This window comes from Aulonocara sp. 'chitande type north' Nkhata Bay, linkage group LG7 (genome assembly GCF_057382095.1).
Source record: "Aulonocara sp. 'chitande type north' Nkhata Bay isolate Kocher_YH1m ecotype deep benthic linkage group LG7, A_spYH_male_GT1.1, whole genome shotgun sequence".
NCBI lineage: Eukaryota > Metazoa > Chordata > Actinopteri > Cichliformes > Cichlidae > Aulonocara > Aulonocara sp. 'chitande type north' Nkhata Bay.
Genome location: NC_141350.1, coordinates 53,391,973 through 53,536,151, shown reverse-complemented (window position 1 = coordinate 53,536,151; position 144,179 = coordinate 53,391,973). Strand labels below are relative to the sequence as shown.

Below are 144,179 nucleotides of genomic sequence, written 5' to 3'. Positions count from 1 at the left end.
TTATGAGGACCCTGCCTCTTTTGGCAGCTGGGCTGGCAGGTTGTTTTTGAATGTTTTGTGTTGCAGGTACTCAGTAGCTGTGGTATTATAGTGATCAGTGATTAGGCCCAGTGTTCCCCAGCAGAAAAGCTCACTCCACTTGCTCCCTCGGAGAGGAGAACAGCTCTGCTACTGATTGCCATGTGCTGTAGAACTATTTTGTTTTTCTTTTTACCCAAACAACACCTCACTCACCACACTAGAACACATGCAAACATACCAGCACTACTGACTGACCTAACTTTGTTTAGTTCTGCTAATTTCAAATAAAAGCTTTTGTTCTTCGGCTTGATTTATGGTTTCACCTCACGTTAAGCCAGATGTGACAAGGTTTAAGCCATTTCTGTGTTGGTTTTACATTTCAGGCTCGGACGCTACGTCTGTGTGTGATACTATCTGTGAACAACTTTCCAGCATTTTGGCTAAACAGCCCTGGTGAAAAATAGCTGGCAGGTGGCAGAACAAACTAGAAAAATATACACACATCCAGATCACAATGGGGTCGGGTGTTTGGCCGAAAACAAGGCAACTATAAATGGAAAAAGTCAAGAGGTTGCAGGTGTCCATGAAAACATAGAAATTGATTGTTTTTTGTCGTGACCATCTGACTTACAGCTACGCCTAGTGATCAATCACCCCCCCCCCCCCCCCCAAAATAAAACCCCAAAACAAACTAGTTTATAGAAAACAAGCAACCAGCTAGCATTTTAAAGTGAACCCAAGTTAAGAAGCATTAAGAAGCCACTTTTAGACAAATAATTAGCTCTTCTCTATGACAGTGTTTCGGTGTCTGGGTTTCAATGACCCAATTTATCAGAAAGGTGGGGGCTCAACAAATAAATAAGTAAAAAAATACCAGAGTTTATCAGCGTTCCTCAACACATGGTCGATGTCTTTGAGAAGGAGTGTGGTGTTACCAAAGTCCCTCCATCGCTCTAATTGTCGGAGTAAATGAAACACCACGATAAAGGAGTAATTTGGCAGCAAGTTGGAATGTGTGGTTTCTTACATATCCTATTTTCTCCCTTTTTTCTCCTCTTAAGCATTTATTTTCCACCATTCGTACCACTTTCACCCCTTTAGAATAACATTATTATCACAAGCATGAAGAGAGCCACAATTATTCACAGCCCGCTCTTTCTCAAGTTAGGAAATCGCCTTGAAAATTGGGCAGGCCTGCAGAGTGTTTGCCACTTAAGTCCCCAGTCCTGTGCTTTTGAGATGTGTGTGTGTGTGTGTGTGTGTGTGTGTGTGTGTGTGTGTGTGTGTGTGTGTGTGTGTGTGTGTTTATACGTGGAAACTCCACTCCATGCACCCTGTCAGATCTCAGACCGTAACATAAACCAATTTTTCAACCTTTCATCGTGTTAAGTAACAATAACAACAATCTAAGGAAAATAAGGGTATTAATAATATCAGAACCAAATGTGGTAAAAATCCAACTTGTGTTTTTTTTTTTAGGGATTCCTAAACTTATGAACATTACTTTATACCAACGTGCACCTTTTTAGAGGTAAATGAGATATAGAGTTACTAAAATCCTATTTTGATATTATTGAACTGGTAATTACCCAAATTGCTAGCTGTAGCATTAGAAGAGCACACTCTTAAAGTTCAGTTAGAGCTGGAGTCCAGCTCCAGCTCTGTTTTTTGGGTTGTGCCCCCCCCCCCCCCCCCCCCTTTTTTTTTTTTTTTTGCACTGCTAGGGTAAGGCCTGAGTCCTACTGGCTGCCCTGGCATCCAGATCAATTAATGGTCCGTATAGATGATTTGATCTTTATTTTTAGGGACCTTAGGTTTTAAAACTCTGCTAAGGAGTCAAAGGCCAGAAGGTCTAACAATCTTAGTTTATAAACTGTAGCATTTTATAGTTTTTTGATTGCATTCAGAACCACATTTCTTGATATTTTGAGTATTATCTTAAACTCTTGCTCTCTTCCACAGCATTTCTTTTGTTTTGTCTCTCTCCCTCCTTTTCCATTAGGGCAGATGGCTCCCCCTCCCTGATCCTGGTTCTGCTGCAGGTTTCTTCCTGTTTAAAGGGAGTTTTTCTTTCCCCCTGTTGCCAAGTGCTTGCTCATATAGACATTTCGTTGTTGAGGTTTTGTGTACTGTCTTTACCATACAAATAAAGCTATGATGTGACTGTTGTCATTTTGATTTTGCACTAAATAAATAAATACAACTAATTTAAAATATTATGAGGCAGCACATACAGACAAAAAGCAGAGGTATTAATGGAGACATCACTTAGACCAGGGACAGTGTTCAGATGTTTAATCACACATCAAATCTCTCAGTTATCCTTATATAAAAACGTCAACATTAATTCACAGTGGTTAGTTTTTTGGCTTTAGTTTTTTACTCTTGACCATTAAAAAAATACACTTAAGACATTTCTATTGTAGATGCTGTAAAACAGGAATTATTCTGTAATTTAATTGATTATCTATTACTTTGTTACTTTGGGCAATATGATGCCATTGAAGAGGTCTCTGTCATCACCTTTTCACCAGTTTAGAGTTAAAAGTTCAAAATCTAGGCTCCTTGTCACATCTTTCAAAGCTGTCCTGTTAGCCAGATTGAATCTTTGGTCCCTGGGCCTTATGTTTGACACCCCTGACTTAGTCTTTGACATTTTAGAATTTTAAGTAATGTTTTTTGTTGGTTTTTTTTTATTATTCTTTCCATTTTTGTCTTTGAAAAGGTTCTTCCACTTCACCGCAGTTTACTAATATTTTTCTGCTCTACTTCCCTTCAGTCATTGGAGTATTGAATGGTGACATATTGACTCTTTGAATTGTATGGTTTTTGAAGCTTGTGATCTCCTTTTATTGTGTACTGTTTGTTTTAAGGTTTGTGTGCTATCTTCAATTAAAAACTGTAATACACAACTTTCAGACCCATTTTTACAAAGCCACTTGCATCGATGAAGCCAGCAGATATTTAACTTGCTGATCAAGTAAAAACAGAGAAGCGGGTGCCTGTGAGAGACTTGGGTCTTCTTGTTTTATTTTCAGTTTTTAGGCTTTCTCTTCACTTGTTTCTAAACTGACATCACATGAAATAAAAGAACAAAGGTGTAAAGACAACTTCCTCAAAAATGCAACACATTTGACATGGTGTGACCTTAATCTGTTGCACCAGCTCTCCCGACCCACAGTCCTGTTTGTTTAAGGTAGTTCTGACACTACAGGACTTCAGATGCACTTTAAGTGCTGTGGTTTAAAAGCAATTCAGTACATGACTTGTGTTAGCCTGAGTAATGCATTACTACAACCTACGTAACTCACACATGCAGTAAACACATTCAGGACTTTTTCATTGAGAACAATTTGACAATTTTAGTATCCTCAACAAATCTCCATTTGTTGAGCAACTTTCTCTATTTTACAAGTCCAAAGACTCTGCTTATACAAAGCTGGCCTCTCGTTGTTTAGAAAAGCGAATTATATTGTATCCCTTAACTTCTGGCACAGTGTCACTTTACCTTGCCTAACAATAAGGAAATGATGTCATAATATACAGAGTGGGGTCAGCTCAGAAACAGTGGACACTGAACAGACTGTTTGTTGACAAATCATAAAACTGAAGTAAGAAAGCAGGACTGGGCTATCACACACACACACACACACACACACACACACACACACACACACACACACACACACACACACACACACACATACACACACACACGCAGCTAATGGACTGCAGCACTGTGTGGGCATACAGAACCCAGATGACTCTGTTTCTCTTCCACGTCTGTACTTTATTGCTCTGTATTTACTTATCAATAGCATCTGGTGCTGCAAAGTTTAATCAAAAGTGTTTATTCAGCGTACCAGCACGCAAGTCATTATTATTCGTTAGAGATCATTTTTCATTTTTTACTATAACTTTAACCCTATAATTAAAGAACATTTACAGATTTGCTATTTCATTGTATCCATTTTTACTCTCTTTCAAACACCAAAGCAACAAATAATCCCACATGCTAAAAGAATGCATGCATCATTCAAAACACTCATTTTTGTGCTGTGTGACACTGCCAACATGCTTAGCTCATAGCAGCAGAGGTGTTGCCAGATCATTAAACAAAATTTAATGTTAGACAAATATAATACAAGTAAAAACTATTTGCAGTTACTTATTAAGTTTGTTATTAAGGGGGAAAATATCGAAATCTACATGGTCCTCTGTAAAAAGGTGATTGACTGGCAATGAGTCTTTTACAGCACTTTGGAGGAATTTTGGCCCAATCATCTTTGCGCGATTGTTTTAATGCAGCCACAATAGAGGGTTCTCAAGCATGAACCACCTTTTTACTTCACCCATTGCATACTGGTGGTGGTCAGAGGGCCCGGTGGCGTCAGTGTTCGGCAGCCTCGCCTCTGTCGGTGGCTGTGGCTACAACGTAGCTTGCCATCACCAGTGTATGAATGGGTGGATGACTGAATGTGTAAAGCGCTTTGGGGTCCTTAGGGACTAGTAAAGCGCTATACAAATACAGGCCATTTACCATCTCAATCGGATTCGGGTCAGGACTTCAGGATGTTTTGGTAGACAGCAGAAGGCATGGTTCCATTTACCACAGCAAGTCCTCCAGGTCCTGAGACAGCAAAACAGCCCAAGACCATCACACTACCACCACCATATTTTACTGTTGGTATGATGTTCATTTTCTTAAATGGTGTGGTGCCTTTATGCCAAATGTAATAGGACACACATTCCAAAAAGTTCAATTTTTGTTTTATCAGTCCACAGAGTATTTTCTCAAAAGTCTTGGGGCTCATCAAGGTGTTTTCTAGTAAAACTGAGGTGAGTCTTTATGTTCCTTTTGCTCTGCAGTGGTTTTTGTCTCGGAACTCTGCCATGCAAGTCATTTTTGCCCCATCTTTTTCTTATGGTGGAGTGATGAAGAGGCAAGTGAGGCCTGCAGTTCTTTGACTTTTGTTTTGGGGTCTTTTGTGACCTTTGAATTGTTGCTGTTTTCTTGAGGTAATTTTGGTCTGCCAGCCACTCCAGGGAAGGTTCACCAATCTTCCGTGTTTTTGCCATGTGTGGATAGTGGCTCTCGCTTAAAACATTTAACTGTGACAAACATACAGAAAACAGAAAACCAGGAAGGGAGAAACGAGAAACAACACAACCTAAGTAATACCTTAATCACACTCACACTCACACACACACACACACACACACTTGAACACACATTGTTCCTTTGGGATCAGAGCTCATTCATGAGTCTTATTATGCCAAGGTTTTCAGGTTTTCCCTTTTGATGTGTCATTGTGTTTCTCAAGCCTTTTAGGTGGTTTTCTTCTTTTCTGAGTAATGTTTCATGATCACCCCACCACCAACATCCCCAGCATACACACAATCACACACATACACACTGACAAGCACGTGCACTCACACACACAGCAGCTCCTCAGTCCCCACACTCCTGCACCGGCCCCAAACACCCACTTCACCTCTAGTATCCCTTATGGCACTAATGATGCCATGTTGTGCATTTGTCTTATTTTCTGAGGCATTCCTCTACCTCTGGACTCACTTGGGCAGGTTCTTTAAGCTATTCAGAGCTGACTGATTCCAGATTTGTGGAGATGAATCACGGTTAGTTGTGCGTGAGAAGAGCCAGCCATTTGTTAATTACTTTCAAGGTTTGTTTGTCTTACTCATCTGTGCTCATGTATGAGGGAGCAGCAGAAACTGAACAGCATGGATACTGGATAAATAGATGTTTCATTTCATTGTTTTCAGCTGGTGAATTTCAGCTTTTAGATTGATTTTACATCAATTTGGTTCTACTATTTGATGTGTTCGTTCACTATATAATCCTTTAAACTGTTAATTAATTTATGACCTGTCTAACTCAGTTACCTTCCGCTTGTTCTTGCCTTAAACATGAATCTATAGCCCACAACAGTAAACTAGTTTAATTAAACCCAAACTTCACCTGATCCCCACATGTCACAGCTAAACATCTCAGCCGAATCCCACATCGGCTTCCTCCTGATTCCCCATGCAAGATGCATATGCACATTGCAACATGAGCTCTTGTGAAAATAAAGGCACTTGTGGTGAGGGGTCTGAAAAGTCTCCTGAAGTGGTATACTCTGCGGCCTAATTAACATGCCATAGGTGTTAATTGGCAGCTGGCAGCAGTCAAGGCAGTAGCAGGTGAGCAGCAGTGCTTGTTGAACTTAGATGCACTGAATAGCATAGGGAGCGACTGAAGGTCTACATGGCAGTGATTTGCAAATCAATGCCCATGGCTGGAGGTTAATTTGGATGTGGAGAAGTCTGACATCATGTTCCCAACCCCATTCAAGAGGTTAAAGCAGCATTTTCCCTTCTCCTTCTCCTTCTTTTCCTTCTTCTTCTTTGTTTCACAACTGCAGAATTTCATTAACATTATAATCTGATCATTTTCTGAACACAGTAATAAGAGTTTTCATAATCACCTTTCATTATGTAGTTCACATTTTAATGTTGAGCAGTGCCACATGTTCACTTTTAATTAAAAAAAGCAGTGATTTAGAAACAAATGTATCACATAAACTTAATTTTCTTCTGTGATGTAATCTACCTGCTAAAAATGTAAAGGAATAGCTGCAAAAGGTCAATAAAGGCCTTCATGCTACACCATTCTGGCACTGCAGTGAAGCAGGGTGTGATTAGACTTCCATTATTAATGGGAGGCAATAATAAATACATGCGGATTATCGGAAATTTACTTTAGGTAAATACGGAGCCATCTGTTAGGTGTTAAACCCATTAATTGCAGGTTCCCACATTACTGCAATTAGCCAGCACAAACAAAAGTGTAGCCTGTTTTTGCTCTCAAAATGGCCTTTCATTCATTTTCTTGCATCAGCAGTCTTATGGCCCGATTTAATGAGATTTAGCTAATTTTGGGGAACTGTGCAAATCAATATGAAAAATCTCTCAAAAAATAATGTCAGTCAAAAATATACAGAGTTGATAGAAGATAGAAGAGATTTTAATCATAATGCACCCGCTGGTTTAAGGGTGTCGATCTAAGAAGCTTCAGAGACTCAGCTTTTCCCCACGAGGAGCAGGAAAAGTGGCTCTGCCTCTCGGTATCCTCCTCTCGGCCCTCGGGGCAGCTGTGGCCCACATTCATGGTCTCCACATCATAGTTCACACCGAGCTACAAGAACACGACCAGTCAGTGAGGAGGCAGAGCAAAAAACGACCTGCAACCATACACAAATATTGCGTGCAGCGACAGCTCTGAGCCAATAGGCATGCGTGAGATAAAGCCTGCAACCAGACTGAGCCCACCTATGTCGTGACTGTCTTATTAGTCCGTGACTATTAACTTTATTGTCACATTTTAATTTTAAATTATTATTATTATTATTATTATTTAAATGATATATCTAAATATCTACATATTTTTGATTTTATTGCACGCGCAACCCCAAAATGAAAATAACATATTTGGAAGAATATCATTACGTAATAATGTTTAAAAAGGTTTAGCAGAAAAGTAAAAAAAAAGAAAAGAAAAAGTTTCTCCGCTGGACACAAGACCTGCAGTTTATTTTTAGTACAAATACAAGTCCAAGTAGCAAGTGTACACTTGATTATTGGATTAAATCCCAAATAAATCCAAAATCTCACCTCGTGCACAATAATAAAAAACATCAATCAGTCAATAATTTTTCTAACGTTACCAAAAGCAACAACAATAAAACTCCACTGGAAAAAAAAAGTTCCTCTGTCGAAAATCTCATTTCTGCTCCTTCAGTCTGGCAGACTTGGAGCCGTACTTTTCTGTTTGTTTTCGAACCTTTTGCAAGTCTTTGATCTGATGAGAGAGAGAAAATGTGAGTCGCATGTAGTGTGTTTGGCAGTGAAGGAAAGGAGAACTGCTTCCTTCGCTTTGGGGCAAAACACACTCGTCCCTTTCATCAATTAGCCTACCTCCCACCACGACTCAGCCCCACATGAAGCCCTCCACCCAACACACACCTCCACCCAACCACCACCCCCAAAACATATTCACTTCAGACTACGGCAAAACAAAACATCCATTTTTAAACAGATTTTTCATCAGCTTGACTGTTCGGCATTAATATTTTACTGGTGACGGTATAAAGCCAAGCAACACAGTTTAGACCCATGAGTCACATATGGCTGCTTCTGGGCGCGTGAGCCTGAATGGAGGGGGAAGAAAAAAATGAATTTCGTCGATTTATTAAATTACAAAGGTGTGTTTGTTTTTTTGTTTTTTTTGTTTTTTGCCAATCCCTTTGCCCTAAAAGCATTGCTTCTTTTTTTTTCTTTTTCGTTTTTTCTTTTTTGTTTTTTCCTCCCTCACGGGCCATTATGAATAATTAGGGCACAAACACACAATCCTGATTAAGGGACACAGGAAAGGTCTTCTGTATGCTAAGGAGCTGGTGCCCATGCCAAACTGTAACCCGTAAGCAGCTGTAAGCGATTAATAATTAATATACAGGTCGCGCATGGGCGATGCTGGCTGCATTTCCGGGATGAGTGTTTGCCCGGGAAAGCCAATGACTTAAAAAAAAAAAAAAGGAAAAACAAAAAACAAACAAAAAACCCAGTGTCAATCAAATAATAGCGATAGCCTGTTGTATTATTTTGTTGTTTCACGTAAAAAGGCAAAAGAAAGAAGTGCTTAAAATAGCTGTGTACTGTTATTCTACAGTTTCTCATTATCAATATATCAAAATATTCTATTCAGCTACATTCATTGTGCCCCAGAATCAAATGAGTGAAGTTACAAGTAGGGCCTAAACTCAAAGCTACTTTCTCCGCTTTGAAAAGTAGCAGAGACATGTATGATGTCGTGTGGTCAAATCAAGGAAAATATGTTCACTTGTTTTAAAATAATGTAAAATAAAGTATTACTGCTAAATTTTTGGACGATTTAAAACTTTATTTAAACAGTTTTTGTTTGAAGAACACAACAAATCAAACATTTCCCGAGCAGGGTACAGCTGCTCTTTTCACCTTTCCATATACTGTCCACAGGGAGGATATGAATTTTCACAATAAAATCTTTTTTTTTTTTAAATAGCAATTGTGATGCTAAAAGTACACACAGCCTTTCTTAAAGCGACCCTTTGGATATAAAACATTGCAGCCCTGCAAGGACAGGCAACACCCTACGTTTACGATTAATTCCACGAAAATAATCCATGAAAAGGCATCACAGCTTGGCTCCAGTCCGGCAAGAGCTGCTAAACTCCTTCTAATCAGGCCAGTTTGCAGAGTTTGAACTGGAAGAGCTCCAGTCAGCAGGTTTACCCCAGTTGAACTAAAAGAGCACTGTGACCGCTTCACCTCTGTAAATTCAGCAAATTAAGAAAAACATCACTGAATTACGTAGAAAACTTACACACTTTTAATAGTAGGATTTGGATTTATAGAAATTAAATTATGTAAATACTGAATTTTTTTTGAAATAACTCTAATCAAGGCATTGAATCGTTACATTAAAACTAAGAGTGTGTCATTTGAAAAAAAAATCATCCTTAGAATTAAATGCTTTCATTTCAGAGTACAGTCTTAAAATTGTTCCGTAATTATACGGTTTGTAATGCGGAGAAGGAAAAAAACGAAAAAAGAAAAACTTTTATCACCAGTGTCACCAGGTGTCTCTTGACAGAAGGCAGTGATGTGCCGTGATTTTCAGTGATTTGTCAAACACTTGTTTCCAATTTCTGAAACACATAAAGTGACAGCGACAGCCTTCGCTCGGTGTATTTGCCCTCTTCGTCTTAAATAAAGTTTTAGAGGTGGGTGAGAGGTTAAAATAACTCGTAAAGTGAACGTTTTCGATGCGCGCACACCCACAGAAGTCCAGAGAGGAGGATTTTTTTCCCCTTTTTGCTCTTTCCCTCGGTGGATGCATGCTGATTTTAAGTTTTAAAGCCTGTGACAAAGCATGAAGGAAATTCCATTTTCCCTGTGGGAGTCCACGGGTGCCCGCTCACAGAGAAGCGATCTGCTGGAGGGTTTTTTTTGCGAGTAGAAATGTTCCCAAGATTGTTATCGGTGAAATGATCCCATCGATGCGGTCCTGGTTAACAGATGACTTCAGCAGTGATCTGATAGGCCGAGCCGGGCCACTCCGCTGAAAAAGATAAGGTGCGTTTGGGACGTGTTTGTTTCTGTGTTTAGTCAGATTTAATGGCAACATAAACGTATCTTGAAACCCCATAATGAATGGCCATTAGGACTACAAAGGTTTTCCAAATGGTGCGCTTTCAAGGGCATATTTTAGTGTCATATCAAAATTACAACTCGAGTAAACCAATTTTCTCCACACGGGAATAAACACAGACTCAAGTGAACCGCAAAGATCAAGCTGGAGAAATATCACAAAGTGTTTCCCAAACTGCAGCAGACTTCTCGAGCAATTAAGGGCGTTTGGCTTTGAATGGTAAAGGAAATAGCTTTCCTTGCTGTTAAATGTCACCAGAAACGCGCCTGAGGCATAAAGTGACCACTTTGTTTTTGTTTTGTGTGCTCAAATCCCTCCTCGAAGCTTCCTGCGCTGGCTGATGGGACTCAGAGCGCGCTCAAAGTAGCTCATTTCATTAATAAATAACTGGCTGACTTAAGGTGGGAATTGCTATTAGAAGTTTGGCACAGTTTTGGCAGTTTTTTTTTCATGTTATTTTTAGGTTATAGCGTCAAGATGCATTTCAGTTCTTTGAACTTTGACCCAAAAGGGCCAAACGGGTCACCCTTTTCCTTTCCTCTCAGCCCTGATTAAAACCACACAAATTCAGCTTAAAATCACTTCACTGCCTCATCAGAGACATACTGTAATAATGCAACAAGCTGACAGCTCAGATAGGTGGAAAGCAATGAGATAGACCCATATGCATAAACACAACAGTGTTATTATCATTATTATTTCTTGTTAGGCATTCAGAAACCTCTTTAGGCCGTTTTAGATCAGCTTTATTGACCAAAACATGTGCACACATACAGGGAACTGGGCTCAGGCTATTTCTTTGCTCTAATGTTTTGGTATAAAATATGGAATAACTACGGGATGGGTAGCTAGTTGTTATATACAAGGTGAGGATTGAGGAATGAGGATTAAATATATTGGAACAAACTTGGATTTAAAGATTGGTGTCTGCAGGAATCCCCTCAGGTTAGAGAGATAGCTGTGTTTGGAGGACCTTCTTAGCAGTCTTTGCCTCACTGCCCTTTGACCCCCAAACAACCCTCTTTAGTGAAGGAGCGTAATCCACCTAAGATGGATTTGAGCAAACAGTGTAATCCACAACACTTAGCCGTTTGTATGCCGTCTCACTGGCGTTATGCTCCCCCCTGCCCTTGCTGTTATGACTGCGTTGCTGTAAGTGAGAGGGCTTTCTCTCTTCACAGAGGAGCCAGTGAACTGTATCTGTGCTGCTCTGGTAATCCCGTGCATTGTAATTTTACTGCGCAAACTGCGACCGTGCTGTCTTCTGGCTCTGTTTTGCTTCAGTACAGCTGTGTTTGTGGCCCTCGCACCTCTGCCCTCGCCCACCTCCCCACCGTCCTCCTCCTCCTTTTCCTTAAAAAAGTTCATCAATATTTTGCTAGACCTTTGACTTGACCCGCACAATTAAACAATGGGATTTTGGGTACACTAAATGGCCTGGCTTTGCTACAGAGGGCAGACTAATGAGAGGATGTCGTCTTTAGTTTATGGTTCAGTCCAGAAAGCAGCGGAGCGGAAAAACAACCCGACGTTCCATTGAGCTGCCTCACGCAAACTTCTCAGAGCGGGGGCACTTTGACTCAGGCTGGGTTTTCCAGTGTCGTTTACCTTCATTCATTCATGCAGCCCGGCACCCTCCACCTTCATCTTTTCTCCACCAGCTTAAGCATACTCTGCTCTCTGATGTTTCCTTTTTTTTTAAACCTAAGAGATGTAGGAGAGTACAGGCACTATTGCTGTGCATGTGCTATCTTATAAGTGTGTGTGAGAGAGAGAGAGAGAGAGAGAGAGAGAAAAGGAAGGTGAGTTAGAGCAGGGCTGTTTCTTGTATGTTTAGCTGTGTTATTGATGTACTTTTCCCTCGGTCTTGCCAGTGTTGCTTTTTTCAGTCTCTCAGCTGGAGTAACAACTAACTGCAGAGCCACTTTTTATTAAAAGCTCTGACTGTGGCTCTTTTCTCGACCAGCAGTCGCACAGGTATTAAAAAACACTGCATGTGAGTACGTTTACTGTAAAATTGCCCTGTGTTTAAACCCAGTTCACCCAGTTTCAAAACTATTGCACCACCGATCACATTCCTCCATGTTTCAGACGTGAACATGGCAGCTTTTCACTACTCCATATTATTTAACATCTATAGTTTCTAATGCGTTTTAAAGATTAGGGTTGTATATATATTAAACACAATATGAGCTCATAAAATATGATGTAACGTTGTGAATTATAGCCCTTGCTTTTTCTCTGGTGAGATCGCTATTTTTGAAGGATTTTTAGAGTGCTAAAGCGCAATAGTATTTTTTTTTTCTTGACTACTCAGTAATCTGTAGAAGATTCCCATTGGGGTTTTTTTTACAACTCATTTAAGAGTTCTGACCCCCAGGTTGGAAACCATTACCTTTTTATGAAGTAGTTAAAATTAACACCAAATGGTCATCAAAGTTAACACTTATATGTATGATCATTTTAGATTATACAACACTGACTTGAACAACCTAGGAAACAAGGACTCTGAAGTGAAAGCTTAAGTTACTCTCTGTCGCAACATGTGGGGAAAGGGAAGGTTTTATATACTACAAATGTTGAAAAATCTACGAATATATTTGTTAAAAAACATTCAAAATATAAATACCAGATAAAAGTTGCACTTGCTCAGTGAAAGGTACTTAAATGGCTTTCAGGCTAGTTGACGTCACAAAGTGCTCTTGTAGAGATTAAATCTGAGCTCTCACGTACAGCATCCATTTGTAAACAACACTAAGTTATATTTTTGTCTGTATTTGTATAAAACTGTTTCAAAGTGCATAGGCCGTCTTGTTTCCCGGTAATGTGCTTATTGTTTAGTATAATGTTAAAGTTTGGAATCGAGCGACGCAGCTGCAATACTGTGCTCTGATGGTTTTCAAGGATGAAGCTGAGCAGGCACCGCTCTGCACCCAAATGATTTATTAGTGCATCATCTGTATATTTATGTAGCCTAATGTCACTGAATCTATCACTGCCACACTAATGTCACAATAGAGCGGTGTGTGTTACTGTTATACATCTAAATGTCAGTCATATTTTTTCTAAAGCCCCCTCCCCCAAAACACTTCCACCCTATGGTTTGCATGCATGCTCTCCATCTCCATCCTCTGGTTCAATCTTTCAAGGAACCTCCTCCCAGAGAAACAGACTCGATATCTTTCGCTCTAATAATCTCTCACAAATGCTCTGTGTGGCTTCAGTGTCCCTGTGTGCTCAATGCACGAGATGTCTCATATGGGACTCACTATATAACCACACAGTCAAATAAACATAACACGCACGCACACACACACACACACACACACACACACACACACACACACACACACACACACACACACACACACACACACGTCTACACAGCACCTTAGCTGCGCTCCTTCGCCAGAAACGTTATCTTTACATTATCATCTTGACATCTCAGTATTAGCTCTGCCACGTCTTTCATGATATCCAGATACATTTGCACATCTTCGTAATGGGCCTGAAGGTACCGTGCTTTATTCATGTCATGATAAAAGCCCTGGAATTACTCACCTGGTGTGTTAGCTGAGGGCACACACACTGCATGAGAAACAGTGGCGACAAAAGACTGAGATGAATGGGTTTTGGAGAGGAGGAGCCGCTATCTCAAAAAGAGTAGGGTGGTGTCACAGAGATGGGGTGTGTGCGTGTATGGGTGTTTGAGATGAAAATAGACAAAACACATTATGGGTATTATGTGATTTTGTGCTAATGGGAGCTTGGAAGACCTGTCTGTCTTGGAGTGAGAAGGGGTGGGGGCACGGTGCTGACTCGTGAGCTCTCTCAAAGCGAGCGTCCTAGAGGAGTTGCACACTTCTCGGCAACAAAGCTCAGAGGACAGCATGTACACCAACATAACTGATGGAGTCCCGATGAGAGGAATAACAAGAGCATTAAGCATGTATTAGGGGGAAAAAAGCTGTCAAAAATAAGGAAACACATCATTTGGCAAACCTCAAGAGTTCAGAGTGGATCATTTGCCGGTGGCTCAGTGTGCTCACTGGCATTTTTCCCAAGCCGCGGGTTCATTACCGCTGAATCAGTTACAGCAGACTGACACCCAGACCTCAATTCATACACCTCCCCTTTTTGTGTGCCAAGATGGCTGGAAATCTCGCTTAAATGAATCAGGCAGCTTACAGTCCTGTGACTCCAGATGCAGGAAAAACACACCTAAATGCTTAACCCGCTTTTGCTCTTGTCAGTCACTTTTATTAAACAGTCATTTGAGAAGTTCACATTCACCCACCTTAAAAAAAGGGACATCAACATATCACTGTTATGTCAGATGCTGAAAAAAATATATCAAAGTGTATGTTTTGGGTTATAGGTTACTGCACTTTTTGTACAGGACCTAAATCTGTGGACACTCCAAGAAATAACACAGCACACACTGGGTTTTTCTCTTTCCCTCTTTTTCTCCAGTCTTGTGGTGAGATAATGATGTACTAACCAAAGCTGCAGGTGTTCGCTTCTACTACTGTCTACTGTTGATGAAACATGATGTTTTATTCAGTTCTCAGCAAGAAACCAAATATTCATGTTTCCCAGTTAGTACATTTTAATACATTAAAGTGAATGCTTGCTGGAAGCACCAATGCAATGTACAAAATTAACCGGACTGCGAAGCAACAGCAAAATCTGCGTCATAATAATGTCTCATAGATGAAAACATATGCCGCTGTGGCCCTTTGGAGGCAAAATGATTGAGAGCTACAATTGAAAGAGGAAGTGAAGAAGGTCAAAATGTGATCTTTATTTTATTTTTTTTAAGCGTCCTCACCTCTGCTATTAGCCAGTGGTAGTTTCTTAACCGTTTTGGTCTCAAATCAAAAGCCTGTTCAGTTGAGTTCCCCTAGTCCAAATTGAATTAGACTAAAATTACAGCATGAGGTCATGGCTCCTTGGCAATGGACTCAACAACTGAGGAAAAAAGGGGGGTTAGCAAAAAAAAAAAAAAGATTTAAAAAACCTTTGAAGAGCATGGTTTGGTATAGAACTAATCATAAAAAATAAAGAAAATTATATTTACTGAAGTATGTCAAAGCATGTTAAAGCCAGAAACCTCAAAGTGGGAGGACTATAGCAGGAATTTTATGGAAGCAGCCAGTTTAGGCATTCTTGTGATATTCCCAAGGAACTAAAGATAGCAGGGCCATAAAGTACACATAAAAGCTTGCGCGCAACAAAGGCATACGTGCAGAGGGCCTTATGAGTTAAAGTTTGTACAGATAGGTGCCTAAAATATCAGATGTGTTACATTGTTTTTACAGTGATGGCCACGGGCCCTTAAATTATGTGATCTTCAAAATGATTGTGGTTTTGCATAAACAGTATATTGTGAGGATGGCAGCAGGCAGGAAAGAGGAGAAGAAAATTCATCACTGTTCTCACATTGGTGTAAAAGCAGCGTACGATGGTGGAAGGCTTGTGTTTTTTCATTGTGCTGTGCCTGAGTTTTAAAAGCATTTAAGTGCAGGTTCCTTTACTTTGCTTGTGGTTTGCCTTTGTCCAACAGCCTCACTTATGGGGATTTTAAAATAAACATCCCGGGGCATCACTCACCACAACACCTTCATATGCAGGAGGCTCTCTGGAGGATGATGTAGTCCTTCACTGGCTTTTAAGAGCCAGTGTTGGATGTTGAAGTGTGGCACTGCTCCTGCTTTCTTTCAGGCAGTCCAGGGCTACATTCAACTCAAATTTAAAACAGCAACAACAGGTAGGCCTTTTGTTACCTGAACATTGCAATGTTAACAGATTTATTAATTACATCGAACAAGTATACATAAAAGCCTATAGTCCATTGTTGCAAATTAATTCATGAACAGGTTCTTTGGCATTTAAAAAAAATGTTTTTAAATGTTTTTAAAACATTTTTATTGATCACTTTAATAACAGTATGGGGTGGGGAAAAGAACAAGAAAAACAACAACAATAAAACCAACAAAAAAAGCCCTTACTTTTTTTAACTTTCTTTTTTTTTTTGCAGCATGACAGTGAAAGTGTCAATCACAAAAAACAAACAAGAAATGGCGTGCCCACCATACCGATCTACTCCACCCACTCTAGCCCAGCCCAGAGGTACCCTATTCCTGTCCATTTGGGTTGAAAGAAAAAAAGAACATCAATGAAATACAAAATAATTAAACAAATAGAAAAAAAATAAGTAAATAAATAAACAAACAAACTCCAGGCCTCGACGGCCGGTGTCTTGCAGGTTTTAGATGTGCCCATGATCCAAAACAGCTGATTTAAATGGCCAAATTACCTCCTTAACATGTCTTAAGGTTCTCCACAGGCCTGGTAATGAACTAATCATTTGATTCAGGTGTGTTGACCCAGGGTGATATGTAAAACCTGGCGGACCTCGAGAGCTGGAGTTTGACGGGTCTGGTATATAGTCTACTGGTTGGCCTTTGCAGCAAGGGCATGAAGAGCCCATCTAAAGAAAGATTTTTGCCAGACCTGCATTGGTTAAATGTGGTCTCATTACAATTTTAAGTTGTATCAACCTGGCGCACAGGGATGATGAGCGTACTAACTTTATTACTGTCTCCCAAATATCATCTGTTATTTCCCTTCCAACGTTGATCTCCCACAATCTCCTAACATCCTGTAAGGAATCATGAGTGATAGTGCATATACTGTTATAAAGAATGGAAATCAAACCCTTGTGATATGAGGGTGTGAGGGTGTGGTCGATAATATTAATAATATCAGAGTTGGGATGCTTTGAAATAAATAAATGAATTTTGGTAACACTATCATTTCGATTAGATCAATTCGGCCTTGGATTGAGGAAGCTTGGCCCATCTACTCATATCTTTTTTACATTTTTCAAATAAGATGCCAAATTGTTTTGTGAAGAGGGAAGCGAAGCCAGGTGTGATCTCAACTCCAAGATATCTGAAGCCCTTCCTAACAGTTCTAAAGCGGAAATAGTAATTTGAGACATGCTTTGATTGAGGGGGAACATTTCACTTTGCTCAAAATTTATTTTGTCTCCAGAGAGTTTCCTTAATTGGGCTAATGTGTTGAGAATTGCTGGGTATGACTTCAATGGGTCTGCAACATCTAAGATGATTTTATCTGCCTAAGGAGATAATTTATGCAAGAGGCCCCCACATTCTATACCCAGGTAGTCCTTTGATTGTCGAAAGGCAGTGGCAAAAGGTTCGATGGCATTTTCAAAAAGTAAAGGAGATAGGCTAAACCCCTGACATGCACCTCTTGTAAAGAGAAATATTTAGATTGTTGCCCATTGATAATTACTGTGGCGACAGGCTGGGTATAGAGCAGCTTTATCCAGGAGTTAAAAGAATCTTTAAAGCCCAACACTTTCAGGGTAAAAATTAAATATTACCACTTGACATGATGAAACACATTTTCAGCATCTAGTAATATAACTATTTCTGGGGAATAGGATGGAGATGAGTAAACAATATTAAAAAGATTTCTAAGATTTGAACTAGATTTGAAAATAAAACCTGTTTCAAAATCTTGAATAAGATTTTATAATCTATGTTCAGTAGTGAAACTGGCTGATAGGAAGCACACTGGACTGGTTTTATACCTGCTTGGCGTGTAATAGCAGCCTGTTGTAAGGTAGGTGAGAAGATGTCCTTATGACAGAAATTCATTGAACATGGCTTGTAACAGTGGGCATAATTCTCATCCAAATTTCTTGAAGAAATCTGATGTATAACTGTCTGGACCAGGAGTTTTGCTTCATTTTAGGGATTTAATAGTCTCTGAGTTAGAAATCTCACCTCCCAATGGATTATTATATTCAGATGGAAGACGAGGAAGGCTAAAGTTATCAAAGGAATGGTGCAGCTGAGAGAGAGTCATCAGATTCAGAGCTGCATAACGTGTTGTAATATTGTTTGAAAGTTTTGTTAATTTCCACTGGGTTTATGAGAGGAACGCCTGTTTGGCTATAAATTTTAGGAATAAATGAGAAGACTGGACTTTTTGTACAATTATGTGCAATGAAAATATTTATAATTCTAGCATATTGGATAAGGGCTTCAAGTTTACACCATGATCCTTCTAGCATGATGTTAAGCACACAGTTAAAGTCACCACCTATTATCAAGTTTTAACTATTATCGATGGGAGTCAAACAGCTTGTTGAAAAAGTTACAGTCATCAGTTTTGGTGTACACATTGACAAATCTCCTGTTTGTATCAGCAACCACCACTTTTACTTGGATTGAGATGTATTTAAATGAGGATAGCTGTTCCACTGGCTTTAGCATTGAACTGTGAATGAAATATCTATTTCTGTTTCTCACAGGAAAGCTATGTTTGAATTTACTTGTTGTAAATATGTGATTCTGTCTTTTTACCCAACTTCAGCATTTTCAAGTTGAACATGCACTTTGATTACACGTGCTAAGATGATAACAGCAAATTCAACTTACCTGGTTATTCCAGTCTATAAAACCTGCCCATTGTGTTTAGCTGGTCTCTTTCTTCAGTCCCCTTAATTTCTAATCTGTCTAACTTCATGTATTGAGCAGAATTCTAATTGTGAAATTGTGACAACTGGGGGCTCATCCAGGATGCTCAAATTCATTAGACAGCTTGTAGGAGCTGAGCTGAACTTTTGCTACCTAAGGACTGCAATCTTAACAGATAAACAGAATTTTGTTCTGACACACCTAGTCAGTAGGAAAAAAAACATATATCAAAGCATGGTGTCCACTGTTCCAAATTAATTGACTGAAAAGTTCTTCAGAATTTTTAGATTGAACATACACCTTGACAATATTTGCTGAGAGGGTAGCAGAGGGTAGCTTGCCTGGGTCTCCCAGTGTATACGAGCTGGCCAGTGTGTTTACTTTGTGTCTTACTTCAGCCACCTCACTTCTCTTTTACCTAAGTTAATATATTCATCGAAATTCTATTTGTGACAAATGGGGGCACATCCGGAATAATTAAGTTCCTGAGACAACTCTGAGTTAAACTAAGCCCAACATTCATGGCAACAACTTGATGCAACCTACTCTTTGCTACAAAGCAATGGACAATGGGTTAATTGCTTTATTTATTGTAGGAACTTCTGCTATGTGATTAGCAGAGCTTTGTTGTTGGGTGGTCAGATTGTTTTATTGCTCTGACAACCTGGCAATAAGCCTACAACACAGCAACATGCACAAATGCACCTAGTGTGTAAAATGTTAGCATATATGCATACAGCAGGTGAAATAAATACAGTACTGTGCAATAAAGTACGTGGGAAAAGGCCACGAATAAGCAGATGGAAAGTTTAAAGAGGCAACTGCAAAATCTGTCTTCTTTAACTTCAAGTTTAGTTGGAGAAACAGCCAGTAGACCACAGACAAAATGTCCTTGGGGGCTTTGCTGGGTAATTGTAAGTAAGATAATTTAAAAATTGACTTTAAACCAAAGTGGAAGCCAATGAGGCTGACTAATGTGAGCGTGCTCTTTTGGTAGTTTTTAGAAGACTTCTCTTCAGTGGCAGCTACACTCTTCAGTACACACCGGACAAGCAACCTCCCCCAGAGATCACCCCCAAAATCCATTACAGCATGTCCTTTACACTTACACTGTACTGGACCTATGACCAATACCTGATATGAGCTTGACACTAAATGGAAAAACACAGTTTTTCAGTTTTACTTTTTTTTTTTTTCAGCCATTACAGCTGAAGTAGATATGTTTTAATTAGTGTGTGTTTACTCTGTGTGGGCAGAAGTGTTCTTGTCAAAGTGAAGTTAAATCAGTCAGTGCAGCACAGTGAGGTGCAGCACTGGAGAAAAAAAAGTAAGATGTTACCATTCACGACAGGCTTTTCTGTTTCTACCCACAGCTTTTGCACTTTGTCCATCTGTGCTGCTCTTGCAAATGATATTATAGTCATCAGTGAACTACCGACATAACTAGACATCCTACTTTATAAGTAGTAGCCCTTAAATTTTCATGACGTCAAATCCTATTTTTTTTTATACCATTAGTGATCATAATCTTTTTTTTTACTCTGTTTATTTACATTAGTAATATAATTACCTCTCCATAGATTAGCGTTTCTTGGTAGGAGAAGTCTGGGTCTTGTGCTCTAGATTTAGAAGGAGCAGATACACTGAGCTGTAAAATGAAGAACTACAGGCAACACATTACCCACCAGCAACTCCTCAGTAATACCCACTTCCTTTTACTATGTCTGCTACTGTGAGAAAAAACTACACAAGCTTTGTGATCACTTTTGACTAGCTTTTTTCTTAAAGGAGCGTGAGCATGTTGACCTGTAAACAGGTACACCCTCCATTCCCCCAGTGATGCTGGGTATTTGTGCTAGTATTAAACTGCACTCTGGGTCACCAAAGTCCCGCTGAATCAAGACTAAAACACTAAAGTTTTCAAAAGCATTTGGTCTTCAGGACCTCAGTTTATACAATAAAGTCTGTTTTACAATAAAGCTGTAAAATTATGAGATCCCTACACTTTTTGTCTCATTGTGTTCCATGGGTGGGACTCATTACTCTTTGGAAATATATTGAAATGTCAAATGGAGCATTGTAACATGTGCTTAATGTTGTGAAAGGATCTATTTTAACTCAAACCATGTTCTTCCCCTCAATCTAACAATCTTGCTGCCTAAAAGCATCCACGTTAAAAAGGAACTGAAACAACTTACAGTAAATGTTTGTACCTCTCATACCATTTATATGCTGCTATTATTTACTCATGGACATGCCCCTTCTCACATCTTTCTTACACAAAGTATTTCTATTAATTATGCAAAACTCTAGTCAACATTATATTGAAGAACCAAGAAACAAACACAGTGCAAATTGTGGACAGAAGCTCACAGGCTAAAAAAAGAGGTGGGTCAGAAGAGGGGGATGATCCGATTGTTTATTGCAATATTTCCACATTTTCAGCCTAAAGACCATCATGAATTTGAAGATTCTTTCCCTTAAGACATCACCCACCTTGTTCCTCTCTTTGTCTAATCCTGCACGTACAACTTTAATGATCTCAGCTGTAAAAACAGAACACGTACGCATCTCCTCCTCCTTGCCCTGTCCTACAGCGGGTCCCTGGAGGCCAGTTTTGGTGAGGGGGAGTTTGCAGGGATTTTAGGGTGGGGGGGGATCCAGATGCGTGGTTCCAAGGAAGCTAAATAACTTCAAGGTTCACTTGGTTAAGCGCCGTAAGACATACTTCAGCACTTCCTCGCTTTCTCCCTCTTGCTCTCTGTGGGTGCGCCTCAACTGTATGTTTCTCTAAGGCAGTGTGAGAGAGTGAAAGTTTGTGTTATTCTTCAGTGCATATCAATCCTTCTGCATTTATGCGGCCAAAAGGTTTCTCCTTGAAGGAAAGAAAACCCAGAATCAGGTGCATGGTAACACCATTTTAGGGAAAGAAGAAGAAAAACAAACACATAGAGAAGAGTTGAATAGAAATGCTATTGTGTATGAGTGTGAGCGGAGCAGTTAAACGCTTCCATTGCTCTCGCTTTCTCGCTCCTCCTGCCCCTCAGGCTCCATAAAATGGCAGTGGATAGCAGTCTGTCCCTGCGGAGCATCACTAGGATAAACACACACTCATGAATGGCCTGCATTGAGCCAGGGCTGGAAGGAGATGCAGGGGAATATAGAGGTCACAAGAGGACCCCTCCTACTGGGGAGAGGTCACCACACTGACCGCCCTCATAGCACCACCACGCAGAAAGCCAAAAACCAGGAGGATAAATTCTTTGGTGAACACCTCCAATGCCATCAAGCCTGGTTCCCTCCAGCCCTCCCTCCTGCATCCCTAAAGAGAGAATTGATAGCCATACGAATCCCCCAGCTCTGCTACTGAGAGACTGATTATTTGTTTAGACTGGGAAAGTCATTAAGTATTAACGACAGAGTATCAATCTGTCAGGCTGTTTAACAGCCAGCTTGTGCTACACTGAAAGAGAACTGAGCTAAAAACAATGAAGATTCTCCTATGTGTCGCTAAATAAAGTGGATTGTGATTAAATGATGAATTGCTTTCTTCAGCGAGATCAAGAACAAACGTGCAGTTTATAGTCAGCTGCTAACATGGAGGTAATGTGGCAGGAGAAGATGAATGTGTTTGACAACTGAAACTTCAGGCTTATTTTGTTTGCGTTCCCATACTTCCTGTTTTAGCCTGGGCAGAACTGCCGCTCAAGTTTTTGTGCTGCTTGACTGATACCGTGCACTCTCAAATCTGTATGGACACGGGAGTGTAAAGAATTATATTAGCTCCAGAGGTGCTGACAGGATTTCTCTTTTTAGGCTAGCTGTTTCCCCCGCTTCTCATAGAGTTTCTGTCTCATGTGAATTAAGTTAAATTCAGTTAAAGCTTCAAACAGCCAGACACTATATAATAATTTGAGATGTTCTAAAAGTCTATATAACACTGTTTTATAGGCCACTGAATGCAACATCACAACTTGGGTAATGACTAAAAAGCCCAAATGTTTTATTAGAATTTTTAGTATGGTGCCATGAAAAACTGTTTGCCCTCTTCCTGATGCTGATTTTGCATATTCAAATCATTATAACATTATTCAAAGATAACCTGTTTGGATGGAAAATGTGTTTAGAAAGGCATTTCTCTAGGCTTTGAGAGCCCGGTGGACAGCAAAATGTCTTTTTTGCAGACATTATCTGCAAATAGAGGGAACAGTGGTGAAACTTCACAGGAGTGGCTGACCTACCAAAACTCCTCCCAGAGCACATTAGTGATTCATTCAGGAGGTCACAAAAGAACCCAAAACAACATCTAAAGAGCTTCAGGCTTCTCTTGTCTCAGTTATGGTCAGTGTTCATGATTCAACGATAGGAAAGAGACTGGGCAAAAATGGCATCCATCAGGAGAGTTCAAGGAAATAAAACTCTGCTGACCAAAAAGAACACAAAGGCTCGTCTCACATTTGCCAAAAAACATCTTGATGATCCCCAAGACTTTAAGGAAAGTATTCTATGGACTGATGAGACAAAAGTTGAACTTTTGGGAAGGTTTGTGTCCTGTTATATCTGACATAAAACTATAAAAAGAACATCATACCAACAGTTAAACACAGTGGTGATAGTGGTGTTTCAGGACCTGGACGATTTGCAGTAATTGATGGAACCATGAATTGTGCTCTCTAAAAAAAATCCTGAAAGAGAATGTCTGGTATAGATTTGTGCCTTCAAGCTCAAAGCCGCTTGGCTTATGCAGCAGGATAATGATCCAGACACACCAACAAATCCACCTCTGAATGGATTCAAAAAACAAAATTAAGGTTTTGGAGTGACCTGCTCAAGTCCAAACTTCAATTAGGTTAAGATGCTTTGTCATAACCTTAAACAGGCCATTCAAAACCATTTGAAACCCTCCAATGCAACTGAATTGAGTTCTGCAAAGAACAGTGGAACAAAATTCCTCGCCAGTGATGTGAAAGCCTCATTACCAGTTATCGCAAATGTTCAATTGCAGTTCTTGCTGCCAAGGGTGACACAACCAGTTATTAAGTTTAGCAAGCAATTACTTTTTCACATTTGCCCAGATCGGTTGGGAAAACTTCTTTCCATTAATAAATAAAATTGCCTTTTAAATACAGCATTTTGTATTTACTCTGGTAATCTTTGCCTAATGTTGAAATTTGCTTGATGGTCTTAAACATTTAAGTGTGACAAATATAAAAAAGACTAAAAAAATCAAGAAGAGGGCAAATACTTTTTTCGTGGCACTGTAGGTCATAGATGCACAAAGTTTGCTGCAGCTGCTTAACACGTGACGATGAGCATGATGTCACATTTTGACAACAAGTAGACTGCCCAAAATTTCACTAACTTAACAGAGAAATGGCCTTTTCTATATTTTAAAGAACCAGTTCCAGCTCTATCTTTACCTCATGGCTGATTGTTAATACAACTTTCTGATTTCTGCATAAGAAAGCCATTTATGCATTTTAATAGCCTGAAATGTAAACTCCAGTCTAAAACTACCCAGTTTAAGGGTGGCCAAAGACGGTGTGAGAGAACTGATGAAGTATGTTGAGGAGAAGGAGCCCCACGGCTGAATAATGACCAGCGTTTAGATGCAAAGATTTATATATGCTTGTTATGTGACGTCCTACTGCCATCCAACCAGCGCTGTATTTCACCCCCTCTCATCAGTACACAGTAACTCTATCCCTTCTGGTGACGGGCAGAGAAATGGAAGCATGCTGATCTGTGTAACATATGTGCTCGTGCTGGGTGGAGACCCCGTCCTGGACCCCCTACTGCCTTGTTCCACCTGAGTGCAGAGTGACGAGAGAGGATGGAGAGATCAAAAAGAGGAGACCGGAGCAGCCAATGAATCAATTAGGCTACTGTGAAAACGGCAAGAGAGGCCACAGCTGTTAGAGCTGCTGCTACTGCTGAATCTCGCCTCCATGCCGTATGCTTCAGTGTCATTCTGGGCTCTTTGATACCTTTAAAACTAGAATAAAGCTGCACTTTTTATTACTTAATGCATCATGGGTTCCTTCAGATGACCTTCAGGACATGAAATAAGATGCTTTTATTCTTTTTAAAGCCATTTTTCTGTCTCACTTCTAATCACATTTCCAAACTATTTTTATCTGTCACCTGGTTTCTTTGCTTTTACAGCAAGAGCTCACCATGTAATCCAGTTTTGTTTAAAGTTTCCACATATATTATTGTTAGATGTTTGAGTTGGCTACACGAGCTGCAGAGCTGTACATGAATCAGTAAAAAATAAACAGTCACTGAAGACCATCCAGGGCATCGTTTGAGGAACTGCCTCAGGCCAAAGAAACAAATACAGACGTCAGATGTTGTTTTCTTAGGCTTCACATACAATAGACCATAATTAGTGAAACGTTGCATATGTTCAGCAAAGCCCACCCGAAATATTATTAGAGGAAGATGAGGACATGTCACAGTGTTTATATTATGCATAGATATAGATCATAGGTGTCAAACTCTGGCCCGCGGGCCAAATTTGGCCCGCAGCCTACTTAGATTTGGCCCGCGAAGCCATACCAAATTACTATCAGAGCTGGCCTACTGGTATTATACAGCTAATATATATATTGTTTAGTATTAAGCTTTGCTTGTTCCATATTCAGTTTCTCAGCAAAACGTGTTTGAGTCCATAAGAAAAGATTCATTCTCATATCTGGAGGAATAAATATATTTCAATAAATATTAACGTTAGCCCGCGACTTTGTTCCAGTTTTGAATTTTGGCCCACTGTGTATTTGAGTTTGACACCCCTGATATAGATTGTAGTAATTCTTTTTTTTAATAGAAAAGAAATGAGGCATATGCAGAGAGCTGCATATAATACGAGTATGTAAGAATACCTGACCAAATACACAAAAATCTTTCACTGAACTTATACATTCCATGTGTTAATTAAAAGTGTATTTTTTCATATGTAGTTTTCATATATTTGACAAGCAATAATATCACAAGTGAAGTCCACAGTTCAGATGAGAAATATTCTAGAAATATTCATATATGCACCTGCATGTGTCTCTTTGTGAGACAGATGGCTTGTCCGGTGTTCACCCCGCCTCCTACTCCATAATATCAGCGTCGGGCTCCGAGTGTATGTGGTCCAGGTTGGACAAGCTGTTAAAACAATGCATGGATGGATATCCATTCTTCCATTTCCCTCAAAATACATTTTGAGTTCAAATATTAATTTGTAAACTCTTTCAGGGTGTTAAATCAACCAAATTCCAAAACACGATAAGAGCATGACCTCTGTGTCTTCAGTGCTCTGAATGCCACTAGAATACACTACTCAGCCACATTTAAAACACTGACACCTTCTTGAAGTGCTTATGATTAATTCTAATGGAAGGTCTTTTGGTAATACTGTGCACATGGATGTTACTATATAACAAACTGAATGTTGTTGGAAATCACCACATAACTCCCAGACCAGGCAAAATGTTAGCAATGATTTCTCCAGCAGGACAATGTGTCCAACTACACTCACAAACAGTTCAAGGAGCACAAGGACGCACACACGCCCTTTAAAAGCCCTCCAAACTCCTTGGATTCAAATCCAATTATCTATCCATGGGATGTACCCGAACAAGCTAGTTACAGGGAGGGACCTACAGAACCCAGAGGATCGGCTCCAAACATCACGATGCCAAACAATACCTCAGTGACCCAATTTCCATGTCCCAAAAGGTCAGAACCAGTGACCAACACAACATGAGGTGGTTTTAATATTGTGTATGATTACTGTATATCCTCTGTGTCATTGTTTATAACCTGTTGTGTGTACAGCTTAGAAATACAAATTCATACAAATGAAAGTAATTAGTAGCTGGTAATTAGTGCCTTTGACCAGTGGCCATGCCATCAGCATGTTACTGACAGAGTAACTTAAGTGATTCCTGGTAAAAGAGATATTTTGCTGTTTGGAGAAGACCGCTTGTATAATGATCGCACTGAATTACCATTATTTGATGGTGGTAATTAGTCTTGGTTTTCGCATTTAGGAGTGCGTGTGCACAGAGGGTATGTGGGAGTGTAAAAGCCACTTTTCCAGCTTAGCCATGTACGAGAGGGCAAAATGGAATCATAAGTGAGGCACTCTAAGCATTGGAGATAAAACATGTGGACCCCTCCCTCCCCCAGAGTAACTGTAGATTCAAATGGGATACAGAAAGCAAGTTGAGATTATGATAATTCAGTAAACACACAAGATGGACCTCTCTCACTGCTTTGTGAACTGTTGCACTTTGTGTGAATTGAGTAGCAGTGCAGATTTTTTATTTAATTTTTTTGCCCTGATCGAGTGTATTTAGCTTACATTAGCGGCAAAACTACATTAGGATTCAGATGGTAAATTTAGCCTGCACTAACACAAGAAGTAGATGTCGGTAGTCTAGATGTCAGTAAGTCTGCTGAGCTCTGAATATGTATTCAGTTACCAGCCAGTGGAGCCACCAGAAATGGTTGAATTGACCACCCTGAAGCACAGGGGTTGCTGGACACCCCCGACGGTGAAGCTATACTTTGATAGAGGCTCCTGAAAATGTTGTGACGGAGCACAGGAAGTTCCTGCTGCCTTGGGAGGAAATATCAAATAAAACAGAAATTTTTTTTCTACTTTGGTGTGATCTTGCCGTTCAAAAAAATTCATGGGAGTTTTAACACTGGCGCAAAGATCAGAACCGAATACGGCATTTATGCACTTTCATTCCCCTGTTTTAGAGAATCAAACCTGTGGAAGAAAAAGAAGGCAAAGGAAAAAGATTTGGTTAAAACTTTTCTTGAATTTCATAAAGATTTCGGAAAAGTTCTCTAAGATGATTATATTTCATTGATAGGAGACACCTGAAAGCTGTTTGCGCACCCATGCATAAGCTGTGTTGATGCTCAATCTTTTGCTCTTACCGAGTTGTGATTTTGAAGACCTTTAACAAATAAAGAATATGCCTTTTTTAAGGGAACTTCCGACCATAAAACCATGAAGTGTGTGATCAGGGAATCAGAGCTCAGACTCTTAATATGTTGCAGGGAATGATAGTTTAATGTGGCATACATTTCAGCAAGGACCGTATCCATGAGTTGCAGGGCTTGTGTGTTTGTACCCTAACATCTCTGGATCTAATTGTGGGGTTGATCCATTGCTGTGTGAGAATAGCACGTCTGTCAAATGCTTAGGCAGATTTGGGCAGACCTCCAAAAGCTTGAGAAGATACGGCGACACAGAGAGGGGTGCGGTGACTTGAATCAACCACTTAAATATTCAGCTCCAGCGTCTCCCTGTTCCTCTTAGAGATCTAAGGCATCTGCCTTATAGACACTTTGTGGTTGAGTCAATGAAGCTAGAGCTAGAAAGGAGGATGGAAGGAAAAGATATGTAGAAACTGAGGAAAATGATCTGGGGAGGAGATTTAGACAAGAAGCTAAGGAGCAAATGGTCCTACATGTGTGGCTTCCAGTTTTAATGTGTCTTTTCTTTTCTTTCTTTCTTTTGAGTGACAAGGCCATCATAGCTGCAAAATCAATGACATGATGCAGAAAACGAGGACTGAAAGTTCAAACTCAAAGTTTGAATTACACCCCACCTGCTAAATTTACCCCTTCCACCAATTTACACACATGCATATACAAAAGTGCAGGATGTACATGAACAAAAAATGTTGGGATATTTTGCTGTGTGCAGCGGCAGACTGTGTTTAGAGGCAGGTTCTGCTCAGAGGAAATGTTTGGGGTCTGCCTTGTGTCAGCTGCAGCCATTGGTGTGGATTACCTGTGGGCGTCATGATGATGAACGGGCTTCTGGAGCTCGGTGAAGTGTTTATGACCAAAAGGCGTTGTTGCATGTAACTAATCAGGCCTGACGCTGGTAGGCGAGCAATGCTTCTTTGGAAGTACCCTTTGAAAGGCAATGCAACGATGCTTAATGATGTGTAGGATGCAAACCGTCAGCGGATGTTGCAGTGACATCACACAGCTGCTGGACTCAGAGGTATTTGGAATGACCAAGATTGGAGACTTGGCGGAGATGCTGGGGGTAGCCAATTTTTGTTCTATTTATTGTTGTAACCTAAGTAGGAGAAGTCTAGGTAACCTCTGTACTTTATTTCAAGTGGACAGAATAATAAATCCTGCTGCAACAAATGGTTTGTTTCAAGCCGCCTGTTGTTTTATCATCACATTCTGCACAAGCGTGATGGATAAGCTACGGATCCTAGTTGTTTGCACGAGTGGATAACATGCCAAAGCAAACACGTGCAGTACTTAAAAAAGAAAAAAGAAAAGAAAGTGAAAAATGCGGTGAGAGGCAGGCAACATAATTCTGCAGCAGATCCCGGATCGGTGGGTTCACACTGAGGTGAGACAGGCAAGATGTAGAACAAATAAAAACACCCCTGAAAAGTCTTCAGCTAAATAAATTATGTGCAAGGACTTGTAAGCTTGCACTTCATGAAGTGGTGAAAGCTCAGAGTTCCTCCCTGGCCTGTCTGGAGCGACGTGGCCTGGAGCCAGAGTCTTTAATTCCTCTGTCAAACAGCACCTCATGCATCTCTATAGCTGTTACTGTAACTGAAAGTCTCATCGTGTGTGCTCATCACTGGATTTTCACCACCAATTTGGATCTGTAGGATGGCATCAAAAGAGCTTAAAAAATTATAAAAAGCTTTGTTCTGCTGAAAGAAAGAAAGAAAGAAAGAAAGAAAGAAAGAAAGAAAGAAAGAAAGAAAGAAAGAAAGAAAGAAAGAAAGAAAGAAAGAAAGAAAGAAAGAAAGAAAGAAAGAAAGAAAGAAAGAAACGATGTCATTACAAAAGGGGAAAAGCAGAATTTCTCCCAAAGCCACTCTTGTGTAGCAGGTCCTTGCAATTCTGAGCAGCCTCTAATTAGGGTAGTATTCAGGGGTGGCATTAGTTCCCAAACTTTTTAATGGGGTGGAAAGCGGAGCTCCTTTTAGAGAGAGTGGATAAGTGTAGCCACTGTGCCATACACTGAATAGCAGATGGAGAGATTCTGCACCTCCTGGGAGGTATTCACTTTTTTTTACATTGCTCCTTAAACTCCCCACTTTTCCAAGCAATCTTATTTTTAAATTTTTTTTTTGTATTTTACTTAGTTTTTTTTTTTATACACATCTGTCTTCACATCTGCAGATACCACAAGCTTCAGGCAAGTTGTTCTTAGAATTTCGAAAACATAATTTAACGATCAAGAGTCGAAATTGAGTTTCACACTTTCACATTTACTGTGATTTTGATCACAAAGTGTGTCCTTTTTCCACATTTTCTAATAAATGGTTTGTTCATTTTCCTTCATTTATATCAGATGCTAAATAAAAATCTAATGAAATCTTGTAAATACTTAATTTAATATCTGAAAAACTTAAAAAAAATGTTTTATGTGCTTTTAATTCAGAATCTTTAATGATTCTTTTAATCAGCATATTTTCCTTATTTCTTTCTTTATTTTTTGGCATTTAACATAAATAGAAACTGGTAGAAGACAGTCTTTCTAATATATTGTCTTATAGAGGTTAACAACGTCTTTTTTAAACTTTTTTTTTTAAAAACATAATTACAAAATAGTGATAGAGGTGATTTTTACTATATGGAAACACACACATACACGCGTTAACAACGTTCTTTCCCTCATTGACAACAAAAGACTTCTGGCAAGGCTTCACGCAGATGGGATATAAATAATTTCACATTTTACAAATTAAAACATGAAAAACATGACTCATATATATATATATATATATATATATATATATATATATATATATATATATATATATATATATATATATATATGTATGTATGTATGTATACAGTTTGAACTTATTTTTTTATTTTTTGATATAAACTTTGTTATTATTTTTAATCAAAGGACAAAATGCTTCTTACATTCCGTTTAGATAATCAATAATAATTAATAAAGGCCTCTTGAATATTATCAAACGCTTATATTTTTCTCTTTCCAACTGTTCTGTCGTGTCTGTTTTATTTTGTACGGTTGCAAAACACATTTTATCCCAATACAACTGACTATGAATCCTATTTTACATCAGGTTTGACCTTTCAGAGTAGCTGTGCTGCACTCCCTTGTGTGTGTGTGTGTGTGTGTGTGTGTGTGTGTGTGTGTGTGTGTGTGTGTGTGTGTGTGTGTGTGTGTGTGTGTGTGTGCTTAGTCTGCTGTCTGAAATGTCGAGGTTGAGAGTGAGCGAAACAACTTATTGGTCATCTTAAACAGAAGTCGTTAAGTGTCCTTACTTCCTTTGAATTATAGATTATTATCACTGCGCTGAATGGCTTTTACGCATGTTCCCAAAGTTTTAGTGTCTTTTATGGGCTGAGTGTTTTTGCTTTATCCCCTCTCCTCATGACCTGTGACCCCCAAGTATCGGCTGCTAAACTGAGCTTCAGTCATGCTCACGGACAGAGCTCACGGAGGCTGATGACCACATGATCCGTGACATTTCGTGAAAAGACCCTTCTTTAACACAACTGCAGGACTGTGTGCTGCTGTTGCAGATCATCGCAAAACATTCATTGAGATCATTTCTGAGTTCGGCTACTTGATCCACAAAATAAGCTTTAGAAAACGTTTCTCTCTCTCTCTCTCTTAAGCGATTCAACTATTCTTTTTCTCCCGAAGAGTATCACTGTCAATTACTTTTCTTTTTTCTTTTTCTTTTATTTTACATAGACAGCAAACTTTCTGATCAGTCTCTTACGCTTTCTTTTATATATTATTTGGCATTTTTATTATTATGGCGGCACTGGAGCCAAAGTAGTGAGTTAGCAACAGAAGTTTCTAGTGTTTTAAAAAAAAAAAATCATTATTCTGCTTAACATCGTAAAATTTAATTTTCAATTTAACGCGTAGATATTAATTTTTCATGAACTACCTTAACCAGGAAAATCAGTGCACACTTTACTATTAGATAAATAGATAAATTACCATCTGGCGTATTTATGTAGCAGCTTCTCTTGAGAATCACTGTATTTTTGACATAACTGGCAAAATTATACTCATGTATATATTACCATATATATGTGTGTATATCTGTAATATTATCGTAATTAAAACAGTGTCATTTTTCAAGTATAGTGCCCTGAATACAAGGATAAATTCTTCCTATGAATGCAATTTCTAAATTATAACGGAGCCCTGTTGCATAGTTTGGATTCACTCTTAGTCTCTAAAAGAAGAACTCTTAACGTTAATCGGCAGAGCAAATGTGCAGAGAAACTATGTTAAAAAAAGAACAGCAGCTTAACTGTAGTGAGTTTAGTATTATTCAAATAAAATCCTGTAGAATAGAGATGTCTAATGTCAAACACGGCGTGCAGACCCATGAGAAGGAAACTCAAACACACATTTGGTGTAAAAATCTGCTTTGAATACCCGGATATTATATATATATTACAGGCCGTATAGACAGATGCTATTTAAACCCTGTAGGCTAGGCCTTAATTACAAGCCACTGCTCAGCAGACACAATCTCGAGTACATGCGTTATTATAATGTTTTACATCATGCTCATCTCTTCATTTTCGCTGTTTAACCTCCTGTATTTGTAAACAAGCCCACACAGTACAATTGACCTCCTTCCCTGCTATAGTCACTCTCACTCTCCAGAGTGTAAGCGCGTGCGTGTACCTTTTTCTCTCATTGCGTGTTACATCATCACGCAATAGCTGTTCTCTCGTGGCCTAGTGAACTGGCTCTAAGCGCTGCACCAATTTAGCCATTCTACTACACACACGCACACACACGTTGCTTTGAATAAAGGGAGGCAAACGCACTTACAGTCACGGAAGCAGCAGGGCTGTACAGTACAGGCAACATTATGAAAGCTTATAAAAATTTTAAAAAGCACAGCTCCGACAGACACAGCATCACGACAGCGCAGGTGCTTGGGAAGGCTTTTTCTTCTTTTCTTTCAAGTGTCAAATTAAATTACCTGTGTATTTAAAAACAACACAGTCTGCTTGGATCCATGTGTTAGTGGGTTCTTGCGTGTGGGGCAAATAAAGTTGCATTAAGACTGTCAAACACTGAAAACGGTGAGTGGATTAAAGGTGATTCTAACCTCCGAAACATCGTGAGCGCTGTTGACTTCAGGAGCAACATTTCATTTTTCTCTCGGGTCTAATACGAGCAGATAATGAAATTCTGGATGAGTAGTGTTTGCTCAAGAGCCCAGGCCGCCTGTCGACACCAGCACCGGGATAATCGCTGAGCTGAAGCAGGCAGAAATACAGCCCCTGTCTCACCCCTACGACACACTCCTGTCCGCTCACTGTAATTACGAGGATGAGTGTGAAAGAGGTCAGATGGACACGCAGGCCCTGTGTGCGCATGTTCCAAAGGGCACAGCAATGACTTTAGAGTGCAGTCAGATTTAATGCATTTGTAAATATTATCTGACTGGCACGCACATGTGTGTGTGTGTTATAAAGAGTTGTGTGTGTTTCTTAAAGCCATTCAGTGGTTACTATATTTGGATCATACAGTTATAGTTAACACATCCGCAGTGTAAAGACACAACAACATCAGCAACACGTCTGTTTCAACAGTAACCGCCAAGAAAGCTCAACATCAATTCATAAATTTATTTCCAAACAAATTGCTTTTTTTCTTCTTTTTTTGCAAAACGAAATTTATTCTTGTTGGAAAAAAACAAAACAATAAACTGTGTAAAAATATCACACTTGAATTACACAATACTTGCCAAAAATGTACAAGGTTTAATTACTGAAATAAACACTGCATATTATTATAAATGTATGACTTTGCTCTGCGTTTCTCTTTAATACAAACATCAAATCAAAACCTTCAAAAAAGGTCGCTTTGATTGGCTGATAGAAAACATTGATGTGTTTGACACAAATACATTATAAGCCTGTTTCAGACACGTGATCGTTTGTAACCTGTCCGTTATCCTGAGACGCCTTTATACAGTGACTGAAAACGAATCACTTCATGGTAGGGAAAAAAAAGGCTGCAAAGTTAAATTCGTGGTCGAAAGTCTGATTCACACCGAAATAAACAAACAAAAATAATGAACATAAATATATCTTCATGAACAGCATGAATATATAGGCACAAATAGTGTTCTGCATGTCCATCATTCAGCTGCGTGCTAGCAAAACAAACATACAAAAATAATCCTACCTTCAAAGAGGGGCGTTTTTGTTTAGGTTGCTGTCTCTTTTTTTAAGTGTCTTGAAAAGTTTGGAGTTAAGACATTTAACAGGCGCTAGTGCCGCTGACAACTCTGCTCGGAAAGTTTTCAACCGGATGTAAAACAGCTCCAGGATGTATGGTCTGCGACTGGCTGGTCACTGCAGGCCCCAGAGAGGACGGTAAGACTGGGACAACGACAGGAGAAGTCCTGGAGGGGCTAAGAGACCCTCCGATGATGCTCTCTATGGAGAAGGGGGACCGCTGCACCGGGGAGCTCGATTTCTGGACCGGTGATGTTGCCTGCACGCCGGCTGAGCCCAGACTGGAGCTGAGCTGGGGATAAAATCTACTTCTGGTTAAGTCCGTGGTAGTGCTGGTGGGCATCAGGGACGGTGCAGGGATAATGGTCCCCGAGTGTGAGTGTGAATGCCTCGGGTGCTGCTGCTGCTGCTGCTGCTGGAAAGCAAAAAGCGCAGAGTGTGCGTGGTAGGACTGGAGCTGGATGCCGTATCCCCCGCAGCCGTACGGTCCGTAGCCATAGGCAGCGGCCGCGGGCAGAAAAGTGTTGTGCTCGCGCAGCAGGTCTTGAGTCTGCTGCCGCTTGAAGCGTTTCCTCCGCCTCAGAAAGCTTCCGTTGTCAAACATATCAGCCGACTCCGGGTCCAAAGTCCAGTAGTTGCCTTTCCCTGGGTTCCCGGGCTCCCTCGGTATCTTAACGAAGCAGTCATTGAGGGATAGGTTGTGCCTGATGGAGTTCTGCCAGGCCGGGAACTTCTCCCTGTAGTACGGGAAGCGGTTGCTGATGAAGTCGCAGATCTCGCTGAGAGTGAGCCTCTTTTTGGGACTCTGAAGAATGGCCATGGTGATTAAGGCGATGTAGGAGTAAGGTGGCTTCACCAGGGTGTTCTTGCCCGCCGGCTTGTAGGTATCCCTTGAAGAGGTGGAGCTGTCCAGGCACGGAGGTGGAGAGCCGGCCAGGAGGATACCGTCGTGCATCTGCGCTACTTCATCCACGTAGGAGCGCGTCTGGCTGTCTCCATCCTCGCCTTCTCCGACCACGTCTATGTCGGTCTCTTCCGAAAGGATGGAGGCATCCGACATCTCTGAGCTCAGAGTCATGGCTCACGCACGGCCGTGCCCCTCCGACGCCAGATGAGGAAGACCTTGAGATGCACAAGCTGTCCCTTTCCTCCCTCTTCAGCAACTCGTATGAGGAGGGGGAGATGAGAGGAGCACGCTTCGCCACCGGTGAGAATTGTCCCTCCGTTTTGTCGCTATTTCCATATGTTTACAGGCTGTTTCCTTTTTCCAAAAAAAAAAATCAACAACTATGAGGAGCGACCCCCGTCGATGGCAGGCTGAGAAACTGTGCTGTGAAACCTGCAAAAGGGCCAAACCTGAATCAAACAAGGGGCGGACCTTCTCGCGGTATTTATACTACTGCTCTGATCACATGGCGAGGAAACGTCAGCACGGCGAATGAAAAGAGAGGAACAAATTCAATCACAAAAAAGGGACTGAAAATGAGCTATGAGTGTTTTTATGGAAAAAAAAAGTTTGGTGTGGCCTGCATCCTTTTTAGTGGCCATTCACGGTGGCCTACACTCCACACATAACTAATCTAAAGCTTTTATTCCACGCAATGTTTTCAACATTTTTTTAAAAAATCTTTAGAAAAGTCTAATCGGTGGTGTGGTCGTTGAAGGATCCGAGAGGATATTTTGACAAGCATTTTTTTTTCTTTGTTGAACTTTGTTAAGTTACCGAATGACATAAATTATTGGAGGCAACATTTGGATTTTTAATTTCCAAACAAACTACGCAGCGATGTATATATAAAATCATAAAGGCGTGAAATACACGCCCCCCACCCACGATATTTACATTTCTTATCAGACAGCCTTTGTCAGAGTCTGCTGCACCATACTCAGGCAGCTCGGTTTGCGTGATCCGGTAGTTATCTAGATTATCCGCGAGCCATTTGCAATGGAAAAGAGTCAGCTGTTAACTCGAATCAGTCACGGGTCACGCATGCAAGGCACAGAAAGAAGGCCGTGCCGTGCGTCTGGAGCACGTTGCACTGTGTGTGTGTACGTGTATCTGTGCCTGTGTTTGGACATTATTTGGAATTTTCAACATTTTCACTGAATTGCGGCAATTAGGTGTTTTTTTTAATCAAAATTTATTTTAATGTATTTATTTTTTATACTCTTTATTAGATCAAAATTATCAATCGGCCTGCGTTTTAGGAAGCAGTATAAACACGTGATAAAAATGGTGTCAATAAAGTTAAAATTTTCAGAAGCTGCAGAATTTGTGTAAGCCAATTAAAACCCACAGTAATATATATTATACTTCCAACCTAATTGTTCTCCTTGCAGATACAGTTTGACTCTACCAGCATATAGTTTAGTTTATATTATTTGTTTCTTACTTCGGGGGAGCTGCAGTAAACCAAGTCAAGATGAATATGTCTGGCTTATTAAAATATGAATATCGAAGGACTGTGTTTTACCCGACTTTACCGCCATATGTGACAGTTTACAAGTTGTCACCCTGCCACACTTACCCATTTTTATAGGAAACAACAGCAGACGTGACAAATAACTAAAAACAAAGCACGCACATTTAACAAAACAGCCTTTTAAATTATTTAGTTAATTTAATTTGATTTTTAAATATTTTTCTAAATTAAAAAAAGGAAGTCATCACTCAGGTTTTAATAAAGGCAGCTGACTTTTAAATGCAATTTCCACTTGGGGTATAAACGTGTGCTTCATTAAGTCTGACAGATGCTTAGGTCCTGTGTAGGACCTCTCGAACCTTTTAGACGTTCCCATTTGTCTAACGCCATCTAGTGGTGAACTTGTTTCACAATTAACAAAACACTACCCGTCTACCTCCTCCAAGGATTCAAGCTCCTTTAACTGTGCAGACAGACAGAAATATGGCGTGTGGCATTTTTTAAATATGGGAAACAACATTTTTGAACAGTTTAGCATCCTCGCATAAAGCTTTAGGTTCCAACCAGCCCGTTTAGATTATTCATTATTTATAATGATTTACTGTCATGGATGGATCAAACTGTATTTCTGATATCTCTGCTTACGCCAGTGATCGTGGTCCTGCTTACCACTTTTGCCACTTTCCTCTTTGAAATGATGTGTACTGTTATTGTACCAACAGATAAAGTTCGCTATGATTAAATGAACTTTTTAAAATTAGAGATTTCAAATAAATTCATCTGTGCTATTTATCGGTGCAAAATAGGCCTATGAGAGGAATTACTGCAACAGCTAAGACTGATGCTTCTAAAACGATTATAGGTTTTAAATGTATGCCCAGTTTACCTACATTAATAACCAATTATCGGTCTGTAACGATCATATTTCTGTTCTCATCAAGAATGATAAGGTAACACTCGAAACATCCAATCTTTCGTATAAGAGAATTCAAAACAAACAAGCAAACACAATCAGTTTCAATGAACTGAAGAGGAATTTGTGTTCATTAAATAATTACATTTTACTCTTTGCATTTTAGTCTTTCATAGCTTATCCCCCAGTTTTGAAACCATATGCGCAGAAGATGATGACTCACGAGTCACCGACATTTGGAAATCCTGAAACTTGACATCAGATGTGACGTTTTATTAGCAAAGTTCCTGGACTCCTTTGACGCTACGAGTTGTTAATTTGTGTGATGAGTTTATGAGTCCTCTCTTTTCTGTAATGTACTCGGAATGTAAGTGACCCAACAGAGTCAAGACGGAAGAGTGGATTCATTAATGGTCGTATCCAACCATCCACTATCATTAAAAAAAATAAATAATAATAATAATAATAAATAAATAATTTATTATTATTATTATTATTATTATTAGTAGTAGTAGTAGTAGTAGTAGTAGTAGTAGTAGTATTATTATAAAATGCATGGGTGGTAAAGCACCTCTAAAGTGTCTTTAAGTTCAACCAAGAAAGCACTTTCAGTAGCTGTTTCAAGGCAACCCTGCCTGCCTCGATCTTGCTCTGATTAAAACTCCTAATGTCACCAAAACGCTCCGTCTGAGTGGAGCATGTGATTAATGTGTATCACATGCAGAAAAGGGCAATGATGTGTTGCCCGGAATGTATGTCTAAGAGCCGTCATAGACAAATAATTAATAAGCTAAAAAAAAATAAAAATAAAAACACTCAATAAATTGAATTCAAGAGAGAGTTTTTGCCCTGAGAGGACACCTGATAGAATACTTAGTCGAGTCCATTTGCCATATTTTAAGATTAACTGCGGACATTTTATGCTGATGTTTTTGGTTTTGCGCACACTTTCCGTGCAGTCCTGACACAAAATCGTTCGACTTTCCCTCCTGATCAGTCATCAAACCAAATGTGTCGACTTAGTGAAAATTAGTCGACTAAGTGCCTTCATTTGTAAGACTTAGTGGGAAAATATCGATCTCAACGTCTGAGGCTTTGGAAGCGTTACAGTGCGTATGTCTTGATGCATGCCCAATCATCCGGGTAAGGAAATCTCAAAAAGTTGATTCTGTTCATCTGGACGTAGTTCTCAGTGGGAGAAACCTTCAATCACTCATCCAAGTGATTTCTTCAGTCTCGGGAAGTTCGCATAATTTCCCAAGTTTGTGGGGTTTTTCTCTCGCTCTTTCTGTCCCTCTCGGGTCCTGGGACCACTTCAGCGCGACTCTTGTTACAAAATCACGCTTTTTACTTTATATGGTTACACGAGGACAAATGACCAGATGTAGACTCATCTGAAGTATACATGATAAACGTCAGTGGTATATGATCACTACACAGTGATCGTTGTAGTAGATATACAAATATACAAAACAAAACAAGGTGCGAAGTATTATAATAATAATAACGATCATTGGCTTAAAACAGGTGTATAATGTAATTTGTTCATTCTTTGTTTTCGCAGAATATGTTTAGATGAATATGGACACATTCCCCAGTGGCACACTATATGTAACTTTAACTGATTGGTTTGAGTGTTTGCTATTTGTAATAACAGAAAGCATAAATATATTCAAAGAGAAACCCCCAAATTAAGACCAAACAAAAAAGACATAAAACTGAGCTGAAACTAGAACAAAATACAAAGAACAATAACAAATATTGATGAATACCATAAGCATGAAACAATAACAGAAACAAATAAATATTTCCTTGCAATTGACTTGACTTGCTTTGACTTATTGTTCTCTTTTGAAAGCAAGAGTAACTAGCTTTGGCACACAATCTAAGCACCATTAATAGAATGCGATGCAGACATTTGTGAATATGAATGAATACCATGCATATGAAGCAATAACAGAAATGACAAGCAAGACAAGTAAAGGATGACAGACATCGAGAAGACTGAAAGAGACAACATCACATGAAAAACATATAAGAAAGTCGTTAGGAATGTGTTTTTGGAAGGGATTTTAATAAAGTCACCGATTCTGTGAGCCTTGTCTTATTGGGCAGAGCTAAGGCTTCATGTTGGCAAAAACAGGACTTAGATTTACGCTTCACAGTTGGACTGTGAAAGGGTTCATATGGGGGGTCAACATTTTGGCTATGAAGCTTGGAGACTCATTCAAATGTGCTTTAAGTGTTTTTGTTAAAATAAATTGAGTTAAGAAACATTTGTGCCATCCAACAGCTTACATCAGCGAGCCCTTTTCACTCACCTGCTGTCATCTGTACAGCAATGAAAAGAGATGTTGTGACTTTGTCTAATTTGCCCAGTGGAAACATATACATACAGTGGGGCAAAAAAGTATTTAGTCAGCCACCGATTGTGCAAGTTCCCCCACCTAAAATGATGACAGACGTCAGTAATTTGCACCAGAGGTACACTTCAACTGTGAGAGACAGAATGTGAAAACAAAATCCATGAATTCACATGGTAGGATTTGTAAAGAATTTATTCGTAAATCAGGGTGGAAAATAAGTATTTGGTCAATAACAAAAATACAACTCAGTACTTTGTAACATAACCTTTGTTGGCAATAACAGAGGTCAAACGTTTACTATAGGTCTTTACCAGGTTTGCACACACAGTAGCTGGTATTTTGGCCCATTCCTCCATGCAGATCTTCTCGAGAGCAGTGATGTTTTGGGGCTGTCGCCGAGCAACACGGACTTTCAACTCCCGCCACAGATTTTCTATGGGGTTGAGGTCTGGAGACTGGCTAGGCCACTCCAGGACTTTCAAATGCTTCTTACGGAGCCACTCCTTTGTTGCCCGGGCGGTGTGTTTTGGATCATTGTCATGTTGGAAGACCCAGCCTCGTTTCATCTTCAAAGTTCTCACTGATGGAAGGAGGTTTTGGCTCAAAATCTCACGATACATGGCCCCATTCATTCTGTCCTTAACACGGATCAGTCGTCCTGTCCCCTTGGCAGAAAAACAGCCCCATAGCATGATGTTTCCACCCCCATGCTTCACAGTAGGTATGGTGTTCTTGGGATGCAACTCAGTATTCTTCTTCCTCCAAACACGACGAGTTGAGTTTATACCAAAAAGTTCTACTTTGGTTTCATCTGACCACATGACATTCTCCCAATCCTCTGCTGTATCATCCATGTGCTCTCTGGCAAACTTCAGACGGGCCTGGACATGCACTGGCTTCAGCAGCGGAACACGTCTGGCACTGCGGGATTTGATTCCCTGCCGTTGTAGTGTGTTACTGATGGTGACCTTTGTTACTTTGGTCCCAGCTCTCTGCAGGTCATTCACCAGGTCCCCCCGTGTGGTTCTGGGATCTTTGCTCACCGTTCTCATGATCATTTTGACCCCACGGGATGAGATCTTGCGTGGAGCCCCAGATCGAGGGAGATTATCAGTGGTCTTGTATGTCTTCCATTTTCTGATGATTGCTCCCACAGTTGATTTTTTCACACCAAGCTGCTTGCCTCTTGTAGATTCACTCTTCCCAGTCTGGTGCAGGTCTACAATACTTTTCCTGGTGTCCTTCGAAAGCTCTTTGGTCTTGGCCATGGCGGCGTTTGGCGTCTGACTGTTTGAGGCTGTGGACAGGTGTCTTTTATACAGATGATGAGTTCAAACAGGTGCCATTCATACAGGTAACGAGTGGGGGACAGAAAAGCTTCTTACAGAAGACGTTACAGGTCTGTGAGAGCCAGAGATTTTCCATGTTTGAGGTGACCAAATACTTATTTTCCACCCTAATTTACGAATAAATTCTTTACAAATCCTACCATGTGAATTCATGGATTTTTTTTTCACATTCTGTCTCTCACAGTCGAAGTGTACCTCTGGTGCAAATTACTGACGTCTGTCATCATTTTAAGTGGGGGAACTTGCACAATCGGTGGCTGACTAAATACTTTTTTGCCCCACTGTAGAGGGGGACCTAGAAATTAACTTTGTGGGACACCACAGGTAAGCTGCTGCTGGTGAATAGTTGTCCTAAGGTGAGCCAGCAGTTTGTTTCTATAAACCAACTAACTCCAGTATCCTCAATGCCAACCTGGTATTCAGAATGACTTATCTACCATGTCAAAGGCTGCATTTATGCCTTAAAGAATCAAAATTACACCCTTTTCCCTATCATCTGCTAAAAGGACATCAGTGGTTAACAGAGGTGTGGACTCGAGTCACATGACTTGGACTCGAGTCAGACTCGAGTCATTAATTTTACGACTTTAGACTTGACTTGAAAAAATGTTCTAAGACTTGTGACTTGACTTGGACTTTTACACCAATGACTTGGGACTTGAATTGGACTTGAACCGGTTTACTTGAAAAGACTTGATATTTCACCCCAAATATAAAATTTAACATGCATATTATATAGAGATTGAAAATGTGACGTCATTCACGGGTAGAACCGCAAAGGATTCTGGGAACTCGTGGCAAGCGGTACTAGCGCACGCAGGCTTTCAATTAAAATCAGTCACACAGCGATAAAAAGAAACACAAAAATGTCAAGAAGCTGTTGTATTATTAACTGCAATAGCCGGTCGCATGACAGCCACGGGAAGCCGACGGGTAAAGAGATCGGTTGTTATCGGATTACGTCGTGGAAGAGAAATTGTTCGAGCCATGTTTCCGAAGTAACAAAGAGGCGACTGGATTGCAGCCATTCAAAGATCAAATATAACGTCCTAGAACACTCCAGCTCACAGGTTAGTCTGCTCCAAGCATTTACACAAAGGTCAGTCTGCTGTTGTAGTTAATGCGTCATTTTTCTTAACATAATTGGTGATATAGGTTACAAGCAAGTCTGGCGCTGAACAGAAATTGTTGCGCTATGCTCCTTTATTTATTGTGCATAAATAGTAAATTATCCTGACACAATATTGCGTTTCGCTTCTGTTATTATGGTACATTGACAAAAACATATACTTTTATTCACAGGATAAAACAGGTTTTTTGTATCACTAATTGCCCAGTACGATTACAGCATACAATATTATTGTCACTGCTACATTTCTGTGATGCTACCAGAAATTATTTCCACTACTAATTAATTACCGTTGAGCTCAAAGGTTATATTAATAAACGGTTAACGAATGTGTATTTATGAAGACGATTTGTGAGACTGGTAAACTTATGATACGTACGATGGTCTTTCGTTCTACACGGTGCATTTCAAGGTCCTGCACCCATCCGTCGGTAAACTGTACCTGGGCTTGTTGCAGTGACCGGAAGTTACTAAACTTCATGAGTGTATGCGCTCACTCCAAGAACCGTATGATTATAAATATGCATATAAATATGCTACAATGAGATAGCTGACTTCATCTAACTAGCAAATGTTTTCCAGGCTACGTTGGTGATACAGTTTCTTTTAATGTGTATGATATTTTTGTCATGCGATTTTAAAGCTGGTCCTACAACCGCATCCAAGAATAACATGCAGCTTATCTCAGAACTGTCGGTGAAAATTATTCTTGGAGCTAAGTTTAATTGAGCTGCATTTTAAAGAGGTGCAATTTCACAATTTGTGTATATTTTCTAAGTTCACTATTTTGTATGTGTTGAGAAAAACACAGATTTTAAAATTACATGGTCTAATATTTACATTTAGCATAACTGCAACATTATTTTTTCGTTTGTTTTTTTTAAAGACTCGAAAGGACTTGAAATTCAAAGTTTCAGACTTGTGACTTGACTCGGACTTTTACACCAGTGACTTGAGACTCGACTCTGACTTGCCTGACATTACTTGAGACTTGACTTGAGACTTGAGGATAAAGACTTGAGACTTACTTGAGACTTGCAAAACAATGACTTGGTCCCACCTCTGGTGGTTAACCTGAGGACTAAATAGTTTGAATAGTTTCTGTGTTCTAAAGCCTGACTGATATATCACATATTCTATTATAATACATTAAAGTGAATATGAGCTGGATAGGATACACCACTTTTCCAAAATTTTTGCAACATTAAAAAACTAAACTTAAATAATTAAGAATAGATCTATTGAGGCTTGGTTACTTTTATAAACATCAGCCACTTTGAGGAATTTCACCTTCGAGGTTGTAGCTAATCCCAAACCAATTATAATCTTGTGGCTCTAAGTAGGATTTGGATATAATCCCTCATCTTTTTCGGTTCATTACAAAGACCTGAAAACAGAAAATAACCTAATTATAAGACATACTTCAGCAAGCAATCAGCTCACTTTACAGGCTATCCCATTTCACATTGTTCAGGGTTGGGGTGCAGTGGTTAGCACTGTCACCTCAAAGCAAGAAGGTGCTGGGTTTGAACTGCCTGGTTAGCTGGGGACTTTCCTTGTGCTGTTTGCATATTCTGCTTCTGCCTTTGTGTATCATCGCACAATTAAAAGACATCCTTGGAGTGCTTGGTAAATAAATTGGTGATTTAAGATGACTGTCGGTTTAGATTTAAGAGTGTAATAATCTGTCTATCTCTATAAATCAGCAATCAGTCCCGATTACTTTCACACAGTTAGCTGAGTTGGGATGGCATGCTTGTTACCTGATAGTGTTAGTCTAATCGGACTATTCATTTGTTTTAAGCATTGCCACATTGTGGTCACGTTTAAAAATGTATCTATTAGTACAAACCCCTTTGAGATATCTCATTTTCATTGCAATCCAAGTGCATACAGTTGTTCAACTACCATAGCAACTACTTAAGAGATGACAGAATAAATAATAAACTTTCATTCATTAGTAATCTAGCATAGAGACAGACATCAGGAAATCCATAACAAAAGCTAGCCAAAGTTTCCAACAATAAATAAACAGTATGGTGTGATGATCACCAAATATAATTGCATATAATCCGCAGGTATAAAAATAAGATATAAGCAGAAAGAGCAAGCAAAACTGACATGTGTGTTGATAGAAGGAGCTCTCAATCTTTCTCAAATTAGAGTCATTCTTAAACATGCAGATAATGAAACAAAGTTTTCATGGGACTCTGTGAAAAAGAGTCCCATAAAAGCACACCCTATTATTCAGTAGCTTGTAGAACCACCTTTAGCAGCAATAACGTGAAGTAATTGCTTTCTGAATGACTCTCAGTCTTTCAAATCATTGTGAAGGAATTTTGCCCCCCCTCTCCATTACAGCGTTGCTTCAGTTCATTGAAGTTTGCAGGCATTCATTTATGCACAGCTCTCTTAAGGTTCCTCCTACAAGCATTTCAATTGGGTTAGGGTTTGGACTTCGGCTCAAGCATAGCAACACCTTAATTCTTTTCTTTCTCAGCCATTCTGCTGTAGATTTGCTGGTGTGCTTTGCTGCAAGGTGCCCAAGCCCTGTAGTTGGAAAAAAACCCAAAAACAAATAGTCACCCCTCCACCATCATGCTCGACAGTTTGTATAATGTGTTTGTGCTGATATGTTGTGTTGTGTGGCTGCATCTCTTTAAAGGACCTTATTCCAGAAGACTTGTTTGTTGCAAACCTGGAATTATATCAAAATTATCCCACTTTTCTATGGCATAAAATAGCCTGTGTAGTTACAAAATGATTCTGTATTGTCTAAGAGGCTTTAGGCCTTAAACTCTCATAAATAACAAATCCCTAAATTTACCCTAATAAAGAACTTTCAGGCATGGTTGGCAATCTGCAAGAATCTCGAAAGTGTTGCCTGGAAAGCAAACCTCAGGGCAGGAAACCCAACTCGAGCTAGTTCGCTCTTCTTCTACTACGTCACTTCCTCCCTCCTCTCTCGCTTCCATCTTGCTCCCCGCATGTGTTTGCTGTTAGTTTACAGGTCAGTCAGGAGCTTTAAATACCTTCTTCTCTCCTCTTTTTTCCACTGATCTGACGGCAAGAGGTAAACGAAAGCCTTTTCTGACTAGATGGCTGAAATCTGCCGCGGTGTGAAGCTAACCGTACTGACGGGGTTGTGAGAGGCTGTGACTGACAGGCCGATAATTTCCCCAGTTAGCTTAGAAGCTAGCAGAAGTTAGCCTGCAAGTTCTGGCACAAAAGCTAAACCACACCTCATTTCGGTTCAGTGTTCATCAGCTAAACCAGACCTGCTGTTAGCGGTGGTGCTTTCGCCTCAATTTATTTGAGCAACAATAACTTAATATTGGTCTACCTTCGGTAGTTCACACTACAGGGAAAAGGCGTTTGCTAATTAACCTGTGAAGCGAGCAGCGCTTGCTGTGACGCTCACGGCTCCTTTCTGGCTTTTTAAAATGTCTGCTTGCTGTTTTTAATATCTTATTTTACCGCCCATTACCACAGCCACACCCGCCTTACTTTTGTTTGTTTGTTTTAATCTAATTTCCTCACAGGGATATCTTGCCCAGCATTGTTGTTGTGAATTTTCGCGGCACAGTATGGTTTTTTTTTTTTTTTTTTTTTGTGAGTCATTAGCCAAATTGTATAGTGGGGGGGAACGAAGTTATGGTCACGTGGTTAATTAGAGGCCATCAGCAGGTGTGAACGTAATCAACAGAACCCGTATTTAATATGACAGTTTCTTAATACGCAAATTTGTGCTTTTTAAACACAAATGGATGCGTGTACGCAGCTCTGTTTATTAAACATTTAAGTTTACAAAGGCATACAAAAAACAAACAAAACAGAGAAAATAGCTGGAAATGCCAGAGTGGCCTTATTAAATGAAAAATAAGAACAAATACAAACCAAATATTTTGTTTTGTAGATTATTTAGAATAACACCACTGTGTGTGTTTGACCTCCTGTAATTCACGTGGTCACATACACAGGAGTTTGTAAGTCAGGGTTGTCAAACTCCAGGCCTCGCTGTCCTGGAGGTTTTATATATCACTCTGGGTCAACACACCTGAATTAGTTCATTACCAGGCCTGTGTAGAACCTTAAGACATGTTGAGGAGGTAATTTGGCCGTTTAGATCAGCTGTTTTGGATCATGGACGCATCTAAAACCTCCAGGACACCGGCCCTCAAGGCCTGGAGTTCCACACCCCTGTTGTAAGTGCTTGGTTAGCTTTTGTCATGTAGGTAAGACGGCCTCTGATCAACACATGGAAGGACCAAAAATATAGTCTGTGTGAGCCAGTCAGTGACTGCACTAGCTAGAGTTAATTTCTAAACAGCAGACTGGGAAGTGACTGTATTTTGCCAGCTGGCTTTTATTAAATCTGGTCAAATGTTAAGACAAAAATGTTTCAAGTCGGTGTCCAGCCAGATAACACTCTGCCTTAATAATGGGGCAAACCATTATTAATCTTTTTACTGGTGTAGATGAGTATAAAGGTGTCATTTTAACTGCACTGCTGACTCAGGGTGCTGCTTTCTTATCTGCATGTTGCACTTTATTTTGGTGCCTCCTTTGGGGTGGATTAACTTGTTTTGCTTACTTAGTTTTCAGATAATTACATTTACATACTGACATAATAATATGCAACTTTCCTGCCTTTCAGATGAAAGAAGCAATAATGAATCAAGAAAAACTTGCAAAGTTACAAGCACAAGTCCGCATCGGTGGAAAGGTAATGCACGCAAAGTGAATCTGGCATTACATGAAAATGGGTAGATTTTTTTATTGCAAAGCATTTTCTGAGTGTAAATCTGCTGCTGTCTTTTTTTCCCTTTAAATGTGAATCTAGGGACATGAAACCTGAGCTCAAGCAGCTGAATTTTCTATAGTTAGTTTCTATGACAACCAACAGTTTGATCTATAGTTTTGTTGCATGGCAGCAGTAATTTTAGGCAGCGTTGCGTACAGTATATAAATAGAATAAAAACATCCTCCCTCATTTGAGCATAAAACATCACTCAGGTTATGTTGACTAAGAAACATGTTTGTGCGAATGCCCACATTCAGGGAACAGCTCGCAGAAAGAAGAAGGTGGTCCACAGAACAGCAACCGCAGATGACAAGAAGCTACAGTTCTCCTTAAAGAAACTCGGTGTGAACAACATCTCTGGCATTGAGGAGGTGGGGCATAAATCACTCTTGAGTTATTCCTTTGCTTGTGATTTTTCTTACATGCACCAGTACAGATTGTCATTTTTATCACTAAGAATGGGAAATCTGTTTTGATCGGTTCCAGGTCAACATGTTTACAAATCAAGGAACAGTCATCCATTTCAACAATCCCAAAGTGCAGGCCTCCCTCGCAGCCAACACCTTCACCATCACCGGCCACGCTGAGACCAAACAGCTGACTGAGATGCTGCCAGGCATCTTGAACCAGCTGGGAGCAGACAGCTTGACGAGCCTCAGGAGACTCGCCGAGGCTCTGCCCAAGCAAGGTCGGTAGCCTCAAGTTATAATGTAGCGTGTGGTTGACCACACTTTATACTCTGAGCATGTTTAGTCAGACTTTTAGCGGTTTTCAGATATCCACTTGTTTCTGTTAATCTGACACATTTTATGGTATCAGCTTCATGTCTGCTTGCACAGCTATTTTTTGTAAGAGTCAACGTTTCTAATGCATAGAAACTGTCAGCCAACCTACAGTAAATCAAAGAAATGGAGGAAGAATCCTTACTAGCAGTCAGACGCTGAGTCAGTCGTCAACGTCTGACTGCTTGTAAGCTGTCAATCATACAGTGTGGTTAGATCTGATGGTACTGTACTTTAACCCCAGAACAATAATTCACAGTTTTTAACACCACCACTTACATCTGGTGACACCAGTATACCAAATAAAACATACCTCCCATCAAATTAAATACAACAATACTTAGCAAACTAAAGTCTGAATGCATATCTGAGATTACAGGTTCACGTCTCTCCTGCAGCTTGTACTGCAGTTTCAGGTCTGTTGCAGAGTGAAAATGCAATAGTTCTAAAATCTGACTGCAGTGAAGACCACATCAGTGACAACAGAATAAGAAGACTAGCTGTGAATGTTTTTAATCTGTGTTTTGACAGAGTTTCCACAGCAGGCGAAGCTTTTTTTGTTGCTGCTAGCTGCTCCTAGAAGTCCTGTATGATTTTTTTTTTTTTTTTAAACCTGCTGCAGCAGACGGCAACACAATCCATCCATTAGTCAATTGAGATTTCCTTATATTTACATATTGCACAACAACAGTAATTTAATTTATTTGTAATATCATAGAACATGAAGACAGGATAGATCAGGGTAACTACATGCAACATTGTGTATTTCAGACTGATGAGCTGTTACAGCTGTGGGATTGATTCACTGCATCTAATTAAATTCATCCATCCATTCTCTTCCGCTTATCCTTATCAGGGTTACGCGGGGGGCTGGAGGCCATCCCAGCTGTTATAGGGCGAGAGGAAGGGAAGACCCTAGGCGGGTTGATACTCTTATCACAGGGCTAACGGAGAGACAGACAACTGTTCTCACTCAAATTCACACCTATGGGCAAATTAAACTCATCCAATAATCTAACCCAAATAATTTCATGTCTTTGGACTGTGGGAGGAAGCCGGAGTACCTGGAGAGAACACACAGAGCTCCACATAGAACAACCCCGGCCAGATGGTGGATTCAAATTTAGAACCTTCTTGCTGTGAAGCAGCAGTGCTCTGTTTAAGTAACTTTTAAAATGTAATCTGCAAGAGAGAAAACCCACGGCCTCATGCGTTATATTTTGCTTGTACCATATTGAACTAGCACGGTGGATAGTTTGGTCCGTGTCCTGGTAAAGTCTCAGTGAAGCCATGAAGAATGCCATCAGTGTGATGGAGTGATGAAGCCAGCTGTGTCTGAAAAAGGCTTTGGTTTAGTTTGTGGCTACTCTAAGGCTTCTCACAGATCTGTTCTCTTCTTACAGCTGCAGATGGAAAAGCGCCAATTGCTGCAGTAGAAGAAGAAGATGATGTTCCAGGTGAGCAATTTTCATATGTTGAATCAAAGTGTCTGAGCAGTTTGCTCCACCACTCAGAATCAAAGACCATCCCGACATTTCTCGAGAAAAATCTGTTTGCCTCACATTACAGATTTTTTTGCGGTTCTGTTTGGAAATCCTGCTTTACACTTGTCATTTATTGCTGCGGGATTTTTCTTCTTTTTTCTGTTAGCTAAAAAAAGAAAAAAATCATGGTGGGTTTGCTTTTCTTTCTGGCTCATAAAAAGGGGTCATGTGAAGGGGACTCATCAGTTACTTTTGACAATGGTGCAGTGCTGGGTTTTGTTTGAATCTCATGTTCTTTGTTTATAGGATTGTAAGATTCAGTTTGCTTTTCTTTGTGAAGAAAATGGACCGAGCACATGAGGTTGCCATTACAATAATCTCAGCTTTTTTTTTTTTTCTCTCACTAACGTAACAAACGATTACATATGTACTCAGCAGTTGAAGCCCGATGGCTCAGGGGTTAACATCCATTGCCATCACATTGTTTTTGGAGTTAAGGATTTCTTTTTGTTCTCTCACTGAAGGAACATGTTTCCTCAGACCTTTTGAATTGTTTCCATTTGAACCCCCGACCCTCTGAGCTTTGAGTTGGATAGGTGGGTTTCTCACATTTCATGGGGTAATTGGAGCCAACTTTTTGATGCCCTTTGCTGTCATTTTTACAGCTGCTTTCAGTAGTTATAAGGGCCTCATATGTCGAGCACATTGCCGTCTGTGTGTAGGAGTGGGAGAGATGAGCAAAGAATTGCATTACACCAAGTATCCTGTTTCACATAAACACACACTTCCTGAATTGTTCTCCAGCACCTTTGAGTCACTTGTGCAGATGGGATACGCATTTACTTTCTTCCCCAATCAATCAATTTAATGTCTAATCTTTTGTTTCAGATCTGGTGGAGAATTTCGATGAAGCATCCAAAGATGAGGCCAACTAGAGGGGCTGGGACTCCAGAGTGTTGAAACTTGACAGGACCATGTGGGGCACAAGATGTTGTAATGTCCTTTTTCAAGGGGTGGAAAATGTAACAGTTAAAGTACCTGACAAGATGGAAAAACACGTCAAATTCTTTTTGGCTTGTGAGCATTCTGTAACATGTGCAACACCTGAAAGTACTTGCATACTCTTAAGTGAATTATTTTTGAGTAACTTTTTTTTAGAATAGTACTCTGTATTAAATCTCGAGTAGCAGTATTTCCGTGAAAGGTATTTTAGTACTCATTCCACCTCCTCTTTGCCACCAGACTTCCTTAATGCTTGTGCTGTGTGGTCAGAGTGAGAGAGTGTTTGTAAAAATGTGGCGTTAAAGGCTCACGTTGTCCTTCTGTTTCCTCCATGTTACTGACCCCCTGAATCTGTGGCCTCCCTAAAAACACCATATCTGGAATAAACCTTTGCTACTGTCAATAAATAGCTAAAAATTCAGTTTTTGTTTTTTGTGTTCTTGGTCAAGTACAGTTCTACAATTGAAACACTGCAACTGCTCTTCTGTAGCCATTCCCAAACTCTCTGTGAATGGTACTCGTGGTCTTTGATCAGTGGTTGTTGATCAGTGGTCATGAGAATTTGCATAATTATGATTAAGGAACTGACCTCCCAGCCCATTGTTCCTTCACTGGGCTGGTTTCAGTCATTATGCAAATGTACTGTTTATAAGATTGGGGAAACCTGCAGTCAGCTGAGACTGAAGAAGTCACTTGGATGAGTGACGAAACATTTCTCCCACAAAACGCTACGTCCAGATGAACAGATTCAACTTTTGGAGATTTACTTACCTGGATGATTGAGAATGCATCAAGAAGATGCTCTTCTGTAGATTTGGTGAGAAACCATGAACTGCAGGTTGAACTTGTAACATCGTTTAGTTCCTGTAAGGTCAGGGCAGTTGCAGACATTCTTTGTCTGCAGATAGTAACAGGGAGGTAAAGTATTCAGTAAACTTTAGTATGTTCCACAATTTACACTTATGAAAATGAGGGTAAGAGGCGTGTTTTTGCTGGGCGAGTAACCATGGCTGTCAATCCCTCAGTTTTACTTTATGGTCAAGAAAATGGAGAGGGTGAGTGTGACCGTAAGTGTATATTAGAATACAGTTATAACAACTACAGAATTATCTATGATGACAAAAATATGAAAAAGTCTTGAATCATTATATTTTGCTTCTAAGGAACCATACTTTAATTTTGGTTGAGTGACAAAACAGTGTAGCGCACTGTTTTTAAGTACTTTACTAGCAGCCTGTTGCAAACACTTTCCCCCCTCCATTTGTTTAGTTGTCTCTATGGAAAATGCCAAAAATAACAATTTAACAGACAGAAAATTGTATTTTTCCAGCATCACTATGATTCCCAGAGACCTTGGATGAAGTGTAGTGTGCCCCTAAAGGAATCAGGGAATCTGGACAAGTGGAGGATAAAAGAAATGGCATGCTTAACACATGAGCAGTATCCAGTCCCAATACAAGATCAAAGATATGCATCTGGTCCTTTGTGTCATCCATCTACTTTTCACTGATGCCTCATCAGACATGGTCAGTATGGAAGGTTGACTTGACAAGCCATACTTAAACATGATCACTATATACGGAGGAGATCGGGATTTTGATTTCACCATAAAGAACACATCTGGAAACACGGTCATAATCATGGATAGGCCTCCCCAAAGTCCAGACCGCAACAGGGGTCAGCAGTCTGGGATCATCAGCAAAACATCCAAGGAGCTTTGGGTGCCTTTCAAGAAGCTGGAGAACTATTTCTGAAGATTACTTAAAAAAACAGAAGCTCCCCTAAGAGAGTTCAGGCTAAGCACAAAGCATGTTGAATAGAAAACTGTTTTGAAATGCCACAACAACAAAGATGGTTAAAGATAATTTAGACAATGCTTTAAATAAAAGACCGACGGCCTTTGAAGATGGCTGCTGAAGAGTCAAGATTTGCTTCAAGGACTCTTTTAGCTAAAACTTAGGTCAGAGAGGCAATGCTGATTTCACAATTTTATTTTTAAAAAGCCATTTTCCAGTTTTGTGAGTAGCTGATGCTGCAATCTGCATGAGCAATTTTGGAAATACAGCATTTTGGATACAAAGAAACAGCAGCTAAATGAAACAATGTGTCAAATTAATTAAACTTGGCAAAATAACAATTTTACCAGCCATTAAGGTGTGCGTTAAAATGATCCAGGGAGGGGGCATCCCAGCAAATCCCCCCCCTCCGGTTACAATGGCTCAGTCACATCCAGACCTCAATCTGACTGAAACGCTGTGGCAGGAGCTTAAAAGAACCATTCATAAACGAATGCCTGCAAATCCCAATAACTGAAGTAAAAGAGAACTACTAAAAGAAGAGTGGGCCAAAATTCCTCCACAGTGATGTAAGAATACAGTGATACAGAAAACAAGCACCTCACGTTATTGTTGCAAACAGTGGATCTACAAGCTTCTGAACATGGGGTGTTCTGTTTTTCACAAGACTCCACAAAGTCCTGTTAAAACCTATTTTCACGACTGTACCTTTCATTTGTAATGAGTATGTTTTTATTTTTCCCCCATTACATTTTATTTGCTTGTTTTTTTTCAGAGCATTATGGCCACTGAAGCATGAAACTCAAATTTTCTAGTGCTTTTCAGGGTAAAATTGTTCAACACAGGCTTTTCTTCCCATCTTATGAACAATATAAAAAGAAAAGCTTCACAGAATCACAGAATGTGATGCTGTTGGTTGTACTTTCAAAAGTTTGACATTTAAGTTAAACTGCTTAACTTCATTGACTCTTGCACATCAGATAAATATCTATAATAAACAGTATTACTATTTTCATACAAACAGCACCACAGCATTTTTGTGTGAGGTCTTTTAAAATTCACAACACATCTGAACATTTCGTATCACTACACAAAGAAACAAACTGACATCATAACAGTTTAAATTATTAAAATAAATAAATTCAATACATGAAACACAAAGATCTTCAGTAAACGGACCACAAACAGCTTGACAGAGTCATAAAATCTCGTGCCTCAGAAATATCCCGAGTTCAGAGAGTGCGAACGTGAAAATATTACAATAAAATAATGTAATAGAAGATAATAGGTTAGTCTTAGAACACAAAGATGGGCAAAAGGTATTAAATTACAACAACGTAAAAAGTAAGCTCTTTGCAACTTTAGAGCAAAGTCAATTCCAGTCTGCACTGCTCATTTGGCAACATACTACAGGTGGAGGGGAGTGCGTGGTGGGCTGTACTGAAGAACTCAGCATGCTCTTTGACAACCAGTCAGTGTATAGTGATTGGATATGCAACTCCACAGTCAATGTTGAAAAAAGGAAGAAAGTGCAGAGCTTAACAGCTTTTAAGAGGGTTAAAACTGATGTTTCACACACCACAAACCTTCACTTGCATCATGAATAATATGAAGCTTATGAAATATCTCTTAAGGGAACAAAATACTCCTGCAGGCTGACAGACTGGCCATGCTACATGATTATCCAGTGCACAGCAGCATCTCTTCAGTATTTGTTCTCCCTCAAGTGCAGCAGTTCACTCTCTGATCCCCATCAATAACTTTAGCAAGTGTGCCTCCATCACCTGTTGAACTAAACGGAGAAACATACACTGAGGTCATTTAACTGAACTGTGGGCTTTGTGGAAACAAATCCTGATTACTGCGATAGTTTATAAGCATTAAAAGTGAAAATTAAGAACAATATTCACATTTCCATGTGACCATTCTTCACTCTGAGAAAGGAGAAAGTGTGGATCTGGCAGGAAAAGGCGACTTTGTGTTTATCTTAGCAGACTTTTACTTTTTTGGAAACAGCAGCACTGTCAACAAATTCTTATCGACTCAAATCAAGTTTTACAGGACAAACGCCAGGACAATTACTAATTTTAGGCTTTGGCAGCAGGACAAAATCTAATTTTTTTTTTGGTAAGTTCATGCCATGACCGAATGATTCATTATAGGAAAAAAAAGAAATCTCAAATCTAATTTCGCTGTCCTCAACCCATAAGGTGTCAGATTTTTACAGAGGGAATATGCCTGTATATATTTCAAGCATCCCCCTCAGAAAAAATCCACCACAAACTATGTGGCAGATATGGAACAACAGCGCTGTGCTGACCAGTTCCAGCACATGCGGTGAATGGAAGATGGCCTCCTCCACTACATCCATGAATCTTCTCTGTGGTCTTCCTCTTTTCCTCCTGCCTGGCTGCTCTATATTAAACATCCTTTGTTCAATTGATCCACTACCTCCCCTCTGCATGTCCAAACCCTACTCTCTCTAAAGATATTAGCTGAACAGGTAAAATGAAATGAAGTCATAACAGTGCCTGGTTGTTTATTCCTTTAAAGAAACACACACTCTCTCTCTCATTTTTTATAAATAAAAGTATAGTTCTGGGGTTTGTGCAGCAAACTCTAAAGTTAATACATATTAGAATACAGTCAGGGTTACTCCAGAGACAACTTGATTACTGAGACTGTTCCAGCATGTTTCTCAGCTGTGTTTTGCTCTTTTTCCTCACATACCATTTCGGTGGCCCATGGCTACAGCCATGTCCATTGCATTGAAACCCGAATCTGACTCTATGGTAGGATCAGCACCGCTCTCTGAAAGACATGCAAACATACAAAATTTCAATCACTGTACATCATTTTCTGTTAGAACTCAACACAACTGCTTTGCTTACCCTTTAACAAATATGAACACAGATGTTCCTGCAAGTCAAAGATTTCTGCTCACCTAACAAGATTTCAACACAGCGCACATGGTTGCCATGGACAGCGTACAGCAGAGGGGCTCCTCCATTCTAAAAACCCACAGAGATAATAACATTTAATACCAAGATCACAAACTGAGCGGAGGCGCTACTTTAAACTAACTTTTTTATAATAACATACCCAGTCATATTCATTGACATCGACTCCACAGTCAATGAGCATCTTCACAATATCTGTGTATCCCTTACTGCAAGCCAAGGACAATGCACTCTCTCTCCCTTTGGCTAGGAGGTTAGGGTCAGCACCCTACAGCGAAAAGTGTCACAGGATGACAAACAGACAGTAAGTGAAGAAGTCTTGCTCAGATATAATAAACATATAAACAGAATAAAAAGTTTTCAATGAATATTCCGTACATTTTGGAGCAGAAACTCCACCACAGCGATTTGTCCGTGTGCAGCTGCCCACATCAGCGGGGTGAAGCCCTCCTCATCTTGGAGATTGATTACAGTCTCTGTTAAAATAAATATGGAAAATAAAACATAACACTGTATTTAATCTCCATCTACTGGTCTAATTACATTTTTAAACTTTATATTTTGCATACACAAGTAATTATTAAGATTCAATATCTGCTGGTAAACTGATGAAGAACTGTTGTTTTTCTCTTTTATGTGAAGGTGAATTCAATGTCTGAGAAAGAAGGATTTAAAAATTCTAAAAAAGCAGAATCTTTAAACATTTACAGTTAAAAAAAAAAAATACACGCTTATCCAACAGCAATGAAAAATAGAATTAGTCTCTTTTGGAGATTTGGAAGAAAAAGGTCGAGTTTCTATTTGCTATAACCTACTAATATCTACTTTTAAAGTCTCAGCAGCGAACAAGTTAAATGCCCCGAGAAGCAGCAGATAACAGGACATATATGAAACAAACTGGAATGAGGCTTGTCTAAAGGCATAAATATAAATAAAGCATCTTCAATACAAGTAGCTGATGTGGACTTATAACTTCTGTTAAACCTAAACATGTTTAAATGAAAAAGGAATCATTCTTCACTTTTCATGGGAATACCCAAACATTCATAAAATCTGGAAAGATGTCATCAACTGTCTGTCAGAGGTGTTCAACTTCTACATCCCTCTAAATGTTAAACTGTGCCTGCTGGGAATTTACCCAGTGGGCTTCTGACAAACACAAAAGCACTATGCTGGAAGAGTATGGATGCTCCTTCTATGAAACATGGGATAAAGGAACTTTCAGAATGTATCAGTCTGGAAAGAATAACATTGTTAAAGGAAAATGGAAGAAGTTTGTTCATATGGTTGGTTCATATACAGTTCACACCTCTGCGAACTAAACATTATAGAAGATTGAAAGTAGACCTAGTCTGTAAAAATGTGGAATCATTTATATTAATTTATGTTTCTATTTTAAAGTGTTGAACTTCATTGGTATATAATTTATGCATGCTTAACGGTGCATGTATGACAGTGATGTTTTTGGTTGTTACCGTGGTGCAATTTTTCATTTAACTAATTTTGGATGGCTTGCACTCCATGACAACAAAAACTGTAATCCTTTGACAGCCTACCTTGTTCAATCCTGCTGGCCAAAAACACCATCTCCCCTTGGGCTGCCAGCTGATGAATAGATAAAGCTGAAAGGAAACAAATGCATGTGTAACAATTACATTTTAACAATTCCGCTCACATAAAAACAACGAAAGAAACTGAAGTTGAAAGAAATGATGGTACTTACAGTGCACCAAAAGAGGTGTGGAAGACACCTCATTGCCTCGATGTTTATTGGTGAGAGTGGTGGACTGTTTGATCGGCGAGAAATGTTTGGTGGTGGATGGTGTGTAAACATGACGCACTTGTATACCCGGGGAAGGTGAGGTTTGGATGTTGCACTCGGCTGACAGAAGTAAAACACGTTTATTAGTATCGTGTATTCGACACAATCACAAGTTAATCTAAGACGAAGAAACAGGGTTTTGCTTTTTTCTTACCTTTAAACAAAACGGAAGCCACCTCCAGATCAGAGTTCACCTGATCCTGGATGTTCTTACTGTCCTCCTCATTGAGCGACTTTACAAATCTTGAGCAAACATTCATGTCGAAGCGGTTGGGTAAGATGAATTTGATGCCCATAGCGACATTTTGGGTGTTTGTGTCGTCTGGGCTTGCACCCACCGACTGCTCAGTCTTTATGGCACTCAAGTCAGGCATTACACAGATCCCCTCCATGTCCTCGGAGACCAGAGGGCACTCTGCGGTCCCATCTGACGCTGACACCGTAACGTTGTCCATCCCCGGATCACTCACTGAGCTTTCACACTGAGGTTAAACGGTGTACTATGCACGCTTGAAACACGGAGGAAATTTATGCTAAAAATCGATGGAAATCAGCACTCTGCGTCAGAGTCATTTTCATTTATCCTCGCCTGCGTACTAAAGGGACACAGAAAAGCCTTGCAAACAACAGCGTGTGAAACATATTAACTAGCAAACAACAGATGGTGGTTAACCAGTACTTAGCATGCTAGCTACTGTTAATGTAACCTTCGGCCCGGTACGCTGTGTATGGAGAACGGATTGCTAACCTTCATACAAATTAACCGTAACTATCAAGAAAGAAATATTTATTTTATAAAATCAATTAATCTAAGTCCATAAGCATTTTTAGACATTTTTTCTAGATAAATTCCATGCAAGCGTCGCTCTTTTGTCGGTGTTTTGATAGATTTGCACATGCGCAATTGGACGTCTTTTAAACGTCGGTGCATCATCTTTTAAACTCCCCTTAGTAAGTTCCGACCGGAAACTACATCACACAAACAAAATACCAAAGCTGTTATTTAATGGTAGGCCATTTAATCGACGGTCTGTTACAGTTTGAAGCAAAGTTACCATAGTTTTGTATCTTCTATTTATTTTTTCTTTTTATTTCATTTAAAAAAATTTTTTTAACTCAGTTTAGTTTTAGTTAGTTTACAGAGTGAATTTTCTTATTTTCCTTTTTAATGTTTGAATTTATGTTGAATGTTTGAGTTTATTTAACAAACTATCATATATTAAAAGTGAGGATATTTCCTCTATATTTTTGTTTTATTTGGTTTTATTTGGTTTTCCAAGTTCACAAAATCATTTAGTGAAGTCTGAAAAAAAAGGTTATTTATCTAATGCTTCAAATATATTCACCGTCTATCCTGTTCACTCAAACAAAATATCCAGTGTACAGCAGGTTTCTGGGCAGAAATGCCATCTTGATCCTAGAGGTCAGAGGAGAATGGCCAGATTGCTTTGAGCTGTAGACAACAGCCACTCAAACAACCACTTGTTAGAACAAATGTATGCAGAAAAACATACATTGAACACAAACACTGAAGCAGATGGTCACAAGACCACAATTGGCGCTGCTCCTATCAGCTAAGACCAGGAATCAAAGGCTGCAGTTGTCACAGCCTGTGGATTATAGAGACTGGACGTAGAGAAAAGGACCCACATGCACTCGTGTGGAGGTAGCCAGAATAAAACAAAAAGTGAGCCCCTTTTCTGTTCACAAAAGAGCAAAGTGGCCATAATCCAAAAAGTGAAACATAAATCCAAAAAGGGGAAACTGAAAACTACAGTATAACCACTAGGAAACACACTCATGCTGAAAACCACTAGGGGCAAGAGAGACAGGAACAGAAACACATGGTCTGACACAGGACAATGGGGGGCACTCACTGTATATGTGCAGAAGGGCAGTTAAGGGAAGCGGAGACAGCTACTTTACACTTTAAAGTCACTAGGAGGTGCAAGCTAGAGCAAGTACACCAAGAATACATGAAACATACATGAATACCTGAAATATAAACATTAAACAAACCAGGAATCAGAACAGAATATTCAAATAAACACTAGAAAGTCCAAAAACTCTGAACCACTGGGTCAAATCCCCCAATACCATGACAACAATTTGCACAGGCTCATCAAAATTGAACAATAGAAAATTGAAAAAGTGCTGCCTCATCTGATGAGTCTCGATGTCATTCTGTGAATTTTGGAGGGTAGGGTCAGAATTTGGCATAAAAGAGTATGGATCGCATTCATCCTGCCTTGGAGCAACGGTTCAGGCTGCTGATGGTGATGGAGTAATGGTGTCGGAGGATATTTTCTTGGCACACTTGAGCATCATTTAAACACCACAGCCTACCTGAGTATTGTTGCTGAACATCTCAGCCCATTTATAAAGACAGTGTAACCCATCTGCTGATGCCTGCTGCCATCAGAATAACACGCAAAATCCCAAAACTCAGATCATCTCAAATTTGGTCTTTAAATACACCACTGAGTTCACTGTACTCAGACGGCTTCCACAGTCAGCACCTCTTAGCACACAGTACAGCACCTTTGGGATGTGTTGAAATGGAAGATTGGTGTCGTGGATGTGCAGCCCACAAATCTGCAGCAACATGTGTGCTGATGTCATGTTAATATGGACCAAATTCTCTGAGGACTGGTTCCAGCACTTTTTTGACTCTATGCCATGAAAATTAAATCAGTTCTAAAGGCAGAAGGGGATCCAACCCAGTACTAGCAAGGTGCACCTAATAAAATGCTTAGTTTGCATATGTCTTTGGTTCAAGCTAAAGTCTGAGAGAAATGAATCCCACCTTGTGTGGACGCGTGTTCTAAATAATATTCAAATTATATAATTAAGTAGGGGCTTATGTGAGAAAAGCTACAAAAGCTGAAGAATTTGAGCTTGTTTACTTATTCCTTTTAAACAGTTTGCCACACTAATGACAGGGAATTCAAACGTCCTGCCAGTCGTGGTTATTTTCATGGCAAGGTCAACCTTACAACACAATAATCAGATTTAAAGGCCGTGACAACTATTTCCTCAGTGAAATCCTTTTATTCAGAAATAAATGTGGAATGATCCTTCCCCCCCCCCCCCCCCCCCCCCGTCCCCCCTTTCTCGTGTTATGTTGTTTGTTTCACAATCTGTGTATTTCCATATCTCGCTTCCCTGCTTGCTGTCGATGTTCTGAAAGCGTTTGTGTTCTTTGACTTTCTCTGTTTGTTTTGCAAAGTAGAGATTTCTTAATGGTGTGATTAGGCTTTGGAGGATAAACAGTATTTAAGTCCCTGCAGTATTTATCCCTGCAGTCCTAATTAGAAGGTTTAATAGTGTTTTTACTGTATAATTTCTTTAAAAAAAATCAGACTAACTGCCTGGTATCCATGCCAGCAGCCTTCCTCTAATGCTTCTGTGAGCAATGTTTACTGCTGGTTGATGGCTAATTCCTCACTCATGATTATGCAGTGTTTGAGTTAAACTTGGTAATCTATCACCGTGTTAAACTGCAAAGACACAGACGTTACAAATTCTGTGAGAGAAAACAAATACAGTTATTTGAATTATTGCCTTTGAAACCCCTGGATGATTTTTTGAAATGCTTTACATATTTAAGAAATCAGAGGAGGATTTGGAGATTGAAGTTATGATTCAAAATCTGTTTTTATTGGACTGTAACTGAAATGTCTTTTCAGCTGGGGAAAAAAAGGCTTCATTGAAACAGTGCGATGGCAGCTGCGCTGGGACAGAAACTCTTCTTGTTTTGTTGTTTTAATTGTTTTAGGAAAGTGCTTTTGTATCTCAAATATTAGCGCCTTTGTTTCCTGTTGTTTTGAAGTAAAAAAGTGATGGTGATGCTTCTCCCGAGGCCTTTTTGTTCTGTTGTTTTTGTTTTTTCAAGCTTCTAATGAGGAGGTCAAGGGTCCTGGGATGTCCATGAAGCTGCTCCAACAACACCAGGGGGTCTTGATGGAAAAAAAAACCCCTTCCAGGTCAGTTGCACTGAGGAAGCTGTGCCTTGTTAAATGTGACTCAGTGAACCTCAGTGTGTCTTTTTGTGTACCGCTCTCGCCATCTACAGGAAACAGGAATTGCATGCAGAAAATACAGCAGATTACTGCACCTTAACTACTTTGGAATTTAGTGTATGACATTACCGAGGATGCAAGTGGAATGTGGTATGGAAAAGCCTCCTGCACAAGTGTTGTTTATTTTAGTCACTTCTTGGTTACACCAGCAGATGGCACCATAGTCTTATGAATTCTGAAATCGGAGCTTGAACTTGAGGGAGGCTTTGTTCTTCTTTCAAGCTTTCTATAATCCTTTGATCACCCAATTAAGCAAGACAGCACTTTTTGGTGGACAGGGTGAAATTAACTGATATTGCCAACTGTGTGAAAGCTGGACCATCGTTTTAGTTCATCTGCTGCTCATTATTAGTTAGTGGGGGAACAGGGTTTATGAGTGACCAGGGAGCAGGAATTGTGGGAAAGTTGTCTTCTTTTTGTGTTTCTTATTAATGTAAAATGTCAGGATAAATTGCCCTCCTCTGTGTGCAACTAAGATGAGAATCCAGCTGAAAATGAAAGAGGTCTTTTTTCCCCCCGAGCCAGTTAAAAAGTAAGTATAGAGTCCCACACAAATTAAGCACTATTTTGAGACAGCTCTGTCCTTCTGCTATCAGTGTGCAATTAACTCCACTTGAGTTCATTTTCATAAAAAAGAAAAAAATAACTCCTAAAGTAGATTGTGCAAAAATCACCAATCAGCTTACATATTAAATGTGAGTTATGCTTGATACACCTTATGTCACTACATAAAACAGCTGTACAGCCACGTTTATTGAGTCAATAGTTCATGCTAAAATACTAAAAAGAAGAAGAATCATCTCAAAGTCCAGAAAGGCCCTTTCATTTGTACTTTTCCCTCATGCACCTGCCGATGTAAAAAGTCTTGAATAATCAGGCCTCATGTTATCGTAAAGACCTCAAAGTAGCACATCACCTCTGTAGAGCACTCAGCCTGTGAGCTTACTTGTGGTTTTAGAGTATTTAAAAGAAGAATGGGAGGCAGAGCCTTCAGCTTTCAGGCCCCTCTTCTGTGGAACCAGCTCCCAGTTTGGATTTGGGAGACAGGCACATCTCTACTTTTAAGATTTGGCATAAAACTTTCCTTTTTGATAAAGCATATAGTTAGGGCCGGATCAGGTGACCCTAAACCCTCCCTTAGTAATGCTGCAATAGATCTAGCTTACTTGGGTTTCCCACAATGCACTGAGTATTTCTTCTTTATTCACCTTTTTTCACTGTCAGTATGTTTATACATCACTTTGCATTGAGCCTAGTTTTGCTCGAGTTTTCTTCCTGGTTTCTTCCTTGGCAACAGTGAAAAGGAGGTTTTCCTTCCCATTGTTGCCAAGTGCTTACTTATAGGAGGTCATCTGATTGCTGAAGTTTCCTCTCTATTATTGTAGGATCTTTACCTTACAATATAAATGGGGTTTGTGGTTGTGATTTGGCACTACATAAATGAAATTAAACTGAACTGAACTGAAAGCTAGCCTTGATTGATGAGGATACATCAGTATATAAGATTTGTTTCAGCTGATATTGGCCATGTTGTCTGAAGTTGGCTATTGGCAACAACATGGAATTTATCAGTGTAAGGTCATGACCATTCATACATGCAGTCTAGCTTATAATATTAATAATACATTAGAATTCTGTGAAACACACTTATCGTGTGTGTATTTATACTATATTTATTACCATGTTAGCTAATGCCAAAAGTAGCCACACACCAAAGTGCTAAAATACTCAGTGAGAGACTGTATTACAAATACAAAGTAAAAGTACAACAAAAAAATGTAGTTAATGTATCCAAAACAGTTGTCAGTAAATTTATGGACTTTACTGTAACAGCCTGCCTGGTATTTAAAAGATCCATTATCCCTACCAAGGACGTACACTCTACAACTATCCAACTCAAGAAGAAGTTCAAAGAATAGTGATGTGGCATGTTGATGTTGTATTAATGTGTAAGGTGCATTTTAACATTGGGGCTGATAAAGTGGAGCAATTTTTTTCTAAGGTTAATAATAATTAAAGTGTGGAAGAAGTGTAGTAGAATAAAAATGTGCTTTAATCACTTTGCATTCTTTCCAGTTATTATTAATCTCTAGCTCTCTTCCATCTGTCTCCCTCCCCTTACCCCCAGCAGGTAGCAGCAGATGGCTGTCCTTCCCTGAGCCTAATTCTGGATGAGGTTTCTTCCAATTAAAAGGGAGTTTTTCCTTCTCACTGTTGCCAAGTGCTTGCTTGAACAAGGTCACCTGATGGTTGGGGCTTTGTATTACTGTAGGGTCTTTACCTTACAATATAAAGTCCCTTGAGGCGACTATTGTGTGAGAAAATGTAACTGAACTGAAGTGAATTGAACTGACTTTGTACTTATAGTCTTTTCACCGCTGCTGCTGTGGTTTCTTTGTACTCGATCACAGTGACATCACTCAGGCTGATCTCTGATTGGAGAAAATTAAAATGATGAACACTAAACACAGGAGCTCAGTTAAAGGAAATGTCAAATGAAGCATTAAATGTCATTATGAGTTCCCTATGCTGGGGACGTTACATTTATAGAGACGGAATTAAGCACATGTCGCCACGTTTGGCCCTGCCTCCCGGAGAGGTTTCACTCATGCTGCCCGGTCCTTGAAGGGGTGGACCAAAAAAAAAAAAAAAAAAGGACAGGCAGCAAAGGAAAAGGAAAAACATTGGCGACACCTGCAGACTCCTAACCTGCTCTCTCTCGGAGCAAAAACATGGAAACCTGAAAGAAGCGGAAAGAAACAACTCATTCGGAATAAAAGGTGCATTAATAAAGTATGTTTATTCGTCACAACTACTACGCGGAGCAGAAGCGAGCGGCTCAAACACTTTCCAAATAGACTCCCGGAGCGAGAAAGCGGAGGGAGGGAGGAAAGCGCAGCAGGTAATGGGAAGCTGATTCATCCTCACTCGGAAAAGTTCCGTTTCACGCAGATTTTCATTAAAACTTAAAGGAAGGAGCAGTGTGCAGACAGCGAAACTGTTTTCATGTACTTTTTAATTTTTGTATATATATTTTTTTTACTTGTTAATTGTTCACGTGAGGCGTGGATGGAGTGAAATGCTGGTGCGTTCACAGGTAAAAGGCAAAACGCGCGTTTTCCCCTGTCTATGTCGTCTATTCAAACCCGCTGTTGTGATCCCGGAGAGAGATAAATGATTCGTTTACTGGCTGTATTTGACTGTTAAGTGCAGGGGTTTCGCTTCCTACTGACAGTAGCAGTGGAGATCATTTATTGTTCATAGGAGTGCTCACAATGTGTGCGGTCCCCCGTTTTCACTTCTTTGTGTGGCTGCTCCATGCATTAGTGTGAAAGCGAGGTGGTTTTCCTCTAAGTAATACCTTACATTCTGAGTCCGATAACTCTAATTTACGGAGACGCTCATAAGTCGCCATACATCATTCATGAATTTGTGAGCTCTTTTATTAAGTTTAAATACGTCATGTTGAAAATTGTGGAGTTATGCAGTTGTCATTCACTGTGTGCATAAAAATGCTTTCGACAGCCTGTTTTTGCAGCTTGCCATGTGAACGGAAATTAAATAGTTTAACCGTGCGTCATCTGAAAAAGGGCTGATGAAGACAGGGTTTACATACTCCCATCTATGTATGTCAAAATGCTTTCCAAATGCTTTTTGACAGCGTGCGGTTATGTGTAATCTTTTTTCTGTTTTCTCACGCTCTGTTCTGGCGTGCCTGGCCACGACTCATATCAGGTTTCTCCTTCATACTGAATAGTCAGACTGAGGACAATGAATGACACTAATGCTTTGCATAGTATTAGAAAAAAATAGACAATAAACGTTGGGTTTAAAGTTAATCCGTAGATGGTGGTGTGCCTTACTTTGGTTTCCTGGTCATCCAATCTTTGTTTTCACCTGCAGTCTATTCAAAAGTTGTTTTTGAGCTCGTGAAGCTCAGGTGAGGTCTTCCTTCTGTGTTTGGACGTGAATCTTGTTTTGAACTTTCTATAAAGGGAAGATGAGCAGAACAATCGCATTTGTGGGCATTTAAAAAAAAATCTGTAATAGGCTAGATTAACCATCATTAGTTGTACATCACAGTAGTGTAATCCTATAGATATAAGTAAAAAAACTTATTTCACCCATTGATGTGCAAATCGATTTATAATTTCTATGTAGTCTTTTTTTCTTTTTGATATCCTGTCTTTCTCCATTAAATTTAAACTACCATCAGAATTAGATCCTGCTCTATTCTTAAAAATTTAGCTAGAAATTAAAATAATCATTTCCACCACTGTAAATGAATTGACCTGCCCACCTTTCCTTTACGTACTTTTATATGGAAGAAGTGGCATAATCAAAAAATATTCAACAACCATTAAAATATGTGTATTGAAATCAAAGCCGAGAAGAGTATTCAGTTAATAAATTAATAAACATGAAAGCATGATTCCTGATTTTGGTTGGTTAAAAAAAACCAACAACACAATTTTAACCATAATTTCTTCAAAAGTGTGAAAACTTGCATACTGGTAGATTTTTTTTAAAGGTTCATCTTTTAAAAGCAGGAAGTACTTAATCTACCCAAAACTATAGCTGTTTTTTCATTATGGTTACCATAAAAAAAAATCCTCGATATTTTAGCCAGGACATTCACGTGGCTTACTTTCTACAATTAAATGAAAATTTTCCTAAAATAAAATCATGGCTACAGTTTATTCATGCAAGGGAGCCATTTATGGGTTAGGATTACATTAACATTCGGCTCATTTAATGGAACTTTTGCCTGTTTGGGACATGCAAAAAGTCTGCAGAGCCACAAGGCCTGCTGGATGTGCCCCAGCTGATGCAGATGAGTGTCTAGACAAAGAGCAGCCTGCAGACCTGCTGTGCAGCTTTGAAGTCATGCACTATTCACGGCTGAGACTGAAGTCACAGTGGATCAGGTGTGTGCTGATGATACAGTTACCCTTTCTACCACTGCTGTATCCTGTCTGAAGGCTATTGTTTTTCCATTCATGCAGACAGCGAACTAAGCCCTATAAGAGTCTTCATCTTACTCACCTCAGGAAATGTTTTGAAACGTGGCACACAAAAATAGCAAGCGATCTCTTGGTCCTGACTTTGGGAGACAGTGGGGCTAAGAGGAGGGTCAGATCTTGGAGGTTAAAGTTTCACGCCAAACAATAACATAAGTGCAATAAATTTGGTGCAACATTCAATGCTTCAGTTGTAGCATGGCTATAGGTTACATTAGGCGGTGCTGTTATTAACCCGATGTCATAGTAACACCTCTGTTTTGTCTCCAGGTCTTTGGTGGATGGAGAGAAAATGGACGTGAACCAGAGGGAGCTGCCTTTATTTGTAAGTGACTACCTCCTTAGCTTGTGTGTGTCTGAGGTGTTTGCATAATGCAGGGTTGTCAAACTTATTCTGCATGATGGTCCACAGTTTCCATTACTGTCAAAGACACATTTAATTCCAATTCATAGAAGAAGAACAAGAAGTGCAATTTGAACAGCAGGTGTTTATTTTTTACATGCTTATTCTGAATTCTATTCTATATGGAAAAGTTGCTGTAGAAACTCTGGCTGATTGGGACCCACACCCAGTTTCACACCTTGGCTCAGGCGATTAGAGGATCATCAGGGGGTCCTTTTGTCCCTCTGTGGGGGGTCACTCCCACTAGGTTTATATCTGGGACTCTCCACCATTTGACCTTAGAACTGAAGAAGCTTCTCGGATGAGAGGTGAAACGTCTTCAAGTAACTTAAAGAAGTCCAGATGCTTTTCTTTGCAAGCTCCTTTGACTACGATGACCTGGATGACTGAGAACCTTCACAGACATGCTGTAGTAAATCAAAGAAATTGTCATTGGTCATTGCCCAGACTCTCTTGCAACTGCAAAACTGAAAGTCTTCATTAATATACAGAAAAGGTTTTATTTATTTTTCTGTGGACCCATTGTAAAAACAGAAATTTCTACAGGCGATAGTAAAAATTAAAAACAGAAGATTTTCTGTTCAAGTTTATCTATTAATTACTCTGGTGTAATATGAACAACAATGGCAATGTGGGGTGGGGTGTGTGTGGGTGGGTGGGTGGGGGGGGGGGGTATCTTTATCAGTAAGAAAAGCTGTGAACCTTAAGAAAACACAGTTGAAAGTGCAAAATCTATGCCCTCTTTCATATACTCCAAAGCCATCAAGTGGCCCAGATTGAGGTCTTTGCCAGGCTGATACTGACCCCAAAGCCTTATGTTTCAGGCATGATTTTTTTTTTACCTCAGCAGAAGTGTTTCCCTCCAGCTATCCTCCTCCTCTCTCAGTCCTGACTCTCTCTGTGTGCACTGGTTGACTAGTGAGCCTTGTGTCGCAGGTGAAACCCAACCCAGCAGGGTTTCAGTCCCTGGGGAAGCCAGGCTCTATGCCGCCCACCACATGACAAGGGCTTCTGAAAGCATGGCTCCCATAGTGAACATGGGACTAAGAATAATAGAGTATTCTTGGCTCTTTAAAAACTACTGGTTACACAAGTTTAAAAAAAAAAGAAAAGTGGATTTTCTTTTCTAAAATTGTCAAGTTGTTGTCTTTTCAACTTTTTTTGTTTTAACTTTTGGACGTTTTAGTTTTGTTTCGCCATCTCTTTCTCTCTTTTCCTCTTTCACTCTCTCTCTGCCTATTCTCCTGTAAATGTGGAAGCCTGGGTGGGCCAGTCACTGAAGCGTTGCCAGATTTCTGGTAAGCGGAGTGCCTGCTTGTTTTGCTGTGTCACCAGTTTGAGAGAGGGATGGTGATGGGGGTGGGGGTCGCTTCGAAATCGTTGCCTCCATTCGCTCACAGAATCTGATGGAGGGCCGGTCTCGAGGCCCAGACATGTGAATCATTATGGGCGCTAGAACTTACACATACTAAGAGGAAGTGGTGTCTCCACCCTCAGAGGACACAGCTGAACAGGAGCAACTCTCAGGACTGAATGAGATCCAGATTTCAATGCTGGGCTTTGTGTAGACAAGCTGTGGCACACTGCTGTGATATAAAGACTACTATTGTAGCATGCCTAGTAAAGTTTTATGGCGCACCTCCACGCACGCAACACAGTGTCATGCCCATAGCAAATACTGATGAACGAGATCAATGGAGAAGTGGCTGCCATGAGTTGGATGGAAAAAGCGTTGGGAGTTCCTGTGTGGAAGGAGATTTTATTGAGCTGTAGTTTAGCTTCAGGTTCATGCGAAAGTCATTTTGTTTGTCCAGGTGCATGATTGAATCAAACTTATGCCCCTGAAAGAAGAATGTGTGTCCATGTTGGTGAAATGGAAAGTGCAATTTTACCACAACAGAGGCTGAACTAACTGCATTTCCAGTTGTAGCAACACCAGCAGCTTGCTTCTTTCTTGGTTTGCCACCACATTCGTTCATGCTTAAGGATCTGAAACTATTAATGAGGCTTAAATGTGATAAACTAGACAGCAGATTTAAAAAAAAACCCAAAATTCTGCTGTTACTGCTATTATATAGAAATCTGCCTGACATATTTGTGTTCTGGAGGGGTAAATAGTAATTTTAACATTTTTTGTACATTATTTTATATTTTTCAGGTCATTTTAGTTGATCTAAATCTGTGGATTGCCAAATAAGGTGGTAAATAGGGTAACCATAACAACTGCTTAACATCAGGATGTTAGCAGTGCTGTTGTGAGCAAGTCAGCATAAATATTCAATATTCCGGCCAATAGTTTTTGGCTTTCAGAAATGAAACATAAATAAATTTCCCTAACATTTATTATGTGAAGTTATTTATTTACACATTTATGCTGTGTCTGACTCTGCTTGGATCACGTGGTTGTTATGTTTGTGGTCTTCCAAACATATGTGGTTCCAACAAGGAAGTTGCAAAGTGCCTCTGCTGGACAAACTATGCAATGTTAACATTCATAACATAGCTGAAGGGTGTTTTCACCTGGTTCCCTTTGTATTTTAAACTTGAATTTACTGGCTATTATAAATGCAGATACCAATTGATTGGCAAATAGCTAATATTGACAGATGATAATAAGAATAACCCAGGTTGATCCTGATACAATTATGGTACATTTTGTTGAAAAACAATTCTTTAAAATTGGCTCCATTTTTGTAATCTGGATTATTTTCTGTGAAAACGCTTTTGTATTGGCACATGTCAACATACCTGGCAGGACGATACATCTGTTATAGGCCAGTATCAGTTGTTAATATCAGCATATGCTCGCACATACACTTTATTAGAATAGAATAGCCTTTTGTCATTGTACAACAAAATTGTGGTTAAATATTTTTCGAGCAGAGGATGGTTTTGAGCCATCGACCTTTGGGTTATGGGCCCAGAACACTTCTACTGAGCCACTCTGCTTGGGACTCACAATCCCTAATTTAGGGATTAGGTCACTGGGGCTACAGTACGCTAGGTACACTTGGTCAACTGCTCATTAATCCAAAAAGCAACTCAGGACATGTAAACATGGTTAAGATGACCTGCTCGGTTTGAGCATCAGAACTGGGGAGGCAGGTGATCAGACTGGTTGTTTGGTTGTAACCCAGCGGCCCCCAACCCCCGGGCCACGAGAGTTAAGGCTCGGTTGTTAAACTTATGGTTTTCAGGGTTTTTTTTCAGTTTTTATCGTTATTTTTTTTAATCGTTTTTATCGTTCCCTGGGTCTTTCCCCGTGTGTTATGAATACATCCTCCTTTTTTGGTACGGGTACTGATTTTATTTTGTTGTTTTTATTCGCGACACCTTAAAGGGCGGTCTGTGAAAATATTGTCGGACAAAAAAACGGTCCGTGGCCCAAAAATGGTTGGGGACCGCTAGTTTAACCTACAACATGAAGAATTAAAGCTTTTCTGAAGGCAAAAGGGGTCCAACTTAATAGGAAGGTGTACTAAGTAAAGTGGCTGGTGAATGCATTGTTGGGCTCCACTTAAACCAGTACACATCTGCTTGCAAGGCTCTTTTTTTCCCCTTAACAGCAGCTTTTATCTCAGCGCAGTACTGCCACATTTTGACAAATGAAGATAGATTGGGTGTCCCCTTATTACAATGTTTGTTAGATTGCGAGTGTGGTTTGTGTAGTGTAATGGTGGTTTCCTTTAAACTATAGCAGGTATGTGTGTGTGTAATGGTTTATGGGTTTTTTTTCCCCTTTAAGTGCTGTGATGATTGTGTTTGCTTTTCACATGTCAAACCAACAGAAAGACTCACGTTTCCAAATATTTATTGATGCGGAACAAGAAAGTTGTCCATAAAGGATAAAACAACATTACTTCACCAAATAGACACGCTCTCCTATTACAGCTGCTTTCTCAGATGTCGTAATTATTCATTTCAGTACTTCTTGAGAATATTATGTAACAGCTAGTCTACCGACAGGACTTTTCTTTGAGATGAATGGTTGTGGCACTGCACCAGCCCCTTTTGACATGTAGACTAGTTATTAGTATCCCATTTGCACAGCAGATTAAATCAGAGGTATGTGTCTCAGCTGAGCATGAGAAAAGGCCTTCAGCACTAGCTGGTTGTCACTCTCAAGACTCTGGAGTTTATGTTAGTTCAGATGTGAACAGCCCATAGTGTCGCTATGGTAGTGTGTGACGTACTGTCACATACTTGTGGTTGGACAATTGTTTTGCTTAATGTAATGCCTTTGTGTGTGAACGTTCATGAGCATATCATCTTAGAGCATGTGGAAGTAAGTGGAACGGTGGCCTCTGTTGTTCTTTGATCAAATTAAATAGGCTGAGGGTTTATAGTGACTCTATGATTATAGCAGACTCCATTGCACAGTGCAGTTTTTCTTAATGATACCAAATGTTATTTGTATTGGTTATTAAACTGAAATAACTATGCTTGAGAGCTGACATCAGTAGGTCTTTGCACTGAGGGGAGCTAACTGTTATTGGAGCTGTTTTTGTTTTTGCGGTGGCACTGATCTTACTCCCCTGACGTCACCCGTGTGATACACTCAGGAGATCATGGCAAAGAGCTGTAGAGCTGACAACTACAGGTTTCCTGGAGACCGGGCAGCAGATTTGATGTTGTTTTTCCTCCCACCCCCCACACTGAATGGACAATAACATGCGGAGGTTAGAAGACCATCTCTCTGGTGTATCATTTAGTGTTTTAATTTGTGTTTAGTGTTAGTGTTTTAATAAAAATAAACATTAAAAACAAAGCAGCCCAGTTGTTATGTCACACAACAGCAAAAGCACCTTGTGGATTCATAGCAGGCATATATGAAAAACCTTGTATTCATAACTAAATATACTCCCCGACCTTCAACCTTGCCACGTGGAAGGCATGAAGTAAAAAACCACAAGGTGTTGAATATTTCATTGTTACTGGATCAGGTTGTGTCATGACGGTGCCCTGGAAAAAAGGCCATAGATCACATCGGTGTGTTGTCATATCGCAACCCCAGCCAACCTCTGTTCTAATCTCCAAGACTCAGGAGGTACAGATTTGTCTGATCAAATTTTGCCCCTCTTAAAGTAATATTGTCTGAGGCTATGGGACAATGTTGAGACAATTGAGTGGAAACTATATCCTCTGTGCAGGATTCAAAATGCAATCAAACAATATTGTGTGATGTGTCTTTTATAGACATTTACAAAGGAATACAGTATAAAAAATACAGAAAACTGCACATAGCATTAATATCTAAATAAATTCTATTACATTTTTTTTGTAAATGTACTTTTATGAATGACTCTTCATGTGGAGTTAGACTTACAGGAAATAACGAAGGCTACACAAGCAGCAGGATGAAATCTTATCTTCTGTTATGCGGAAAAACAATCAGAGATAAGTGTGCACTAAGTGGTACTGCAGCTAACCGCTGAAAACGGAGAAACTGCAGCTTGAGTCAGACCTGTTTATCACTTTCAAATAGCAGCCTCGCAAACAACAGGAAGATAGCAACTCTTGAAACCCCCAAGGGTTTCCAAAGAACAGGGGTAAAGGTTAGAAATTTGACTGGAACCAGATTTTAAGTGCAGTTGAAATGATTATAGACTTTTTGTTTTGTTTTTGTTTCCATGGGAAAGATTGACCTATACTCGCATGTATAATATAGGTCAAAACATGTTTGAAGACATAAGTTGTCCTGAGAAAAAAATTCCTTGAAAGTGAAATCACTGCAGGCACTTCCAATCCATTAGAAAGTGACATGTTTTAGATAAGAGTATTGCACACAATGTATCTGGAACGTCAGAGTCCGGACAAACTGTTTGCCGACCCTCTTATGGATGAACATAATACCAAGTAGATGAATTCCAGTGTTGAGCTATCTATACTGGCACGAGGACAGTGTTTACAGAGGACAGTTGTCCTTCCAGCATATTCCTGATTCGATGTCATTGTGTTTTCTTTGCAATGTATGAGCTGGAATGCAAGAAAACCTTGGTGGTTTTTGCTGGTGTTTGTGTACAAACAGAATAAGTCAGTGCCGTCATGTTTCCTGCTGATATCCATAAAAGATGGTAAAGTTATGACAGTCGTATAGTCGGATAATGCAGGAAAAAAGGCTAGAGTGGGTTAAAAAGTAGAATCTCTTCATAGGATAGATTGTGAGAACATAAGAGCCCCTGTTTTCTTCCTGGGAAAACACAACAGGAGGGTTAAGTACAAGGAGTGCAGTAAAAGTTGTGAAACTAAATCGCCCATTTTTTGCCTTTTTAAGTTCGGGTTTCTTACAGTATAGGTCACACTTAGTGGCTCGGTCACACTAGATTTAAAATAGGATGGCCTGTTTTTACATTTTGCATCCTAGGAACAACTGGTGGTTTCCCAGTAATTGCATAAACTTTTTTTATGTTTGGTGGTATTATTGTAGGGTCTGCCTTACAATATGAAGCGGCTTGAGGCGACTGTTGTTGTGATTTGGCGCTATATAAATAAAATTAAATTGAATTGACAGATTGTAAGTAGTTGCAGTGATCATTTGGTCACCAAGAAGTTGAATGATAAGCCACAGGTTGCCTGGTGGGAGGCAACTTGTCTCCAAACAGTCACAGTCTGACTTGGACTGACTACAACCACACTGTGACAGATTGGTAAAGATTTGCAGATAATTGCTGTCTGACTTAAAAACGCAGATGGATTGTCAAGATGAGCACAAGTCACCTGGGACAAGTTTCTTTGCATATGTGGGCTTGATTCAACCGGTTGCCAACTGACTATACAATCAAGGTTGCTGAGCATCTGTGCCATTTTGTCTCTAATTTTGTGAAGGAATTTCTGAATATATATTTCAAATACATGAGGTTCTGGCTGGAGTAGTTAATGCAAATTAATGTTTAGTGAGAAATTCTGTGCATGTTGATGGCAATAGATTCGCAATAAGTTCATGATTATCATCGATGTATCAGAGTTAATTGCTTTGTTATCACATTCTCTTGCACACTGACAGCAGAGTGGCTCTGTCTTATTACTGTTTTATCACTGTCTTGATGCACAAAAGTTGCTCTGAATTGCAACTGATTGCAAGTTCTTGCAAACTTGGTACACATCTTTGAAACATCATCATTGGACTCAATCGCATAAGTTGGTGATTTCTAGCCAAAGTGATAGAATATTCTTCAGTTCTACTAGAAATCATGCTCAAGGGTGATAATATTGCCTGACTTTCTGTTTCTCAAACCAGGGACAAGTGGAGGCTCATGTAAGGCTGCAAACCAGAGTTTCTGAACATGCAGATTTCTACATTGTTGTACAAGGCTCTAGACTTGCACACGTGATTAGAGCAAAAAGAGCCAATGATGGCTTGAGTCTCTGCTTCACAGTTCCAGGTATGTCCTTTAGTCAACCACTTTGGCTCTCACGTTGTCATCACTTCCTGCTTTGATTTTTTAAAATGATTTTCTCTATATTCCACAGGCCACAACCTTGAGGAAGTTGTTTTTGTCACATCCTACTTTCACATTGAGAACAAAGTCAAACCTTGTGAGGGGGAAGCGTCCTTTAAGTACGTCAGGGATGATGCCCAGGAAGTAGCAGAATACCTAAGTGAAAACAGAGACCAGCTTGACCCCCAGAGCTTCTTAGAGATCCTGAAGAAGTTTCCTTGTTGCGCACAGGGAGAGGATGATGAGCTCTTTGTTGAACAGTTAGCTCACCTTGAGCAGGAGGTGGAGATCAATAAAAGTTCAGCTGATCTTCGGCTGCTGGATGAGAAGATCACACATGCTTTGGCTAACATGGATTACCCTCAGCAGTGGAAAACAGATGGCCAACCTAAAGAAGGTAATGAAATGAAACGTCCAACTTTAAGTCGGAGGTTAGTTTCTGGAGACTTCAGTAACCACTTGCATCTCAGGTTTCTATCTCTAAAGCCCAAATGTGTTTTCGTATTATTTTTGCTTCATGTTCTTTTTCCATGGTAGAATAATTGTACACCACACATCTTTAATGACTTTAAAAAGTACAATTGTGGGTACACAACTTTGAATTTATTTTGAAGCTTTCATCCACACAGGCTCAAATATATACATGCTTTGACTTTAAACTTTTACGTGGTGCTGAAGATTCTTTTATGTCTTTTAATGTGACAAGGTGAAGGCCTATTAACATCTCGTTAATAATCATGATTCAATCATGATTGAATCATGATTAACTGTTTTTTTTGCCAGCAATAAAACAAATTTTTTGACAGCACTCATTAGATTGACCAGTACTCTGAAAAATGGGAATGTCCAAGTAATAACGGTAGATTTACACAAGTTGAGGTCTCTTGAAGCCATTTCTAAATAATCAGAGATTGCAAGATCATTAGATCAAACAACTGTAAGCAATCACAAGTTTTTTGGATATGTTGGCACTTGCCAAGGTCTGGAAGAAAACCCAACCTGCCAGCCTCAGATGAGAGGAACTTGGTTAGAATGTTCAAGAACAACCCAGGAACCACCAACTCAAGCCTGACATGACCTGTAAACTGCAGGAATACCAGTCGCTGTTCTCAGTGGAACGTGTTTTGCGTCATCAACAAATGAGAGGCTTCCTCCCACCGTCCAAAGACATGCAGCTTGTGGGGATAGGTTAATTGGTTAATCCAAATTGCCACTAGGTGTGAATGTGCGAGTGAATGTGAGTGTGAATGGTTGTCTGTCCCTATGTGTTAGCCCTGCGACAGACTGGCGACCTGTCCAGGGTGTACCCCGCCTTTCGCCCTATGACAGCTGGGATAGGCTCCAGCGCCCCCCGCGACCCTGAAAAGGATAAGCGGAAGCGAATGGATGGATGGATGAACAAATGAGAGGGCGCTGATAAAGGAAATCAACTAAAATTTGCAGCTGCCCACATGGACAAGTCAAATCGCTTCTGGAGAAAAGTTTTATGGGCATAAGACAGAAAGATTGAGCTCTTTTGTCACATTGACAAGAGTTTGTTTGGAGGCAGGTAAGGTAAAGGTAAGGTTTTTAAACCCAAGAAGACTGCACTAACTGTTAAGCACAGTGGTGGCAGCATCATGCTTTGGGGCTGTTTTGCTGCTGTGGTACTGATACCAACTGAGTGTTACAACAGGAGAGTGATACACAATCCCAAATACACATCAGAAAGGCTTTTACCAATACTGCTAAGAAGAGTGGTCAAATATCCATCCAAAATTATGCTACAAGCTAGTTAAAGTGTCTGGTCAATGTGCAATTGTTATCGGGAAATTTAACCAAATACTGTTGTGCCTTTGTGCTTTAGAGAAAATCCAAAATAAATGTAAACTTGTGCATAGATTTTTTTTTAAAAAAAGTAAGATATATGCTGTAAAAATATTCCACCCTGGAAAAAGAAATTTTCAAAAAAATTATTAAAAGCTGCAAATTAGCATGATGAGTGTATGGAAACTTGGTCAAGTTTAATATAATAAGGACAGTCTCTTGGCTGTCTAACGATGCCACTGAGAGTGGATATGCCTAATATCATGACTTCAGCCACACAGCTCTGGCTGTGAGTAGAGAAACCCCACCTACTTGCCAGTCAACAACACTGTTAAAAAGGGGCAGCCAATCAGAAATGTTGACCTTAAAGGGAAATATGGGGAAACTGTTGGTTTCAGACAGAGATGAAACTGAGTGGTTGCAGCAAGGTCTGGTATTAGATAATATAAAACAATAAATAAAACATTGTGCTAGAAAGGAGCACACAAGGTGCCTACTATCTTCACACGTTGATATCACAAAAGTAAAGTTATTGAATCATTTGGAAAACATTTTTTTTGTAGTTTTGAGGAAAGGAACGTATTAATCCTTCAGGTCATTATTGCTCCGGTGCTCTGGTGTTCAGTGGTTTCAAACCCAATGAGATCTGACTGTGCGGCTCACCTCAGTCATCACATGATTCAGAGGACCAGGCAGCCAGTCGGGCAGAGGCTGGTTTGCTCCAAAGACAAAGTAATTATTGCCATTATTCTTTCTTGGTCAGATTAGAGTTGTCCTGCAGACCTCCGTGGCTGCTAAATCAACTTCCACAACCCTTTGCACTACACTCCCATTGCTAGAGTTTCTGGCATCTAGCCTTAGATTGAGTTATTTATTATGTTTTGTGCTATCCTTTGTAATGAAAAGGATTAAAATGCTCAACAGTATAACAAAATTTTAATGAAAATAAGAAATTAGGAATTACATATACTGGTCCAGCTGTTTCATTATGCCTTTACAATTCCAGACTGTTTGTATTCATCATAAGCAGAAAAAGCAAATGAGACTATAGGCAGCCTAAAGCAGCATATTCACATGTAGTGCTAAAGGCTGCATTCAGACTGTGTGTGTGTGTGTGTGTGTGTGTGTCCTTGTATTTGACAATGCATGTATGGTCATGGTTTGCTTAAAAAAAAAAAGCAAATGCTGATGCAAAGCTTGGGTGTGGTGCAAATTCAAAGTAGCTCTTGGCCCCCATAGCCATGCGGTGCACTATTTGCAATGGCAACAATTTGACAATGACGTGCTTGTTTGTTGAACTTTGCATAAAGAGCATGTGCAGCATTCGCAGCCCTCTCCAAACTGGGTCACAATTTAATGGCACCATTGTTGAGGCGGCAGGACATTTCAGTTCATTTTGGGGTTTCAACAAGAATTGGAAAGGAGAAGAGAAATAGTTGAATTGTTCTGCACATTGTTTCTGCACTGGAAAGATGGTACCATGGTAACTCTCACCCACAGACGGGGGGAAGACCCAGAAGATAAAGTCTTTTTTAAAGTTTCTTCCTGAGCTTACAAGACGACAACGATGTAGAGAGAAGGATTTTGCTGGTGGTTTTTCGCTTGCTCTTTCCTGCTGCCCTACATTAGACTACAGACTGTTAAAAGATCAGTCAGTCATAGGGAATAACGACTGCTGACATGTCCTCATACTCATTGTTTATGTTCCCTTATACTCCAGTGAGCAGGAGGCTAGATCTAGCAACTGTGTCACAGCAGGTGTTTGCTTAGGAAAGCATTTGGTTTTAGTTGGCAATGATAATATTCATATAGTGCATACAGGCAGAACGCAGAGTCACTCATTCCTTATATGCACAGTGCCCTGCTGCTGTGTTGATGCACTGGAAGTCTATTTGAAATAGCAGGAAAAGTTCTGGATTCTTGAAGCTAATACCGCTTTTGATATTTGGGATTTCCAAATACATTCATATTGACTAAAAGTCATTTTTGTTTACATGAACAAATCACACAAACAATTCTGACATTGATTACTCAGAAGACACATGCTAAGAAGGCTGTTTTACATGTGTCAGCGCTTTTTAAACATCTCCTCGATTGAAAGATTATTCAGCATCTTTCTCCCTCCAGATAATTCTTTCTTTTCTTTTCTTTTTCTCCAGCTGTCAAACATCATCCCAGAGAAACCCTTCTCCACGTTGCGGTGCGTTTGGGTTTGGTTCACCTTGCCCGATTCTTAATTCACCAACCAAGAGGTCAAAGGGCATTGACCTTACCCAATCAGGATGGAGACACACCCCTCCAATTAGCTCAAAAGTCTGGACAGCATGCCATGTTCATGCTGCTAGCAGCGTAAGACTCTTATTATTTTACTGTTGTCTCTTTTCGACTATTGAAAGGTAGTAGTATTTTCCTTTTGAAGGTATTACTGTAATATCGTAAATAATTGCTTTATGAAGTAAATGATGAGTAATGATGAAAGAAATTAAGATGGAAATATACACAAAATGCACATGCATAAAATTTATTTTAAATATGATAAACCTCTAACATTTCCACATGCAGTAATAACATTGTAAAGACTGAGCTTGAGAAGTATGTACAATAGCTGATATATTGGGGATTATTGTAGTAAATCTTTTCCTCATCAGCTCTCCAGGTCCTGCAGTCAGCCCTCTTCCTGGTGTGTGGTGCTTGTGGTCCAACAGTTCTTACATGCTGAGGTTCTGTCCTGGGACCGACTCTCTAGCCCTCTCTGTGAGGCATACCCCGGGAAGCTCCCCTCAGGATAGCATCATGGTCCTGCGAGAAAGACTAGAAGACTTCAGTGTTTCTAAAATGGTGAGAATAAACCACAGGGGATGTCTGTTAAAAAATTTAGGGAAGAAAATGCAAAAGACTGTTCCAATGCCTGTCTGTGCTTGATGTAAAGTTATGTTGTTAAGTTAAGGCCATATCATAAGTTTAGTAAACCCTTGTGTAAACACTCATGCTCTTTAACAATCATAGGTTTTGATAAGAGTGAAGCAGTAAATACATTACCTCTGCAGTACAGTAAAACGAAGGGCACGAGGGAAGAAAATGGATGACGTTAGCTGATGATAACAGGCTTAAGGGGATTACCTTAAAGAGCGAGAAGCCAAAGCAAATTGTTTCAGGCAGAGGATAAGCTGAGGGGTCGCATCAAGTAAGGATTATTTTGAACTGTGGATCATGTGAAACTACAATAGCAGTGTCCACGAGTTTAAATATGGAGTTAAAAATCAATATAATGAGTCCACCTTTAATGTTTGGACACGCTTGAAAATCCTTTTGTGAGCTAATAAAGCAAACAATGGTTCGACCTCTCCAATAACTCTGTGACCTGCTTCCTGTTGATAACCCAATCAGACCACTCAGGTCATCAGGTGCAGCTCTTAACTATTCCCAGAATTAGATCTAAGTGAGCTGAGGGAGCTTTCAGTCAATGTGGTCCTGTTCTTTGGAACATAATGCCTGCTGACCTGAGGTCAGTTACAAATGGGTCTACACTCAGAAAAACCAATAGAAAGATTTTGAGTTTCTGTTCTCACAGGCTTATAATTAATATCTATGTGTGGACGTGTGTGTCTGTGTGTTAAGTAGGACTGGGTGTCGTCACTGATTTCTAGAATCGTTTCGATTCTGATTCACAAGGTCCCGAATCGATTCGATTCGATTTGATTTGAATCTGGGAAATTTTGACTCAGTCAGAAATATTATAATTCTCATCACGTATCAGTACATTTCCATATTTTTATAGCTATAAAAACAAAGCCGACACTTGAGACTTTATCAAAAGTGTGAGCATCACAGCAGATGCCTTTGTGTCAAAGTAGCTGAGGATAAAACACAGAAAAACATGAAGGCGACTTTCCTTGCCTGGGATTTTATAGCAGATAACCTTAAAAATATTCTGCAGTAGATCAAAAACGAAAGAAAGTCATCAAACAACATATGAACATTACCTGATGCTGCTGAAGTGAAGCAGAGCAAAGTTACAGAGGTTTGTTTAGAGTCCGTGCCGTCGGGTGAGAAAGCCACATCTCACTGATTCTGATCCGTCGGCAGGTCCGCGCGTTGTGTTTACGTCTTTGTGCAGAATCCGTGTTCCTGCTCTCTTTTACTGTTTTAGCTGTTTGGTGGTTGTTGAAATTTTGTGAGGTTTCACCTGAGATTCTGGCGTTTCGGGCAAAATAAATTTATGTTAAAAAATCAATTCAGGATCGATAACACGTTATCTAAGCTAGAATCGATTTTAATTGATAAATCGATAATCAAAACCCACCCATAGTGTTAAGCACATTGAGTTTAAATGCAATGAAATGCGCTCTATAAACAAAATTGACATTGATATTGATATACTAGCAAAAACAAAGCAAAGGCCGACCTACACTGAACTTCACATCTGAAGCAAACGCAAACAGAGACATTTGACATTCCTGGATGATGAATACGCAAATAAAAAACATAGTGATGTTAATAATGGATGTGTGATGTTGTTCATGCAAAGTTTGGTTCAGATTGGCCCATCTGTATGTGAGTACATATGGACATACATCCATACATAGTTTGTATATACACATATTATAGTAAGACTGCAGTAGTGACTAAATAATTGTACTTTATCATAATGTCATGTTTCTTTGTACAGTTCATGGCAGTTTTAATTTACTCAAACATCTGTTTCTGTCCAAGATCAATGTGCTCAGAGCTGATACTGTGGTGGGCAAGAGGGATACAGATGAAGGTGTTCAGACTAACAAAGGTAAGTTCTGAATTAAACTAATGTGTAGCATTGTGGTCAATTTGTGTTCATAATATCAGAGAAATTGATTACTTTCAGGCTTTTATCTGAAAAATATTAGGCCAATGTTTATCCAGCCTTTCGTGTACTTTGTATGGGGCCGGTCTCTAACCACATGTCCAATTTATCACTGTATCCAAGATGGTGGGATAACATGGCAGCATCCACAAACCGGTGTCTGTTCCTGTGTATTTTTATGGATTAATTCCAAATTTGTACGTTAGAAGATGTAATTACACACTAATCAGTCTATATTTATGAGCACAGCAGTATTTCTTCTATTAAATAACCTCAAAATGCAGCTGATTGTACCTTTAATGGAAGTCTTCACCAAAAATGTTGGATTAGAATCATGGATTTTAGAATAAAGAATGGTCTTCGACCGTACTAATTGACAGTAAATATAAGAAATAGCTTTAATCAAGTTTGTCCTTACCCATGTTATTACTACAGAAGCAGTGGTTGAGCTCAGTCCACACCAAAGCAGTGTCTTGTCCCATATTACATGGACTTTCCGGCTGTATAACCCCCCCCCCCCCACACACACACACACACACACACACACAAAGGTTCATAAACACACATGTCAGTACTGTTTCTTCCATGAACTTAGTCATGATCCAAATTCTTGATTGACAGATAATAAACTGATCATTGCATTTTTCAATATTTCAGATCACTTACTCTCATATTTGGACTTTGGACTGTTTAGTCAGACAAAATCAGAATCAGAATCAAAATCAGAATACTTTATTGATCCCTGGGGGAAATTATTTTTTGTTACAGTGCTCCATTTTAAACCAACATTAAGACAAGACAGACAATACACTAACTAAGAATAGTACAATATATACATATATATACATACATACATACATAAGTCACTTATAAATAAATATTTGGAAAAGAAACATGTGTAGTTGTAGCAGCAAACAGTGTGTTAAGTGGATGCGTTGTACAGGGAGATGGCCACAGGCAGGAATGATTTCCTGTGTCGTTCAGTGGTGCTTTTCGGTAATCTCAGTCTCTCACTGAACGAGCTCCTGTGACTGACCAACATGTCATGGAGTGGGTGGGAGGTGTTATCCAACATTGTCTTTATCTTGGACAGCATCCGCCTCTCCGACACCACCTTGAGGGAGTCCAGCTCCATCCCCACAACATTGCTGGCCTTACGGATCAGTTTATTAAGTCTGTTGGCATCTGCGACCCTCAGCCTGCTCCCCCAGCATGCAACAGCATAGAGGATCGCACTGGCCACAACAGACTCATAGAAAATCCTCAGCATTTTCTGGCAGATGTTGAAGGACCTCAGTCTAGCAGTATAAAGACTTCATCCCAGGCTCTGAGAACCTGTAGCGGTCATTTCTAAACTGCTTTCTGATGCTTTGTAGCCGAAACAAAGTGTTTGATTTGTCAAAAATAACAATCAAAGGATTTTGCAATAATGAAAATAATAATTACTTACAACCCTGCTATTGTCATCACACTGATCTGCGCGTGCGCAAACAGCTCATGCGTGTTGTCTGCCTGCGGTGGCATGCAAGTTTGGAGACTTTACTCTGGAGCAGTGGAAAAATGAACAGCCACAGATTCACTTGAGCAAACAGTGGTATGATCAGACATCCATCACTTAGGACCTAAAGAGACTAGAAAAACACTTTCAACAGACACCATAAAAGGCACAGCCACAGCACATCTGAGCCTTCAGAGAAAACCGAAGAAGCACATTGTTTCTCTTTCCCTGCGGTGACATGTTCAGGCTGGCATGCAGACATGCAGAGAGTAATCTTTGCTAATCTTCGATGCCAGCCGCGAATTATTTTCTATCATTCTATATCTGTGTCTCACACACACACACACATTTTGTGTTTCTTCAACCTGTGGCTACTCTTTTTGGTAACCATAGAGATGGCAGGTGGCAGCATCGACTCATAAAGGGAAGCAGGAAGTGTACCACGGTATTGACCTTAACCCCGTCGCGACTCTAGCAGCCGTCCATTAATCCTCTTGAAATAACAGCTCCACAGTAGGGAGCTTGTGCTCTTTCTCTGGACCTGCTGGTTTGGACGAGCGCAAAGTCTGATTGGTTAGTTTTCCATTCCTGGATAGCAGAGTCACATCCAGAGAACCTGATGTTGTGCCTTCCACATAACTCTCTTTTTTAGAGTAGCAGCAGCAGCAGCAGCAAGAGGGGGAGGAGGAGGAAGATGAGGGTGTTTGTGTGTCAGGCTTCAGCTTTTGGTTAAGTGTTTTTCTTTTGCACAGGCAACAACAAGGAACAACATGTGAAAGAGCATGTGCTCGTGGACAGTGTGAGTATACATACATACGTTGTAGATGTTTGCAGATTTTTGAATGCAGCCATATGCATTTATGACTTTTTCAAGTAAACTATATGTAAATTTAGTGAAATGGTGTGCATGCTTTTTGTGTTTGCTTAAAGGTTTTTGAAGAGCAGCTCGTCCTGTCTTTAGATGACGATGATGATGAAGAAGAGTACTCATCCTCATTATCTGGTAACTCTCTTCTCTTCTCTTCTCTTCTCTTCGACCTCTGCTTCAAGTATTTTCAGATGATTTATTCACTGGTCCAACGTTTTGGCCCAGCAATCACAACTTTTTATTTTCCGTTTTAATATTACGGCAGTAACTCTTCAGCATCTGGATTAAATGATGAATGGGTAATCCATAAAAAATACAACAACATATTTGTGGCTGCACTGAACAGCGGGGTGTGGGAACAGAACATATTAAGCTAGTACAGAAGCCTGGGGAGGAACTGTTTCTCTCGTGGTCTTAGCACAATATGCGAAGCTCTGTTTTGAATCACATCATTGGAAATCGATGCGGTTGCTGCTTCACAGGCACAGACAGGGATGGGCTTCTGTATTAGGCACAGAGGTGGTATTCGTTTATTAAATGGACATATTGTCCTCCGGGAGTCTTTGGATGATGCTGGTTGTGTCTTTACCCGCACTGGCTCCATAATGACTCAATCCAGGGGTCCAGGAATCTGCCCTGTCAGTGGGACAAAGACAGGAATGGGGTCAGGCTTGTCCCACTCAGACTTTGTCTGAGCTATGAGATGCCCCCCCCCCCCTCTGGTTTGTCGCCCTGCCATCCCCTCCCCCGATTCTCTCCTGGATCAAACAGTAGAGCTGTGTACTCGAAGCAAGAGGTGGAATGTTAACAAGCTAAAGTGTCCTCGGCTTACAAAAGCTGACATTTCAGATAAGACACATGCATTTACACTGATTCCCTTTTAAATCCAACATCTGCTCAAGACTATATAAGCTGAAGCTCATTGGCTAGTAAAAAAAAGTTGAAAAGGATGCTAAAGTGTTTCGGGTGTCACCACGGTTACTGCGAATGCTAATTTTCCTGTGTGATGCTGTGGAAGAATGAAGAGTTTGTTGTAAACTTTGGAGAGGCTCTGGTGCTACTCAATGGCGCTTGTAAATGCTGTATAAATGAAATTATGTGTGTGCGTTTACGATAAAGTGTCAGCGTCAAGTAGTGTCGCGTGAAAAACACGAGGCATCGATCCCATTGTTTTCCACAGATTGCAGATTTCTCCTTATATTCCTCAAGTTCTTAAACTCTCTTTTGGCCTGAGTGCTTTAGATGGGATGACAGTGTCTTGGGGCTACTGTGGTGAAAAAGTGTCATTTGGAGTTATTGTTTTTTTCCAGATCTGTTGAAATGATCATAACAGTTTCTCATGTTTCACTGACATAACTCAGCGGTGGCAGTTATTGTTGGAGCTAGCTTGTGTTACGATTAGTCTACCAGCCGAGACTTGTGCTGCTTGTGTCTGTCACCATTAGATCCAGTACTGGAATCGTGGTTCTTTGTTTTTGCCTGTGTGAAAGGTTCTACTTAAAGGTCACAGCAGATACATAAAAACAAGATAAAAGTCATGGAACTATATGAGAAGTCTGCCTTGTATATTTGAGCTCCATGTGCGCTACTTGTATGTCTTCACTGTGTGAGAGCAGCAAAGAGGAAATGCCTCTGTGATGCCCAGGATTTCCTTTACATTAGTGCAGCCATGGCAGGTCCAGACATCAAAGTCTGGGTGGAAAGTGCACTCATCAAGGAAGGCAATTTTCCACGTGTTTAAAATAAAAATGCCAACCACCACTCCCTCACAGTTGCCCAAGTAATTATGTACACTGTACACGTTCAACAGGACTTTACTTTGAGACATTGTTCAGGCTACTTTAAATTACTACATTTCATAGTCAACGGTCACATTACTGTTGTGTTTTTTTTGTTCTGCACAATATACAGATCATGTGGCAGGCATTATAGTGTGTATTTTTGTATAAATACATGCAGAGTTATACAAAGAAGCTTAATCTGCCTTACCTTTAATCTAAACCAAACGCTCACATTTTCTAATAGGCACTAAAGACAAGATTCATCTGACGTTAACTGGAAACCACTAATGCAGATTAGAAAAGAAGAAAAAATAAGATTCAGAAAAAAGCAAGAGAAAAAAAATATCTGAACACCAATAAAATATAGATTAAAATATCTGACAGTGTCATAGACAGGGGTGTCAAAAGTAAAAGCATTTTTTACTAGTACACATACTTGTGTTGAAATTACTTTGGTAAAAGTCAAAGCACTGATTCAAATTCTTTACCCAAGTAAAAGTGAAAAATTACAAGCTCTGGATGTGCTCAGATTAAAAAAGTTAAAAGTAGCTTTTTGGAGGGCAGCTATTTTTGTAAAAAAGTAAACTGAACCTTGTGCTATATTAATAAAGTAATTAAATAATTAAATGATATTAACACATGAGAATACAAACTTTTTTTGAACAGGGAAATGAGTACAGTCCAACATTAAAGTGGGATTTCACTGGAGGGAACTCAGTCATTTCTATTCTGAGCTCTACTCCTGTTTATTATTGTGAGCTGTGTTCTTTGTGTACATGCTGTGATCAGCTGACCTATGTTGCTGCTGGTCTTTGTGGATTTACACAACTGAATTGAACAAGCTGTAAGCAAATTTTTCATGAGCTAGCTTCTCTGATTTCCGTTCCCTACACTGGCAGTGTACTGTTTATACTATCATTATACTAGACAGTATTATAAAAGTTGAATGAACCAAAGCATCATCATCTTAAATTCAATTTAATCTCTGCTACCCTTTATGTAAACCAACTCTGACCAGGAACACGTCACCGGCTGTGCACCAGCCCAGTACAGTGCTTTACTGTATTCACATCATATACGGATCCAGTGTCATATTTTTAAAAATGAGGACATTACATCCTTTGTCCGGCCCGTCTTTCTACAGCTTTTTCTTTCTTACATCTTTCTCCATGTCTGAGTGAAGTTATCTTTTCTTCCTGTGAAATGCAACAGCTGCACCTTTAGCTAGCAACACACTGTGTGACAAACTGCACACAAACAGTTTGTGTGTTTGCTGATGTGTGTTGAACTGTTAGTGACACTGCATTTTAAATTACTTAAAATGCTTAAAATGCTTGCTCCTCCTATTGTAGTGCTAGCTAGACGCTGAAGTACAGTGACCGCAACTTATGTACATCTGGACTAAAAACGCCATTCCAGATCATTCCGACCCATTTTAACTCGAGCATAGTGATATAAACGATGCATAAATTTTTTAGATATTTGCCTTTTTCATCTCTGTGTAGGCAGAAAGCCCTTGTAATGGATACACCAATGAGACAGTTTTTCATGAGCTATTGTTACCTCCATCTAGACTCATATTGGTTTAATGTTTTGAAGTGTGGAGTAATGGTGAATTGTGCTGTTCTGCTTAAGTACAGTAACCAAGTATTTGTACTTCATTACCTCAGACCTCTGGTCAGTATAATAGCTTGTTATCACCCACAAACTCTTCAGGGAGTCACTGAATGTATCTAAGGCGACCCCTTGCAAAATAAGGGAGCTGCTGGGACCATAGACACTATAAAAAAGTACCTAATGGTATGTTACCCACTGTTTCATCTTGTTATGAAGACTTAAACTGAGCTTTTTTTGTGATTTTAGTGTTTTGAAACCCAAGCTGATGAATATGGTATGATTCTGACTGTGAAAGAGCACCGCATGCTCATCGGTTAATGACTGATTCACATTATAAAATTCATGTTTTAGTCACTATAGTCTGAAACTAGTGATTGTCCTCTGGGAGTCATCACAAAAATGTCGATTGAGGTCACGTAGTGAGGGAGCACAGGACCGTAGACCAGTGTTTCCCAACCTTTTGGAGCCACTGCACATATTTCACATTAGAAAAATCACACGGCACACCACCAAACAAAAATGTCACAAAAAGCATATTGATCATTTCCCCCTGCGCACCAGGTAAAGCAGAATTGGCTCCGTTTGTCCCCATTATACCTTTTTTGCTTTCTTCTGGCCACTACTCATGCTAGGGACTTCATCTGGGTTGGAATTTTTCCCAGGACCCAGGTCAGATTGACTACTTTTTCTTTTCAAATATTTATCTATTGCTATTACGCGTTGTGTTTTCTCACTCACAGCATGACTATTATATAATTTCTTCTTTGTCTTCTTCTGTTTTATTGGCAGTTATCAACCCATTTAATTAGAGCAGTTGTAGTTGTAGTACTGGTTGTACTGCCCTCTAGTGGAAGAGAATGTAATTGTTCTGCCCGTTACGCCGATCGCTTAGAGTACAAATCAGGTGGAACCAGATAATCTTCCATGACACACCTAACCATTTCTCATGGCACACCTATGTGCCGCGGCACTGTAGTTGGGAAACACTGCCGTAGACTTCTATACAAGCAAAAGTCTGTATGCAGGAAAAGGTGTCGTCCCCTGCTGGTCATTAACTCCAAGATCGGAACCTTGATGTAACTGCCAGTTCCCTGCGTCAGCCTCCTGGAACTAACTGTTCCTTTCTACACAAACTCTGACCAGTCCTAAAACCTCACTTCTGTCTAAATACCAAAGTATGTAGTGTTTAGAAACTTTAAGACAAAGTAGATATTAATGTTATGTCGCCCTAAAAAGAGATTATTAATTGGCAAAATAACTCCCGAATGCCAGAGGCAGCACACGCAAACAGATCCTAACCATGTATAATAGGCTCAGTGACCAGAAAATGTCACAAAAAATTAATATGGCGACAAAATGTTTTACCAGTCAGTGGTTGCTGGAGTACTTTTCTATGCTGTGGTGTGCTGGGGGAGCAGCACAGCAAAGAAGGACTCATCCAGGCTGGAGAAACTGATCAGGAGGGCTAGCTCTGTGGTCGGCATGAAGCTGGACACTCTGGTGACAGTGGCAGAGAAAAGGACATTAAAGAAACTGATGGACATTATGGACAATGCCAGGCATCCTCTGCACATGGCCATTAACAACCAGAAGAGTCTGTTCAGTGACAGGTTGCTTCTCCCAAAGACAAGAACTAACAGACTTAAAAACTCCTTTGTCCCACACGCCATCAGACTGTTTAACTCCTCTCTGGAGGGGAGAGGGAGGGGAAACAGGAGGACAAAGGAGGGAACAACTAAGCTGTAGTGCCTCTTCACCTCACTGTGCAATACCTTTTGTGCAATACTTTTGTAAATAGTCAACGGTGCAATAGACTCAATACTTGAAATGTGCAACTCACTTGTATTTTTATTTTTATTCCTATTTATTCTATTTATCCCCTTCGTATATTTTATTTATATTGTCTCTGTATTTATATATATGTGTGTGTGTATAACTCTGTAACTTCTGTCGGTGCTGTGCTTTTTTGGAAATCGAATTTCCCAGAGGAACCCACCCGAGGGATTAATAAAGTTCTATCTTATCTCTCTTATCTTAAAAGGAAAACAGATCAGATTTGAAAGGTGAGATTAAGACAGAGATGCGTGCCTCTCTTCAGTGCCAAGCAAGTCTAACAACTTCAACTCTGATTTCAAGTATTTATGACCTCTTCAATTTTGGGGAAAAAACCCCCATGCACATGGATATAAAACTTTGGCAACATTGTTTCTTTTATTTTTCATCATTGGATTTTTATGAGCTCAAATCTAAAATCTAACCATGGTCACTGCCTGTATTTCTGAATATTGCTAAGAATGAGTGTTCATAAACACTGTGTTGACCTAGCACTTGAAGGAAAGAGAGAGAGAGTGATAGTGAGCATGACTCAGTGCAAATCAGTAATCTGCTTTTTTTCCCCCCTCAGAAAACAAACAGGCTGCCTGAAAGGATCATATGTGGAAGTTTCTATAAAAACAACCCCTTAAAGGTCATCACGTTTTTGCTTTATGCGTGTTAAGCCATGACATTTAAGCAATAGGATGACTGAATTATGGTTAAAAAAAAGACTTCAAATAACAGAAAAAAGCAGGAGAGAGAAGCAAAAATGATTCAAAGGTCTATTTTGATGACATGCTTTTTTGACCACGTCATGGTGAAGTTTCCTTGATTTGTTTGTGTGGATAAGTCGCCTGATTATTTTATCCTGCCCTTGAGAGCCGTCTCTCTCTAGTTTCTGGCTGATGGGGCTGATGCTGGGAGGAATTATTGTAATCAAGAGTGTGCAGTAGTTGATCTTTACTAAGAAAGTGGTGTGTGTGTGTGTGTGTGTGTGTGACAAGAAGAAGTAGTCTGTTTGAATTATTCTAAACCAAAGTGAATCTCTTATGCTTGTCATAGTAAATGGAGATCGCATGCCGTCCAGTGAAGTACAGAGCCAGTTCACTCAGGAAGCTGCCCACCCTCTGCTCTCTGCGATCCACAGCAGCGGCCACACCATCGCACAGGTCATACGTCATTCTCTTTCTTTTTAGTTATAAAATTTCAGTTTTTGCTTTGCTGCTTAATAAATTTCTTTCTTTTTGCTCTTTCCTGTCCCGCCTTATGTTTTCACCTCAGGCGAATGATGTTGACATTAAATACAATGTCAGCGGAGTGACGAGGTACAGTACAGGGACAGATGGCAGTTTATGGGATACCATCAACTCGGAGGAAATTCTTTTAGCCACCGATACCCCTCCGCCCTTTTCAGAAGACTTCTACCCATCCTCTGCATCCGGCTCTCCCCTGCTTTCACCTGTCGATCTGGCCCTCACAAGGCTGATCCGTCCCGCCTCCTCCGAGCAGGCCGATCAGAGAGGCAGTCCACCAATGGAGACCTGTGACCTCAGGTATTAATCAGATGTCTTCTCCGGTGCGTTGTGTGTACCGATAGTGTCTAACTAATTTGTCATTTATAACTCCAGTCCCAGTCTGGTGGCTCTGGAAGTGGACAGTGAAGAAGAAAGCGTCGGGCCAAAGTCTCCACTTTCCCCACTCTCATCCGATGTGGAGAGAAGTGAAGACAAAGAGGAAACTTTCCCTCTTCCCTCTCCTGATCTCACTTGCACCCGCAGCCAGTCTGCATCAGCATATGAACCCACTTCACAAGTAATATACCATCCTCTCATTAAGTACTTCGGCTTATCCGTACATGAAGTGCTCTACAAGTTTTATACTCATGCTTTCAAACATTACTTGTTTCTCATGTAGGAACTGGTTGACGAGGGCCTTCGATTGCGATCATATTCCTACTCCTCCAAAATCAGCTTACGTCCGGCTCGTTTTACTCGAGATAACCAAGCCTCAGATATCAGCCCCGGTTAGTAACACTCAGATCGTTGAGCATGATAAAAGTTTAACACATGACTAATAACATTTCCAATTAACCTTTTTATTTTGCTTTTTTTGTCTGTCACTGATGGGGTAGTCTCACATCGTTGGTTGGTGAGAATTCTATTTAGCTAATTTTAAATTAGCTTTCAAGTGACAGATCAGCTGAACTAGCCTTACAACTAATATAATGTACAGTCAACTCTAAGTAAATTAGTGGTTTGAATGGGAAATATGCTTGTTCACGTTCCTGCATTTGAGAACATTCAGCCTCTTGTCTGTATAGTAAATAAATGTACAGAGAAAAAATATCTATCTTTATCTAAAGGTGGAAACAGCGGGTGTAAGCTAATCTACCTGCAACAGTTATAGTTCACAAATTAGTACGTTATGCATTTAATAAAAGGGGTGCTTATATGTGACAGACAAATTCTTGGCTGTAGTCAGTTATTTCTGGAGTCCTGACATCACAATGAGTGTACCAGACCTAGACAAGAAATAGTCTGGCAGAAAACTTCTCCTGGAAAAACACAATTTATCATTTTTAAACAGTGTTCTTTGTGCGGACTAAACAAATTAGATGGATTTTGCTAGCTTCCAGGCTAGCTGTTTCCTGTTAAAATGGTGAGCCAGCTGGTAACTGGCTGCTGCCTCCAGCTTCATATGAAATGCGTAGACATAACAGTGGCAACCATTTAAAAAACAAAAACAAGCAAACACTTTTTTCCCCAAATGTCAATCAAAGTTTAAGGTTTTTCTTTACATAGTTGTTATTAGTAGTTTTTATTCAAAACAAGTTTACGAAACTGAATGAAATTAAAGTTTAAGTACTGTTTAACAGCTTTTAGCTTAGAGTTGACTGTACATGCTGATAGTCTCAAGTGTCTTTAGTTGATCTATGAGCACTCCTCTATCCACTGTGCCCTGTAGATGCCGTGCACCACAGTGTCAGCCACAGCCGATCTCTTCTTCAGGCCCTCTCTCTGTCTAAATCTCTGTCTTTGCTCCACCCTGGTAGTAAGTACTGGACACCTGCAGCCGTCACATTGTGCTAAGGCCCAGCAAAGCCTGCATGCCACTGTCACTGTTAATGCTTGCATATGTGTGGGAGGGGCGAGTCAAGGTTATTATTGTAAACTGATTCAACTCTTAAAAAAAAAGAAAAATGGCTTGAGTCATAATTTGATAGAATTTTATATTGAAACTTGGTGACAACATGGTAATAGTTTGGTAATAATGTGGAGAAAAAGCAGTAATAGTCATATAATTCAATTTAATTTTAAATTCAATTTTATTTATATAGAGCCAAATCACAACAATAGTTGCTTCAAGTCACTTTATATTGTAAGGTAAAGACCCTACAATAATACAGAGACAACCCCAACAATCGGTTGACCCACTATCCGTAAGCACTTTGCGACAGTGGGAAGGGAAATAGTCCCATTTGCATGGAAGAAACTTCCTGTGGAACCAGATGGCAGCAGACGGCTGCCCCTCTCTGAGCCTGTGAGTGGAGGGAGACAGCACAAAAGACACACTGTGAAAGAGGTCCATAATAATTAATGATTAAATTCAGATTGGTGTATAAAAACAAGTGTGAAGGAAAAACACTCAATACATCACTGGAAGCCCCCAGCAGCCTGGCCTATTGCAGCGTAACTAAGCAAGGATTCAGGGACACCTGACCCAGCTCTTAACTTTTAATCCTAATCTTGAAGTAAAGCGGGTGTCTGTCTCTTAAATTCAACTGGGAGCTCAGAAGAGGGGCCTGAAAGCTGAAGGCTCTGCCTCCCATTCTACCACAAGTACACTAGAAGTCTGGGAGCAAAGTGCTCCATTGGGATGATACGGTACTATGATAGCTTGCTATTTACTATCAACTAAGGTTCAATGTTAGCCTAAAATCTATATAATGGGGTAATTAGGGCTGATATTGAGCAAAAAATGCAAATTGTCAATGAGGGAAAACCAATTAGTAACAGTAACCTATAGTAATATTACATTGCCTGCTGGATGCGTATCATATTTAAATTCTTTTTTCCCCCACGAAGCACAAAAGTACAGTCTTTATTCGTGTGCAAATATAAACTACTACAAAAGAAACATGAACCTGAAATTTGAGAATAGTTTACACAATGACTGCCACTTCAACTTAGATGGCTTGGAGCATATCTGTCAATTTAATCTAACTCTAGAGAGACAAAGAAATACTACCAAATAATGTTTGGGTCTTTGTTACTGACAGCCTTACTCTACTTGGCCACACACCAGTCTGCTGGAAAAGTTGATTCTTGGGTAGGGCATTGTTGCCTGGAATTTCTTTTTTGGCTTAAACTCTAAAACTGCCGCTAGGATGCATTTATTTTCTGTTATGCATTCACCAAATCACAACTGGTATTTCAACTTTTGAGAGGCTGCACCTTTCCCACAGATGGGCGTAGTTTTGTCGTCTTTGCAAATGCCCTCAATGCTTGAGTTTCTTCATTTGTTCATCATATTTTAATCATATACATTAAACACTTAATAACACAACTTTATGCGATGTGACAAATTCAGAAAACATTTATTCTTGTTTTATACGGACTTTAGAAAAAACACATATTAACCTAAAAAACCAGCAAAATGTAAAAATATACTCGAATGCTCTTCAATCAAAACACATGAAACAAGAAATTAGAAAGAAAGTTAAAAAAGAGAATTCAATTAGAATCACCAAACTGTAATAACCTTGGCTTGTCTTTGTGTCTGTGTATGGCTTTCGTAATCACGACACAGCTTCGCTTCGCAGCAGCGATGACTGCTTGTGGGTCTCTGGCGGGTCAGCACTTGTGATTGTCTGTCTGTGCTACTGCTTTTCATATTATCATCCTGTCCTGATTTGATACCTGAGGACCATCTTTGTTGCTTTGCATAACAATTGTGTCTGTATTCAAATGTTGTCATATGAAACTGAACAGCTTCTCTAGAATGGAAATAAAATCTGATAAATCTGACAACAAAACTTGTTGCCTAGTCTAAATATTACTTTACCTGCTGTTTTTCTTTGGGTTATCAATAATCTATTTTTTATTGTTTTCAACTTTAGCAACATCTTCCCCTTTTTTGTGTTCACAGAGCCAAGAGCCTCCAGTATATCAGATCAGTCTCATGAGAAAAGGTATTTATACTTTGCATTTAATTTACTCAACGTTATTAGGATCATTTTGTGTTCCAGGGTCTCTTTTCTGTCTCCTTTTGTTTCCTAGCACTAACTGATGTGACCTTTTGGAGCTCTTAATTGAAAGTGCTGTATGCGTCAATAAATTTGCAATCCCAAGCGCAGCATATGTAGGTAACTATCATGACCAGGTTGCTTGGTGACAGCAGGCGCTCTGTGAACTTGGCTGCTGGTTTTTGTGAAGCTCTTTTGTCCTGATGACTCAGAGCCTTTTCTTTGGCATTACTGGTGTTTGATCTATTTTTTTTTTTCTAGGGACAAAAGCGGTAGTGACGCAGAGATATCAATGTGACCCTGCTCTACACCCAACCTGATTTTTTTTGTCAGTGTCACAAGGCTGCTCTGTGTTTTTCATCACTGAGTTGAAATGTTTATGATTTAAATATGAAAGCACAGTTTCCAGTTCTTCCATTAAAGAAGAAAAGCCAATTGATATTACTTATCAATCACTTTTAAGTGGACCTACTTTGCGCTTCAACTAGATATCCTTAATGTGATCATCTCAGGAGCAGAGAGGGCCAATCTGATGTTCAGCTCTCCTGTTTACAGAAGAAAACTCTTGGTTTTTTTTGTTTTTTTGTTTTACCAAAGCCCGGTGTTGGATAAATAAGGATTATTTTGAACTGTGACTCATACAAAGCTACTCTAGTGGCAGAGAATTTATAAACATGGTGTGTTATGGCGCTGTTCTTTACAGGGAGATCAAGTTTCGTAAGCGTGCCCAGTCTGCTGATGATGAAGGCAGCATGGAGCTGGCAGAGTCCCTACAACATCTCACCCTGTCTGAGTTTCTCAAAGAGTATGTGGGGGATCCACCTCTGTTTGCCTGGTCCCGCGTCATTAACCATCTGACATAAAAGACTAACCGTTAAAAAACGTAACAAAACCTACAGCACGTGTACCTCCTGTCAACAAACCACATTTCCTCTAACAGCAGAACAGGAACAGAATTAGGATCTTTTAACAATATGCACCGAATGTCTTTCTTTGTCATGCATGTCTCTAACTTCTAACAGTTCTTAGTTGTTTTTTTTTTTACCTGCTTTCACAGCAAAGTGTTGCAGAAATGGAGAACTTGTTATTTGGTCTGTGCTTGTAGAGTGGGGGAAGTAATTATTTAATCTCTTACTGAATTTGAAGTTTTCTAACTGGCAACAGTCTCAATCATTTTTTTGAATATCAACCAAAAAAATGATTTGCTTGTCATAAGTATTTGATCCCCAAGCAAAACATGGCTTGGTACAATATAGATTCATTCATTGGTTTCTTAGTGCACTTGTGTCCTGTAACCTTAGCAGAAAAATAGCCCCAAAGCATAATGTTTCCACCTCCATGCTTTACTGTGGAGATGGTGTTACTTGGATCATACCCAGCATTTCTCTGTCAAGCTGATGCCAAGGAGCTCGATTTTAGTTTCATCTGATCACAGCACTTTCTACCAAGCCTTCATTTATAAGGTCATTGGCAAACTTAGGAGAGGGTTTTAAATGTGACTTTTTAAGCAGGAGATCGTTGCAGTCATTGCATTGTAGTGTGTGGTGTTCTTGATGACCCATTTCAGTCTTGTGCAGGTCTACAATCTTCTCCATGACGTCCTTTGACAGCTCACTGGCCAGGCCCATGGTGGTGGAGAAGTTAGAATGAAAAAACTGGTTGACAACAAAAAAAATGTGTAATTGACTGAGAGAATTCTGGCTATAGGGAGATCAAATACTTATTTCACCCAATAACATCCAGATCAGTGTATAACTCTTGACATATTTCCTAAATTTGTGTTCAATATTCTGTCTCTTTGCTTTAAAAGGAAACCACCGTAAAAGTTAGAGAATGTTTATTTGACAAATTCAACAAGGGATCAAATAATTATTTCCCCCACTGTAGATAACAGAAATGTTTGTACAGCCTTTTATTTCAGTTCCTGTCCCTAACAGAAACAACATGCTGCACAGTATCAGCTGAAACGCTATTTTGTCACGTCATGTATCCGTTAGGTTTGCAGACTTTTTGCATGTAAGAGTGTGTGCACCTCAACAAACCTGTCATGCTTGGTTTACTTTTGTTGACTCAGGAATAAGGAAATCAGATCACGGTGACTAATTTATGTCTTCAATCCAGTTAGTAAGCAGAACACACACACAAACACACACAAAAAAATAATAATAACTGCATTACTTACATCAACCTGTCTACAGAATTGAAGAGGAGGAGTTGGATAAATACAACATTCCAGCCAAAACGGAGTCGGAGAAGTACAAAGTCATCCGCACATTCAGTTTTCTCAAGAGCAGGATGTCCAGTACACGTAACAAAAGCAAGGTAAACCCCAGCCACAAAGAGTCCTGCTGTTACACCTATAAACGTTTTACTTACAACAACAATGTAAAGAATAACTCGCATAACTTCACCTTGTTGTAGATTAAAGCTGGCTTTAGCTACAACATGAAACTCTCAGTCTAATACCTTAAAAGGGCATGCAGTATTTTCAGGTGTTTGCTCTGTAGACCTTGGTGTGATGAAATCCGTAGATTAAAGGATCATTCGTGTTTTGTTCTTGTGAGCCTATTTCTGTCATTGGGTGATTCCCACGTCTAGACTCAAGTCTTTGCTTTCTGAGAGACACGAACCAGGAAATGTTTCTGGGAAGCACTCAAGGTCAGAGGGACAGACCAAACATGTCCAGCTTCTTTCCTTTTTAATGATTAATCCCCTGTTGTTGAGTCAGCACAGAGAGTGGAAGCCCTCCCTGCTTGTGTCTGTTGTTTACACCACGCTTCGTTTCCGTGTCAGTGGACTTTCTTACGGTTTGGAAAAAGGCGGGTCCTCCTGGTGGCCTCGTTTATCCGCTCGCATGCTGGAGAGTTTACCCTGCAAATAGAAACTTTCACAAAGATGTTTATCGTCTTTTGTATTAAGTCCTGCTTGAGTTTATAGGTGTAACAGTCAGTCACGTTTCGCCTCGCGTATGTATGGCCTCTTTGTTGACTCCAATGTCTCTGGCGTGGCTTTCAAAGGGGAAAGGGAAGGACAGAGAAGGCAAGGACAGGCAGCCGAATGGACATCGCTTTGCGACAGGGTCCTGTTTAGGCCCCACGGTGTGTGTGGTGTGTGACAAACCAGCTTCTGGAAAGGACCTACTACATTGCTCAAGTTGGTAAAACTTAAATTCCAACCAGCATTTATATTAATTTCTCTTCATGTATAAAAACGTTAAAATTGTGTTTTTTTCCATCACAGCTTGCACTGCGATTGTCCATAAGGGCTGTAAGGAATCTGTCCCCCCGTGTTTAAAGGTGAGTCTTAGCCTAAAGCAGATCGTCCCTTTGTCGGTTGTTTATGTGCTGTAAGCAGACTCCCTCATTTGTATTACTTAGAAACATCAGGAAAAATATGCCGTGTCCATGGTGAAGAACAGGACAGCATCCCTTCCACAGAGTGAGTTTACAACACTTGGTCGCCAGTGATTTTAACCATGTCATGCAAGAGTTTCCTGTTTATAAAACTTGGGATGATTATTGTTATCTAGGCTAATTTGCTTTGCTATCCCGTCACCCCCCTCAGACTTCACAGTGAGAGACAGCCCTCCTCACTCAGTGATCCCCACTTCTACCTCTCTACCCGTCATGACTCCCAAGGAGAAGAAGGACGCCGTGTCGCAGTCTCTCTCACGAAGTTTCCCCAACGTGGAAAGGTTATTAATCTTTATCGTTTACACAATTTGTTGTGTTAAAAAGAAATAAATAGCGAGAAGTAGCGATTGTTTGTGTTTTTCCTCTTGGTACAGCCAACTCATTGAGAGTTCAGAGACAGAGTCGGATACCCTGAAGCTGAGCAGCCAATCCGAAGAGCTCCTGCCAACTCCAGTGTCTTCCACCTCCACCGAGTCGTCCTTTGGAGAGGGTAAGGTATGAATAGGGCTTGTTGTTTAAAAGACCCAAAAAGAAACAGATCAGTTTCTGTTTCATTGTTTGCTGCTGCAAGAAAAAGCTGATCAGTGCAGTTTAAAAGGTCAAACTGTAAGAATATTTTTCAGAAACTGAAAGTATTTTTTTTATGGGGGACAAAGGCATATAAGTAGGCATCACAGTTCCTCCCATTACTGTAGATTAAAACAGGAAATGTTTGGAAGCAGATGGGTGTTCAAAGAATAATTGCAAAACATTCCTATTTTCTAAAGTATTATATTATAATATTACTGTAAAAAGTAGCTTTCCACCCATTTTTGATCATTATATTTGACTTTTAAATAGAAACAATGAATAGAAATTCTATTCAAATAGAATAGTTGTAGGAAAGGTGTGATAAAGGCGCGTTCAGGATCCCCAAATACAAAAAAATTGTATGTAACAGTGAAATGCATATTTAAATACTAACTTTAAGGTTTTTTAAGGGTTTTTTTTTTTTAAACCATCCGAGAGAAGATGCTTTGGGGAAGAAAATGTACTGAAATGTAGCGTGTGTCAGACAAGTCTCAGATTTACACAGCTTTAGTGAACCATTAACATGCATTCCACAGTCTGTAAATAAATCAGGGGTCTTCCACTGTTTTTAGACTTTTATATTCACAGGGCAGTTATCCTTACCAACTCTGAGACACACTTATAGCGTAGGACCCCCAATGATTATGATTCAGAGATCTAGTAAAGTTTTGAGTGGCGCTTTTAATTTTTTCCCAAAACTTTCTTCTTAAACTTGGGAAAACATTCTCCAAAACTATTCCTAGTTTTTTATAACCTTGTAACAATACAAATAATATTTTAAAATGTTATTGCCTAACCAGAAGTATTATAGTTTTGTATTAGTTGATGTTTTTTTTCCATTTTGACTTTTTGTTTTGAATCCACTTTAGTCCAGAATGGAATTTCTTGTTAAATTTCAGTCTTTATTGTTTAAAAATGTTGAGTTTTAATTTCGTTTCTATTAGTTTCAGTGTTAGTTTTAATCTTTTGAATTATTATTTCATGGAGACTATATGATAGGGGCAAGATTTTGTGCCAGATTTTTTTGTGTTATTTATGTTTAACGTTCAGTGTTTATCGAAGCATTTGTAAAATCTTTTGTGCATTCCAACTTTCAGCCAAACCATTAGTGGAAATGGTGGTTGCACTATTTTTTCTGTTTTGCAGAATATCATAGCAATTTGTCCAGTATTTGAAATGCATCTATCCTTTTTTTTAACCACTTAACTAGTGCAGGGTCACAGAGGGACTAGTGACACCCTGGAGGGTGTGCCAGTCCATCAAAGGGCTAACACAGAGGGACAGACAGCTAGCCAATTTATGCACACCAGTTAAACTAATATTTAAGTGAGGATTTTAATCTGTAATGCCCCCCTCAACTTGGATTTGTAAAGTTAGAGCAGCCCTTAATTTTCTGTCTTTGCTAATGAAATGCACTAAGCTCAGAGTTACAACATCTGACTTTAGAGGATTTTTCTTGCTTAAACATTTAAGTACCTGCTGATCCTTTGTAACAAGTTAGAATCAGAATCAGAATACTAATACTAATATTAATCCCGAAGGAAATTATGGGTTACAGCAGGCAGCACGCTAATGGCGCATGCGCACTTATAAAGGAACCTTCTGACCAAACTTTACACAAACAACACATTGGGAAGACATGTCAGAGAGGTAGGCTGACAGGAAAAGACAACAAAAATACATAACATGAAGTGAGAGGAGGAAAAAAAACCTCCACTCAGACTGAGCTCCTAATGGGAGAACAGTTTGATAACAGAAAAAAACACCCCGGCACAAAAAGCACATGACTATCAATACACCACAGAAACACAAGACAAGCAACAGGAGCGGGTAAAAGGGTGAGAGAGAGCCGGTGTAGACAGCGCATCTGGTCCTGCAGCATGTCTGCGCTGGTCCAGTCGACCGCCATCTTCCCCGGGAGGGGACAAGCATCGAAGGCGTTTGGAAAGGGAGGGGGGATGAGTGTGTATCAGTGTATTTGTGTGTGTGTGTGTGTGTGTGTCCAGAGCAGCCGAAAGTAACATATAGTCACTAAACTTGACTTGTTTTGGTCTGATGGCATCTAAGGATCGTTTACACGAAGGATCACGAGGTACCCAGTGCTGCTAGGATCAACTGAAGATCAAAAATGTGATCCCAGACTTTCGCATGTGAAGACTTTAAGTGTGGATTGTTGTATAATCTGTCTCCAACAACTTCTCTGTGATTCCCTCTAAATCTCAGGCCTCACTGATATCCTGCAGGTGGTTTCAGAACACTGTACTGTGAAGCTTTTTTTCACTGTTATCATCTTGTAGTGAGAACATTATAACCTGCACTTTGTTGACATTCTCATAACATTTTGTAGTTCAAGGTTACGCTATTAAATCGTACAGAAACATTATGTGAGATAAGAAGCGTCCAAACTTTCTTTTATCACTCAATTAAAATGCTGAACAGTTAAAAAGTTGAACACCTTGTTAGAGCTTGCAGGTGTCATTTTGTCAAACTTGTGGGGAAAGAAGCTAGGGAGTCTCTTTTTACTAAATAAAATGTTACAGAAAATAAACAAAACTGACTGAAAGAAATTAAAGTGATTCGTATGCCTCTTTCCATCTGCAGACTGCACAGACTCATACATCCACAGTGACATATCAGCTGATTCTGTGGAATATGAAGCTGAATCATGGAGCCTGACGGTTGAGCACAAGTTCTGCAAGAAGCAAGACAAACGAGCTGTCAAGAGGCAGGATGTAATCTATGGTAAGCAGATGTTGCTGTTGTGAAAGGCGTCTCCTGGAATGCTTTACTTTCTGCATGTGTCAGGATTTCATATGTAAAAGTGTCAAACCACAGAAAACCGTTTTAAGACTGAGTAAGAGATTCAGCTTTTTATTGGCATAATTTAGCACATGTCCCAAATCTAACACCTCCCCCACCCTGATCCAGAGTTGATGCAGACCGAGCTTCATCACCTGCAAACTCTGCACATCATGGCCGAGATTTTCCGGCGAGGCATGAGACAAGAAGTGCAGCTGGACACCGAAGCGGTGGAGCGAGTCTTCCCCTGTCTGGACCAGCTGCTCCTCTTTCACCACGCCTTCTTTGCCGCCATGAAGGAACGGCGACACAGCTCGACCCAGCCTCAGGGCCACAGGAACTACCTCATCCAGAGAATAGGAGACATCTTGCTCCAGCAGGTTAGCTGGTGTTCATGGGTATACCTTTGTCTCAGGTGTGGTTAGACCGGTCATGTTTGAGTCGCCTGGTTCTACTTTTTGCAGTTCACGGATGAGAACGGGGAGAAGATGAAGCAGGTATACGGGGAATTCTGCAGCCGCCATAATGAAGCTGTCAGCTTTTTCAAAGAGCTCCAACAACATAACAAAAGATTTCAGACCTTCATCAGGGTATTTAACGTTTGTGTCATGCTTTCAAAAATCATTAAATTAAAATAGACTCACTCCCTTTCACCTCACTAGATCTTTCATAATTGCTATACTTCATTTTTAAAGCAACAAGGGAATAATTCTTTGGTGCGACGGAGGGAAATCCCAGAGTGCATCTTGCTGGTAACCCAAAGGATTACAAAGTACCCAGTGCTGCTAGAGAGGATCCTACGCTATACTCAAGGTCAGTCATCTACTGCCCTCTGCTGGCTACAGGCTCTTATGATTGCTAAACCTACGTGTTGGGGGGACAAAAAATAAAACCTTACTTTAGTTAAAAAAAACAAGAAAACCCTCTTTTTTTCTTTTTGTTTTTCCTTTGCTCTGACCATCAGAGGAAACAGAGGAGCACGCAGACCTTTCGAAAGCCCTGGCTCACATTCGAGAGGCGATAGCAGCCGTGGACATGAGGGTCAGCGAATACGAACGGCACCAGAGGTTACAGGAAGTCTTTAATCGCATGGAGAACCGCAGCGCAGCTAAGCTGAAGAGCGGACACACCTTCCGCAAGCAGGATATGATGGGGCCCGGACAAGTGCTCAAACACCAGGGGGTGCTCCTGTGGAAGACTGCCACCGGGCGACTCAAAGGTGATACATGATACTCAGAAGTTCATGTGTCATTTTTGCATCCTATCTGATCTAACTGTTTTCCCACCCGTCGTTATTTTGCCCAGACGTCCTGGCGCTGCTACTCACAGACACCCTCATCTTCCTCCAAGAAAAAGACCAGAAGTACACATTTGCAACTGTGGTACGCATTCAGTAAAGAAATCAGTAATAAACACTGCACCGTGTAAGGATGATTGATGTTTTGTTTTGTTTTTTTTTTCTCCATGCTTTAAATGTGTTAAAGGACCAGAAGCCTCCAGTGATTCCACTACAGAAGTTAATAGTTCGGGAAGTAGCGAACGAAGAGAGAGGGATGTTTCTGATCAGCGCCTCAGCGGCTGGACCAGAAATGTATGAGGTCCACACGTCGTCCAAAGAGGAGCGAAACACATGGATGAGGCTCATTAGAGAGGCCGTAGAGAGGTGTGTATGAGGCCCTTGCCTGAACCTGGTTCTGCCAGTTTTTCCTTCCCACCGTCACCAGATTCTTGCTCATTCGGGTTTGTTTGATTGTTGGGGTTTTCTCTGTATTATTGTAGGGTCTCTACCTTACAATATAAAGCACCTTGAGGTGTCTGTTGTTGTAATTTGGTGCTATATAAATAAAACTAAACTGAATTAAATTACAGTTTAAATTGTGGGGAAAAGGAGGATTTTGAGAACTGAATACACAGATTTTATGATGTGTACACATTTGCCTGCCTGACCTGATTTAACTGTCGCTTCTGTTCAGCTGTCCGGAGGACGAAGAGGAATACACAAGTGAATCAGACGAGGAGAAGCGAGCTGCCGAGGCTCGTTTTCAGAAGATCCAAAAGCTACAAGGTATTTTTAACCATTTTGTTTGGGGTGTTTTTCCTATTGACCGTAATTATTTTAAATGTAGATTTATTACAGGGTTGGGGTTTTTTTTCAGTGCTGTTGTTTTGGCTCTGCAGATGCATTTCTCTTAAAATGTTAAAACACTGCAGATGAACTGCCAAAGGTTCTTAACTTGCCCGCTTTTATGCATTTGTCAAAATGATGTTTTGCATCTATTGTAATGGAAAAATGTTACATTGTTGTAACTTTGTTGCACTGAAGCTCTAAAAGATGCTTTAGAGTCTGATGACTTGCACATGTTGGCTCAGCATATTTGTGACTGTTAGATGGACTATTCACTGTTCATTGAGCTGCAAATGAACTGATGCTCACATATTATCAAGAGTAAAAATATTGAGCGTATAGAAGCATTATTAAAGACTGAAGCATCTCTGAATGGTTTCAATTACACCACACTGAGTGTCGTCTCTTGCCTAAATGTTCTAAAATATTTGCAAACACTAATAACAATTAAAGCTTGTTCTGAAGTGCTAAAGTAACAGACTGTTCTGAAGAGTTTCACACATGATTTGGCTACGTTCAGCTTTCATTTAAGAAATGAGCCAAAGCAACTGAGAAAAACTGTAAACATAGTAGCTGTTAACATTTTCCGCTCTTTGAACTACATGAACTCTTGTACCAGAGAGCCTGACGAGCCAGGACCAGCAGATCTGCTCTAGCCTGGCGGAGAAGCTGCAGATCTACACACAGCTCTCTGTTCTGAGTGGGAGGATGGAGGCTTCGCTAGCTGAACCGCGACTGCTGGTGCAGCCACACTCAGAGGAGCTTCTCCAGGCTGCTGCGCTGCTGACCGCTGCGCTGCAAGAAGGTGAAACCTTCACATGCACTGCACACTTCAGCAAACATATTTTCATATCCACAGTGTTCTCAACTTACAGTACTCCTTATAATACTTGTAAAAATCCTAAACAGTTATTGAAAAGCTTTTGTAAAACCCCTTAAATTGAAGCTGAGAGTTTGCACTTGATCATATCTTGATCATTTAATTAAAAAATCTACTGTAGCAATACAGTACAGAGGAAAAATATCCAAAAACATATGTTCCTAATTCCTTTATTTTTGTGTTTTATAAACATAAAGAGCAATACATGCAAAAAGAAGAAACATATTTACACTGTAAGAATAAATCAAAAAATCACAAATATAAGTAAGAGATATAAATAATCTTAGCAAGCTAGCTCTAGCTCTTGGTATATATATTTAAAGGGGTGCAAAAAATGCATGATGCTAAACAGCACGGCAGGCAGCATCTGTTGTTTTAGCTTAATTTCCATGGGATCAAAGTAACGTCTTTGGTGCTAGGTTGAAAGGGATTTTTTTCCTTTTTGTTCCACACACCCTGTAATCCACTACATCAGCGGTCCCCAACCCCCGGGCCTCAGACCGGTACCGGGCCGTGAGTCATTTGGTACCAGGCCGCGGGAGTTGAGGCTCAGGTGTGAAATGTATGGTTTTCAGGGTTTTTATCGGTTTTCAGCGTTATTTTGTTATCGTTTTTATCGTTAACTCGGTTTTCCTGGGTCTTTTCACGTGTGTTATGAATAAATCTTCTTTTTTTCAGTACCGGTGCTAGTTTTATTTTGTTGTATTGATCCGCGACACCTTAAAGGCCGGTCCATGAAAATATTGTCGGGCCATGGTGCAAAAAAGGTTGGGGACCGCTGCACTACATGATGAATAAACCCATTTTAGGAAAATTCATAAAGTATGAGATGCTGGCGCTTTAATTTAACAGAGTTACATGATTTTTAAAAGGCCAATGGCTCCGGCGAGAAAACTTGGATTATGTTCTTACAACAAAATTGAACTGTTGATGGCTTCAGTTGATTCAGTAATGTTGTTACTGATCTTACTAGTTTGAGTTTTACACTTGTCCCGTCTGTTTTTTTTCCAGCTGAGAACCTAAAGGCCATGTTATCGTCCAAGGCTCGTTCACCGTCGAGTCACAGCCAGAACTCTGACACAGACTCCGTGTTTCCTGTCAGCCCTGCCGTACCCGTCGAGCCCTCAGACTCTTTGGAGGTCTCGCCTGAAGACCCTCGGGGCAGCGAGGGGAGCTGGCCTGAGACCTTTGTATTTCAGTCCACAACTGACTTTCAAAAAGACAATCGAGGCGACGTTGACTTGAAGGTACGCAACCTGCTGTTTAAAATGTGTGCTGTGACTTCACCATATAAACAGAGAAGATAAATTAAATTGCTTTTTGAGTTAAATATTGATGCAGATATCAGGAGGCAATGCCTCCCTCGCTGCTGTACTGCAGAGGTAACGTGTTCCCTGCATCTGAGCACGGCTTCTTTCGACGTCTTTACAGATGTGTGGCTCAAGATTGTTGCTTTAATAATTCAGTGCAGTCTATTAGAATTACATTTTGGCCTTAATCTAATGAATCATTGATAAGTTCATAATAAAGGAAGTCCATTTAGTTTCCTGAGGTATTGCAGAATTAAATATTGATATAGGGACTTATTCCAAAAACCATGCAACAGCCTTGCTGCTCTTTGCAGCTTTCTGTGGCCTGTGAGGTAAATTACTCTGATAAGAGAGAGTGATAATTTAACCCTAAACAATGTGGTGACATTTCACGCGTGGCCTCCAGGGGGCACAGGTGTTCTGTCAATGCAACTTCAAGCTTAAAGAGGAATGCAGCTTGTAGTTACTTGTGTAGCTAACTAATAGGAAGTGAAATCTTGATGTTCACACATGAAAACTGCGGAAGACCCATTAATCTGCATTTTGTATCTGACTCTGTCTATTAACAGGTGGCTCAGAGTGTCCAAAACCTGACTCAGTTGCTGTACAGTCTGCAGGTGAGCTATTTTTATTTACCCTCCTCACAGCCCTCATCTATATTAGGCCAACAAAGAAATTAAAAGAAAAAGAAACACACCTCCTGTGATCTCAGTATGAACAGATACGTTCTGTATCATAAGCAGGCTCTCATTCGCCTGTGCACTTTAAACAGAAGCATCACTCTGCTGGAGCTCCAGGAGCTCATCTCACTGATCTGTTTTTTGTTTTGTTTTTTCAGTCAGGAGACGTAGCAGGATCTTTTGTTTCACTGTACACACGCTCCTTCTTTGGTGTAAAATTAAAATTTGTGTGAGGACGAGAATGTGGGTGTATTTGCAAATGACGTGTTTGCGCGCTCTTGCCTATCTACTTAGGCTCGAGGATTTGATCACGATGTGATTTCCATATACAAAGTTTCATTTTGGGTATGAGCAGCTGTGGCTTCCTGTCACTAGTTGCTGTGACCTTAATGCATAAAAATTAAAAGTCATCACTTTAGCCTTGATCATGATCTCCGTCACATTTTGCCATTCAAATACGTTGCGAGGAGGCAACACGGTGGTAAAAGTGGCAGTTGATCATTTGCATTTTGATGAACCATGTCGCTTTTGACTTTCCCCTCTCTGTGCTAGGCTGCGGTGACCATCCAGGACAGCTGCTATGAGGTCCAGAGGCTCCTTCTCCAAGAGAGCGGCCGCCCTTCCCCTCGTGCCCAACGGCTGCATCTCCCAAGTGTCCGGGGCAGCGCCCTCCAGGATCAGGAGAAGCAACGTAACCTGGAGAAGCAGAAGGAGGAGGCGGCGGTGGCCCAGCGGCTCCATGACCGCCTGCGCCAGGAGAAGGAACGCTGGGAGCGAGAGTGCCAGGCTAGGAAGAGTCAGCAGGGGGCGCAGGAGAGCATGCTGGAAGAGAGGGAGAGGCAGTGCCAGGTGGCAGCGGAGAGGTTGAGACGTGAACGTGTAGAGCTGGACGAGCAGCTCGAGGAGTACCAGCAGAACCTGGAGAGACTCAGGGAGGGCCAGAGGAGCGTGGAGAGGGAACGAGAGCGCCTGGATGAGCAGCAAAAGCTGCTGCAGTGCTGGAAGCACGGGCCGCAGGACAGCCCTCCAACTGCGAATCCTCACATGTTCATCCCTCTTGATGGACAGCAGGTATTGGGGGAACCAGAAGTGATAGCCCTTTCTTTTACCAGTGAATCTATGAGCCAGTAATGCCCCTCACTGACGCTCGTGACCTCAGTGGGAGCAGATATACAGCATCTATGGAGTATTTCTTGTGCTAAAATCATTAATAAGAAGCTTTTCTCATACAGCCATCAGCCAGGGTTACGCTGGCTCACACATTCACACCTAGCAGTCCAATCCCCTCTTGACATATGACCCGCGATAATGAGAGCAATTTCAGCACCATTTGTCTTAGTGCTCCGGCAGCTCTGCTCACCAGTAAACATCTTAATGATTGATGATAATTAAACCACTGCAAATAAAAGCTCTGACAAAAATAATTAAAACCAAAGGCACACGGCCTAAGAAACCAATCAATTGTGACCCAAAGGGGCTTAGATTATCGACACTTTGTTTGAAAAGCACTCCAGCAAAATGTCCCACACAGCTGGAAGGCATGGAGGATAAAGGGTGTGCTGTTCCCCCTGCCCTTTAAGTCCCAATATACCTCACGTGGAACTGCAGCAGTGGTGAAACTAATTTAGCACATACATCTATCTGAACCTCCGCTGGCTTATGGGGCTTGTGTCGCTCTGTTCGGCAGCAGGTGTGACTTGTTCAGAAGACACACAGAGAGCACAGAATGGACGGACAAATGAGCAGGCTCGGGTTTCGATATTCCCTCTGTCCCTCATTAATTTACACACAACCGCCACCCCCACCTTGGTCTTTTCCAGGCTAGACGTGATGAGGCTCTCCTGGCTTTTTGCAGTCTTTATTTATTTCCATTCATCTATTTTAGTCGGTCCAACAAAAGCGTGCCGAGACAGTGCAGGTCCTAATGTTTCCCCCCCACACACACTAATGCTTCAGCCAGAGGCAATGGTTCATAGGGTCAGAGACAGATCAAATGACACACACACACTTTGACTCTCTGGTTGCATCTAATTAGCTGTGCTGCCTGCACTCAGCAGAGGGAAAGGCCATGTTTATGTGAAGATGAGTCCTAATCTGCCCTTAGCCAAACATTAAAGGGTCGCTTCACCCAAATGACAACATGTTCCCTCACTTACCTTTAGTTGATATACTTTTATTTTCATTTTCTCTTAAGAGTTTTTGCCTTTGCAACAATAAGTGAATCATTTGTGAGGGAGAAAAAAATGTCAGCGAGAGTGTCTTTCCAGAAACAGCTTCTCCATTATTCACATAAATCCACAGAACATACTGTGAGCACTTTTCTTGGAAATGGCTTTCTCTGGAAGAAATTGCCTCTGCAGAAACTTCACAGTGAAGTCTTTATATTATCCACAGAAAGAAATGTTTCAGTACTGCGAGCATCAAAAAATAAAATTTCATTCGCTTTCTTTGTATTGGAGAGAGAGACAGAGAAAGAGATCCGTTTATTGCATGAAGTGAGAAAATGTCATTTCGAGTGACTCACTTTTTGTCTTTTTGTAATTAAAGCTTGAGGAAAGTAGAGATCTTGAAATGGAGGCTTTTCTAGTTGTTGGCAGGTATGTCAAATGTGTTTCCTGGTCTTTTTATGTAAATGCGTGAGTGTATTTCAAAGGTGGATTGTTGACAGATTTCACAGGTGTGAATGCCATCCAGCTGTCAGCATTCATGATTTGTTAATGACCTTATCCTGGAACGAAAATGGGTTTCCTCTTTCTGTTCTCACGGTTCTCGAAGATGATCTTGCTAGTCTGGATCGAGCCCTGACATTTCCTCCCTCTCCCTCAGGACTCGGCATCAAGTCCGTCCAGAGCCCATACCGGTAATGGCTCTGTGTTTGTGAACGAGGCCGCGTTAGCCAGTACCAGCGTCAACAACCGCCATGTGCACCACAGAAGAAATGATGCTAGCACACACAATTGTCTCAACTCCCTGCTGGCCCAATCCAACGGCAGACAGCCTTCTGGAGCTAAGACTCCCCACGGCCAACACTCAGACTCCCAGGGATGGATGATGGGGACTGGATACCTCTACAGCCCTGCAGGAAGGCATGGTAGGAATTACCACAAAGTTCAGTTTCAAAGTTAGAAAGAGAAGACACAAATGCAAATCCAGCTTGGGCCTCATATGTTTTTTAAACTTTTCCAGTCACTTACTTGCTACTATATTAATTTCCAAACAGATCAAAAACTAATGAAGTAATTGGACTGTATGATACACTGAATGTTATTTGCATTCACATTTTGGCTTTCAGTGGTTCTAATTGAGATATACTGATGGTCTCGATTTGGTTTTAGTTTCATGGGATTGCGTCTCTTTTCTGTACACTGGTGTACTTACTCTCCTCTGTCCGTTCAATTCAATTTCATTTATTTAGCAAAAAAAATCACAACAGTCACTGTTATATTCAAAGCTAAAGATACTACAATAGTGGGGAGAAAACCACACGATTCAGACAACCTTCTATGAGCAAATAGTTTGCAACAGTGGGAAGGAAAAACACTCGGTGCCTCACAGGAAGCCCCCAGCAGCCTAGACCTATTGCAGCACAACAAATGGAAAGTGCAGGGTCAACCAACCTTAGCTATAAGCTTTTTAGAAAGGAAAGTTTAAAGGCTTGTCTTAAAATTAGACAGGTTGCCTATCACCTGAATCCAAACTGGGAGCTGCTTCCACAGAAAAAGGGCCTGAAAGCTGAAGGCTCTCCCTCCCATTCTACTTCTTAAATATCCTAGGAACCACAAGTAAGCCTTTAGTCTGAGAGCAAAGGGGATATGGTACTATGAAGCCTTTAAGATAAGATGGGACCTTCCTCTTTGAGGAAGACCTAATGATACTGAGCCCTCAGCTGGCCTCCATCTGAGTCTCTGGTACACTTGTAACAGTGCTGGTTTCAGAGCTTTTGTTTTGCTCAAACAGACCTCTCAAAGTTGAGGCTGGGATATATTTTGACAATTCTCTCAAAAGAGGATCGTATTTTTTATAGCACCAAATAGCTCAATTTCTTATTTCCATTTCTACTACATGTAATAAGAACATGCATTTTAGCACAGTGCTACACATTGCATTTACCTCATGTATTTGAACAGTAGCGTACTGTGTTATCACCCTGTCAACATAAATTAGAAATCTGCGCCCTGTGAGAATGTCAACAAACCTTCTGCTTGCGCTGGTTTCACCCATGCATGCGAGAGCCTACTGTACACACAAACACGCCGCGCTCTCAAGGCCGTATCCACGGTGAGGCCTTGCCTGTCCTCCCACCACCTCCACCTGCAGCAGTATTGAGTCCCCCAAACTCCACCCCACCCCACAATGCTCGAGCCTGCCAAAGGAAAAAGAAAATCAATGCTTTCTCTATCTATCGAGTGGCCGGGGAGACAACAGCGTGTGAATCACAGTCTGCAGGCGATGGCTGACTGATTGGGGCATCGATCTGAAAGAAATCTTTGCAAAACTCATTACAGCATGGCTTGTCATCGCATCAGGTGAAAAGGGGGCGGCGTGAGCGTGCGGGGGGTGGGGAGGAATGAGAGATGCAGTCACAGATTAATCAGGTTGCGCTCTGGAGGTGTCGGCTACAATCCCATGTTTGCCCGTCTCCATTTCTAATCCATTCATCAGCGTGCTCGCCCCGATGCTCTCAGCAGGCGGGGAAAATTACAGTTTACATTCGGCCTGTCTCCCTGAGCCCTCGTAAAAACCGGGTCAGCGCAGCCTAATGTGGTGTTCCCGCTATTGTTTACCAGCTTACAGCAGGCAGCACAATCTCTTTGCCATTGATCAGCTTATTAACCTTTCCTCATTATTGAGCACACGCAATGCCCCAGTGAAACCTGAGTCACTTGTTAACAAGCCCGGGGTGGATGTCTGCCTGCAGTCTACAGTGCAGGGTGTGCTCCAGCTGATGTGTAACCACAAGGCTCTTCAGTGGGTCCCTTGAGGGTCTTCTCAACAGTTAATAAAAGACCAAATCGCCACACATGTTTTTGTGTCTTAGGTGCAGTCTTATATTTTAAGAGCTCGATCTCATTCTGGGTCACAAGCTGCCTGGTATGTGGAGGAACCTGGTATCTCCATTCTTCTTTTTTTCGTGTGAAAAGAAAAGGAATCTCTTTCAGATGCAAATGATCCATTGTGCTGTCAGTCACAGGGATCAAAATATGATCTCTCTTCTCATCCTCACCTGTGCATGTGACTGATGAGTCGTATCAGGTTTTTGTTGTTCACCTTTTTACACAAAAGACGAGAGCTCTGTGAGGAGGTTGAGGAAGAAAAGAAAGGTGAAGCCGCTTCACTTTACGGCACGCTGACGAATTCAAACCCTGTGCAAAGTGCTGCAGGAGGCAAAAAACCTGCTTTGTGACTTTGTGCTCAAGCATCGCAGTGGACAGTAGCTTTTGAATAGATCATTTTTCTGTGAATCTGCCACACACTTAGAAAACAGTGGACATAACACAATACAAATAATAATGCAACACATAACTTAGGAATGTTTTTTTTTCTTGCAAAGGTGCAAACTTAATAAAACCTCCCTTCATCAAGACATTTTACTGCTTCCTTTATAACACTGGTTGTGTACAATTTATTTGTGGAAAGGTGTCCAAGTGTTGTGTATCATTAAAAATTCCTTGGCATTCAATAAAAAAGCTTCTTTGTACACTGTGAGCCTATATAACACAACGATCACGGCACATTATTCATTCATCATTAGTTCCCTAATAAACGGTATCGTTTTTTTGACACCAGCGTGTTGTTGTCAGTCCAAGTGCTCACAAAACTAAAAGACTGAAATAAAAAGAATGAATTGAGTTGTCTCTGCTTAAGGCCAGCAGCTCCAGGCTGGTTAGATTTAACTAGCTTAACGCAGCCACTTCTTCAATCAAACCCATCGAGCCCATCTACAGAGAGCCCGTTCACTTCCTTTTATTTCATTGTGCTGAAGCCAGCTAAAGTTAATCTGAGCCCTAATTCTGTTTAAGTTTGCTTTTATTTATTGTCAGAATTTAAATGAAAAAGTAACATTCTATTGTTTTTGTTTTTTTGCTCGTTTTTTATACATAGAACATGATATCCCCTACAGAAAGCTAGAAATCTGTAAATGCTTCAGTCACACGGGGAAAACAGTAGTTGGAGACATATATTTAAAGCAACTGCAACAATACGGCAATAGAACAACAAGCTATGCTTGATGGAGTCAGTCTGCAGTTAGTCTGCTATGAGTGTGCAACCGAATTGGGTCAGGTTGGCAATTAAATGAAATCTCTTTGTGATAATATGTCGATTATGTGTGAACAATTTCTTGAAAACTGCAGTTTATCTGTTGTCTTCTGCACAAAAAATCATATTAACAACTGGTCACTTTGAGGTTACTTTATTTGTATTTGTAGGTAGATTTGATCTGCAGACGTCAGTCATCCATCCTCACATGCACACTCTTAATACAACAGACAACCGAAAAGCATTCAGCAAAATTCAGAGTCCAACCAGAACCTCGTAGATTTCAATCAGGAATTCAGAATTGCCTCCACCAATAACGACGTATTTGCTGCAGGACATTGATTAAACTGTAAAATCAGACATACTTGATTTTATATACGAATGTAACCAGAATACAACCTGTTAGTAATCAAGTCAAGTCCACTATTGTGTTGGCAGTCTGCCTGCATTTATGATTTGAACGGCAACCTTCAGCAACCTGTCTGCAGTCAGTCTGAGTTGGATGGTGATTGTTTGGGATGCAAGTACCCGCAATCAGTTTCTGAAAGCAACAAAGTTCGTTGCAATTCTCAGTCAACCATCGACTTTTCGTAGACACAAGGAGGTCAGCGTGCTGTTTTTACTCTAGTGTGACTGAGCCATAATTGGTCAATAAAGGATTTATTACAGCACATACTCTCTTGGTCGTGGCTGCTTCCAAACAATAATTATGCCAGACATTGGGAGCATCGTTAAATTAAAAATAAAACGGTGACAATCACCGGGTGGCTGGTGTTAGAAAATCATTGCTGATTTGAATTTGATCAGGAACTTGGGAGAGTGCGAGCTCTTCCCTGATTGTAAATCATCTGGTTAAACTGTCAGCACCAATTTTGCATTTGGTTTATGTATGCAAATCAAAAAAATACATACACTTCAAAAATAGATTCATCTCTTGTTGTGCTGCATTTTATTTCATGCTGTGAACTAAAATGCGATGCTAAGTTGTTAAAGTGGATACTTCTCTTTTGTACACTACTTTCTGCAGAGCGAGCACTTGTTTCTGTAGTGTTTGATTTTTGACGAGTCAAACATCAGGAATTTTGGGCTTTCTGACCATTACGAGCACACCAACTCTTAAAGTACTTCATGTATCCATAGTTGATAATGTGAACACACTTCTGCACTCAAAATAGTGAGTTTAAGTATGACACACAGCAGTAGTGTAGTATTTACCTTTCACTGCTGTAGACAGAAAATAAAACAACCCTGTGCCACGCTTTAACAGCCTTGTGTTTATTGCAATTTAAATATTTAACAGCATGCATGTCACATTATCACTCAATCTTAATATTTCATGGATGAAACTCAAAGAAAGAGATTTGGTATTTTTATCTTTACATCTCATCTAGTGGAGGCCTGGCCTGTGTGTTGGCTAACAGAGCTACTCTGACAGACTCTTATATAATTAATCAAACAGACACTTTCCTACAGGGACACAATGAGGCAATTTATAGTTCACGCCATCTGTTACCATGACAGCACACCTGCCCTAATGCTAGACAGCACATGGAGGGAAAAAAGAATGCAAGCGTAGCAGAGACAAGTGATAGTTACCACCTACAAAAGCATAGCCTCTTTAAGAGCTAATTGCATCTGAATAATAATGATACTAATCCTTGAAAAAGATTATGAGAACAGCAACTACAGGCTGGTCAGGGTTATAGTATTTTGCTGTGAGAGTACTTCAGCATAACCATATGCTTGCCAACTCGTAGGTGTTAGCAGTTTCATTTGTCATTTCTGGTCCCTTGTCTCCTCCTCTCTTTTTGTCCGCCATCGCTTGCGAGGAGGCTGATGTCATCGAAGCCTGACAATTGATCGTGTTGAGAAAGCTGCTGATAAAAGTGACACGCCTGAGCTGAGGGGGTGTGATGCATAGCTTGAAATTCTCTTCTTTCCCCATTTTCAGACACGGTGCAGGAGGGAGCAGCAGGCTCAGCAGCGCCTAGTCTGTATGCTGTTAGTGATTACATAAGGGGGCTAAGCAATTAGACCGAGCTCATTAAACACGTGGCTACGTGTCCCATACTGTCGGATACTTGATCAGTGGTGAATAAATAATGTCTCATTGTTCAATTTCAGTAATTGTATTTCTCCTACAAATGGTGTGTTTTTTTGTGCCCACTCAGATCACAGCTACAATGGGGAGACCTGGTCACTAACAGCAAGTGGAACTGACCCGTATCCGGTGCGCCGGCATCCCGGTGACCCTCAGCTGGTTTCCCTGGAGACCGACAGTGGAGGGGAGGAGGGCAGGGAGGAAACTATTGTGTACCTATGAACGTTGGTGCATTTCAAACTCTAAACACCCGGTGAAAGACATTCACGATCAGCATCAGTACTGGACTGTGCCGCCTTAAGAAAGCATTTCTGTTTTTTTACATTTGTTTTTCGGCATGCTTGTTTTCTACCATTGAAAGGTTATTTTGGTCTTTTTTTGTAAACAGTTTCTGGCAACATTGAGAGAGAAACAGACTCTGTCTCACTTGTCATGCACCTTAGCTCAAAACACCACTGAGTGTTCAGTGTTCCTTGTTTTCTGTCTTCTTCTTCTGTGTCTGTGTGTCTGTGTATATATCTGGCCATATATTGACTGTCAAATCCCCTGCAGCCTTTTTCCCCTTCTCTGCTTTTTACCGTCTCTCCCTTTTCTCAGGTCCTGCATATCTCACCCCTCCAGCGCTATATTTATTATTGTTCCCACTGAGTGAGAGAAAAGCATATACTCCATATCAGTGAAACATCAGCCTGGATCTCTCAGGTGGGCGATTGTTTTCCCTTGGAGTAAACTGTCCCTGTTTCATTCATCAGACAGGTCCTGTTTATTTACCAGCTAAAGAGCAATGGGGAGCACAGATCATTAGAAATGAGAGATGAGAGCCGACAACATCAGTCCCACGTTTTGCAGTCTTGCCGTCTCATTTATTTCCTTTTATCTGAAGCATGTTTTTCTTGTTTAAAAAATAAGCCCAGTTATGGTCTTAGTGGGGATGTTGCAGCTGGGCTAATCTGTCAGTTTTATCAGGGAGTAGAAATGAGAAATAAGCTTTCGAGCACTTGAGTATTATTTCCTGCAATACACAAAAGCACACTCGCTCAAACCGCCTTAAGTCCTGAAGTCAAAATTTAGCCTGGCTCTTTGGATTGTCCAACTGTCCATCAGAAATGAAATGAAATGTCCTAAAAGCTGTTGGATATATTTCCATAACATTTTCTAAAGACATTTGTGATCCTGCTTGACACTTGGCTGGAACGTCTTGACATATATTGATGGGATTGTCATGACCTTTGGTACAAACGTTAATGATCTCCACAGGAAAAAATGTCACCGTAATTGAGCCTTTAGCATTTCGTCTAGTGTCATGTTCAGGTCAAACATTTAAAAGTGGCAACAGACTTCAGCACCCGCTGTCACACCCATCACATCATCTAACTGGGGAGAGGAACCACTCACTAATGGCTCAGTCACACTAGAGTAAAGAAACTGCTCTAGTAAAAATAAAATTGCATCCTACTTGTGACTAAAGTGATAATTGGATTGATTTCTTTCCTTTTTTTTGTGTGCATTCAGCGACTAATTGGAAGTAGTTAGCTTGACCAACTGGTGCAACACCTTCAACCTCTGGGTGACGACTTTTTATTGCAAGAAGATTGCACAGGTCACCTGGTAAGGCATACCTGTCTCCAAACAGTCACAAGCTTGGATTGAAATCACTCAGACACATTTGTCAAGGGTTGCAAATAACTGGCACCTAATTTATAAACACAGACAAGTTGCCAACAAATTGGAATCAGTCCGAGTCAGTCTGTGCCAATAAGTGAAATTCGTCTTGTCTTTTGCAATATGTACTCGAACTGGTTGCCAACTGGTTGTAGTCTAGTTATTCGTCTACATAAAAGCAAGGTTGATTTTAAGTGCCTGTGTCCTTTTCAGTGAAATTGCTGTCATGTAGTAACTACTACATTCCTGTTTTAAATCTATGGCTGCACTCTGAATGTAAGTAGCTAATGTTCATTGCACATATTCGAATAATTTCAGTCACGCAACTATGTCCGACCACAGTTATTCCTTGCCTGATTAGTGCATTGTAATGGGGAAAGTGCTTACTGCTTTTTAGTCCAGATTTAGTACCAGTGGCAGGAAGAACTGCATAGTTACAGTGATATTTTTTGGCAGCAAGCCTAAACACTGTCATTTCATAGCCATTACAATGTGCTTCTTTCATAAAACCAAATGTCCCTTTAATTTTGCAAATGCTACAGTTTTGAACAGTTCCTGTAAACAAAATGACCTAACGGGTCTCTCTTTGTACTTAGTGCTGATTTAGTAATATTAGTGTGCTAAGACCCTAAACTAAGACTGAGGAACCATTGAACTACAGTGCTTAAAGCTCAGCATCATAAATATGTTTGCTCAGTTTAGCTGTCTTTCTTTGCTTGCTTCATAGGGTGAAAAATGTCCTAATATAAATATCCTCCAAAGTGCCCAGAACAATAAGAAGTTGCCTTATTGATGCTCTTGTGCTCTGTGCTGAACTATTACAATGCAGCTAGCATTTACATATTGCTTCTCCTGACGATTTTTTATTTTTTTTTGTATCAAATGTGCCAATGCTTTAGGTGTCTCCTAGTGTTTGTACAGGCACTATAACATGAATCTTGTTTGATTTCTGTTGTAGTGTAATCAGACCACAAGGCAGTGGAGTATTTTGAAGTTTTGACTTAATACCATGTACATAACTTATGTGCTTTTATTTATTTATTAAAAAAAGTCATGTTTTACTGTGCGGTGTGAAGGGTTCTATTGCACAAAGACGTGAACGTGTGTAACCAGGTCTATTTTCTTGTTTTGAGCTCATGTGTTGTACATTCTTGACTTTACTGATAAAATTGCATTTAAAAAGAATTTCCCGCGGTGCTTTGTTTTTCTTGAGGTTTGTTTGATGGGGCTACATGATGGGGTTTATTACACTGAAACAGCAAAATAGCTGAATCATAAACAGAGAGCTCAGCATAGGTGACAATAACACTTCAGTTTTTATGTCCTTGGTCTCCTTGTGCAGTGTCTCCAACAGTGTAAACAGATGTGTGATTGAGCTTCCCGTTCAGCTGCCAGCAGTGACAGGTGGCAGACCAGGTGCGTGAAAGTCAATGATTTCCTATGTGAGCGCACTGCTGAATTGCAATCATAAAATCCGCTCCAGTATCAGATGAATGCAATATGTTGTTTTGCAACAAACCATACGTTTCTTGGGCATTTCATTATTTGCTATTTTCAAATACGGATTCCTGCGAACCAAAATCGATCTTTTCACGAGAGGCCAAAAACAAAAACAGAGCTTCCAGGTTTTTTTCCTGACAATAAAAGTAATGTATTTCATGTGCTCCACCTGTGTCTCTGCGTCTGTCGCGGTTTAAGAAGAGCAGATGTCTGTGATAGCAACAGGGTCCCAGCTCTGCCCCCAATTTGCATCTTATTATTTCACAGACTATTGCATATTTTGTAAACGCCCACTTCATTCCATGTCAGCTGCACGCCCCGGTCTTTTTTCTGGCTTAGTACATTTTGCATTTAATAAGTATGATTTTTTGTTTGTTTGTTTAAAGACCTGCAGTGTAATTCATCACTTTTTGGACTCAGAGTTAGGGTTGCATGTGGTAGCCTAGGTGATCAAACTGGGCTTAGTAAAAGAATTATTAATATTATGATTAATATTATTAAGATTTTTACAACTATTATGATTATTACTAGCAGTGCTGTATTAGCAGTGATAGCTGTGACTGCACAGTGGTAGCTGTACATGGTGTAAAAAGTAACAGCTGTATAAAAATATCTGTATTTAAAAATGACAAAGGAGGAGTAATGATATACAAATGATGAATTAAGCGCCCACTAATACTTTATTAATGCTTAATAGCATAAAAGTATTATAAAGTGTCACCTTTTCAACATATTGCTGCAGGACAGACACTTTAGCTGTCACATTATATTAATAATAAGAGCTTTTAATTGGAAATGTAGAAATTTGGAAATCAGTACTTGACCTTAAAGGAATAAACAGCCATTACCTGTGGCCTGTACGCTGATCATGGTGTTTTGGACATAGCTAGCAAAGATTCCCCTCTGTCTGCCATCTTCTATGATTATCTTTAACCCTCTATTAATGGTGTAGAACCATTATTAAAATTCTTAAAATTGAACCCCTGCAGTGAGTGTTAAATATAAATGCGTGTATATGAATGTGCAAATGTGACGTTGGATTTATGTGCATAAATATGGCGTACATTCATGACCCTTTCCTCGATCGTGCAGTTTTTATGTGTAAATGCACAGAAAGGAGTTAAGGAGCAAACATGCATACTGCACATACTTCACAATCATTATGGCAATGATATATAGAGTCTATATATATATATATTTAAGTATATTTAGCAGAAAGTAATTTTTCTGCTAGTAATGTCATTGATCATAGAGCTTGATTGTTTATTTTTTCCTTTGTGTGTGAATATATATATACTTCAGTCCTATAAAACACTAAATGTTTTAAGACCAAAACAGTTCTGACATTCTGAATACTCTGATCTGCGCTCTTATAAACCCTCGAGGCCTTTCAGGTCATCTGGGAACTGCTTCTCCTTCAACTTTTGAAATAAAATATAGTGATGACGCCTTTAGCTTCTCTGTGGTACAGATCTGAAACAAGCTGCTGAGAGATCTGAGCTTTTTCAAATGTTAACTGCTGCAAAATTGATGGTTTTCTATTTACCACTGCTTTATTAAATTAGGGGCTACTTTGACACTGAGACTGTACAATAACTTTGTGCCTTTTGGGTAAAACACTATTAGCATTTTTTTAAAAATCATTTAAAAAGAATTCATTTTAGTCAGACCTTATCAAGGATCCATTGTATGTATTACCTTTGCTTTAAAATTGAGATTACGCCCATTTCCCTCAGGCCTTCTGGAGCTTTCAGTGGAATAGGGTGTACCTTACCTCATCAGTTTTGAAGGAAAACCAAACAGCTGTTTGAAAAGGAATCTTTTGTGTTTTTGTCTAGGACAAAGGTGTGGGAAGAGAAAGAAACAGCCTTTTATGATATTGCAAGCTTTTGTATGCATGTCATAGAGGTGCCTGTGTGTGTGCGTGTATATGTGACAGGTGTCATTGTTCGCACAGCCACATGTGTTTTTACTGTTATATAAACAAGCACTAGAATACAGTGCTTAAGAGCTTTAGTTAAAAAGGACCTTACAGACAGGGTCAGTTCACTTCAACAGACCTGGTTTGTTGGTCGTCTTTGTTCTTTGTTACACATTCTGAGCAATTTTTGTGCTGTTGTTCTGAGCTATTTCCTTTGATTTTATTGGGCTATATCTGTCTATCTACATTTGGGAAACATGGGTTGGGGTAAATGTGTATGTTATAAGGGTTAAATAGGCAGGTGCATGAGTTAGGGGGTGTGTTGGTGTAAAGGTTTGAAGTAAGAGGCAGTGAATAAGTTCGGGGGTGGCGTTGTAAGTTTTAAGAGAAATGATGGCCTTGTGGAGCTAACTCATATTCTCCTTCATTTCTTCCCGTTAACGCCTTGTGTGAACTCCACCTTTTTATTGTTTTACCTCTTCTCTTTCATTCTTCTTGATGTTAATTTTCCTCCTGCTCTTCTGCTTTATTTTTCTCCTGTTCCGTTTGAACTTTTGGCTCCTTTAAACTAGATGCAAGTGAAGGGTGGTATCATTTATCTTCTTCTAAGCTCCACTAAGGTGTGAGGCAGACTGCCCAATTTTTTACATGCTTATAAATAATTGTCAAGCTCTTCAGGTGGTCCTTTCCATAATGATTTGAAGTCCTGTGAAAACTATGAATACACTGAAATCATCTGCACTGTTGTAGATTTCAACATGGATCAGGAATTCGGAATGTTTCCAGCACGTTGTTCAACGTACATCACAAAGAGTTAAACGGTTCTGAACTATTAGAAAAGTAACTGAGTGTAAAGTTGTGTTTTCGCCCTTAAACTTGCCACAGAAATTCCCGGCTCAGCGAGGTCAAAAACTGGAATGTTCTTGCTGTGATGTGGCCATGCAGAGGATCTACGGTGTGGTGCATGTTTGGAACTGCGGAATCGGGAGGCGCTTGACAGAGAAATACGCTCTAACTCGAGCTATAGCAGTAGGATGTCAATCAACCATCTAGATTTTTCCAGTTCAGCTGAAAGTTCCCCGATATCATCAAAAACACTTTTCATTTGCGGCTACCTGAGGAGTGGAGCAAAAAGTGTCATAATTTAAAGCATAAACACACTCGAGCTGAAAGTAATAGCTCTTTAGCATTTCATCCGTTTAGCTTTTCTTTGTCTGGGATCAATAATTAAAGCTTGTTCCTTATTACGGCACGAGGCTTCTGTCCCTTCTTCCCTAGTTGTTTTTTAATGACCTCTGTGGAAGGTGACCAATAACACCGACGGAAAAACCGATAAAGGGGAAACATATTATCGCTGAGTCATCTGGCAGGTCGAACCACACGTTGCTACAGGCTCTCCCAAGAGGAGGTGTAATGATTTCTGTAGGCACACAGAATAAACCTGCTCAGTCCAAATATAAATAACAGCTATTAAAGCTTATCCCAGTGAGTGATGCTTTTATGAGAAACCTGCACAATATACAACACATATACAGGTTATTAGATTTCTCTTAGGGGTGAATTATAGTTACAGGATAGATTCAGTATATATACAGACTGTTCAAAACCATACCCAGAGAGGGAAATCTACAGCTATAATGACCATAACAACGTGATTCATGTTTGTTTGACTTTCAGTACTTTTCAGTGTTTTCTGCTCTCTCTTTTTTACTGTATTTGGTGCAAGCAAACATTTCCGTTCAGATTTGCTTATGACACGCCTTTGCAGCATTTGCAAAAAGTTGCTTCTTTTGAAGAGACATTTTTAACTGACACATCCTCTGATCTTTATGTCTGACCCCCGTTTTAATTGGTCTCACTCATCACGTCCCTTTAAAATCATGATCATCTCCTCCAGCTGTGTCAAAGCCAAGTGTGATGCTGTTTAATCCAAAATAAGTGCTAATTACAACACTTACACACTGTGCAGCTTCAGTGTCATTGCCACGGGTCTGAGCTTCAAAGCAAAGGCAGGTCAGGTACGGCACTCTTTTACAAAATGTTCTTTTCTAGCTAAGATTATCACTGTTAATAACATACAGTACAATTATCAGACACTTTCTAGTGCTGGGTTGAACCACTCTTTAACTTAATTCTTTTTGACATGTTTTCAAAAGCCTGCCAGAAACATTCCTCAGAGAGTTTGGTTCATACAGACATGATCACACAGTTGCTGCAGATTTGTCAGCTGCACAATCATATGGAGTAAGGTGAACTCATTGTAATGTTAAAGAAACCAATGTGAGATGATCTAAGCTTTGTAAAATAGAGCACTATCCTCATGGAGGCAGCCATCAGCAGATGGGCACACCGTGGCCATAAAAAGATAGACATGGTCAGCGTCAGTATTCAGGTAGGCTGCGGCAGTTAAAAGATGCTCATTTCATGCTAAGAAATGATTCTCTGCAATATTACATCGGTAACACAAGCGTGAACCATTGATACCAGGCAGGAAGGATCCATGCTTTCATGTTTACACCAATTCTGACCCTACCATTTGAATGCTGTAGCAGCGATCGAGAGTCATCAGGCCAGATGTTTTTCCAGTTTTCGGTTGACCAACTTTGATAAGCCTGTGCAAGTTTTAACCACCGTTTTCTGTTCTTAGCTGACAGGAGTGGCACTCGGTTCGGTGTTCAGTGATTTGCGCTCTTCAGGATACCTCAGTTATAACAAGTGATTACTTAAATGCCTGTTAATCTTTCGTTGTTAGTCTGTCCATTATCATCTGACCTTTGACATCAGCAAAGAGAGAGAGAACTGATGCTCACTGGACATGTTCTGTAAACTGTGGGGATGATTGTGTGGCAAAATCCTAGCAGATCAACAGTTTCTTAAATACTCAGACCAGCCCTTCTATGGCGATATTTTTGTGCCACTATTCTGAGCGCACGTAAAAAAGGTTTGCAGGTGCAAGTGTTGCATTTTGAGGAAAAATTTATTTTGAGCGAAGAAAAGCTCAATTTGAGTGAACAAAATTCATTGCTGCGTGCAAAAAATGTATTTCAGTGTTTGCTATTATCCACACACACACACACAATAGCCCCTCTCGCTCAGTTTTTGCATTTGTGCTCGCTCGCAATGTGTGATTTTGAGGTACAAATATAACGGTGTACAGAAAGAGTTGAACACACACGGGCAGAAATGTTGAGAGCACGAGCAACACATTGCGAGCGAGCGCAAATGCAAAAACTGAGCAGGAGGGGCTGCTATTGTGTGTGTGTGTGGATAACAGAGGTGGGTAGTAACAAGTTACATTTACTCCGTTACATTTATTTAAGTACGTTTTTGAAAAAAATGTACTTTTTACTTTTACTTGAGTACATTTGTGAAGAAGAAACGGTACTTTTACTCCGTTACATTTGCAAAATTCTACTCGTTACTTTTTTAAAAAAATAATTAGTTTAACACATTAGATAACATGCCGCCAGTGGGGTTTCCGGTAACTTTTTTAGCAATCAGATGTGACCATGCAGTCACATGACCAGTCTGAAACTGTGGCGGGCAGAGCCGCCCAAGCATTTCAAAGTGGCGGACACACGGAAAGAAGAAACACATGAAAACATGGCAGAGCCAATTGTCTACGCTAGAGCTGAAGAGGATGAACACCCTTGGCCTCATATACAAAGAATGTTTCGCTTAAAAGCAGTACAAAAGAACAGCTATGTCTTCAGCGTCGGTGTCTTCAGTGTGACCCAAAACAAATCAACTTTTCAGCGTGAAAAAACTCAGCCTGAGGAAATAATAATAATAATGAATAATAATAATAATAATAATGCATTTTATTTGAGAGTGCCTTTCAGAAACCCAAGGTCACCTTACAAAAATTTAATTAATAAAAGAAACAGTAGTCATAAAATACATAAAATAAGTTAAAATTACAAAACAGAGCTTGACAACAGATAAAATCGGCATTAAAGCGAATAAGCCAGTTTAAACAGATGTGTTTTGAGCTGTGTCTTAAATATGGAAAGGGAGTCAATATTTCTTAGTGAAGGAGGAAGAGAGTTTCAGAGCCGAGGAGCAGAGCGACTGAAAGCTCTGTTCCCCATAGTGATAAGGTGTGAGGATGGAACAGTAAGATGAATAGCAGATGATGATCTGAAAAGGCAGGAAACAGTGGTGATATGGAGCAGGTCACACAAATATGAAGGAGCAGATTTATGGATACACTTGTATGTAAGAAGTACGATTTTAAAATTTATCCTGTCTTCTACGGGCAACCAGTGAAGCTGCTGAAGAACTGGGGTAATATGAGCTCTTGACGGAGTGCAAGTTATGACCCGAGCTGCAGAATTTTGAAGAAGTTGGAGTTTATGAAGGGACCTTTTAGGGAGACCAAATAGGAGGGAATTGCAGTAATAAGACTATGGACAAAGATGGCAGCAGCATGGGGGGTAAGGAAGGGACAGAGTCGGTTAATATTACGTAAGTGGAAGTAAGCAGACCGGGTTATGTAATTAATGTGAGACTGGAATGAAAGAGTATTATCAAGCATGACACCCAAACTCTTAACCTGAGGGGAGGGAAGGGTGGGAGAATTTTCAATGTTAATGGAAAAACTGTGGGATTTGGTTAAGATAGATGGTGTACCAACAAGTAAAACTTTGTTAAGTTTGAGAAAATTGGAGGAGAACCAGGATCTAATCTCAATAAGACAGTTTGAGAGGGAAGTAGGTGGGAGGGATGAATTGGGTTTAGAAGAAACCAATTCATCCCAAGCAACACATGTCTCTAGGGGCCACCGCATATATTTATATATAAACATATATAAATATATAAATAAAACCACTTTTTTTTACATTAGTAATTCCTTTTGTGCATAATTTTGTATTATTGTTAATAATAAATTAATTAAAGCAACAAAACAACCTGAAGAGCCAGTTCGGAGCCGAAAGAGCCGGCTCTTTTTAGTGAGCTGAACCGAAAGAGCCGGTTCTCTAAAAAGAGCCGGAAATCCCATCACAACTAAAAAGAGATTTAGAGAAAACTTACCATTGCATAGCGTTTCTCACATCAGGAAGCTGTCGATCAAAATCAGTACAGCTCTTCCTGCATCTGGAGCTTGTGAAGGACTTCTTAGTCATGCAGGAGTCCTGTTCACTGCTAAACAGCTAGAACTTCACAGAAAGAACCTTGAGAGCAAATTTTTTTTAACGTGCGCTCAGAATAGTGGCACAAAAATAACGCCATACCCTTCTGGCATGAGCAACCATTTCATATTCAAAGTCACGTACATCACCTTTCTTCCCCATTTTGATGCTCAGTTTGAACTTAAGTAGGGATATGTGCATGACTGCATTGAGCTGCTTTTCAGTCCTTTCAATTTTGTGTGAAACACAGGTGGATAAATCAGAGGTTTAGGGGGGAAAAAAACATCAAACAGCTCGTAAGAGTTACCTTCCAGGACTTCTGTTTGTTTTATAAGCTGGAAAAAATACAAATATGTTGTTTCCCTTTGACGTAAATGCAGCATTAACAGGCTCTCCAGGACTGTTATCACGGGACTGCTTTGCAAAGTGCTTTGGGGCCTACATCAGAGTTTTTCCTGGCTCGGAAAAGGCCTTTGGGGGGGTCGAATATCCGCAGCTGGAAACATAAATGCTGTGCACAGTAGAGAAAATGAGCACGCGTTACCTCATTTGACAGAAGTCTGTGCTCATTCCTGCATTCTGGGCGACAAAAACTGTTTTAAAAGACATTTATATTTTATCAGAATATTGGGAGAGGACAGGAAGGGAATTCAATAAGGGTAACTGAAACCTCTTTTGTTTTTTATTATTTTTTAAAATCAGTTTCTATTCTTTTTCGTGTCTATCCAAGCCCATCCCTGTACAGTACATCTGAATCTAGTTTCCCAGACTTATGGTTGAAGGCATCACAACAGATAAAGTTAAAATAAATTAAAACAGAGGAGAGGGACAAAACAGAAACTCATATGTCCTCATAGCAGAAAAGGCACGACTAAATGATTTTCTTATTTGCTAAAGGCAAAGAAATACTTTCTATTAATGGCTATCATGTATCAAAAAAGCATCTGAATTGATAACCATGGCCTTCTAGTAGTGTTCAAATACCTCACACTGCCAGAGGGCGAGCACAAATCAATACAAGTATGATCTACGTGCGTCTATGTGCATTTCATGGCAGTTTTTTTCTACATTGATTTGGTAAAATGTCCACTTGTATAATAGTTTCCAGCTATACTGTATATTGCTTTTTTCAAATTGAGAGGAGAGGAATAACATAAAAATACTGCATCTAACATCTGCCACCAATTGGGTACTTTTCTGCTATGAATAGTGTATCATTTTTCATCGTGAGCTATTTCCATGAAAGTGTATTCACCGCCTGTCGCCCTGTCAGCGCTCTCATCTTTCTGTCATCAGTGTCATCGTTCCTGCAATATTGTTGGCACAACAGTATTAGTAAGGCGTGTGCATGCACGCATGTGTTTGTATGCAAGGGATGAAAATCGTTTTAACTGGATGTGTACGCGCTGCGGTCGTCGGCGATCTACGGCCCATATTGTTAGTGCTCCTTTTAATTGCAGTCTTGGTGTTTATGCACAGGGTGGAGGTGAATCATCTCTTAGGCATACTAATACACATCAAAGGTTCATATCTGTCAGCACTTGAGGAGTGTCGGACACTCATGTGATGCTGTTCGTGAGACCGTGTGGATGAGCTGTTCACTGTGATCCTGCACCGTGACACTGAGGTAATCCCTCACAATAGGTTCACTCATTTGATCAACCCACCCACCAGGTTTTCAATGGGACCCTCATTTTGCTTCTTTGTCCTTTTAAATTATAGAGGACTGTCAGGTAGCCATGTGTCATGACGTTTAACAAGAGGTGGCGTAATTACTAGATAATAATGTATTACTAGGGTGTTGTGCAACCTATAGGATAGGTTACTGTCACGGAATGCTAACAGATGTAGTGTAATCCTAAAGCATTTACCACAAAGCATTCCCAACTTTGTATCGTCTGACCTTTATTTTTCTTTTGGAATTGTAAAACTGATGTACGAGTGATATATGATCAAACTTACAATGAACAAATCAGAAAAGAACATTTTTTTTTCTTTTATCAGGTACTATATTGATATCACATTACCTTCTTCTTCTTGCCATCACTTTTTGTAGTTTCAATGTTTGAATGTTAGGACAAAATTTTGGAATTACTTTTTTTTAGTTTTCATATATGATTCTAACCAGCTTGCAGCAGATCATAATAATATAATAACAGTAAGATATAATGTAGATATGATTTTTCTCAAATCTGTTATTAACATAATACTAGAAAAATTAGCATTTCCTGCAAAAATGCTGTGTGAATGCTGTAAAGCTGAAGCTGTCTGCTGAAAATAGCTGAAGAAGCTGAAGTCAGTATTTTAAAAGTAGTTGAACTTGTAATCATTTTGCTCAACTTGGCAAAAATGTAATAACTTGGCAGAAATGGTAAAACACAGCATAAGTATTGTAATTCAGCATAAATGTTAATATTTAGCACAAACATAACAGTTTGAAAGAAGTGGTGTAACAGTATAACTTAATATACAGTAGTATAATAGTAGCAGAAATAGTATAATTTAGTAGAAAAGTAATAACTTAAGCAGAATATTGGAAAAGCAAAATGGCCATCTGAAAAAAGCTGAAGTTTTCTCAAAACTACTTGCTTTTCAACTGTGAAAAATTGGCAGAAACCTTAGAAAAGGAAGAACAGCCAGCAGATACACAAAATTACAAATATGGACACATATGAACACACACATGCACACAGAGACTCACACAAACACACAGACATGGAGCACGGAGGGGCTTGTGTGGATCTATGCCAGTCAATGAGTCTGAACTCAATTTGAATCCACCAATCAGAGAGGCTGTGTACTTTTTCCCGCCCAAACAGCTGCACCTGCGGCAGCCGTTACACTCACACAGACAAAGGCTACATCCACACGTACCCGGGTATTTTTGAAAAATGAGATTTTTCTATATGTTTGCACCTTTCGTCCACACATAAACAACGTTTTCGGTCACTGAATTGATTTTTAAAAACGCCTGCCAGGGTGGATATTTTCAAAAACTCCGTTTTTGCATTTACGTGTGGACGAGGAAAACGGGGAAAACGCAGCGTGAAAGGTGTGCGCCTTTTTTGACGTCACACTGTGCGCCACATTATTGTTTCGGTGAAATGGATTTCTGCAATGGGGGACAAAATACGGTTACTACTCTCTGCAGTGTTTAAATGCTTACATATACACGCACAATTACTATCCCTCCACATATAGGGCTTTGGAGGGGCACGACCCCTCCCACCATGACAGTAGGCCAAACAAAGCACGCAGAAGCATCAGCTATGGTTGTACGTCGGTTGCAACGTTAGATCACACGATAGAGAAGGCAAGAAGCTGGAAAATGGGCTCTCTTTTCATTGTTTCCCCTCCTGGAGGCAACGGGAGGGATCTCATGTATCCGATATTACTAAACGAAGACCTTGGATTGCAGCGGTCAGATGAGCGGATATCAAGTTCCCTGCCATCCCCAATTTTTTGTTGGTTTGCTCGCGGCATTTTCTTTCCGGTGAGTTCTAAATAAATTCATATCTCTCTTAATAGGCTTTTAGTGTTGTTTTGAACGTGCACGCGCGAGAAGGGGGGGCGCGAACATTTTTCTTGTAAAACAAAGGGGGGCCTAGCAAAAAAAGTTTGGGAACCACTGCACAAGGGTAAGGCAAAAAACAGCAGATATTAAGAAAATGTTCCATTTTTTTTCATTTGAGATTCTTGAGTTTAGACATTTAAAATACATAATTCCTCTCTCCCAGTGGTTTAAAGAATATGAGCTACTAATATTCATTCAGATGTGTTTTAGCTCTAAATTTTCTTTTGCCATTAGACACTTTTTCTTATGTACATTTTCAAGCTGTTCAGCTAGTTTCCAAGTTCTTCTGTGTGAATTTCAGTTCTGCGCATTGGCTGTCAGGTGAATATTTCGTTGTATTTCAGCCCATTAAACATGTTTTTCACCAGAGATTTCAGCAATTATAAAAATTCAACTCAAACTATTCAGCTATTAGCTTTCACACTGCATTTTCTACAGGAAATGCATTTTATATACCAGTTTCAGTTACTGTTGTTCATATGTTAACAGAATAAGTTCAAACTGTATTAAAAAATAATACAATCAATATGTTATGTTACTGCACTACACTTACTGGACTTGTGGAAGCATTTTGAGAACCATAAGACTCTTACAAATGTTTGAAAGAAAAAAAATTATTTAATATACACTCAACAAAAATATAAACGCAACACCTTTGTTACTGCTCCCATTCCCCATGGGATGGACGTAGAGACCTAGAATTCATTCCAGATACACAATATAACCATCCCTCCCAAACAGTGGTCACAAATCAGTCCAAATGTGTGGTAGTGGGCACATCTGCCATATTGAAATAATCCATCCCACCTCACAGGTGTGCCACATCAGGATGCTGATCTGACATCATGAGTAGTGCACAGGTGTACCTCAGACTGCCCACAACAAAAGGCCACCCTGGAATGTGCAGTTTTTTGCGCTATTGGGGGTCTGGGGACCCAGAACCGGTCAGTATCTGGTGTGACCACCATTTGCCTCATGCAGTGCAACACATCGTCGCATGGAGTCTATCAGATTGTCAATTGTGGCCTGTGGAATGTTGGTCCACTCCACTTCAATGGCTGTGCGAGGTTGTTGGATATTCGTGGGAACTGGTACACGCTGTCGTATACGCCGGTCAAGCACATCCCGAACATGCTCAATGGGTGACATGTCCGGTGAGTATTCTGGCCATGCAAGAACTGGGACATTCTCAGCTGCCATCTGCCCTGAACAATGTGAACCATGATTCATCCGTGAAGCGCACACCTCTCCAACGTGCCAGACGCCATCGAATGTGAGCATTTGCCCACACAAGTCTGTTACGGCGACGAGCTGGAGTCAGGTCAAGACCCCGATGAGGACGACGGGCATGCAGTTGAACGTCCCTGAGACAGTTTCTGACAGTTTGTGCAGAAATTGTTTGGTTGTGCAAACCAATTGTTCCAGCAGCTGTCTGGGTGGCTGGTCCCAGACGATCTTGGAGGTGAACCTGCTGGATGTGGAGGTCCTGGGCTGGTGTGGTTACACGAGGTCTGCGGTTGTGAGGCCGGTTGGATGTGCTGCCATATTCTCTGAAACGCCTGTGGAGACGGCTTATGGTTGAGAAATGAACATTCAATGCACGGGCGACAGATCTGGTTGACATTCCTGCTGTCAGCATGCCAATTGCACGCTCCCTCATTGCTTGTGGCATCTGTGGCATTTTGCTGTGAGACAAAACTGCACATTCCAGGGTGGCCTTTTGTTGTGGGCAGTCTGAGGTACACCTGTGCACTACTCATGATGTCAGATCAGCATCCTGATGTGGCACACCTGTGAGGTGGGATGGATTATCTCAATATGGCAGATGTGCCCACTACCACACATTTGGACTGATTTGTGACCACTGTTTGGGAGGGATGGTTATATTGTGTATCTGGAATGAATTTTAGGTCTCTACGTCCATCCCATGGGGAATGGGAGCAGTAACAAAGGTGTTGCGTTTATATTTTTGTTGAGTGTAGATGGGAGACTCGTGTAGAAATATGAATGAGTTTATAAAATTTGATTTCTGTCATGGTGTGCTGTGACAGGCAGGTTGTAGGACCCAAACACAGGACTCTTACGTGGAATGAAACTTAAATCGGCAGCTTTTATTGCTGGAAAACATTTTCATTAGAGATAAACGTCACAAAAAACAAACCAAAACCTCAAGACTCAAGAAACTAAAAACTAAGAAACAAGAACTAGGAAAACAAATCAGGAACTATGAACAAGAATTAAGTAAAGAACACTAAGGGGAAAAAAACACACCCAGCCCACTGAAAACTAAAGAAACCCTAAAAACATGAACAACAATCATCAAGCAACATATTTGGACAGTCTCGGTTGTTGTGTCCTTGGACAAGATACTTCACCCGTTGCCTACTGGTGGTGGCCAGAGGGCCCGGTGGTGCCAGTTAGGGGTGGGTTTTTATAATCGATTTATCGATTAAAATAAATTCTGGCTTGGATAACGTAAAATCGATTCATTAAAATCCTGAATTGATTTTTTAATATAAATTTATTTTGCCCGAAATGCCAGAATCTCAGGTGAAATCTCACAAAATTTCAACCACCACCAAACAGCTAAGACAGTAAATGAGAGCAGGAACACGGATTCTGCACAAAGACTTAAACACACAGTGCGACCCGCGGATTAGAATCAGTTAGCTGTCGGCTTTCTCACGGTCGGGGCTGAAAGCCGACAGCTTGCTGATTCTGATCTGTCGGCGGGTCCGCGCTTTGTGTTTATGCGCTGATTCTAAAGCTGTTAGTTTGATGTCTCTCCAAACAATATTGACCGAACCAGCAGCAAAAGAAGATCCAAACTGCTTCACATAAACATTGTCATGTATTCACTCTGACTTTTACTGTTTTGCTTCGACCACGATGCACAGCTCTCTCTCTCTCTCTCTCTGTACTTCAAGAACAGTTTCCCGTCTAAAAATCTGTTTTCTTCATTATTCGCGTACTTGTTATGCACAAGTCTACCGTTGTTTACAGCGCTGTCGGCCGACTTTTTTTTTTTCTTTTCGTTTTATATACTTCCGAAAAGAAAACCTAATTTCTGCCGTTCAATACTGACCAAATTTAAACTTTTAAAAATTATGCAAAATGCTTACCTGTGTCTCTAATAAAACCGCTGTAACTTCAGATTACAATCATATGTTGATTAATGGTTTTCTTTCGTTTTTGATGTACTGCAGAATATTTTTATAAAATCCCAGGCCAGGAAAATCACCTTCATGTTTTTCTGTGTTTTATTTTTTACATATTTACAGTTACTGGAACACCAATACTGGGTCGCAGACCCAGTACAGTGACAGTTTCAGTGTAAGTCAGTGTCTTTTGGTCTGCAACAACAGCAGAACAGAGTTTTAAGTCTTTTGAAGAAGCCATTTTTCTTCTTCTTATTGAGCTGAAGGTCTTTGGACTTCATACTGGGTTCAGGAAAAGGTTCCTCACAGGGAACATCAGGAACTGACCTAATTTCCGAAAGAGATCCTTTGATCTCAAGATCTTCGCCGTTAAGACTGGATTTGGACTCTGCAAAGGGTTCCTCACAGGGAACGTCAGCCACTGCAACACTTTCTGAAATAGGCCCTTTGATCGTAAGGTCTTCAGCCCTCAGACTAGATAAACTTTCAGCAAGAAGTTCCTTACCGGGAACATCAGGCTCTGGCACACTTTCTGAAAGAGGTCCTTCGCTCTTAAGGTCTTGATAACTCCGACTGGATGCCCTTTCAGCAAGAACTTCCTCACAGAGAACGTCAGGCGCTGGAACACTTTCTGAAAAAGATCCTTCGGCTAGTGGAACATCTGCCATTGAAAGACCGTCAGAGGAGCGTTCTTCATTTGTGTTCTTCACATCAGGAAGAGTTGAAGGGGGCTCAAACATTTCAGATATCCGGATCATTGCTACATCAGCAATGGTCTTAAGCAACACTGGTGCAAAGTTTGCAATTTTGATCGACAGAATTTCTTGAGGAAATTTGTGTCTGATCTCCGTCAGGATGCTGTCGACCATATTGTCTCGGATGGAGCGGGTGAAGATGGCCTGTGTTTCAATCGCCGTGAGGCTCTTGGAGACATGATCCAAAGTGGCCTTGATGACACTTGTGGATAGGATGCTTAGAGTCTGGGAGGCCATGTTTAGGAGCGGACGAGGAGGAAGCTCCCAGAAGCCCTGGAGAACTACCTCGATCACTACCTCCTGCACGGTGAGCATTTTGGTGTTACGCTGTTCTTGCTGCGTCTTTTTCAGGACTTTAATGTAGTCCTTCACCATGCTGAGGAGTTTAGGTGTTCTGTAGAAAAACATTATAAGAATGATCTTTTAAACATATTCAAAGCATCACTTAAATATTGAAACACTGTAGCTGGACTGTTAACCCTATAATGCCCTTTGTATCATACTTACATCACTTGTATCATACTTTGTATCATATATACATGAGTTTCTGAGACCTCAATCTCATCAACATGATCAATACTTGCCATAATTTCAAAATGTTAGGGACAAAACTCTTTTTTTTGTCTAAAGTTAACATTGTTGTTAACAGGAAGTTGCCAAAAACACCCAATGTATCAAATGCTATATAAAAAAATATAATAAATACATAATAAAAGTATATCATACACAACATGACATAGCAAAAAACCAAATTTGTGGATTTTGTTTAAAGGGTTAATAAACATCTCAGTTCCAAAAAAATCAGAATTTTCTGGTTATTTTTTTGATGGGTTAATAACTGTATATTACTGAAATTTATGGCCTCTGGGAACTGAAGAAGCATTCTAGCTTGAAATTCAACGTCCCTCATTTTATTGATGACGTTCACCGCCCATACCTGAAACAGAAAACACATTTACAGTGCAGTTATGTTTAAAGGTTATGTGAACATAATGAAAAAAAGAAATTTCCAAATGAATACAAGTCTTGTGAGTTTTCTAGTCTTACCAGCCTTAGAAGAGGTTTGGCTTCCTCTTCTTCAGATTCCTCTAATTCAAACTCCCATAGCCTTCAAAATAAAACTACAGAATTTATAACAGTAAAATAATAATAAAAAACATACAAACCAAAAATCAAGTGTGTCATTTTTTTTTTTACAAACAACTGACCAATCAACTGGAATATATAACTTTTTTTTAAAAGTTTTTTTAAGCTGTTAACAATGGTGGACTCTCACCACATTTCACCATGTAAAAAACCCCCCCAAAAATCTAATCCTTCTTTGTTTTAATATTTTATACGCTTTGAATTTTTCCCCTATTTCTGGATCTGCACTGATTGCTGTAGCACACTGTGTAGCAAACAATGAAAGTTTCTGTCCCTGCTTGTTTTTTTCTGTTTCTTTATACCTCTCAGGTGCAACAAAGAATAGCTCAGCAATTGGAGCAGTTGCCACAATCGTGTTCCAGTCCACTCCCGGATGTTTAAAGGCAGCAGACATGGTGCCTCCTTGTTTGAACAGCCTCAAAATCTTGTTATACTGGGTGACCACTTGCTTAGGATTGTGGACTGCAATTGAGAGAACATAATCATTAATGTAATGTAATAGTGTAGTAACGTACCACACCGCATGAAAAATCAAACTGTTGAGTTAATCACTTTACCTCTTGTTCTTTGTTTTTGGTCATGTTTCTTTGCCCTTCTTCCTCTTCTTCCTGTCTTTATCTGATAAAGTTGTGCTAATGGAGGAGTCAGAACTCTCACTAAAAGACCCATCAGAGGAAAGTGAAGATATGCTCAATACCTTACTGGAATCCTGGACAGAACTTGTGGGTTCCTTTGAGAGAGCTAGTATAACAGTTAAAAAGACAACACAGACAACTCTTGTGATTTTCTTCTGTCTGCTAGCTGTGCAGTTGGGGCAACAGTCACACCTAGAGAAAATTAAAAACAAAATGAGACTTGGCTACAAATAAAATTAATAAAACAAATACAATAATAATAATAATAATGTACACTTTGTAGACTTTAAATAACAGTAAAAGCATTACAGTGATTGATAAATAGCCTACAATGGTAACATTACAAACTATATTTAGTTATGTATTTAAAAACTGGCCAATTTGACTATAATTATATATTAACGTATTTCAAACATAGTGCATTAGAATTGTACAATGTAGAGCATTTATTGTGAATTCATATTGCATGCAGCAAAATAGCTAGAGAAGGACTGACAAACTAAATTACAAAAAGCACAATTATAAGTTACAGCCCAGAGTAACACCAAAGGCGATAATCCTCATTTAATCCTTGAGCCAAGCCACAAGAAACGACTAATAAAATAAACTGAACAGTGTCATGATCCTGGGTCCTTTTGACCCAGCGTTTTGTGTTTTCTCTTCTTGCGATTTTGGTTCTGTTCTTCTGTTTAGTGTTTACTCTGTTCTGCTCGTGTGTTCCTGTATCTAGTCCGCGTTTCTTAGTTTGTGTCCTTTCATGTGTGAGTTCCTGTTTTATTGTGAAGGTCTGCGTCTTATGTGTTTTCAGTTTGCCTCCCTAGTCTCGTCACGTTAATCACTCCCAGCTGTGTTCCCCACCTGTGTGTAATCTCCCTGTGTTCTCTGAGTGTATTTAAGTTGTGTCTTCTGTCCTAGTAGTTGCTGGTTCGTCTGTGTTGTTTCCCCTCGGTCTCCCTGCATCTCTCCATGTGTATTTCCCCGGACCTCCCTGCATCTTCGTTTCTGGTTTGTTTTGTTAGTTTTACCCAGTTTAGGTTCCAGTTCATGTTCCCAGTGCCTTTGTTGTTTGTATTTCCTTCGTTAATAAATACTCACCTGCACCAGAGCTGCCGCGTCCTGGTCCTAAATAATTCCACACGGCTTGCCCCGGCAAACCGTGACAGAACAGTGTTTTTGCCGATATCTAAAGCTTAAATGTAGCTCTAAGCTAAGCTAATTGCCTAATAGCAGCTAGCGAAAAGCTACCTGCTAATAGGCGGTGGGTGTTAGCAATGAAATAAGCTAATACAATGAGGTAAAAAAAAATACTCACCACTGGTAACACCAACATCCATCTTGTCCACGTTATTATAGGGCTTTGGAGTTGACATCACGCCGCAGTGCATTGTGGGATCGCGGCGCCATGTCAGAAGGCCACAAATCAAAACAAACACACTGTGTTGGAAGCGAGACTGCCAGAACCTTGCTTAAAATCAACGCAAAAGACAAAGGGCTGTATCGCGACCGATTGCACCCAGACGCCAAGAGATGGTACTTGGAAAAAATAGCATGCATCGGTAATGTGGACCCGTATGAAATAAGGCAGTGGAGTGGAAACCCAGACAGCCTACCGCCGTTGTCCTATCCCGATATCTTCGCTTACCCTGTCTGTGGAGTCAGCGCATACACGGCGAATCATTTTCGGAATTATAAATTCCTGGAGACACACATCTAGTTCACAAATGGTTGGGTACAAGATTTGGCCGTTTTTAAGCCTCCACGTTTTGAGTACGTTGACCATATGACCAAGATACAGCCAGGTTGCCAGCTGTGCGTTGCCATGTAAATAGTTTGCATTTCATGTGTATGTACTTGCTAAGTACAGGTGAACAGATCTTGAATAAAAAAAAACCATACTTTTCTTTTCTGTTTCATATTTCATATGCTGGTTTGCCTGCAATAATGCCAAATAATAAGCTACTCAGTCAACATGACGTGATTCTATAGCATCACACATTACGATGTTTTATCTAATTATCTATGACCTCAGCGCATTCGAAATACACTAAAAGCCTATTAAGAGAGATATGAATTTATTTAGAACTCACTGGAAAGAAAATGCTGCGAACAAACCAACAAAAAATTGGGGATGGCAGAGAACTCGATATCCGCTCATATCGGATACATGAAATCCCTCCCGTTACCTCCAGGAGGGGAAACGATTAAAAGTGAGCCCATTTTCCAGCTTCTTGCCTTCCCTATCGTGTGATCTAAAAAATACGAAATCTCACGCAACTGAAAAATCTAATTAACGAGGAGATGTCGAAAAGAGGCGCACTGAATCTTATAAAATATCTTCAAAGAAAAAAGCTACTTAAAAGAAAAATAAAATGCAAAGTCTGCTAGCAGACTGGATGGAATGGAACTGAAGAAAAGGATGAACAACGGAGACCAATATGCTTGGTAAGATATCTATTTTAATTTTCATATTATGTTTTTAGACTCAACTCCATACAAAGTGACACACTTCGTGTAAAATTCATTATTATTATTATTATTATTATTATTATTATTATTATTTGTTTTCACACAAAAATTCTCCTTAAAACGAGCTAACAGGGAACCTCTTTAACATGTTCTATCCCTGCTAAACCTGACCTTACCCTCCTGTCATGTTAGTGCGTGTCTTCGCTCCTCTGTCCATGCAGAGGTGCATGGAGCACCTTGGACAAGGGGGATAAAAGCAGCAGTAACAGGGCACTAAGCCCCTGTGTGTGGTCTCATTTACAATGACTTGTACATACATACTTCTGTCATAAAATAAAGAAAAATCAGTAGCCCATTTTAAGTATATTAAAGTCAATTAACATAACATGTAATTGTCTGGCAAATTAAAGTAAGTGAAGTCAGTTAGATTATCACCTTAAAGACTTGTCATTAACATTACAACTACACAGAGTCCCTTTTATCACATTTTCCTATTATTTTTATATTTCTTATTTTCTTATTATCTAACATAACAAATATTTTCTTATTTGATAAAAAGACTCAATGGTAAATTGAAGGATAAATTTATAACAAAACAAGGAATGACAAAATTTGTATGCAAGTGCACATTAAGTTTAGTTTAAACAAATACTTATTACATATATTTAAACATACATGTTTCATGTTACTATTTTGAAAATAGGATCTGTCGTGGAGCAGCACATGGTGGACAAATCAAACAAACCTCCGTCAGACACAAGGCCTATCTTGCGACTTGTGGAGAAAAGATCTCGAAGACATCTTGTTCCTGTGATTACCCTTCATGTCTGGATTGGTTCCTCAGTGATAAGTGATGAATGGCGGGCCTATCGTGTACTCCCAAATTTAGGGTATGAACACCATACTGTTAACCACACCAGGTGGTATGTTGACCCTCATACAGGTGCCCATACCCAACATCTGGAGAGAGCCTGGAGGTCTTACAAGGAGCAAATCTGGAGACTCGGGGGTAACAGAAATGATATACTACTGTCAGAACACCTTATAGTTATTGAGTGGCTCGTGTAACCCTGATATTCAGTGTTTATAAAACGTATGAAACTAGTATGTGTAGTACATGCAGAGTTTATAGTATTATATAGGGTATGTTAACCATCTACTTACCTTTTACCAATGATTTTGTATACCACTGAACATCCTGAAATGACTGGTTTGTAACTGATGCAGAGTAGTGTTTATAAATGATTAATCATGACATTAAAACATGACAACATGATTAATAAAAAGTGTTATACATTAGCTTATTCATCATGAACAAAGAGTTTAAAGCAGTGCTTGTAAACTATTAATTGATGATGTGAAATACTTTGTAGATGCTGTAGAGATAATTAAGTAACCATTAACTAATGCTTAACAGATGATTAACTAATGCTTGATAGTGTGCAGTTATTATAAAGTGTTGACTTAACAGAAACATAAAAACATAACAAGTTGTCATCCATCCATCCAGTGGTTGGAGCCTATCCCAGCTAAAGATAAGACCCCCTGGAATATTGCTTACTATATGCTGATGTCCTTAAGGACCAAATATTAACAGCAAGCAAACATTTTCATATTACAGTAGTAGTAGCAGATAATAAGTATGTTTCTTCCTGTTAAAGGGGAGTTTTTTTCTTCCCACTGATGCCTAGTGCTTTTTTGTAGGGGGCGACTGATTGATATCTTTCCATAGTCCAGAAAAGAACAAAACATAACAGAACATCAATTTGAGTTATATGAAAGAGGATATGCAAGTTGAGAACTGAGCAGTATAAATCATTTTATTGCTATAACTCTAGAACACTTTAATATATTTGACACTGATAAATGCTTCAAAGACATTACAATAGAAAAACTAAAATAATGATGTAATGGCAATCAGATAAGGGCAAAAGCTGCTCCCAATGTGTCAATCATGTGAATATTAGCTAGAATATTAGTAGGAAAAAATAGCTGTATGAATTTTTGTATGAATGAGACATGTGGTATGAAGTACTTTGAGTGCTTAAGTACAGTAGAAAATACAAGAACCAGTCTATAACAGTGTCATGTTTATATTCTGTACAGCACATTATGGCAAAAGTTCTCATAGTATGAAATTTACCATCAGTATACTGTTAAATAACAATTTCACGATGGCATACGGGTGCTATTGGTTTGCTGTAGTCTTACAGGAAAAATATTATAAAACCAAATGGGGAATCTTGTTTTAATCATTTGCAAATGCGATCAACCATACTGGTGCAACATCTTTATAAGTAGGAAGAATGATAGCCAAATGACAAAATTAGACCCAAGTTAAAACTAACTGTGTCATGAATCGCTGTGCGGCAGGCAGGAGTTGGACCCAAAGTGCAGGACTCAGACTCAGGGAGGTGAACTCAAAACTCAGCTTTATTTGCTGGCAGGGAAAAAACATACAAACTAATCTAAACTGGGAACTTGGAAAACTCACAGAGAGACACACAGGGAGATCCACACAGCATGAGGGACGACGCGACACTGACTCAGAGAAACACAGGGTTTAAATACACTGGGAAGTAACGAGGGGAATGAGACACAGAAGGAGGGCACAGCTGGGAGAAATCAGGACTGACGAGACAAGCAAAGCAGGACGCATTCACATGAGACACGGACCATCAAAGTAAAACAGGAAGTATCACACAGAGACGCGAACTTGACACAGTGGAGACAGCAACTAAGAAATACAGAGACATAAACCATAAGGCAGAGGTCTAAGAACCAAAATACACAGGGAAATACTCAGCTGGGAACACAAGAGACTAGACTAGAGAGAGTAACAAAAAACCAACCATGAGAACATAATGCACAATGCAGAGTGACAGAAAACAAGAAACTCAAACATGCAAAGACACACAATTACACAGAACAGAGGGGACACAGAGAGACATGAAGGGCAAGGGATCAAAACTAGAAGCCATAGAATAAATCACACACAAGTACAATAATACAAAAATCACAAAGAACTAAAAACGCTGGGTCAGGAGACCCAGGACCGTGACAAACTGGAAATAAGATAAGATAAGATAACCTTTATTAGTCCCACACGTGGGAAATTTGTTTTGTCACAGCAGGAAGTGGACAGTGCAAAAGTTATGAGGCAAAAATTAGAATACAATAAGAATAAATACAGTACACAACTGTACAGAATAGAATAAAATAAAATACTATATACAGTAGAATAAAATAAAATAAATATACAATAAGATAAAAATAGAATACAAATACAAATACTATATACAACTGAGTAAAAATACAACGATGACAGAAAGGATTATTGCACTTAGTATTATTGCATATGTATGGATGTGTGTGCTTGATCAGTTAAAGTCTTTATTATGGAGTCTGACAGCAGTGGGGAGGAAAGACCTGCGAAATCTCTCCGTCCCACACCGTGGGTGCTGCAGTCTCCCACTGAAGGAGCTGCTCAGTGCTGTCACAGTCTGCTGCATGGGGTGGGAGATGTTGTCCATCAGGGATGACAGCTTAGCCGCCGTTCTCCTGTCACTCACCACCTCCACTGGGTCCAGAGGGCATCCTAGAACAGAGCTGGCCCTTCGGATCACCCTGTTCAGTCTCTTCCTGTCCCCAGCAGAGATGCTGCCGCCCCAGCAGACCACGCCATAAAAGATAGCAGAAGCCACCACAGAGTCATAGAAGGTCTTCAGGAGTGGGCCCTCCACCCCAAACGACCTGAGTCTCCGCAGCAGGTACAGCCTGCTCTGCCCTTTCCTGTAGAGGGCGTCTGAGTTATGAGTCCAGTCCAGTCTATTGTTCAGATGAACACCAAGGTACCTGTAGCTGTCCACAGCCTCAATGTCCATACCTTGGATGTTCAGTGGTTGCAGTGGAGAATGCTTGTGCCTGCGGAAGTCTACCACCAGTTCCTTGGTTTTACTGGCGTTGATCTGGAGGTAGTTCAGCTGGCACCAGTCCACAAAGTCTTGGGTCAGACCTCTGTACTCCTTGTCGTCCCCATCAGTGATGAGGCCGACTATTGCAGAGTCATCAGAGAACTTCTGCAGGAAGCACTGGGTGGAATTGTGGGAGAAGTCTGCAGTGTAGATGGTGAAGAGGAACGGAGCCAGAACCGTTCCCTGTGGGGCCCCCGTACTGCAGACGACCCTGTCCGACACACAGCCCTGAGTCCTCACATACTGTGGTCGGTCGGTGAGGTAGTCCAGGATCCAGGTAGTGAGGTGATGGTCCACTCCAGAGTTCACCAGCTTGTCCTTTAGAACCGAGGGAAGAATGGTGTTGAAGGCACTGGAGAAATCAAAGAACATGATTCTCACAGTGCTTCCAGCGGTCTCCAGGTGAGCGAGGGAACGATGTAGGAGGTGAATGACGGCATCATCCGCTCCAATGCCAGGCTGGTAGGCAAACTGAAGTGGGTCCAGTGATGAGCTTATTAGGCGCCGAAGCTGAGCCAGGACCAACCGCTCCAGGGTCTTCATCAGGTGGGATGTCAGAGCCACCGGCCTGTAGCTGTTGAGGTCCTTGGGGCGTGAAGTCTTTGGCACTGGTACAACACAGGAGGTTTTCCAGAGCTGTGGGACTCTTCCCAACCTCAGGCTCAGGTTGAAGAGGTGCTCCATCACCCCACACAGTTGGTCCGCGCAGGACCTGACGACCCTCGAGCTGATGCCATCTGGACATCAGCTCCTTGGGGCGTGAGGTCCTTGGGGCATGAAGTCTTTGGCACTGGTACAACACAGGAGGTTTTCCAGAGCTGTGGGACTCTTCCCAACCTCAGGCTCAGGTTGAAGAGGTGCTCCATCACCCCACACAGTTGGTCCGCGCAGGACCTGACGACCCTCGAGCTGATGCCATCTGGACCCGCTGCCTTCTTGCCATTAATCCTCCTCAGTTCCCTTCTAACCTGGGTGGTTGAGAGAGACAGGCTGGAGCCTTGTGTTGAGTGTGTATTGGATGCTGTTGTTGGGGGTGGGGGGGAGTGAGCAGGGTGAATAGAGGAGGTGTGAAGTGTCTGAGGTGGAACAGCAGCAGTGGGGGTGGGTGAGTCTGCAGCCGATGTTGCAGACTGCCTCATGGCTGAGTCAAATCTGTTGAAGAAATGATTCAGTTCATTTGCCCATCTCACATCCCTCCCAGGCAGAGAGTTCTGCTGTTTGTGGCCCGAGATGGTTCTGAGGCCTCTCCAGACTTCACCAACGTTGTTTTGTTGAAGCTGGTTCTCCATCTTCTATCCTTTAACATGGTTAATTTGAATTCACATGCATATTTTCAGTTTCATCTATCCCTTTTTTCCACTGGACCATGAACTTCCTGCCACAGTCTGACAGGCTCATTCCTTTGATAACATTCTCCTTGGCATTAGCGGAGGCAGCAGGTAACAGATAGTGAGTTGGCCCTCCTTGGTCATTAAACTAGGTGAAAAAAAGGTCAGTCACTTCCATCTGCCTGTTCACTATGGGGAACTGGCAATTATAGCTATGAGGGGTCATTTACCACTAGTTGCAGACACAGCTGCCTGAGAGAAGGCTGAATTTGTTGGTCAAATGTTTGGGTCATCCATCACTGGTGGCTGTCGGTCATCACAAAGAATTTATTTTTTGGGAAATAAAAAAAAATATAGCTCAAACATAATCTATAAAAAATGTCTGAACCTCCTGGCGTTGACTATAACGTCTTCATTTTATAGCTATAGCACATTAAAAATGAAAAAAAAAAAAAAAGTTGACCCAAAGTGATTTAGAGACAGGCACATTCAAAGGGTCTCCAAAAAAAACACTTTCAAAGTATATGAAAAGCTGAAAGGTCCATTTTGTTGTTTTAACTAATTGTAAAATTAAAAATTGCAGTGATTTTGTGGTCATTAACATGGGTACAAATTTTGCAAACTGATTGTTTCAATTTTTAATTTAATTCATTTCAATTGATTTTTATTTATATAGCGCCAAATCATACAACAGTTGCCTCAAGGTGCTTTATATTGTAAGGTAAACTAATGAACTAGTTTTCAGCATCACTCTGAGACAGGATGTTTCTCATTTTAGAGATATTGCGCAAATGGAGGGTAGCAGATCTACATATTCACTGTAATATGTAGAAGCAGGAGGTCATTAGAGGTCATCCACATTTTTATATCTTTAAGACATTCCTGCAGTTTAACTAATTGGTGTGTGTAATCTATCTTGATGGATAGATAAAGTTGGGCATAATCTGCTTAGCAGAGAAACTGCATGCTATGCTTTTAATTATACTGCCAAGGTAAGGCATCCATAATGTAAACAGAATTGGTCCTAGCAGGGAATCCTGTGGAACTCCATAATTAACCTTAGTGCGTGAAGAGGACTCTCCATTAACATGAACAAACCCCATTGGCTCTGCTGGATGAACATTTGAACATTCGCTGCTAATTACCAGTGAATCTCTGGAGCCCAAAAAATGGTATTCAAAACAATCCTAGTTGAATTAAAAGCTATATTCTTAATTACAATGGTACACAGCTTGCATATTGTTTGTGTTACAGAGCAATTGGAATATGTTATTATGTTATTCTCTTAGGAGATGGCATTTTATCTCACCTCTCTCTCACTCTCCCATGAAATACTCATTCACAGATCATATGATTGTGAAGGAATGCTTGAAGACTGAATGATAACTTATAAGAACTTGTTATTGCATGTAGGAGTCTGATTTGACACTATCTGTACGATTCAGCAAGATATTTCATTAAAACAAGATGATGAATTTATGGAGGTCACACAACTCTTGGATAAATGAGTATTTAAACACAACTTTGTGGTATTCTAAAGGACGTTGAGAGGTTTAGTTATGTAAAAATAGTTTTAAATACACCTCATGATTTAAACTATTTCAAACTTTTAAGTATTTTGTACTCTGAACCACATGTCAACCTCAAAGTGGTGCTGGAGGAAAGTTTTGTGGCAGGCTGTTCAATACTATTTGAAATATTTAATACAGACTGAAATACTGGACTGTCCAACTCACATATTAATGGTATGGCTAATAATAACTATGGAGGTTTATATATTTGTGGCGCTATCATTGCAAATAGCTAAGCTATGTATTATCAACATTCACTTCTAGCCTCTAGAACATCCCCTTTCAGTGTGTTGTTTCTTTGTTGTGAATGATAACCATCAGTGCTAAGCAACAGTTCCTCAGAAAATTCCACATTACTCTGAAAGTGTAGAAAAAGAAAACGTTTCCTCCTTATACAGCCGAGCACAGACTAGTACCACCCGTATGTGTTTGTTTGTGCTGAGGCTAATTATTATTATTTTAATACTTAGTTGCTACACTGAAATTAAATTTCCTGTTGATGATAAACGCCTGCTGACTATATGACATCTAAGAGTCATTCAGATTTTTTTTATCCCGACCACAGTTTGGTGATAGTTTTGCACTCAGATCAGGACTGCTGCTCAGGATAAGCTTAAAGTCTGTCAGGAAGTAATATTTTGGTAACATTTTATTCAGAGTTCGGACACATTTCGGTGTATTTGGGTTAAGCTAGGCGGTTGGTCGTGCGAGATAATGCTCATTTGGTCTGAAATTGGATCTTTGGATCACCTTTTTGGATCTTTTGATGTCTTTGATGTGATTTCCCCTCCAGAGGAAACTGCTGCTCTTCCCTTTTCACTCCAGGAGAAGGAGAAAGTGTTCAGAACTCTCATATACAAACGCACACACACACGCGCACACAACCAAACACAGTTATATCCATAACTCTGGCAGTTCGGGCATGAGTTAAAAGGATTTGGTCTCATTAAAACATTTTGGAGGATATGGGGGAAGAGGGATCAGGCTTTATTTGAGAGCCTGGGGCTGGGGAGCAGAGTACTTCAATCACAGAACAATTGCTTTAAAATCACAGCCTCTTTCTGTGTTTGGTTTCCCTCTGCTCTCAGCTGAATTACTGAGGCACTCTGCGTGTTTGTTGTTCACACTGCTATTTATGATTGATGTTGGTGTGTTGCACTGTGAAGCCATAATCAAATGTTATTTCACAGAAATTTAAAGCACATTTCAAAGCTTTATAGCTCTGAATCAATTTTTGTTTCATTTCTTTATCTGTCAGAGAGCAGCAGTTGTTTGGATTCACACTGATATTGTAATTATTTTGATTATTTGCACTAGGCGATTGAAATAAATCTAATAACTATATTTAATTGTTTCGTTGCATTTTTAGGGACACAGGTTGTTGGAAGAGTGGGTCAAAAATGACCTCACATTGTGATGCAGATGATGTGTGCTATATTTATAAATTCACTTAATCATGTGTCTAACACATCAAATGTATAGCATCGAACCTACAGACGTGAGGGTCACCTTTCTGGGTACACAATGTCCGATTTTAGGCTGTCTTTGACTTTTGCCTGCATTGCCCAAGTGGTTAATATTTGTACTTCCAGTCCCAGACTACCAAATTACTGATGAACACCCAGACAAATGGTGCTGCTATTGGTATAGCAACAACCCTGAAATATTCAAATCCTTAGCAAAGCCCCATTAATGAAGAAGCTGTCAGATGATCATGTTTGACATTTCTCTGTGTTTATATTTTGTGCTCTCTGGTCTCACAGGGCTAAATACATTAGACGGTATGTAAAAAGGTAATTTCTCATAAACGGGCATGAACAGCAACTCAGGAAACACTGGGCACAAGTCTTTTAATGATTATTAATTCAGGACAAATGAGTTTTAGCACTATTTTAAATGTTTGCAGTTAGTGCTTAGAGAAGC

General features: G+C 40.1%; 5 protein-coding genes across 8 annotated transcripts; 2 read left to right on the top strand and 3 right to left on the bottom strand.

The window, feature by feature from the left end:
- Nucleotides 1–31,265: 31,265 nt before the first annotated feature.
- foxd1 (forkhead box D1) lies at nt 31,266–35,431 on the bottom strand. The gene has a single exon (XM_086301305.1). The coding sequence runs from the start codon at nt 35,129–35,131 to the stop codon at nt 34,076–34,078; it is 1,056 nt and encodes a 351-aa protein (XP_086157431.1). The 5' UTR covers nt 35,132–35,431; the 3' UTR covers nt 31,266–34,075.
- Nucleotides 35,432–45,161: 9,730 nt separating this feature from the next.
- Nucleotides 45,162–50,726, top strand: btf3 (basic transcription factor 3). 2 transcript variants are annotated; one of them, XM_086301303.1, is made up of 6 exons: nt 45,162–45,243; nt 46,891–46,959; nt 47,295–47,408; nt 47,524–47,725; nt 49,223–49,276; nt 50,192–50,726. In XM_086301303.1, exons 2-6 carry the CDS (start codon nt 46,891–46,893, stop codon nt 50,236–50,238), a joined length of 486 nt encoding a protein of 161 aa, XP_086157429.1. In that variant the 5' UTR covers nt 45,162–45,243; the 3' UTR covers nt 50,239–50,726. The 2 variants fall into 2 exon arrangements, with proteins under 2 accessions (XP_086157429.1, XP_086157430.1); XM_086301304.1 differs by having other exon boundaries at nt 45,202–45,306.
- A 1,560-nt stretch (nt 50,727–52,286) lies between these two features.
- ankra2 (ankyrin repeat, family A (RFXANK-like), 2) lies at nt 52,287–57,816 on the bottom strand. The gene is made up of 8 exons (XM_086301302.1): nt 57,038–57,816; nt 56,785–56,943; nt 56,618–56,683; nt 55,440–55,537; nt 55,204–55,329; nt 55,046–55,112; nt 54,832–54,912; nt 52,287–53,893 (listed from the first exon to the last, which is right to left on the bottom strand). Exons 1-8 carry the CDS (start codon nt 57,336–57,338, stop codon nt 53,838–53,840), a joined length of 954 nt encoding a protein of 317 aa, XP_086157428.1. The 5' UTR covers nt 57,339–57,816; the 3' UTR covers nt 52,287–53,837.
- A 5,683-nt stretch (nt 57,817–63,499) lies between these two features.
- On the top strand, nt 63,500–116,271 carry arhgef28a (Rho guanine nucleotide exchange factor (GEF) 28a). Of its 3 annotated transcripts, XM_086301299.1 has the most exons (36): nt 63,500–63,867; nt 66,257–66,311; nt 73,627–73,771; nt 73,860–74,225; nt 77,794–77,983; nt 78,283–78,472; nt 80,348–80,417; nt 82,725–82,771; nt 82,903–82,975; nt 89,116–89,222; nt 89,335–89,606; nt 89,682–89,865; nt 89,968–90,076; nt 91,018–91,104; nt 93,202–93,244; nt 94,002–94,103; nt 95,497–95,620; nt 96,316–96,451; nt 96,539–96,594; nt 96,676–96,736; nt 96,863–96,992; nt 97,086–97,201; nt 99,883–100,023; nt 100,210–100,460; nt 100,545–100,670; nt 100,776–100,893; nt 101,045–101,299; nt 101,386–101,462; nt 101,565–101,743; nt 102,054–102,145; nt 102,825–103,010; nt 104,097–104,332; nt 104,965–105,012; nt 105,628–106,146; nt 107,902–108,166; nt 113,505–116,271. In XM_086301299.1, the coding sequence occupies exons 2-36, from the start codon at nt 66,279–66,281 to the stop codon at nt 113,654–113,656; spliced, it is 5,286 nt and encodes a 1,761-aa protein (XP_086157425.1). In that variant the 5' UTR covers nt 63,500–63,867; nt 66,257–66,278; the 3' UTR covers nt 113,657–116,271. The 3 variants fall into 3 exon arrangements, with proteins under 3 accessions (XP_086157425.1, XP_086157426.1, XP_086157427.1); XM_086301300.1 differs by lacking the exon at nt 91,018–91,104; XM_086301301.1 differs by lacking the exons at nt 91,018–91,104; nt 94,002–94,103 and having other exon boundaries at nt 63,501–63,867.
- Nucleotides 116,272–130,551: 14,280 nt separating this feature from the next.
- LOC147326219 (uncharacterized) lies at nt 130,552–132,061 on the bottom strand. The gene is made up of 2 exons (XM_086297776.1): nt 131,976–132,061; nt 130,552–131,530 (listed from the first exon to the last, which is right to left on the bottom strand). The coding sequence occupies exons 1-2, from the start codon at nt 132,044–132,046 to the stop codon at nt 130,552–130,554; spliced, it is 1,050 nt and encodes a 349-aa protein (XP_086153902.1). The 5' UTR covers nt 132,047–132,061.
- Between the last annotated feature and the right edge of the window lie 12,118 nt (nt 132,062–144,179).

Bases quoted from the DNA above. Each gene is read 5' to 3' on its own strand.
- foxd1 (XM_086301305.1), bottom strand. From the start codon at position 35,131: ATGACTCTGAGCTCAGAGATGTCGGATGCCTCCATCCTTTCGGAAGAG.
- btf3 (XM_086301303.1), top strand. From the start codon at position 46,891: ATGAAAGAAGCAATAATGAATCAAGAAAAACTTGCAAAGTTACAAGCA. The intron at 47,409-47,523 runs GTGGGGCATAAA...GATCGGTTCCAG, and splicing joins ACATCTCTGGCATTGAGGAG to GTCAACATGTTTACAAATCA. The intron at 47,726-49,222 runs GTCGGTAGCCTC...CTCTTCTTACAG, and splicing joins CGAGGCTCTGCCCAAGCAAG to CTGCAGATGGAAAAGCGCCA.
- ankra2 (XM_086301302.1), bottom strand. From the start codon at position 57,338: ATGGACAACGTTACGGTGTCAGCGTCAGATGGGACCGCAGAGTGCCCT. The intron at 55,538-56,617 runs GTAGGCTGTCAA...TTATTTTAACAG, and splicing joins GGCCAGCAGGATTGAACAAG to AGACTGTAATCAATCTCCAA. The intron at 55,113-55,203 runs GTATGTTATTAT...GTGGGTTTTTAG, and splicing joins ATGTCAATGAATATGACTGG to AATGGAGGAGCCCCTCTGCT.
- arhgef28a (XM_086301299.1), top strand. From the start codon at position 66,279: ATGGACGTGAACCAGAGGGAGCTGCCTTTATTT. The intron at 97,202-99,882 runs GTAAGGTATGAA...TTCCATCTGCAG, and splicing joins CGAGTCGTCCTTTGGAGAGG to ACTGCACAGACTCATACATC. The intron at 100,671-100,775 runs GTATTTAACGTT...TCATTTTTAAAG, and splicing joins GATTTCAGACCTTCATCAGG to CAACAAGGGAATAATTCTTT.
- LOC147326219 (XM_086297776.1), bottom strand. From the start codon at position 132,046: ATGAGGGACGTTGAATTTCAAGCTAGAATGCTTCTTCAGTTCCCAGAG. The intron at 131,531-131,975 runs GTTATTAACCCA...GTTTTTCTACAG, and splicing joins ATAAATTTCAGTAATATACA to AACACCTAAACTCCTCAGCA.